The sequence below is a fragment of the Haliotis rubra genome, unplaced genomic scaffold (assembly GCF_003918875.1).
Source record: "Haliotis rubra isolate DU_JTF1 unplaced genomic scaffold, ASM391887v1 Scf103, whole genome shotgun sequence".
Classification (NCBI taxonomy): domain Eukaryota; kingdom Metazoa; phylum Mollusca; class Gastropoda; order Lepetellida; family Haliotidae; genus Haliotis; species Haliotis rubra.
Genome location: NW_025764926.1, coordinates 395,226 through 539,404, shown reverse-complemented (window position 1 = coordinate 539,404; position 144,179 = coordinate 395,226). Strand labels below are relative to the sequence as shown.

General features: G+C 39.8%; 8 protein-coding genes across 8 annotated transcripts; all 8 read left to right on the top strand.

The window, feature by feature from the left end:
- The first annotated feature begins 2,341 nt into the window (after nt 1-2,341).
- LOC124271985 (monomeric sarcosine oxidase-like) lies at nt 2,342-14,705 on the top strand. Its single transcript, XM_046707155.1, has 9 exons — nt 2,342-2,602; nt 4,815-4,881; nt 5,735-5,791; nt 6,176-6,307; nt 6,957-7,170; nt 8,577-8,743; nt 12,669-12,855; nt 13,454-13,587; nt 14,081-14,705. The coding sequence occupies exons 1-9, from the start codon at nt 2,503-2,505 to the stop codon at nt 14,235-14,237; spliced, it is 1,215 nt and encodes a 404-aa protein (XP_046563111.1). The 5' UTR covers nt 2,342-2,502; the 3' UTR covers nt 14,238-14,705.
- Nucleotides 14,706-24,024: 9,319 nt separating this feature from the next.
- Nucleotides 24,025-39,784, top strand: LOC124271954 (monomeric sarcosine oxidase-like). The gene is made up of 9 exons (XM_046707127.1): nt 24,025-24,263; nt 25,995-26,061; nt 32,119-32,175; nt 32,704-32,835; nt 32,950-33,163; nt 34,331-34,497; nt 35,850-36,036; nt 37,988-38,121; nt 39,366-39,784. The coding sequence occupies exons 1-9, from the start codon at nt 24,164-24,166 to the stop codon at nt 39,520-39,522; spliced, it is 1,215 nt and encodes a 404-aa protein (XP_046563083.1). The 5' UTR covers nt 24,025-24,163; the 3' UTR covers nt 39,523-39,784.
- Nucleotides 39,785-42,284: 2,500 nt separating this feature from the next.
- LOC124271963 (monomeric sarcosine oxidase-like) lies at nt 42,285-50,508 on the top strand. The gene is made up of 9 exons (XM_046707136.1): nt 42,285-42,599; nt 43,427-43,493; nt 44,501-44,557; nt 45,159-45,290; nt 45,471-45,684; nt 46,133-46,299; nt 47,698-47,884; nt 48,465-48,598; nt 49,401-50,508. The coding sequence occupies exons 1-9, from the start codon at nt 42,500-42,502 to the stop codon at nt 49,555-49,557; spliced, it is 1,215 nt and encodes a 404-aa protein (XP_046563092.1). The 5' UTR covers nt 42,285-42,499; the 3' UTR covers nt 49,558-50,508.
- A 1,416-nt stretch (nt 50,509-51,924) lies between these two features.
- Nucleotides 51,925-61,761, top strand: LOC124271974 (monomeric sarcosine oxidase-like). The gene is made up of 9 exons (XM_046707145.1): nt 51,925-52,165; nt 53,426-53,492; nt 55,634-55,690; nt 56,438-56,569; nt 56,721-56,934; nt 57,614-57,780; nt 58,655-58,841; nt 59,825-59,958; nt 61,263-61,761. The coding sequence occupies exons 1-9, from the start codon at nt 52,066-52,068 to the stop codon at nt 61,417-61,419; spliced, it is 1,215 nt and encodes a 404-aa protein (XP_046563101.1). The 5' UTR covers nt 51,925-52,065; the 3' UTR covers nt 61,420-61,761.
- A 2,543-nt stretch (nt 61,762-64,304) lies between these two features.
- Nucleotides 64,305-70,060, top strand: LOC124271929 (protein wech-like). Its single transcript, XM_046707108.1, has 3 exons — nt 64,305-64,330; nt 66,272-66,563; nt 67,303-70,060. Exons 2-3 carry the CDS (start codon nt 66,272-66,274, stop codon nt 68,937-68,939), a joined length of 1,929 nt encoding a protein of 642 aa, XP_046563064.1. The 5' UTR covers nt 64,305-64,330; the 3' UTR covers nt 68,940-70,060.
- A 7,616-nt stretch (nt 70,061-77,676) lies between these two features.
- On the top strand, nt 77,677-83,472 carry LOC124271942 (E3 ubiquitin-protein ligase TRIM33-like). Its single transcript, XM_046707116.1, has 3 exons — nt 77,677-77,739; nt 81,457-81,748; nt 82,065-83,472. The coding sequence occupies exons 2-3, from the start codon at nt 81,457-81,459 to the stop codon at nt 83,369-83,371; spliced, it is 1,599 nt and encodes a 532-aa protein (XP_046563072.1). The 5' UTR covers nt 77,677-77,739; the 3' UTR covers nt 83,372-83,472.
- Nucleotides 83,473-85,139: 1,667 nt separating this feature from the next.
- Nucleotides 85,140-111,199, top strand: LOC124271920. The gene is given in 4 exon segments (XM_046707098.1): nt 85,140-85,643; nt 85,988-86,142; nt 103,939-104,272; nt 104,274-111,199. Coding segments are annotated over 2 exon segments (2,496 nt in total). The 5' UTR covers nt 85,140-85,643; nt 85,988-86,142; nt 103,939-103,952; the 3' UTR covers nt 106,450-111,199.
- A 4,346-nt stretch (nt 111,200-115,545) lies between these two features.
- LOC124271909 lies at nt 115,546-128,262 on the top strand. Its single transcript, XM_046707089.1, has 3 exons — nt 115,546-115,789; nt 123,659-123,952; nt 126,180-128,262. The coding sequence occupies exon 3, from the start codon at nt 126,347-126,349 to the stop codon at nt 127,808-127,810; it is 1,464 nt and encodes a 487-aa protein (XP_046563045.1). The 5' UTR covers nt 115,546-115,789; nt 123,659-123,952; nt 126,180-126,346; the 3' UTR covers nt 127,811-128,262.
- Nucleotides 128,263-144,179: the final 15,917 nt, after the last annotated feature.

Below are 144,179 nucleotides of genomic sequence, written 5' to 3'. Positions count from 1 at the left end.
CACATACATTCCATTTCGTGGACATAATCAACAGTACCACTTTATTTCCAATATCAATATTACTGACATACATCAAACCATGGAAGCACTCATGCAGTCTGTTGTTGGTTGATACAAACTTGCTAGCATATAAATAGTTTATGTATGTTTGTTTTCGTTAGATCAATGTGATCGTAACATTCGACATAGTCATAACTAGTTGACATATTCATGAAGAGTATTTTACCATTTCGGGAGATATTAATGACTTTGTCTTCTTGTCATATCATGGCAAATCAAAGTTATACCATGCTATGTCATAATGTGTCATAGTTATATCATGGTGTGTCATAGTTTTATCATGGTATGTCAGATTAAGGTGGGAGGGTGGCCGAAGGGATGCAGGTGTCTGGCGTCTCTAAGGGACGCAACTCTGCACAGCGAATTGTGGCGCCTGATCCAAAGGGCTATATTAGTGTACGTTGCTGCATCAGGCAAATATGAGACAATCTAAGCATATCTCGTCCAGAAACATTAAACAAAACATATGTATTGCTTTTAAATCGTATTAACATTTCTTTTTCTGTTTGAATTTCTGCTTTTTTATTGAACAAGCATCATATGTTTGTGTTTTGGTGTTGCTTTTGTTGTTGCTTTTTTTCTCCATCCCAAAACAGAAATTGGTTGCTTGATGTTTTAATACAAGTCACTAAACAGAAGTACCTGTTCTTTTTTTCCGCATGGTTACCATAAACATTTGCAATATGCCTACTTATATTTGTGATTGTTAAACATTCCACCTTGAGGCGCCTGAGACGAATGGGCTACCTGTGCGTCCAAGAGGTGTATCAACAGTATAGTCGCTCGACTGCTCTTTAACTGAAGGACAAGCTGTTACATATATATCATAAAACTAAATAGTACATAGATCTAATAGCTATACTGTTAATGACAACTAATAAATGAAAATGACAAGACAAGCTATCAGAGATACCACAATGAGTACGACTAAATGCAGTAGTTATATGGTCACTTGTAATTAATCGATTTTCCCCCCCAAAAATTCTAAATGGAAAAACACGATCAACATTATTATGACAAGGAGAGGTGATTCGGAATTGGTGAGGGTTCTCTCATATGCTTCTATATTCCACTCACCATACTTACTGACATGAGGTGAGGGGAAATGGGGTTTAACGTCATACTCGAGAATATTTCGCTCATATGACGACGTGCATGCATGTGTATATTTGGCTGTTTGTACTAGCCCAGACTTAAGCTGGTTTTATAGTGCTAGCTCAAAGAGATACCATGCCGCAGTTAAGAATGAATACCCCACTCAGACACATTATACTGACTCCGAGCCGACAAGTCCTTGTTGTATCCAATACTTGACATGAATGCCCAGAGCCAGTCAGGTACCAACGAGGACTATAATTTAACGTCTTTTGGTATGACGCGGCCCGGGATCGAACCCGCTACCTTCCGCTTTCCGGGCGGACGCTCTAACCACTACACCACGGAGGCGGCCTCTGTCTATTGACGTGAGCCCATTGTGACGAATCTGTACAGTTTCTTTAATAATTTAGATGTAAAACAGCACCCCTTGATATAGACCCCTTTCTCTTCACAAGTAATAAACAAATATATTAATGAAATAATAATTAGCTACGTCTTTTAATTCAAATATTTATAAGTTTATTCGTTAATGGTGTTAAAGAGTGAGAACCCATCAGCGGATGCTATACGTAGCAGACGCCCGGTAGCCCTGAGACCACGTGCTAGACCACGTGGTTGCCCTATCGCATTTGTTGTTTGTGTCGTGCGATGTGATTGGATAATATCGCAAAGGCGGCCCACTGGGGAAAAAGTGGGAGGGGGCAGTTCAGTAGGTTTATTATTATATGGTATAGGAATATGGTAGACCTACCAATGTGCCTTGTATAAAGACTCTGATGTAAGTCATAAAGACACACCTGCGTCAGGTACAGACTTAATCAAACGTTTGTGTCGATCTCCATAGTTTACAGCATGTCGGGCAAGGCAACTCGTTATTTTGACACTATCGTCACTATATTTAGATGTAAAACAGCACCCCTTGATATAGACCCCTTTCTCTTCACAAGTAATAAACAAATATATTAATGAAATAATAATTAGCTACGTCTTTTAATTCAAATATTTATAAGTTTATTCGTTAATGGTGTTAAAGAGTGAGAACCCATCAGCGGATGCTATACGTAGCAGACGCCCGGTAGCCCTGAGACCACGTGCTAGACCACGTGGTTGCCCTATCGCATTTGTTGTTTGTGTCGTACGATGTGATTGGATAATATCGCAAAGGCGGCCCTCTGGGGAAAAAGTGGGAGGGGGCAGTTCAGTAGGTTTATTATTATATGGTATAGGAATATGGTAGACCTACCAATGTGCCTTGTATAAAGATTCTGATGTAAGTCATAAAGACACACCTGCGTCAGGTACAGACTTAATCAAACGTTTGTGTCGACCTACATAGTTTACAGCATGTCGGGCAAGGCAACTCGTTATTTTGACACTATCGTCGTCGGATGTGGAGGAATCGGCAGCGCCGCAGTGTACTGGTTGTCAAAGACATCGTCCTCAGGTATATATGCATGCTTGCTATTGAATATCGCTCACATTTATCTTTGACGCCACAAGTATGTCATGGCTGTTAAAAATAGGTTCATTGCATTGTGTTTGCGAACTGGAGTAAAACGCAACATGTCATTCAGATCGATAAAATGTTGGTCTGGCAAGGCAAGGCCGGGATTCGTTATTCTTGTGGATGGCTGATGTGATGTAAAGGAGTGAGTGAGTTTAGTTTACGTCGCTTTTAGCAATATTCCAGCAATATCAAGGCGGGGGTTACCAGCAATGGGCTTCACATGTGGAGAATCAAACCCGGGTCTTCGAGCGAACATTTCCTCCACTTGTCTGCCCCACCGCCCCCTGATGTAAAGAACAGCAGAGTGATCGGATCAATTTTCATACCAAGTGAGGGGCAGTGGTTAAAGCGTCCGTTCGAAGACCCCCCGTTCGATTCCCAACATGGGTACAATTTTGAGGCCCATTTCTAGAGTCCATGATATTGGAATGTTGCCGAAAACAGCGTAAAACTAAACTCACTCACTCACTCATATCAGGTGACCTTGGGATGAATTCAGATCGATAACGCTAGACAGTTTTATTCTACCTCAACAGAACCTCAACCCAAGTATACTCATGCCAATAATGGTTGTCACCCCTCCCCAACACCCCCCACACTTCCCCACACTCACCCCACACAATTAAAAAATTGAAGGGGTGACAACCATTATTGGCATAGATCGAGATTATGTTATGTCGTGTATTAGGTTAAGGTGTGGAGTATTAATAGAAGTTTATCAATCGGTGATTCTAACGCATCTACATATCACGTCCAGCAAGGAGAATGTGTTTGTATGTAGTGGTGAGAACTTTCTGTGGACATTACCCACGATATGATTGTATTCCAAGCATGCTTTACAATCCGCTTACACTCAAGTCTGACAATCCAGGACACGGCGAGACTTATCCTATGTATGATGTTCTTCTATTAGATAGAGTAGGACGGGTCAGGTAGCTGTCAGTAAACATACGTTTGAGTAGGCTGAATAATTGACATTCAGTCTATTCAGCTGACGCGGCAGAATATGGCCGCACAGTTATAGGATATATTATTATTATAGTATATTTATATAGTGCACATATCCATAAATAACTAATATATAACGTTTAGGAAATCTAGCTATTTCACAAGGATTAATCTAAGCGTGTAAACAGGGCAAATTGTGACATTGTCCAGCACTATAATTATCTCGCGGGTAGTGTCGGTAGTCATATAGAGGTATAATGGACATGGTTTGAAGATGCGTGTGAATCACCGCTCGATAGACTTGTATTACTAATAATTGTATTTGGTTTTAAAGAAGTTTCGACTCATCCTATTGTGAGTTGATTATCGTCTACATACATGACAGCTTCAAATCGTCTTAGGTGAAACTCCAGCGTATGAGGTTCAATTAAAGACAAGTGTACATTGCTGCAGTGCATCAAAAGTTCTCCGTCCATTAATCACATATACAAAATATGTGGTGAGATGTGTTTCCTCTAAAGTTTGGATTTCAGATAATATAATTAATTTACAAAACATGTCTAAGTTTCATAAAAATAGCGTATAAAGCACACAATGTGACTCTAAAGTCACTTTTCACACACCAAAATGGCGCTACCAATCGTTGAAACACAAACTAACCAAATATTCATTCAGGATAACGTTATTGCGTTCATGTGCCGTGGAGCAGTCAACTTGACTCTATCGGTAACAAGTTACCCTTCAATTATCTGCAGTCAACGACTACACGGTAGATACAGCCTCAAACTGTTGTTCAGAGTTGCGTCCCTTAGTTACGCCAGAAACTTATGATGTTGGTTCGCCTTTTATTCGTTAGGAACTTTTATTCGCCCCGATTGTATTTCTAGGTTTCTCAGCCGTTGTCGTGTACGCCTCTGTGGTGAACGTGTGAGACCACCACTTCGGGATTTCCTCCAACAATAACCAGATCTGATATTCTGTTCAAAGAGGCGTTAACCCAACTCAAACACTCCAGCTGTTTGCGAAAATCGTAAACATGACCTCATTAGCATAAGAAGTTAGCGATTGTTTGTTGCTAACATACACCGCAAGAAGGTCTTTCGTATGTTGTTTATCTACCCAGTCCAAGGTATATCATCAAAACCGTCACGTCGTACATCATGATAGTTGGTAAATCATCGACATTCCAATTGTCTTTCAGTTCTGGGTTTGGAACAATTTGAACTTGGGCATGGAAGAGGCGGTTCAGATGATGTTTCCCGAGTTATGTAAGTACAACACTCTTAAAAAGTAGAGTGTGGCGTAAAACTAAACTCACCAAAACTTAAAAAGTAAAGGCCTGCATTGCTCTTTATATTCTCTTCGAAAAGGTAGGGGCTCATGAACTAACATAAATTCAACTTGCAAAAATGACTGCAAGAGATTTCGGATAATATCTATGAAATCATCCAGATGTTTCTTTCTATTCTGTTTACGAGTAAACGTATTTTTGTTGTTCACGAACTGGTTGATGTCCAAACTTTCTGAGTGTTGACCATGCCATCTTTTGCAGAAGCTCCAAAAAATTCCACAAGGCTCAGTCGCCTAAAGAATTTATGTATATCCACTTTCAGTTGTTCAGCCTCTTCCGTGGTGTAGTGGTTAGAGCGTCCACCCGGAGAGCGGAAGGTCGCAAGTTCGATCCCCGGCCGCGTCATACCAAAACATGTTAAAATATGGTACTTGTTGTTCCCTGCCTGGCGCTCGGCATTTATGGGTACAGCAAGGACCTATCGGCTCGGAGTATAATGTGTCTGAGTGGGGTATTCATGCTTAACTGCGGCATGGTATCTCAGTGGGCTAGCACAATAAAACCAGCTTAAGTCTGGGCTAGAACAAGCTGTCACACATACACATACGCATGCATGCACGTCGTCATATGAGCGAAATATTCTTAAGTACGACATTAAACCCCATTTCACCTCACCTTCAATTGTAAATTTCAAACCCCGTTGTCATAAAGTGATTTCCATATTTGTTAATTTCTGTTTGGAGATATTGATTATTTTAGGATCAATTCGTGTATCTTCGGGCTTCCATGAAGATTTGGTGAATGTTATAGTTATCGTGTTATATTTCCAGTCGCTATGGTTACCACGACGAGGTATACAGTCGCCTTGTTCCTCATGCCTACAGCGCGTAAGTACGCATGTGTTCTAAAATTATTCCATAGTCGTACATATGTATATAGAGAGGGAGAACCAGTATACGCATGTCAAGTAGCTAAATTTAAATTTGCCACCAACGTGGATTTCGAAACAAATGTGTCACATCGGCATTATATCAGTTTTATAGGAGTTTTATCTTCGGCATTTCAAATTCAGATAAAATGTGGAGAGAAAAAGACAAAAATTGTATTAGTGATTGTTAAAAACCTTTTGACAAAGAGCAGTAAAATAACTTGTAAAATATTACTTATTTAAATCTAAAAGTCGAAGGCATGTTTTGTAATTTGAATACGGATCTGCACTGATGGTAAAACATTGATCATTCATAAATGTGTTATCACTGTGTTCAATACAGATGGGAAACCCTGGAACGAGAAAGTGGTTTAAAAATCATTCACAAAACTGGAGGTTTGCAGCTGGCGAGGAAGGGTGAAGGTGACCACGTGCTGGAGACGTACATGGCGGCGATGACCAGAGACAACGTCAAGTACGACATACACGAAATATCAAACATCAACAACAAACAAAGTTAACAAAATTCCACGTAAACATACGTATTAGAGTACAAAGTACATTTGCTCTCCGGTATCTTTATGTAAAGTATTTAATGTCGTTTTTCATTATTAGACTTAGCAGATACTTATTGTAACATATAGTGTAGTTAAACCTGATAGACTTGTCCTAATGGATTACAAAATATATAAATACCCGTGAAGATCCGGATTAAAATTGGTCTTCAGTAACCCATGCTTGTCGTAAGAGGCGACTAACGGGATCGGGTGGTCAGGCTCGCTGACTTGGTTGACACGCGTCATCATATCCCAGATGCGTAGATCGATGCCCATGTTGTTGATCACTGGATTGTCTGGTCCAGACTCGATTATTTACAGACTGCCGTCATACAGCTGGAATATTGCTGAGTGCGACGTAAACAACAAACCAACTAAATACAAAGTAGAATTTACACATGTCATATTCATTTCACTAAACTGAATAATATGACTCATACACATTTGATCGCAAAATGAAAAGTAACAGATCAGGTAGACAACGTTATAAATCAATAAATGTAATAATAATGGCCATAAGTTTGAAATCACGCATACATAAAGTTGGTCAAACGGTTTTGTTTTCAGGTTTGATCGCCTGACAAGTACGGAGTTGATGCGGCGCTTTCCTCAGTTCAATCTGGAGTCAAACGTTGTGGGGTTTTACGTGGACCATTCTGGGATAGTAGACGCCGCTATGGCTAATGCAGCCCACATACAGTTAGCCAGGGGGAATGGGGCAACTGTCATAGACAGGTGCCCCGTCACTAGGCTTCACAGGGCTAATAGCGGTAACATCATGGTAAGTATTGCCATTGAAAGTCCTGGGGCAAGGATGGTCCCGTCATCTTAGGCGCCATAATTCGGTTTGATTTTCTTGCCAAAGTTCTTTCATTGTGGGTTCGAATCTACCGTAGGTTTGTAGATGTTTCACCACAGTACCTGTGCTCGTGGGTTTTGGTCAAGTGGTCAGTGTATCAGGCCTGTATCACTTCGGGCTGTTTACTCAACTCAACAACTCAATGTTGTTCAAAATGGCGTCAGAACCGACTTCTGCTCATTCTCTCATTGTAAGTGCCAATATGTCACCGACAGTGTAAAGGTAAACTCAGCTGATTGGTGTGTCTCTCCTGCGTCACGTTCATGTCACCCTATGAACTGTGTGACACCCGCTGACGACAGAATGTAGCACTAAGAGTCACACACATCAGTGCATAATTGAATCCAGTCGATTTCTTTTATGATAATGTCAACGCGTGGATATGCGTCGACTGGGGAATTAGCTCATGTTTAAGATTAGGTGTACGTAGAATACGTTGACGAAGACGAAAGCTTAGTTGAGTTCAAACGTCTTTAGTGACATGACAAACAAATACACAAGACATAAATGAGGTGAGCGGATTACCTGCTCAACCCCAGGGCCTTTCCTACGAGCGGTTCGCGGTCGACCCTACACAGACAGTCGGAATACCGGACTCGTTCTCTGTTTCTTTCCAATATACATGTAGATGTGAGCATATATATACAGTTTTTGACAACAATGGACAGGTGACGACACAACAATGGACAGGTGACGACACAACAATGGACAGGTGACGACTCAACAATGGACAGGTGACGACTCAACAATAAAAACAATAGCACTTCCTTGAGCAGTTGATGTGATGGCAGACACGGCCAAGGGGGATAACCGATTAACGCTATTATTGTAATATACAGTGATTAATTGGCTGATAAGTCAATGTACAATGCAAGAATTTACAGTAGTGATTAAGAATACAGATTAGCGTGATATAAATTATTACAATAAAGTCTCACGCGTCTTGACTACATAGTTTTTGGACTTTTTAATTATTTGGACGATGGCTGTCCTGAATTAGTCGCTATGACAATAAGTTCGCTCGCTCAGTCCGATCAATGATCATCGCAATTTTGTCTTTTGTTTTTTTAAATGTAATTCACATAAGTTTGTTGTTAGAAATGTAACGTCTCCGTGGAGAGCATGGAATGGCCCGTTTCCGGTCCGCTTTCACCAAATCAATTTCTGCTAACACCTCAAACAGAGTGCTCTTATGCAATATAGAAATTTCATAGCAGAATATTTGGTCACGTGGTACATTAGGTGTTCCAGTTTTAGAGTTCCCATCGATGGTTTCCTTTTAAGCAAAAGCCATTAGACAAATTCTCACCAGGACATCTGATAAATAGGTCCACACAACGAAGGGCGTGTTCGAGTGCCGGAAGGTGGTGGTGACGTCTGGGGGGTGGCTCAACTCGGTTCTGGGGACGATCGGCGTCCACGTCCCCGTCACAGTCACACAGGAACAGGCGACGTTCTACGCCACGCCGCACATGAAGCTGTTCACAAAAGACAGGTATAGTTACATCCCATCACGTGGGTTGCGTACCGTCACCCTTCAGGGCCCCGTTTCACAAAGCTATCGTAGTGTTACGACTATCGTAAGTCTGTATTATTGAATTGAGGATCCATTTGCTTTAAGATTCAGTTTACCATACCCCTGTCAACACGGTGACGGAGATAGACGAGGATAAACACTTAAAATATGGCCACAGTGGGAACGTTTTCAATATTATCAGATTTAATTTAATATACTTACGATTTGCTGTTTTATAAACACATTGAAAATATATGTGATGAAGTTTATTTGTAAACGTGGGTATCTGTGAAACAAACAATACATGGTACTTTCCTTTAAAATCGGGGAATGAAATATCATAGCGTTATTGAAACATCATGTATATTCTATTTAAAAGGTTTTGAGAATATACCTACATTTGCTTCAAATTTTCAACCAAAAATAAGGAAACACACGAAATGTTAGCTAGCAAATGTGTAATGATGCTAAACGTCTTTAAGGTAATTTCGGGCGTGTATATTTATATCTGCTGTGCACACTATGCTGAGAAACACGTGCACGACACCGTGATGGCAAAATGGTGCATAACTTTCATATTTCCCAACATACCACCAGATGAGCTACTCCGAGCTGGGCCATATTGGCTCAGGGGAAAATAGTATTAACTATCCAATTAACGACTTGGTAGCCATATTTAGTAAACGACAATAGTTCCCTGTCTGTTTTATCTAACCTCTAGTGTTGCCGAGCTCAAGCAGTAAGGGCCATACCTTTCACAGGACACTGGCCTTCAGGCGACTTTGAGATTCCTAGCAGGCACACCTACTCAGGGTTTTGTGTACACGCTGTTAATGCGCGGTGTAAAATTTCATTGGGATTAGATGTTGCGGTTAGAAGAACGTTCCGATGTTGTAAATGTATACCTCAGCGATAACCACGTTGAATCCATTAGTATGCTGTTCAGGGAAAAACGTTCAATATCCAATGTTTGATTTCAATCAAAGCTTATTAATTATATCATAAAGCAAGTTGATGAAACTGGTAAAGATAACTGAACTTCATTAGTTGGGTGTCAGCTCTGTATGGTTCATTATACACTCTTCGAAAAAAAAGAAGAAGAAACCCATAGGCCAAAAATAAGGAAATTTATTATCCCTATGGTGAAACATAACCAGTGTCATATATATCGCATGTGCACATATCACTTTTGCCCAGCAACCATTGTTTCTGTAGTTCGTCCTCTGTGACGTCATTAAACAATTGAACGTAACGCCAATAACAACACAAATTTACATGAATAAAATGGATAATAAAGAAATTATTACACTCGAGCAAGTGCGTCATTGATTTAAACATATTTTATTCAGTGAAGAAAGGGATGAGGAACAAGTTATCCAACTTAGGTAACCATCTCCCGAGTATTTACAACATGATAAATATACAACAACATACATGTAATATAGAAAGAAATACGGTACAGAAATGGTAGAGACCTATGTACAGAGTTAGTTATTAAGACATGTGAAAATATTTACAGCATTCAAGAAAAACGCTTGCTATTTGATATGTAATGCTGAACTGCCTTAAATATTGCATGATTTTGAGTTAGTGATAAGTTCTTGCTGCCATTTAATAATAAATCTAAATTTAAAGCATCATCATGTACACAAATTTAAAAGGTTAAACATTTTCGTTCTGTGTTCGTTATATAGAGAACTCTCAAACATGAAGTGACAAACATTTTCTCGTAAATTCCCACATTCACATTTTGAGTCTTTCTTATGCCAATATTAAATAAATCGTAATTCAATTCACTTACATGATATCTTAAACGAGTATGAATAATATTTTGTTTGCGGATACCTGTAGACAAAATATGCTGGTGCCATGACAATAGGTTTCTTCAAATATGATTTAAACGTCTCTGTTGATAGTAACATTCGCTTTTCTAATGGGATATTATTCCATAATACTGTCGTTGATGGGATAAAAGATTGACAGGAGTGTCATGCGAGTTATACGAAAATTTTCACACTGGTTTGACACACTTGCTCGTGTAATAATCTCTTTCCATTAAACGTATTTAAGTGTGCATAAGTCGATTAAGCTTGAACATGGATGAAGCAGATTCGACACACGGATGAACATATGTATTGTTGTCATTGTCAACATTGATTCAGTTCACTCACTGCACATGTGTGGTCACAAGGGGTCCTTCAGTTCAGTACCTGGTGACACCAACACTTGCAGCTATCACTGCTCGACACTGCTTTGGAAGAGATTGCATACGTCGGATTTATTGCTTGGGGAATTCTTCGCCATTCCTCCTGCAACGCGTTGGCAAGTTCTTCAAGTGTCTGAGGACGAAGGTGACGTTTACGGACGCGTCGATGAAGTTTGTCCCATAGATGCTCGATCGGGTGAAGATCAATCGATTTGGAAAGCCATTGACGTTTGCATTGGCGACATGGGCACCTGTTACACGAGCTGTGTGGGGTTGAGAGTTGTCGTGTTGAAACAGCTCCCTCTGGCGGTTAATAAGTGGGAGGAAGTGAGGTCGCAGGATTTGGTCGATATAAGATTGCTGTAAGATTGCCTCGAATCACTTTTAGTTCTGAACTACCCGTGTAGGACATGGCACCCCACACCACAACTCATCCTCCACAAAATCTGTCCACCTGTCGAACGCAGTTCGTCGCCAAACGTTCGTGTTGACGTCGAAAGACATGTTGTCTCCCCATCCCGTCGTTGCAGGAGTAAACATGATTCATCGCTGAACCAAACGCGTTCAATGTGTTCCCCAGGTTCCATGCCTGTACCCTGTTGCACCATTGGACACGTCGTTATCGGTGTAGTCGTGTCAGGATAGATCCAACTTTTGGTCGATATGCTCGAATTCCCACTTCTCTCAGACGATTTCTGATGGTTTGGTCGGAAATTCTTCGAAGACCAGGCACCTGTCCTGCAGTGTCCGTTGCTGTAGCAATTCGGTGACGTAGGTGAAACACCCGGATGAATCGGTCCTGAGCAGGAGTGGTCACTCTTGGTATTCCACTTTTGGGACGATCCTGCGTGGAATTGAAGCGGGTATATCGATGCCATAATCGAGATATGGTGCTGTGGTGGACGTTGAAGTGTCTTGCAACGACAGACTGGGACTCCCCTGCTTTCGTAATGAAATGATGAATTTGGTTTGGCCTTTTATAGTGGATGTCTCTACTCATGTGTCCGACACATTGCACGTGCATTACGTGGAAAACAATCTGCATGCACGTTTCATGTGTCGTTTTCACGTTTATGACAAACATTTACGAACACATTTTCGGATGTGTTTCGTTAATTTACGACGTAAACGAAGATAAAAAAAATGCCAAGATTGAATGCTACTGACGGAAATATCGCCATTGGATCTTTGGAAGCAGGAGACATGATTAACGGGATTTAAACATAGGAATTATGCTAATGACGATTGGTGTCAAAATATGTCGGAATGAACTGCTGATAACGCGCACGCGTTTCTTTTTGAAGAACGTATGTGTGTGAATTGTTAAAGTACATGTGCTCCGAACATTTTTGAACAAATACAACCTGTTTCAGGTGGACACGTTACTGTAGTAAGTTTCGCCCCATCCGCCAAGAACCTATACGGATTGTGTACTTCACCTCTTACAGAAACACTTAATACCTGTTGTATCAGTAATATGAGTCATTGTTCGCATCTGTTGCCAATATGTTTCGTTAATTCGCGATTTCAAATAAGTGACGATATCAACAAAATATTGTATCATATAGATGAGAACGATGAACCTGAATCATCCCAAATTTGAGCTTCTACACTGCTGTATGTACGGCCAGACCACTGTTAATACACATGATTCAGAAAACCTTGAATTATTTCACTTCAAAGATGTTACCTGTCTAGGTTTCCAGTGTGGTGTTTCCACGGGTCCCGTTACGACATTTACACCCTCCCTATCCACGGCAACACAGGCACCAAGGTCGGCATCGACGCTGGAGGTCACGCGGTCACCGCCGACACCAGGACGTTTGATCCCGATCCAGTGCGAGAAAAGGCTTGCACTGATCTCGTCAACGAGATTTGTCCTAAGGTAGATGAATGACATAAATTTTACGAATCATGAAACATTTCCCTAATATAAATTGATATACTACAAGTTGCTCAAAATTCAGGCTCAATGGTCGGGTCAGCTTCAAATGTTTGACTCGGTTGTCCACGAGAATTAGCGCATTGTAAGTAAATTGTGTTGCATATCAATAAGTATATCTATTTTACCAGAGTGACTGACCCAGGAACAGGTTAGGCTTCCATTTAGGCAACCCAGACATATCAAGGTGGATCCGCACTTGGAACTGGCTTCAGATAATTCTTCAGGGCATTCGAACCCGGGTCTTCGGCTTGCCAGTTGGGCCACCCCTCCTTCATTGACTGCATGTTTCTGCTATAAGCAGCACAAAACATACAACACACGAGACGGAGAGTACTCCTTTCAATGTATGGTTTTCTCTTTCATCAGCTCAGAAGAATCTCTGTGAGTGCGTGCGTGAATGGTGAAGTGAGGTACCCCAGAGGTTTAAGCATAGACCGTCATCTTCACGGACACACTGTGTGAGGTCGTTTCTGCACGTTGTTAAAGGCAAGGTTGAAACTTCCTTGCTGTACTTGACGTTGTGCGCCATTGTTTTCAGTTTGCTGGACCGATCCTTAACACCAGGACCTGCCTCTACACTATGCCTCCAGATAGGAACTTCGTGGTCGACACATGCGCATACAAGGGCTGGTCTGACGTCATCGTTTGTTGTGGAGCTGGGCATGCGTACAAGTGAGATATCATACACTGTTTGTGTGACCGTCATAGAGTAAATGGTTTTAGTTCGTTATAACCATATTTCGTTATAGGCATTTCGAATATAATATACAACAATAGTTCGTTATATCCGCCCGTTCGATATAAGCTTGTTCAGTATTAACGTGGGTTACTGTACTTGTGATGTGTTTAATACTTAATTATTGTAATACATGATTATTCCAACACACGCGTCTGTGCTCGTGTATACGTGTGTGTTAGTCTGTGTCTTCGTTTGAGTTGGATTGAGTTCAAATATAAATATTATATCAGTGTGATGTGGTGCGGTGCGGTGCGGTGCGGTGAGGTGAGGTGTGGTGTGTGGGGTATTGTGTTGTGTGGTATGTAGTGTGGTGTGGTGTGGTGTAGTTGTAATCACACATCTTCAGTACGAAGTTTGGTTGCGTTTTTTCAAAACGAATTCGCTGATGACTGATTTCCATGCTTCCACGGTTCTTCCTCTTTTCAGGTTTGCAGGAATTCTTGGTAAGATCCTGAGCGAACTCGCCATTGACGGCCGAACCCAGTATGACATCAGTCGATTCAACATCACCAGAGACGCCATTCAGGACCCCACCTTTAAACCAACGTTTTTCATGGGCAGTGGAATAGAGGCGAAACTATAAGCGCAAGCGAAAGTTTCGTACACTATCAAGAGCCAAAGTGGCCGATGTGTTTACTTTAATGCGATATTATTCACACATCAAATCAGTATTAATATACAGAGTTATCGGATGTTCGAGTGATTCAAAGTCAATACGTTCCTTTAACTCATTATCTTGGAACTATAACCTTTCCCGACCCCCTGGTATCATCACTATAGTGTTTCATAAATAGTTACTGTGAATGTGGACACGATTTTACCGCTTATATTTATACATAGCGGTCCAACAGGTTTGATTAATCGAATGGCGGTGTTCATCCGAGAATAGTGACGAACTCATGTACAGCACTCTACTACACATAATCAATACTTAACGGGTGGGAAACACCTGAACTCTGGATTACCACTTTAAACCGATGTGGCACTCATAATGACGTGACAAAGAGATATATGTATGCATCATAAATATTTGAATAAATATTGAAATAGATCTTTCCAGTTTATGCTATAATTGTATCTGTATCTGTATTGTAATTGTATTCTGTGAATACAGTGATTGTATCAGATGTATTTGTCTAGATGTTGATTGCTTCCGGAAGTTCCTGTCTAGATGGTGTTTGTATCAGGATGTTCTGGTATCGATGGTGTTTGTATCAGGATGTTCCTGTCTGGACGGTGTTTGTATCAGGATGTTCCTGTCCAAATGTTGATTGCTTCCGGATGTTCCTGTCTAGATGGTGTTTGTATCAGGATATTCTTCTCTAGACTGTGTTTGTATCAGGATGTTCCTGTTTAGATGGTGTTTGTATCAGGATGTTCCTGTCTAGATGGTGTTTGTATCAGGATATTCTTCTCTAGATTGTGTTGGTATCTGGATGTTCTTCTCTAGATTGTGTTTGTATCAGGATATTCTTCTCTAGATTGTGTTTGTATCAGGATATTCTTCTCTAGATGGTGTTTGTATCAGGATATTCTTCTCTAGATTGTGTTTGTATCAGGATGTTCTTCTCTAGATTGTGTTTGTATCAGGATGTTCCTGTCTAGATTGTGTCTGTATCAGGATGTTCCTGTCTAGATGGTGTTTGTATCAGTATGTTCCTGTTCAGATGGTATTTGTATCAGGATGTTCCTGTCTAAATGTTGATTGCTTCCGGATGTTCCTGTCTAGATGGTGTTTGTATCAGGATGTTCCTGTCTAGATGGTGTTTGTATCAGGATGTTCCTGTCTAGATGGTGTTTGTATCAGGATGTTCCTGTCTAGATGGTGTTTGTATCAGGATGTTCCTGTCTAGATGGTGTTTGTATCAGGATGTTCCTGTCTAAATGTTGATTGTCTAGATGGTGTTTGTATCAGGATGATCCTGTCTAAATGTTGATTGCTTCCGGATGTTCCTGTCTAGATGGTGTTTGTATCAGGATGTTCCTTCCTATCAGTGATGTTCTAGATGGTGTTTGTATCAGGATGTTCCTGTCTAGATGGTGTTTGTATCAGTATGTTCCTGTCTCTGATGGTGTTTGTGTCTAGATGGTGTTTGTATCAGGATGTTCCTGTCTAAATGTTGATTGCTTCCGGATGTTCCTGTCTCGATGGTGTTTGTATCAGGATGTTCCTGTCTAGATGGTGTTTGTATCAGTATGTTCCTGTCTAGATGGTGTTTGTATCAGGATGTTCCTGTCTAAATGTTGATTGCTTCCGGAGATGGTGTTTGTATCAGGATGTTCCTGTCTAATCAGGATGGTGATTGTACCAGGATGTTCTAAACGGTTTGTACCAGGCTGTTCTTTTCTAGATGGTGTTTGTATCAGGCTGTTCTTTCTAGATGGTGTTTGTATCAGGATGTTCTTGTCTAGATGGTGTTTGTATCAGGATGATCCTGTCTAAACGGTGATTGTACCAGGCTGTTCTTTTCTAGATGGTGTTTGTATCAGGATGGTCCTGTCCAAACAGTGATTGAACCAGGTTGTTCCTCTCTAGATGGTAATTGTATCAGTATTGTGCCGGGATGTTCCTGTCTAACCGGTGGTTGTATCAGGATGTTTATGACTAGATTGTTATTGTACCAGGTTGTTCCTGGCTAGATGATGATTATAACAGGATGTCACCGACTAACAAGCGTTGCAACAGAGTGTTCCTGACAGGGCTGTTCTTGTTCGAACAGGGATGGCATCAAGGTGTTCATGTCTAGCCAGTGGTTGCAATGTTCCTTTATAAACATTGTGTGTTCATGTCTAGACCGTGATTATGTCAGAATGTTCCTTACTAGACATTGAATACATCTGGATGTTCCCATTAGAACAGTTCAGTGAAGACAAAAATTAATCAATCCATGTGAGTAAGGGCTTAGAAAAAATAACCCGAGGTTGATGTTACAATAGGTTGGATGTGATCAAAGAAGCTAAATGACATTTAGAAGGCATTATATATGACAATACACTTTCAGGTGCGTACCCCTGCACGCACACACACACACACACACACACAGACGCACGCACGCACGCACGCAGTTGTTCATGTCGTTACTTGTCTTGAGATATGGTGTTCCTGTCCAGACAGTACTTGCATCAGGATGTTCCCGCGTATGAAGAAGGCTTTCAACATGATATTAATGTCTACAACGGGTTTTGCAACAGGGTGTTCCTGTTAAGAAAGTACTGTCATCAGGATGTCCCTCAATTGACAGAACATGCATCACGATGTTCCTGTACAGTATTGAGAATAAGATGTGCTTCTTTCAAAATGCAGCGGGTTTCAAGCTTGTCGTAAGAGGCGACTAACGGGATTTGGTGGTCAGGCTCGCTGATTTGGTTGACACATGTCATCGTATCCCAATTGCGTAAATTGTTGTTCATGCTGTTGATCCCTGGATTGCCTGGTTCAGACACGATTATTTACAGACCGACGCCATATAGCTGGAATATTGCTGACTGACAACAAACAAACAACCAAAGCAACCAAACTGAAACACGATGTTCCTGTCAAGACCGTATTTAGATCGGGATATACACACTGGCTGCAAAAGGATGTTACTGTGCTTAAAGTTTATGCTTGCAACTGGATGTTCCAGACTAGATTATAGTAGACAAGGAATAGCGAAAGGCATGATTCCTATAACTGACATCACAAAAGGCCTTCACCCGCTAGAGCCAGAATCCGTTTACACAATAAAGTGAAGTTGTTGACAACAGGCTAGGAGCGCTGGTTCAAGCGGCCGATACAAGACGAATCTCCTGCTGTTGGTTACACAACTCAGTCAGTCATTGCCACTTCGCTGACCTCGACACAACTGAAACCTATATTAAGACTTGAAGTTTTATAATGTTAAGCCTAGACATGAGCAAAGGTCATCAGGTCGTATGGCGTGTTACTGTTGTATAAGACACACAATCAGGTGGTCACACGTTAATCCTGACACCTGATAAGACAGTTATGCCGACGAATATATTAACATGGAACAAAACAAAAATATTAAACAGACATACAGATATATTCAGACACTTCAGAAACACTATAATTACATCAGCTAAGTACAACCACAAGATAATTAACTAATGACTGTTATATATCCTAATGCACTTTGGTAAAGCTGTCCTCCACTGAATGTAAATAAAACGTTTCATGGAGTTACAACATTGGGCCCCGTTTCACAAAGCTATCGTAGCGTTACGGCTCTCAGTCTATGTTACAGTATAGGATGTACGACAGTCGTAGCGCTACGATAGCTTTGAGAAACGGGGCCGTGTTTGCAGTGTATGACACTGCCACATAACACAGCTTGTCAGTCGATTATATATTTCGATTTACATAGAAATACCATAGTTGATATACAGTTCCAGCATTACCATGTATGTTTATGAAGCGGACGAACAGGTGCCCAGTGAACCATGCTTGTCTTAGCAGCCAACGGAGGAGGTGGTGTACCATAATGGTTAAAGCGTTCACTCGTGACGCCGAAGACCCGGGTTCGATTCCACACATGGGTACAATGTGCGAAGCCCATTTATAGTGGTGTCCGCCGCTGTGATATTGCGGGAATATTGCTAAAAGCGGCGTAAAACTAAACTCACACACTCACTCATTAGCAGCCAACATTTAAAGGGTCGGGTGATAAAGATCGGTCAGTCGTAGTTTCCTCGTGGCCGATGTAAGAAATGCCTCATAACATCAATGCATAATAGTGAGTGAGTGAGTATGGTTTTACGCCCCTTTTAGCAATATTCCAGCAATATTACGGCAGGTCAATGCATAATATGAGGTAATAGCACCACCTCATCATACCAAGTTAGTTTATTACGGGTACCCGGAAGTTATGAGACGATAATTTGGTTGTAAACTTTCAGCGCCTATGGAGCGTTATTGGTTGTATACAAAGGAGCTGAGAGTGTCCAACCGGACATGTTTCAGGCTGTTTGTTCGCCATAAGAGTAAGATATATCTGGTAAAGGAAAAGTTCGTTGTACGTCTCAAACTGAATTATACATGACTATCAAATAGTGACGAACCCAGGTCTTTGCAAAAATGGGAATCCTTTACCCCGTTGGAACCTGTCGCAAATACACGCAAAACTAAATCATCAAACCATACTCAAGAATTGTGGACATACGTCTTCACAGCATATCTGGAAACGCATGTAAAATCTCTCGATGCAGCAAAAATTCAAGGCACGTAATTCGTACTAATTTTACATCACACCAGCCGCTTCTTCCAAGTACTGTATGGGTGTGTATTTTCAAACTTCAGTTGCTCACTTAATCGACTAATTATATAAATACAACACAAACATATTAACAAATAATTGTAGTTGCAACTATGGCAATTCTAGAGCTAATACATGCACAAAAGCTATTTTCAAACTTCAGTTGCTCACTTAATCGACTAATTATATAAATATAACACAAACATATTAACAAATAATTGTAGTTGGAACTGTGGCAATTCTTGAGCTAATACATGCACAAAAGCATCGTAGCGTTACGGCTGTCAGTCTAGGTTACAGTATAGGATGTACGACAGTCGTTGCGCTACGATAGCTTTGTGAAACGGGGCCGTGTTTGCAATGTATGACACTGCCACATAACACAGCTTGTCAGTCGATTATATATTTCGATTTACATAGAAATACCATAGTTGATATTCAGTTCCATCATTACCATGTATGTTTATGAAGCGGACGAACAGGTGCCCAGTGAACCATGCTTGTCTTAGCAGCCAACGGAGGAGGTGGTGTACCATAATGGTTAAAGCGTTCACTCGTGACGCCGAAGACCCGGGCTCGATTCCACACATGGGTACAATGTGCGAAGCCCATTTATAGTGGTGTCCGCCGCTGTGATATTGCGGGAATATTGCTAAAAGCGGCGTAAAACTAAACTCACACACTCACTCACTAGCAGCCAACATTTAAAGGGTCGGGTGATAAAGATCGGTCAGTCGTAGTTTCCTCGTGGCCGATGTAAGAAATGCCTCATAACATCAATGCATAATAGTGAGTGAGTGAGTATGGTTTTACGCCCCTTTTAGCAATATTCCAGCAATATTACGGCAGGTCAATGCATAATATGAGGTAATAGCACCACCTCATCATACCAAGTTAGTTTATTACGGGTACCCGGAAGTTATGAGACGATAATTTGGTTGTAAACTTTCAGCGCCTATGGAGCGTTATTGGTTGTATACAAGGGAGCCGAGAGTGTCCAACCGGACATGTTTCAGGCTGTTTGTTCGCCATAAGATATATCTGGTAAAGGAAAAGTTCGTTGTACGTCTCAAACTGAATTATACATGACTATCAAATAGTGACGAACCCAGGTCTTTGCAAAAATGGGAATCCTCTACCCCGTTGGAACCTGTCGCAAATACACGCAAAACTAAATCATCAAACCATACTCAAGAATTGTGGACATACGTCTTCACAGCATATCTGGAAACGCATGTAAAATCTCTCGATGCAGCAAAAATTCAAGGCACGTAATTCGTACTAATTTTACATCACACCAGCCGCTTCTTCCAAGTACTGTATGGGTGTGTATTTTCAAACTTCAGTTGCTCACTTAATCGACTAATTATATAAATACAACACAAACATATTAACAAATAATTGTAGTTAAGCATTCTATCCCCATGTAACGAAAACAGCAAAGATTTATTCAAATACAAGCTGCGTTTTGACAGTTAATTGTTGAATTTATTTGACGCTAATCATATATCCTTTGTTACCTAAAACAAAGCATTTCGGTTAGTTGCCTGTTTGTGTCCCTTTGACGTCTAAATAGTCCCTCATTTCAAGCACACTGTCCTGATTGACATCAAGTCGAGTACAGCTACATTTCCTATTCCGTCCTTAATGGCCTGTAGTTTGGACTTCGGTAAACGAGACAGTGGATATAGTGTGTTACATTGGCTTTGTCATATCCCATCTCCTGTTCCCTTAAAGACAATAACAAATTTATCCAAATCTTTGAACAGCAAGAATCTACTTCTTTGATGGGCATTTTAGAAGTTGAGTTGATGAAGAATGATGACAAGTTTTATGGATATACAACTTTTTTTATTCTGTGAAACGCGACGTTTCGACATAGATTCTAATGTCCTTGCTTGACAACAAGATTCTCATTCTATATGCTCAAAGTTTGCAACTCTCAACTTTCAACTCCCAATCCAGAGTGACTCTCAGTTTCGTGGCTAAGAAATGCTATCCTACGTTTGTTTCTAATTTCTTTCTAATTATTATATATAGCAACTGAATTTGTTTTGAGAAATTTTAAAGGCACAACGTCACACATTTTCGACAATATGTTGGCCTATATTATACAGAATGGGGCATATGCACTCACTTCAGGGTCCTTCACACTTATTTCGAATTGACAGGAATCAAGGAGAATCAGCCAAAAAAATATTTCCAAAATTCGAACCGCATTTGGGAGAGAATGTCAAAATAAACATTTTTTTCAAACTTGGTAAGAATGCTGTTGGAATACTTAGAACGCACTTTGAACCCGCCTCGAATGATTCTTACTCATTCCAAATGTACTAGATCACGAATGCAGCTCGAATGAATCGGAATACAGTAGGGATAATTAGAATGCCGTTAGAATACACTAAGAATACTTAAAATGAATTTCGACTGCAGTACGAGGCCGGTTCGATTGCTGCATGAATAGCACTCGAATTTCAGTTGGAACGTACCTCGAATGCTGTACGAATTTACATAGAATGCATTCAGAACCCCCTTGGAATGACCCCCGAATATGAATAGAATGTTAAAGAATTAAAACAGAATGCAGCTCAAATATTTCAAATGTCCTTCAAATGCACTTAGAATGTAACACAAATGTCCGAAATGCATCAAGAATGCTGCCGGAATGTTCCAAGATGGGGTATAAAAACATGTTGAATCTGGACTATTCATCAGTCTCTGCCCAACTCCTATACAGTATGGACCCCCTGGACCATGTTGCGTTGCTCCAGATTGCTGTCCTCCAGCAAGCCCTGATTGAAAGAGATGTGGAGGAGACCAGGCGAAGAAACAGGAGAAGACCCAGGAGATTCCAGACCAGACCATGGCTGACAGAGGAAAGGAGGAGGCTGTATGGACATTACACAAGACTGATGGAGGAGCTCAGAGTTGGGGACACGCAGTCATTCTTCAACTACCTTAGGATGGAGCCTGCCATGCTTGATGAGTTGGTGCAGAAAGTGGGACCAAGAATATAGAATATATGAGATATATATGCGAAAGGCGCTACCTCCAGACTTGAAGCTAGCCATAACATTGAGGTTCCTGGCTTCAGGTGATAGGTACCCCAGCATCATGTACAGCTTCCGCGTGGCAAGGAAAACAATCAGCCTTATGATCCCAGAAGTATGTAAGGTCGTTGTGGAGGAATACAAGGATGAGGTTATCATCTTCCCTACCACTCCAGAAGAATGGGCACCCATTGAAGAGGTATTCAGAAACAGGTGGAATATTCCTCATGCCGTAGGAGCTTTAGATGGCAAACATGTGGCCATTAGGAAACCTGCCAAGAGCGGCCCATTGTACCACAACTACAAGGGCTTCTTCCCTGTGGTCCCCATGGCCCTTGTGGATAGAAATTACAAGTTCCTGTGGGTGGACGTTGGTGCTTACGGAAGTATGTCTGATGCTCAGATCTTCAACGAGTGCGAGCTCAAGGATTGCCTTGAAGACAGGAGCATGGGATTTCTTGATCCGTTCCCCTTACCCCAAGATGACGAGCGTATGCCATGCTTTATTCTGGGAGATGATGCCTTTGGAATAAGGGGCTTCTTGATGAAACCGTCTGGTCATAGTATATCCAGAGAGACGAGAGAATCTACAACTACAGGATCACCAGGGGCCGACGGGTAGTCGAAAATGCATTTGGAATCATGGCCCAGAGTTGGAAAATCCTCCTCACCACCATGCTGCCAAGGTCTTCCGTTTTGAAGGACATCATTGAATGCTGTGTCTGCCTGCACAACTTGATGAGGACTCGTTATCCTAATCTCCACATTGGTATGGTGGATGAGGAAGATGAGCAGCACAACGTGGTGCCAGGAAGCTGGAGACAACTTGCGCAGCTTGAAGATGTGAATGATATCTGAAGTTTCAATGACAGGTGGCTACGTTTTTATGCGATTCGGCGGTGTTCTGATGACGTCAGGGCTCATTTGAAGAGCATTCGGGACGTTCTGACTGTATTCGAGGTGTATTCGATGTACATTCTAGCTGTATTCCAAGTGCAATCGAAATATTCCGATACGTTTGAAGCATATTCCACCTAAATTCCACCAGCAATCGAAATACATTCGAGGCGCATTCGGGACATTCTTGCAGGATTTGAAGTGGCTTGCCTTTTCGATTCTCCCTCGAACACGTACAGAATGCTTAGAATGCAGTTAGAATGCAGTAAGAATGCAGTAAGAATACTTAGAATGCAGTTAGAATACACTTCAAATGTTGTTCGATATTTTTCCACTTCGAATGTACCTCGAAAGTTTTGAACATGTTCAAAACATTCGGGCATGTTACAAGAATTGACACGAATAGTTGGAGTGCATTCGGAATGGAGTAAGAAGTTTTAGAATGCAGTTCGAATTTCCAGGAATCTCCAGGAATTTTCATTCCGACGGCATTCCGGCTCATTCCGCCTCAAGTGTGAAGGGGGTATATGATAGGCTGATAGTTAATATTATTAAGGGCTGATAGTTTGTATTATTGAGAGAAATGCATTATTTAATTGTAGAGAAGTGTGGTGTGATATAGTGCCTTTAAGGGATAATAACTCACAGATTTCTATTAATCCGAGTCATTCACTGTTCATTTGGGGATATTTTTGTAACCATATGTTTAGATGTGCACAACCTAACCCAACCTGATCGTGCGTTGAAATTCATTAACATATGGGCCGAGCCCGACCTGTCACGTCAGACATCGTGATCATCTATTTTCTCTAGGATTCTGAAGGCCCGGGGACACATTCAGTTACTGTTAGATAGGCAGCAATGTATGTTGTCGTTTCTCTAGTAGCTACTCTGCTACTAACTAAGGAGGAATTATAACTGTCAGGATTCATAACACGACAACCATTGTGAATCTCCAACACACATACTTATATATAGCCAGATAACTGAAACAGATGTCAGGGTCACCAAACCTGTTTTCACATGTCACACGACATAAATATTCAACATGTCTGCAGACGTAAAGATAATTCATTCCACCAATAAGCTTTACCGATTACAAGTCCAACATTCCACATAACTATAACCAGAGTTATCTTTCCATGGATGATCATGGAGCCTCACAGGTTGGAATTGGAACATTGTGACCTATATTTTATTGATAGTACAGCTTCGTGAAGGTTCACTACAGTTCGTGTAAGCAGCTGGTCCGATCACGAGCGGCGTTTATACAGAGTCCTCTTCCCCTGTCACATAGTTGTTACACAATGGCTACTTCTAAACGACAGTACTTTGAGTACATTGTCATTGGTTGTGGAGGGATAGGCAGTGGGGCTCTGTACTGGTTGTCTAAGCGTTCTAGTTCAGGTGAGAGATGTTTATATAACATACTATTCAGTCATGCTTGTTTACTTGGTCTGTCATGCACTTGGAAACTTGATGTATGAAACATGTCCTGGTGGTCAGGCTCGCTTACTTGTTAACACATGTCATGGTATCCCGATGGCGTAGATCGATGCTCATGCTGTTGAGCACTGGATGGTCTGGTCCAGACCGCCGCCATATAGCTGGGATATTGCTGAGTGCGGCGTTAAACAACAAACCAACCAATCCTGTACGAAAGTGGGACTGCTTCATGACATGAGGGGAGAAACCTGCCGAAGACCTGGGTTCGATTCCGCACATGTGTACAATGTGTGAAGCCCATTTCTGTCGTCCCCCGCCTTGATATTGCTGGAATATTGTTAAAAGCGGTGTAAAACCAAACTTCCTCCCTCACTCACTCATGGCTTGAAGGACAGACAGCGGTGTTGCTCGCAGCCATGCCCAAGTATATTTCTGATCAATAAATATAACATTCATCAGAGAAAGGGTAAACATATGCTCACATCAAATATTTTTGTGAATGTGAGCATATACAAATGGTATGGCAGCTAATAGATAATTATACTTACATTTACTTTGAACCAGCTCATTTATAATGCTATATACCAAACATACTTAAATTCGAATATACATATCTACATATCATGTACATAACCAGGTCAGTGACCAAACTTGGCATGATATATATTATGTACTGTGCAGACTAATCAAATCACAGCAACAATAATGCAAGCATATACATAATGTTGACACATTTCCATAAGTTAAAATCCTGATTCATTCGTATAATGTAATTTCATACTTTGATTGATTTCGAACGTTACACACGTATACATAACATAATATGTAACGCAGTTTCCCATATCTGTATGTTTCACATTCTTACCTTCATACTCCCTACTATCATACATAACTTATATTACTGGAAGATTTAGATAATGTTATACGCATGAACTTTAATTAAGCATCACTGGAATCCAAGGGCGATTTAAAAAGTTTTTGTTCAAAGAGGTGATCATACCCTGGCATACCAGAATGCACATTTAAATTACATTTGTGACGTCATTCCATTGTCTGCTGTCTGTGTAACAATTTCAAATTTAAGACTTCATGTTGTAATTTTGACATTTAATTTTGATAACAGAAATATTACTAATACTTTGAATGTAATTTAAGGAGGGTAATATCCTCGTAACTCTCCATTTGTTAAAAATAAGGAATGGAGAGTTACTCGGACATTACTCTCTACGTAAAACACGTGCTGCCGCAGTCATTCTCTGTATTCTTGACACCATTGGATCGCCAGCCGACGACGCTGATCAGAAGTGTCGGGCGAATACCTGCGGCGCAGTTCTGGTATTGCTGTAGTTGTAGAGATGGTCGTGGTAAGTACGACCCAGTACCCGTCCCCGTATCTGAGTAGGTCACGTTTTGACCCCTGCATCTGATAACGGCACCATTGTCTTGTAATGGTGCTTGGCAACAGGTTGAAAAACTGGCTACGGCCGAAGCCGAGACATCTGTCGCCTGATGGCGTTGTTGCATTGAACTTCTTTCCATTTGCTGCAAATGAAACACATGGTTTTCCAGAGCCAAACAGTTATTTCATGTTAGGGACCGTTTATAATGTATGGTTTGGGGGAGAGGGGGAATTAATAATAATTCACTCCCGCATTATTTTTACATAGTAAGCCATTGCATTTTATATTTCAGTCCTTGGTCTCGAGCAGTTTTCTCTCGGTCATGAGCGAGGAGGCTCACAAGACGTATCAAGGATCATGTAAGTTTGGCAGATAACTGGAATTTGGGTACGTTATTCGAGAAGATAATAGCCAATGGATAAAAGCGGTATCCGTTGGGGGCATATATGGACAAAGATGCAAATATGAAGGTCAAGTAGGTATCACAATTTGAAAAAAACAGATCGATATTAAATGTAATGTCATTAAAATACGATCTATAGACCACCAGCAATTAGGCTAGACCACCTCACTGGGGATCATGCTGACTTTCTTTTGTGGTTTCCATGAATCACATGTAACGGTAATCTGATAGTCACAGTGATCCCACCCGACACCATTAATTTGTCACCCATAACGTCCATTCCGTCCGCGCCACACTCTGCACCTGTCAAGGAAGTCCAAAGTAACCTTGATTCATCAGAAATTCTACCATGGCTCGTGAAATGCTCGATTTTGATTGGTCAATCAATAAAATTAGACGCTATCAATTTTGGATTGAAAATTCGTCTGATTTCATGACCGCTTCACTGCGCACGTATACAACACTGCCGCATCAGCTTGACCACCAACATGGCTAATATCAACACAACATACGTGATGGAAATGCTGATAAAACATTTATTAAAACTCGAAAAAATATCCAAGGGCGATTTAAAAAGTTTTTGTCCAAAGAGGTGATCATACCCTGGCATACCAGAATGCACATTTAAATTACATTTGTGACGTCATTCCATTGTCTGCTGTCTGTGTAACAATTTCAAATTTAAGACTTCATGTTGTAATTTTGACATTTAATTTTGATAACAGAAATATTACTAATACTTTGAATGTAATTTAAGGAGGGTAATATCCTCGTAACTCTCCATTTGTTAAAAATAAGGAATGGAGAGTTACTCGGACATTACTCTCTACGTAAAACACGTGCTGCCGCAGTCATTCTCTGTATTCTTGACACCATTGGATCGCCAGCCGACGACGCTGAAATTCTACCATGGCTCGTGAAATGCTCGATTTTGATTGGTCAATCAATAAAATTAGACGCTATCAATTTTGGATTGAAAATTCGTCTAATTTCATGACCGCTTCACTGCGCACGTATACAACACTGCCGCATCAGCTTGACCACCAACATGGCTAATATCAACACAACATACGTGATGGAAATGCTGATAAAACATTTATTAAAACTCGAAAAAATATCCAAGGGCGATTTAAAAAGTTTTTGTCCAAAGAGGTGATCATACCCTGGCATACCAGAATGCACATTTAAATTACATTTGTGACGTCATTCTATTGTCTGCTGTCTGTGTAACAATTTCAAATTTAAGGATATGATTTTTCCTCCACAATTATTAGGGAACCTCACTGTCATGTAACCTTCTATAATAAAAATATTCAAACTCAATTACAATACACAGCCCCAAACATAAACAAACAATATCTAACATGTGGCCTGCGACCTCGTTGTATCGCGGTACTTGACATATCCATGATAGGAAATAAAATGGTGAACTTTTAAGGCCTATTTTGTTTTATTACAATACACAGCCCCAAACATAAACAAACAATATCTAACATGTGGCCTGCGACCTCGTTGTATCGCGGTACTTGACATATCCATGCTAGGAAATAAAATGGTGAACTTTTAAGGCCTATTTTATTTTATTTTTATTATATCCAATTAACATGACATTTAATCAACACATTTGTGAAAAAAGTATTATTTTAAGTTTGATATAATAGTGTTTCGGCGAGAACCATAAGACGAACGAGTGAGTGAGTGAGTTAAGATTTTAAGTCACATCGGCAATATTTCAGCCATATCGTGACTAAAGCAAGTTATAAATATATCAACAATTTAAGTGAAATTATAAAATTCTGCCAACGAAGGACAGTAAAATAACTAGATTATCACAGATATATATATGTAAAACTAGTAATTGAATCTAAAACATTTTAACTATAGGGGACAACACAATATAAAAATGGGCTATAGATCGCTAACAACTGAAGGTAGATCACCATACTAGGAACCATGGGGACCTACAGTACATTTGCTTCCTGCATGGGCCCTAGCTGGATTTACATCATCCCCTCAGCTGTTAGCAATTGAGATATATCTAGCCATACGTTAAAATTACACATATTCTACGATTAATAAACGGAAAGTTGAAATTTACTTTGAATGTTTTGGGACTTACGTAATTAGACGAACGAAGCCGGTTAATATTTACCAAAGGATCGAACTCCATCGTATCGCGGTAAACATTAAAACTCGGATTGCAAGACGAAGTAGGGAACAAAAAATGAAATTGCTCACCTTAATGTGAAATCAGTTGAGATATTTTTTGTTATCCAAGGTGCACAAAACTGTATCGATTATAAAATTTTATTCAAGGAAAACACCAAACTTCCAAAATATATCATTTTCATCATGAATTTCTTAATATTTGTTCATACTGTTTCATTTTTTATTTATTTTAGGCATGATTTCAAACTTATTTCAAGGCAAAATATCATTTGAAATAATGTGATAAAATAAATAAATAATTATGTGTACAACAGTATGATAAATTCCTTTCTAAATTTCTATTTTGTTAAAGTGTGCAAAATCGTTTTCATTGAACAGGGATCATTTTACGCTTTTTGTCCTTATTTGAATTACAACATTTGGTATTCACCGGGAGATAAATAAAGCTCATGACGTCACTTCCGCTACCTTATATGGCAACAATGAGATGCAGACGACCTAGTTCAGATCGAGTGGGAAGGGTCATATACGACATGTGAATGTTATAGCATGTAATTCATGGATGGGGGGTCAGACAGATTCCAAAAGATTCCAGAGTTTAATGTTAATATTTCTGCTGTTTAATACTTACGAAGATTTGATACATCCTGCTGGTTTCTAAAAAGTAAACAAGCGACTGACGTCTGGCTGTCGATTTACATATGCAAATCACCGCTAGGACGCGTGTCTCGCGCAGAAAACCCGAAATACCGTTTGCCCCGATACCATGAATGCCGCGATACAACGAGGTCCGAGCATAAATCAGAAAGCTTTGTAAATTTCATCCCTATATATACAAAATGTGCAGCAAATCCTTACTAAACATTTACCTACCTGGTAAATGGTATATTTGTTTCCGTTTAGAATCATAAGAATGGGAAATTCGCAAGATAACGGTAAGGCGAAACACAAAATGTATGCCACTCACACTCCATCAGGTCCCGTAGCTTCGTTAAAAAAATACATGTAAAAATTTGAACCACCAGAATTCCGCTCTCTGCCAGCTTCCCCACAAGGCTGTCACTGCTGGTGATTTTTGTTCGTACACTTTGAAAAAAAAGTTTGGCCACAATCCAGTCCCAAATGATGAAAACAATGTTCCAAGGAATCCCAAGTTAGTCGCATGTAGACAAAGCAGCACTGTCACTCTTTTCGTCGCATGCCGGGATGGAGGCACCTACAGCCTATGTAAGGTGAAATCATGATCCACACTCGCTGGTCATACAAATCTTTGAATAGTTACAGGTCGTAGGTCGATCAGAAAAGGATCTATTCTTCGATTCTGCAGGGTTCAGATTCGACAGTCAGTCAAGTATTTTCCACTGTCACTCAAAATGCAAACACTGGCTGTCCGCTATTTCAAACTGTTGCGTAACTGTCAACAACTACAGACTGCGTTTCCAAGAAAGGTCCAAGTAGGTCAGATGATTCCATTATAGTGTGGCCAGGGGGTTAGAGTAACACGGCACGCAAAACAATAGGCTGATTTCGGTCGTGTGGAGTTGGTATTATATAAACCAAGCTCTTAGGTATTACATTATTGCATTGAATAAACAGTAGTTAGTTTTCTTTGGACAGAATATTATATATGTTGCAATGTTTAAAAAAATACGAACGGCACCTTCCACTCCCTTCACAGACGAGTTCAATTCGCCTCTCGCATCCTGCCGGATTTCGCAGTGTCTTCCGCGGAATGAAGGAGTTCGATTTTAAATCGGTTATGGTAGAATGGAGATAAACGTACTGTGCTGGGAAATTAGATGAATGTTAGGCAGAATTGATAGTCTCTAAATTAATCATTTGAAACCTCAAGCTACGCGTTCGGTTCCAAATGAAATTTAGAGACTATTAATTCTGCCTAACATTCATTTGAAACCTCACGCTACGCGTTCGGTTCCCAATGAAATTTAGAGACTATCAATTCTGCCTAACATTCATCTAATTTCCCAACACAGTACGTTTATCTCCTAAACATAACATTTGCCCAAAGCAGTAATGTCCCGGTCTGTTTGTACATCACTGGACATCGGGCATGCAGGATCTGTCTGTCCATTCGCTCTGACAACTGTACATATAGTCCGTTTGGCTCAAAAGCGGACCGATGAATTGCATTCTAACTCGAAAGCTAATAAACATAAAATACACAATGAAACACTGATCATAATGAAAACGTCAGACCAGCTCTGTGAGGTTTGTGCAGAATATATGTCCTAAAAATAAAAAAGTTGTTTAACAAACTGTCATTAAAATATTGACACAGTTCACTATTTGTTACGAGGGAGGAGTGCAGAGAAAGGGACAGCCAGGTGTGCGATAAAGGATGGAGACGGCACAGCACAGGTTAATGAATAAATAACTTTGTCGGCACTTGTGCACGTGCTTCTCTAACACCTGACTGTCCCTTTCTCTGTACTCCTCCATCGTAACAAATAGTGAACTGTGTCAAATTTTTAATGATAGTTTGTTAAACAACTTTTTTACTTTCAGGACATAAATTCTGCAAACAATTGCAAATCACGGAGTTGGTCTGACGTTTTGATTATGATCAGCGTTTCATTGAGTGTTATATGTATATTAGTTTTCGAGTTAGACTGCAATTCATCGGTCCGATTTTGAGCCAAACGGACTATAGCTCTGTGAAATACATCTCCCAATTTTATCGCGTTCACAACGGTTTGTAGCAAAGTCTAGTGCGCCAGGTGTCGCCCTTGGTCGACCGGATCGACGTCTGTCATCAAAGTAATTTGTCTGTCGATATGTTGACTGCAATCTGCTAATCACCGTGGAACATGAAAAGTACATGCCATGATACTTATATTTTGTTCCGGCTTCCAACATGCCAAATGCACGTAGCCGTTCCTGACAATAAAACAACAACTTTTTATCACTAAAATTTACAGCAACACACTGGCATGTTTCACTATTCATTTCGATTTTTACCCCGACCATGTTCACATGCACATCATGAAAAATGTTTGGCCGAATTCATAACACGCTGTGAATGTAATAATCGTTTTCTAAATCAATATACAAACATAAAACTTGGTTCTCAATTGGAACAATGCCACCCTCAAATTCAATATCCTACCTTTTCAATAGTACATTAAAAACAAAGTGTTCTGTGAGTGCTGACTAAGCGTCAGTACAGTGTTTTAGGTACACTATCGCAAAATTGTTCAAATTCATACAAATGATAAAATCGACTTAGAGCTATCGTTTCTTTTGCTCCTCAGATTAAAATTCGTTCTCAGATGTACTAATTCTAGATAAAAAGTGACTAATATTTGGTTCCAATAAATGAGATTTTGGCAAACACCTGGTATCAACAGTTATTTTCAGTGACCATTCATGTGATTTTCACATATACTCATGCCAATAATGGTTGTCACCCCCTCCCCACCCCCACCCCACACACACCTCACACCACACCCCACCCACACCCCTCTCCAATTCAAAAATTGAAGGGGGTGAGAACCATTATTGGCATGAGTATATATCTTGATGTCAGCAGAGTGGAATCAGTCTCTGGGGATAGTCAAAATATGATATCCTTTTGCACTGACGTTTTATATCTACGTGAAGTTTCTAAAATCATAGGTGGGTTCAAAAGTTTGGAGTACGTGCTTAGATTAGATTCTTTATGCTAATAAGTGTTCTGACAAAGCATATTTGTTTTTGGTATATGGTTGTTAATGATATAAACAGGCATACATTGACAATGGAAGCGGATAGGTATCTACTAAAGTATCCCCGAGACTTTAGTGATAAAGATGTAACATATATACAGGTGGTTGTTGTGTTACAGCCGACTGACGTACCATGATGACCGCTACACCAAACTGACTCCAGACACCTTCAAGGCGTAAGTGAATGCTTGTTGAATGAGTCAGTGAGTGAGTTGCGTCTCAAATAGTTGCCGAAAGACTCAAAACGTAAAACTCCGAAAATACTATCTTGACATCCCAGCTGTCTCTGATCAAATATGGGATTTCATCAAGGCGTCAATTGGTAGTGAAACAAAAATGCTAAAATATTGAAATGCCTCAGTGGAAATATTTTCCGTAAAATCTAAGAAAATATAACAGATATTCTTTGTATCTACTGAAAATAAAATCTGATATATCTTTAATATTTTGAGGGATATATTTCCAGAGCATGCTATTTCAGCAAAAATGTCCCCCCAAATATTCATGCTCCACAATTTTTGCGAAATAAAGAGATATATTCATTCCTAGCAAAGAGACAGCACTGAGTCACACCTTCTATTACAAACGTATGCCAAAATTAATTTCATATGTGTAAGCAGCGTTTTAGGATTAAACGGCTCTTAGCATCAACCCTCAATGACTATCGTTAACATCAAGTCATATTTTGTGTTGTCCGAGTGCAGTTGGGGACAGATAGAGCGCGAGTCCGGCCTCCAGGTCGTGTGGATGACCGGGGGTCTGCAGCTGTCCAGAAAGGGACAGACTGACGCCATCATGGAGAAGTACGCCGTAGCTATGGACAGAAACAACATCAAGTACGTCATTAAGTGATATCGTAATAGCGAATGAATATGAAATTTACTTTTGATTCTTCCAGAAAGCATACCGTGTGTACAAACTGAATTATGTGCACGTCATTTCTTCATCAGATACGACAGGTTGTCAAACAAGCAACTGATGGCCCGCTACCCACAGTTCACAGTGGGTCCAGATATCGTGGCCTTGTACCAGGAGCAGGGCGGCCTCGTGGACGCGGCCATGGGGAACGCTGTCCACATTCAGCTGGCCAGGGGTAACGGGGCTACAATCCTCGAGAACTGTCCCGCTACCAGGCTGACTAGGGCCAACAACGGCAACGTCATTGTACGTACTTTACATCACCAGCAACAACGTCATTGTACGTACTTTACATCGCCAGCAACAACGTCATTGTACGTACTTTATATCATTGACATCAACGTCATTGTACGTACTTTACATCACCAACATCAGCGTCATTGTAAGCACTTTACAGCACCAGTATCAACGTCATTATACGTACTTTACATCACCAGCATCAACGTCATTGTACGCACTTTACATCACCAACATCAGCGTCATTGTACGTACTGTACACCACCAACATCAGCGTCATTGTACGTACTATATATCACTGACATCAACGTCATTGTACGTCCTTCACATCACCAGCAACAACGTCATTGTACGTACTATACATCACCAGCATCATGGCCAGTGTACGTACTTTATATCACTGACATCAACGTCATTGCACGTACTTTATATCACCGACATCAACGTCATTGTACGTACTATACATCACCAGCATCATGGCCAGTGTACGTACTTTATATCACTGACATCAACGTCATTGCACGTACTTTACATCGCCAGCATCATGGCCAGTGTACGTACTTTATATCACTGACATCAACGCCAGTGTACGTACTTTACATCACCAGCATCATGGCCAGTGTACGTACTTTATATCACTGACATCAGTGTCATTGTACTTGATTTACACACTCGACATTAAAGTCATTGTACGTACTTTACATCACCAACATAACTGTAAATACTTTACAAGCCCTAAATCAACGTCGTTATACATCTTCAACATGCTGGATAGCAACATCACTATACTTTACATCGATAACATCAACGCCATTGAACGTACTTTACAAGCGCAAGATCAAAGTTGTTGTACGTTCTTACAAGCACATCAGCATCTGAAAAATCATTTCACTACTTGCCAGTGTCAGCTGTAATGCCATTGTATGTACATATACATACTTGCCTTACAGTAGATGAGAAACGATCTACACAGAAGACCCAATTCTGACTTCCAAGCCTACCCTAAAACACCTTCGCATATAGCATTGTAGAGGCATAGATCATAGAAACAAACAAATGTCAACTCTTTATTATACTGGCAGTCGACAGATGTCGATGGATAAAATTTACAACGTATTTTTCGAACAAGAAAATACATGATTCTTTGCTGAAGCTGATCAAGCATTCTATTGTCAGGTCCACACAACGAAGGGCGTGTTCGAGTGCCGGAAGGTGGTGGTGACGTCAGGGGGTTGGCTCAACTCAGTTCTGGGGACGATCGGCGTCCACGTCCCCGTCACCGTCACACAGGAGCAGGTGACGTACTACGCCACGCCGCACATGAAGGAGTTCACCGAGAAAAAGTGAGTACAAACCAACTCTGACCATGACTTGCTGGATGGTCTCTCTGCTGTCATTGTCACCAATTCTCTTCCTAGGGAAAAAATGCCGAAAAGTAGGAAAGCCATTGTTTTCTATATGGTTGCTGTAAAATTCAAATCAAAGTCTGCAGGAGTGGAACATAAAACATGATTTTTGGTAATGGGAGTGAGGTGATGGAACAAAAAGACCTAAAATCGAAACCTTGACAAGAACGAACGCCAAACTTATTTCTTTGGTTCAAGCGGGTAAGACATTCTCATAGGTACCAGTTACTTTACGCATATGACTTGAAAGCTTCAGGTGTATTGACCATCTCATGTCGTTCAATAGCCATCAAATAGCCTATTCTCTTGCACCTACTTACCCACCTGAACTTAAAATAAAGTGGACCTGGGACACCGCTTCCTCTGTTCATATGTATATCTGATTTAAACATATGGAGGCGGTGGGGTAACCTAGTGGTTAAAGTTTTGCTAAGGACCCGGATTCGATTCCCACATGGGTGCAATGTGTTAAGCCCATTTCTGGTGTCCCCGGCCGTGATATTGTTAGAATATTGCTAAAAGCGGCGTAACACCATACTCACTAACAACTCACTCACTCACTCACTTAAACATAATTATGGGTTCAGAGTGTCAAAACACTAAAACTTCAACTATCTAATAGTCAAGTTATTCCTGCCGCTCCAGGCTTTATTGGTTACATTCCAGAACCTTTAAGGTACAATCGAGCATGCCTGTTTACCAATACTTCAAAGAGCATCATACAACTGATGTTCAGAAGGTGTTTTATCACTGACAGGATTACGTCTTTCAATGCCTCACAGAAGCTTTCAAAAGTTTTATGGTAAACTTGGGGAGAAATTCCAAATTTGACATCAGTGCATGCTGTCCGATGAAACAGAAGTATCAACGGTCACATGGTATCATCACTCAGTGACAATGATTCATTAACGTTGACTATGCTATAGTCGTAATCGTACTGTCGATTCTGCTTTAGCAGAGATTTCTTTGGAGTATGGAATGGGTTTGTCACTTATATTTAGCTTGCTGGATCTGCTGGTGTCGGGGTCAAATCACAGAAACGCCCCAGTTATGATGCTTGGTTAGTCTTTGGTGAACATCTCGTTTCCTCCCATACATGGTTTCCATCTGACATATGTTACAAGTTCACCTCAATGATTCACTCACTATAGGATACCGTCTTTGCAGCCGTTGTCACCTAATGTCCTTAGAACACGCTAATTTCAAAGAAGTTTGACAAGTTCAACAAATTTCAAATGGTCCTGATCATATCGAAACCTGACTACAAGTTGGAATATCCTGTCTGATAGGTACCCCATCTGGATTTTCCACTGCCCCCGTTACGACATCTACGCCCTTCCCATCCACGGCAACACGGGGTCGAAGATCGGGGTCGACGCCGGGGGTAATATAGTCACCGCTGACACAAGGACCTTTGAGCCGGATCCTGCTCGAGAGCGGATCTGTACAGAGCTCCTGCAGGAGATTTGTCCCAAGGTAGATGTCCCACTGTACTAAAACCTATACACCACTGATAAACTAGCCATCAACCCTAAACATACACATTTCCCCAATGTAATTACATGGAACTAGTAATTTACTAGTAGTTACTCCTACTAGTAGTTACTGTACAACAACTGCATTGTTCAACTATCCATCGTATTTCGTGTACCTTGATAGTATGCTAGTCGAAGAGGTATTAAACCTCGATCTATTAAAAGGATTCAGTTCTTATGTTGAAACTGTGGTAATTGACATAAACGACATTTACTAACCCTGTTATCGTGTATTACGGCCCCCAATTTACTGATCTTTTCTTTCTGAGACCATCTCAGCATCTCATGTTTATGATATATGACGAGCTTTGAGGAAAAGCGCACTAAACGTGTTTGAGAAGGATACGAATTAGTCTTATGGCAGGTCCTGTTAAACAGTTTACAAAGACAAAAAAATCTCCTTTCAATTTCAAAGCACATTACTTGTGTTAACATAGGCAGTTGACCAGCCACAGTGATGTTATGTTGTAGCTGTTGTTGTTGTTGTTATTGTTGTTATTTGTTTGTTTGTTTGTTGGTATCACAAAGCAATTTTCCAGCTAAACGACGGCGGTCTATCAATAATTTTCAGCTACAGTACTATAATATGCTTTAACAAGATAGAAATGGTTTGTTGGTAGATCACCTCGTTACATGTATAACTGATCTTTATCCAGTAAAAGCAAACTACTTATGCAAAAAAAGAAAGAGTAGTGAGCCTAACTATGTTCTCGATGTCCAATGTTTGAAAAGTTTCCAGTTTATATTGAAGGAATCATTAGCAAAGCCATATCCAAAATTTCACATATGTGGGTAGTGCGGTTAATGAGATATTAGTCATCACAACACATTATGGTATAATTATATTTCTGAAATAATTGCAGAAGTTAAAAAACGATATATCATTTAGTACCTCTTGGATAATGGTATGCCCTCAGATAATATCATATAAAATATGTCAGTACGGTGTTGGATGACCGGTCATAATCAATTGCAACAATCAAAGATTTGGTTTGCTTAATTTAGATTTAGACGGGGGCTGTTAAGGACACTCTCATTTTAATCTTTCAAAAACATTCAAGCTGACACTGTTTACAATATATTGAGAGCTGTCACGTGTGTCCATTCAGTATTTTGTTTGAACCCTTGGCATCATGTATGAATAAGTAAAAACATTACAATAAGTCATGTCCTTATGATTACGTCATCTGAAAGGGGGTGGGTAGTGTCTAAAAACAAACTCTTTCAGTAAATATGAAGTGGGGAATCACTTTAACAAGCGATTGTAGTTTCAAATTGCTTTCTTATGCACTTTAATATCCTGATTCTAGAATCGCTGATTCTAGCGGGCTTCTACATATCTCAAACACACAAAATGTTTTTGCATATTTTGTTTTCTGAAGTTTGTGATGCATTTATTGCAGATTTTGCGTTTTTGGTGGGTACCAAGATAGAAAGTCAAACAAAATGGGGATCGTGAGGCTGGAACATAGCAAAACCAATTTGCTTGAGGTTGACAGATAATATGTAGAAGAATATAACACAAAGACAGCAGCATTTGTATCAATTTCTTGGTGAAGCTCATTACTTTTTGATAGCCCCTCTTACGGTGTCTATCAGGCACTGTCCACGAATTTGATCATGGTATTCATACAATTGATACAGATTCCTTTAAACACTTGGCACTGTACTTTTTGACGGATTCAAATACTTCTGCGTTTGAATTACTGTCAACGTTACTGTAAGTCGAAGATCTGATATACCAAGGTTGAACGTTTACACAATGACAGTTTGAGTATATTCTGCTTCGATTCATGCTTTTTCATACTGAATCTGTGACACTGCATGTCTTCACGTGGTACCTGTGCGCCTGTACATTCGTTTCCAGGCTGATTTGTACTTGGTGTTTACAGTTCCTGGGACCAATCCTCCAGACCAAGACTTGTCTGTACACCATGACTCCAGACAGGAATTTCGTGGTCGACACATGCGCATACAAGGGCTGGTCTGACGTCATCGTTTGTTGTGGAGCTGGACATGCGTACAAGTGAGCACGCCTTGGAATGCACTTTCTTAGGGGGAATGACAGTATTTAGGATTATATTCAGGCACATTCTGCACGTAAGACCTGTTCTGTATGATGTGTAACAAATGCCATGGACTGTCACAGAATGTGGGACCCATGTTAATGTGACCTTGGGTTGGAATGAGACAATTTAAATGCAACATGCATGATGAGCCATGGAATATGTAAATAATGTGATTTTATATGCAATTTATTATTAAATATTTTTTACTGCTTTCATTGTATCCAGGTTTCATGATATATATATTACTACAATAGCGGTTGGTTGGTTGTGTGAGTGCTTAATTATTGATCAACGCGCATTAACGGTAAATTATACACGGCTAAACAATAATTGAATCATATCCTGAACTGAAACAACACTGAAATAAATAGAATCAATAGGAAAGTGTTGTATTGTTTACTAATGTAATACAATGTAATTCAGCGGCATGGTAATTTGTATAAAAATGTACTTGCTCAACTGGGGTAAGAAATTAAGTTGCAGCCAGATGATTCTACCATGTTTGAAATATTGTAAATTTATGGCGACGAGAAGCAGATATATTTATATTCAAAGATACGATGTCTAAGATACTAATCGGCAAAATGGTATATTATGGAATTGTTAAAAAAAATTAAAGTTTTAAATCAAATTCCGTATTTTTAATAAAGAAAAACAGTGTAGAAGTCATAATTAAGATCAGACTAAGCGTCTGTAAAGGTCACTGTACTGTATAAACTACCCGGCAAAAGAAAGTTCCACTTCACCTGACCAAAAATAGAAACAAAGATGTATGTGAGATTGATGTCTCGTTGCGCTTGCGTAACCCTTGCCATATTCGTGGTGTTTCTTTGCTTACTGCATGCTTGCTCTGTCCAACTTCGGTATTCATGCCACATTCTTGCCCGTGCATTTGGACCAATGTCCGACAATTACGTTTTTGAAATTCTGAAAAAAGCTCGATTCGCACGAAGTTTTCGGACAGCTGTTTTGTAAACAGGACCATGATGCGTTTTGGCGAATGTTTTCTGTTTGTGTTCAAACCTGTTCCTGCGTTGTTGTTGTTTTATACAGTTACTTTATAAGTGATAATTTTTTTTTGCCCAGTAGTTTAAGATATTTTCTATTGAAAAAAAGACATACGAAAACGCTCAACTGAGAGGTGTAGTTTCTTTTACCCGTATGTTTATAACCGTGTCTTCCATGGGTTTTCACTCTTCAGATTTGCAAGTCTGCTTGGTAAGATCTTAAGCGAACTCGCCGTTGATGGACGTACCCAGTATGACATCAGTCAGTTCAACATCACCAGAGACGCCATCCAGGACCCCACCTTCAAACCAACGTTTTTCATGGGCAGTGGTGTAGAGGCGAAACTATAATCGGAAGGCCCACTGGGCTTACACGAAATAAATACTAGAATCCCAAGTCCATGTTTCTGGGTGCCATTCCTCAATATTGCTTTTCTTTTATATACATTTGGTTGGTGTTTTAGTCCATTTTTGATTCAATAATGTAAATGGTGGTACGTCCTCATGATGTGAATGCACCCCATTCCCATGCCAATGTGTACTGCCTAATTTACCTGCTGTACTTAAGACAATGTTAATAAACAATGTTAATTAAAAGATTTACATTCTGTAAGATCTTGACTTGTTATATGTAGAATCAAATGTAAAACAGGCTTCACCAAAAAGCCACGTATTCCTGTATTCATGTCTAATTTGGTGTCTTCGTACATTGGTACATACGTAGCTGGTTACTTCTCATTGTGTCTTTAACCCTTTTGGATCTATAACCCAGCAGTACTCCGTAAAGGATGTCGCAGCCCAAAGTATTGTGGAAATGAATTTTCATCTTGTTGAAACACGAATTATAACTGTGTATTATTATATCGTATAAGAGCACGAAAGGTCTTCCTGTGTCTACCATTCATCCTGTTGAAAGCTTTACTGGGGCTTTAAATATGATCACCTTGTTATGTCAGCTTTTGCTAACGAGTCGTATGTCGCTCTTCGAAATCCTGGAGGACTGAGCAGTATCAACACTTGTAAAATGTGAATACAAAACTGAAACTGCAGGCAACCTGCTCGACATAAAGGGAAGGTTGACTATTGGACAGTTGAAGTGATGATCTTGCCATGTAGTCTTACACTCTGAATCTATATGAGTAGATCACATTTGATGTTGATTTCACCAATCCAAGCAGAAATTCGGAACTGGTATGTATAAAACAGATCTTTAAGATTTGGTTTGTTGGTTCGTTGGTTGATTGGTTAACGCCACACATAGCAATATTCCAGCTATATGGGAGGGGTCTGTAAATCTGAAATCGAGTAATCAGACAATCCAGTGATCAGCAACATGAGCGATGACACGTTTCAACCAACTCGGAGAGCCTCACCACCCGATCCTGTGAGTCGCCCCAAACACAGCTCTTGCCAAAAGGTCCTATCCCAACATTTTAAACAGATATTGTCTGTTAGGAAGTCCGACATCTTGTTTTCTGAATGACCAGAAGAAGACATTTGCTTTCATTTTGATGAATAACCTGAATATTTGAAGTGTCTGTTGTGGCAACCACATTTAGTGACAAAAAACCCTACGGATCAAGTTTGTCATGTGGGATAATTTTTAACACAACAGTTATGACATATTTCCACAAGATATAATTTGGTTCAGAATTTACTGATGGGTTTCAGAAGTGAAAGCAATAATGCAAATCCTTTAGCATTTTTAAGAAGTCACATGATATTAATTCTATTTGTTTTAAATACTTTTATGGATGTAAACAATGTCCTTATAACGGATTATAAAGGATAATGGTCAACCTTTGAGGCTGAGATTCTCCGTGAATAAAGAATATCCAGAATAAAAGAAACGTGGAAATGTCTTCACGTTTAGGGCCAAGGTAACAATATGCCTCGACGAGGTATGGGCGGTAATATTAAAAAGTGCATATTTTGGGAGCCTTATCGTGTCCTATATTGTTGTATTGCAGTGTACCGACGTATCATGGAATTTATAGATACCGTTACTATCCAATGCCATTCTAAGAGATGCCAGTTTTTACATTGCCCAACAAACATAAAACTTTAGCCACCTCAAGTCTACTGCTAACACCAAATAATAATAGATTCCCGACAAATAACTATTGTTAAAACACAATATTATGAAATTAAACTGAATATCAGCTGGGATGTTATGAAACAATCATTTTATATCATGAAACATTGTTTGACAATACATTGCACTGCCATATAACACTCTCCCCCTTCAAAAAAGGGGGGCGGTGGGGTAGCCTAGTTGTTAAAGCGTTCGTTTGTCACTCCGAATTCCCGGGTTCAATTCCCCACATGGGTACCAAAAATGTGTGAAGCCCATTTCTGGTGTCCCCCCGCCTTGATATTGCTGTAACATTGCAAAAGCGGCGTAAAACCACTCACTCACTCGCTCTTCAGAAAAGGAATTTTCTTTGCTAATTCCAGAAAGGTATCTCAAACAATATGCAATCATGTATTTTTTCCATGGTTTGTCCTTTAAATAAGCATTCTTGAATTTGTGACTGACATGCATCCCTAATCATAAATTACTTTTAACTTGCCAGGAAAATTTATCAAGTCTGAAGTACATGCCAATGTTCTTGGAAAAGGACTCGGCATGGAGATTCTGATTTGTCACTGTGGATTCTTCCTTGGCAAGAAGTTCGGAGTGATCCATGTAAAACAGGTCAGCACAATGTGCTTGGATATGTACTGAGGAAGTCCAGGATGGTATCCTTCATCTTTGTTAAGCAAAGGAAGACAAAATCGTTTTAAAATATTTCTCTTCTAATATAATTAGGTTCCGAGATAAGTATTTGTCCCTGGGAATCATAAATCGACTCGACAAGCTCTTTATAAAGACAACAAACAGAAAGTCATGCAATATGTCTCTGGGCTAATCATATAGTTTATTTGCTGGTGTAACAAGTAATATGTTACTCAAATTAAGAATTAATGTTGAAGAGACTTGCAGGTACATGTCAGGTCAGGTAACAAGCGCCAGGTTATCTAATCTGTTTCCACACGCCACACAGCATGCATATATTTAACACATCAGCACAAGTAAAGATTTATTCCACCAATGCCACTGCAGTTCGAATGAGCTGCAGAAGTTCACGTTCTACTGTATTATACGTTATATGGCATGGATAGTCACACATCTTCAGTTATCGTAACTTGAGCATTTAACACCTGTTTGGTTGATAAAACAAATGCATGTAGACCGCAGTACGAATGAGCAGCTGTTAGGTCGATCCCGAGCAGCGTGCCTGCAGAGTTTCTTCCCCTGAGTTATCTCATAGACACTGATTACACAATGGCCGACTCAAAGCGGCAGTATTTTGAGTACATTGTCATTGGTTGTGGAGGCATTGGCAGCGCAGCTCTGTACTGGTTGTCAAAACGGTGCAGCTCAGGTGAGATGTTTTATTATTCATTCAAGTTTGCTCTGTTTAATGTGCAGGGACTTAGTTACTCCCTATACAGTGCAAAGTTGGCCCTGTCGTCTACAATTGTGCTGAGTTTCATCCCTTGGGCCTGCAATATGTCAACCAAGGTTATAGTTGGTCAGCATTTTACCCTTGCTCGTGAGCCGGGGTAGAATTGATCTTCAGCAACCCATGCTTGTCGTAAAAGGCGACTAAGGGGATCGGGTGGTCAGGCTCGCTGACTTGGTTGACACATTTCATCGGTTCCCAATTACGCAGATCGATGTTCATGCTGTTGATTACTGGATTGTCTGGTCCAGACTCGATTATTTACAGACCGCCGCCATATAGCTGGAATATTGCTGAGTGCGGCGTAAAACTAAACTCAGTCACTCACTCACTCACTCACTCACTCAGCACCTTACCCTTGCTCGTGTGTTTCATCACGTTCAAGACGTACATCAACTCGAGTTTCTCACGTACTATCTGATACACCATAATATAATTGAAATATTGGTCGAAGGGGTCAACCAATATTCTCACTCACAGTGCTGAAAAAACAATTTCCCCATTATATTAACATATCCCCACCAGGCCTGATCACATATACATTAAACGTCGTTTTCAAGAACGAAATGGACCACAGATTAATACTAGTCAAATTATAATGTCAAACCAAAACTATAAATACTCTCGATTGTCTCCCAAACAGTGGGGCAGGGATGGAAAGTGAAAAATAAAGTTTCACTCAAACAAGAAAAAAAGCCAGTTATTTACCATTTTAATATATTTAAGCATTGCAATTTATATTTCAGTCCTTGGTCTCGAGCAGTTTTCTCTCGGTCATGAACGAGGAGGCTCACAAGATGTATCAAGGATCATGTAAGTTAAGCATAAGGAATACGTATATATATTCCTGCAGAACAAGTTTTGTCTTACTTCTAAGCTTGTGATCAATAAAGACAAAAGATATTTTATTCTTCATGCTAAACGTATATACTGCTAGTCGGACAATATGTAAGACGGATGGTTACAAGAAACCATAACTTAAACTATGTACACTGCCAGAACAGATTGACAGTCTGCTAGACCAGTGGTACATGAAAACATGTAAGGATCTATTTACAGGGCTGGTTTGACAATACCCCAGACCAAGAAAAAATGTTATGACCTATGTCTACGGCTTGTTTGACAACATGCTGAACAGTGGTTACAAGATAGCATAACTTGAGCTGTGTACGCTTCTAGTTTCACACATACTGACTGACTGAGTTAGGTTTTACGCTGCTTTTAGCAATATTCCAGCAGCATCACGGCGGGGGACACCAGAAATGGGGTTCACACATTGTACCCATGTGGGGATTCGAACCCGGGTCTATGGCGTGACGAGCCAACGCTTTAACCACTAGGCTACCCCACCGCCCCAGTTTCACATATAAATATACGATGACAAAACTAAAGTATCCACTTAAACAGCAAGGTTTTAGTGAATATGTATGACCAGTGTGCGAAATAGTTTCCACATTATACTAGCCAGTCGGGCGAGCTATACTAGCCCACAAAATAATTCACTAGCCCAAATTAGAATATAGAAACTAAGCAAAAGATTACAAAAATAGATGAGAATAAGATATTGTCGGCATGACACGAGTTTCATCATTAAGCTGTTAATATGATGAACATTTTATCAGGCTATAATCTTACATGATTTAAAAGTCGGACAGAATGTTATATTTACAGCAATGATCCTATGAAAATTCACTGTCAGTCGGGCTAGTGACTGACGGAGATGTAAAGGCCTGACTGGATCTTTACTAGCCACGGGCTAGCCGGCCAGTGGCTATTTCGCACACTGTGTATGACGTGTACATGTTGTTGTTGTATTACAGCCGCCTGACGTACCATGAAGAACGTTACACCAAGCTCATCCCCGACACCTTCAAGGCGTAAGTGATTGCGTGTTGAGTGAGTGAGGTGTGTTCAACGTCGCTGTGAACACTATTGTCATTCATCTCATTGTGTTGAAGAAAAGACCAACGTGATGAAACTTTAAACTGTATAAACTGCCAGGCAATCAAAAATACACTTTAAAACTGGATGTGTCCTAATAGTTTCAAACGTTTTAATAATTAACTGAGCTGAAAACAGTCGCCGAAAGGCACACCTATAGGTGTATAGTTTCATTTCAAGAAATAAAAGTCTGTGATGACACAAAGCAAGTATTAAACAAATAAAACAGATACAGTAAATTCATTGAACACAATGTTCTTTTAGAATATGGGGCAGACACTCTTTCGGTGGAAACCTATCACACTATTTGATACAAAAATCCCCAATGTATGTATGAGCCGTATTTTTGGTTATTGAGCATTTGTTATAGAAAGAAAAATACCATATGTAACAATACAGAGGCACCAGTGAGCCATTGTCAAAGAAAATGTCAGGTGCAAATTACTGCAAATTTGTTAAAGTATTGTTTAGGATTAAAGAGGTGAAGGGCATTTGATGGCTACCCCTGACATGAAGTACATACATTTCTTTGTTAAGATGGGAACAGATAGAGCGCGAGTCCGGCCTACAGGTTGTATGGATGACCGGGGGCCTGAGGCTGGCCAGGAAGGGACAGGGTGACGCCATGATGGAGAAGTACGCTTTAGAACTGGACAGGAACAACATCAAGTAGGTTACAAAAGCAACGGAAACAAATCAATTTGGATTTTTGTCGGTTCTACAGTTCTTCTTGAAAGGAGCCATCATGAAATTTATGTCTGATTCTAGTTCGGTTTTGAGCAATCTAGCGGTACCTAAAGCACACCGTGTGTACAAACTGGAGATATGTACATGTCATATCTTCATCAGGTACGACAGGCTGTCAAACCAGCAGCTGATGGCCCGCTACCCTCAGTTCACAGTGGGTCCCGATATCGTGGCCTTGTACCAGAAACAATCGGGCCTCGTGGACGCGGCCATGGGGAACGCTGTCCACATTCAGCTGGCCAGGGGTAACGGGGCTACAATCCTGGAGAACTGTCCCGCTACCAGGCTGACTAGGGCCAACAACGGCAACGTCATTGTACGTACTTTACATCATCAGCATCAACGTCATTGTACATACTTTACATCCCGAGCATCAACGTCAGTGTATATACTTTACATGTACTTTAATAACAAATTTATTGTAGTACTATTCATTCCCAACGTCATTTGACGCACTTTACATGCTCAATATCAACGTCATTCTTGAAATGGAATTTCCATAATGAGCTAAAACGTCACTGAACATCGCAGCTGCAATACCATTGCATGCACTTTTCAATTTATCTTGAACAATACGACTTCATGTGAGCACTCGTATCTTAAACGCCTTTGCATCTGTTGATATATTACACTTAAACTTCGAACCAAACAAATTTCAGCGCAGGCATTCTGAAATATATCGGTGGATATAATTTGCCATTTCTTTGAGGAACCCCCAAAATACTTGATTCTTTGCTGAAGCTGATCAAGCATTCTATTGTCAGGTCCACACAACGAAGGGCGTGTTCGAGTGCCGGAAGGTGGTGGTGACGGCAGGGGGGTGGCTCAACTCGGTTCTAGGGACGATCGGCGTCCACGTCCCCGTCACCGTCACACAGGAGCAGGTGACGTACTACGCCACGCCGCACATGAAGGAGTTCACCAAGGAAAAGTGAGTACAAATAACTCTGACCATGACTTGCTGGATGGTCTCACTACTACCACAGTCAGCATCAGCTCTTTGAAAAGGAATCAAACTGATGCTGCGGACTTTCTGATGTAAGTAATGAATTGTTATGGGTTATTTAAACTTTTTGCAGTCACAAAAGCAATCAAAGGTAAGCTGCTAATTCATGTCTATGTTTCGCATTTCGAAGATAATATCAAATCGTCGGGAGTCAATGTGTAGTACATTTCGAGATTATCTAAACCCAGAGTGGAAGGTAGGTGTGGGACAAAAGGGCCTGAGATTGAAGTCAAGTCTTGTGGAACACAACAGTTCTTCAATGCTTCTTAAAGATGTTTCTAATGTTTCCAAATACGTTTCCTTCACTACGTTCATCATCCATGGCTCAGATGGCAGAATAAAAAGCTGTGTGTTATTTGGCCACCGCTATTTTAAATTCACTCCAAACTCACACATATTTTTACATTTTTTCATTCCACGATGCTGTACACCATACATGCATTACATACATTAACTCACTGCAGTACACCTGTAACACTGAAACGTCACGTTCGTTTTAATGAATGTCGATGGTGTTCCTTAATATTATCACTGATGAGTGCATGCCACCAACCAAGGTTATACACATACCATGTACATATGTTACTTTTAACCCTTAAAGAGGGACGCTGGAGTAGCCTAGTGGTTAAAGCGTTCGCTCGTCACGCCGAAGATCCAGGTTCGATTCCCCACATGGGTGAAGCCCATTTCTGGTGTCCCCCGCCGTGATATTGCTAGAATATTGGTAAAAGCGGCGTAAAACTCAACTCACTCACTATATCCTAAAGACCACATGCACAAAGGATAGCAGTGACATTTCTGTATATCCACAGTAGGTTTATTGAGACAAATGGAATTAAGGCCAGGTTGATTTTCAAGTAATTGTTTGAATTTTTGCGAATGTCAGAAAATGAACGAGTGCAGGACACACTCGCCTTTTCACAAACAGGTCTTTTTAGAACTGAGAGAGTTGTGATTTAGTCAGAATCATTCAAGGGACTTTTCTTTAAGCGTCCGCCCGGTGAGGGGAAGGGCGCGGCTTCGATGCCCGGCCGCGTCATACCAAAAGACGTTTAAATATGGTACTTGTTGGTCCCTGCCTGGCGCTCGGCATCAATGGGTACAACAAGGACTGGTCGGCTCGGAGTCAGTATAATGTGTCTGAGTGGGGTATTCATGCTTCACTGCGGCATGGTATCAGAATGAGCTTGCACCATAAAACCAGCTTAAGTCTGGGCCTAGTACAAACAACCACACATACACACACATAGTAAAGATTGACACAGTCAATTAAGTCGACATCGCTGACTACAAACTGAAACACATAAAACTGTTCTGTGGTAGGTTCCCCATTTGGATTTTTCACTGCCCCCGTTACAACATCTACGCCCTTCCCATCCACGGCAACACGGGATCGAAGATCGGGGTCGATGCTCAAGGCAACGTGGTAACCGCGGACACGAGGACCTTTGAGCCGGATCCTGTTCGAGAGCGGATCTGTGCAGAGCTCCTGCAGGAGATTTGTCCCAAGGTATATATGGGATTTCTGAAACAGCCAAAATAGTTTACATTCTTGGGTCCTTTTCACAAGGTGCTAGTAGTATCTACAACAGAACTGCAAAATCTGTAATGAACCAGGGTTAGGGTTTGCAGTCGGCATTGCGCATAAACGAATTCAAAAAGAGACAGACCTAAACGAGTACCACGTCATATTACCGCCGTCCGCAAATCCTTATTCTGGTTAGGTTCGTTCAGAGATTACAGTGACATTTACGACTGACGTGCAGACATTCGGGGTAAAACGTCACCATATGTGTCGTATACAGTAATTTTGTCTGACCTCCGAGGAAAGGTGCATTATTAATACATAAGAAATGAATATGAATAGTGTTTCTAATACAATTGCCGTTAAAGACATCTGCCTCAATAAGGACACAACGGTCGCCTCTCACGAGGAATTAATTGTGAATACCAAAGTTTATAGGTTTGCTAACCGATCGTTTAATACGCCACCGTACAAGCACCCCGTCGTTAAAACGACTGAATCAGTGAGGTGAAATAAACTACAAATAGTGTGAGAAAGATTCTGTATACGTATTTGGTGTTTGCAGTTTCTGGGACCAATCCTCCAGACCAAAACCTGCCTGTACACCATGCCCCCGGACAGAGACTTTGTGGTCGACACATGCGCATACAAGGGCTGGTCTGACGTCATCGTTTGTTGTGGAGCTGGACATGCGTACAAGTGAGCACACCTTGGAATGCATTTCCTTCGGGGGTAGTGACAGATTTTAGGATTATATTCAGGCACATTCTGTGCGTAAGACCTGTTCTGTATGATTTGTAACAAATGCCATGGACTTTGACTTTGACTTTGAATGTGACTTTAGATTGGAGACAATTTAACAAATATCACAGAAAACGGGACTCACCACTATGTTTCAAATGTTGCAAATTCGTGCTGACAGTAATCACAATGATAGATTTTCAAAGTTACGACGGGAAAGCAATATTTCCCATTAGCTATTGCGTGTTGAGATATTATGGGGTTTTAAAAGATTTAAAAGTTTTAAATTAATGTTTTAAGAAGTAGAACCACGTAGACATATTCATACAAAGCTGACTACATACAGTTCTTTGTTTGGATATATCATTGCTAACTTAAGATATTTTCATACCCGTGAAGATCCGGGTTAGAATTGGTGTTCAGCAACCCATTCTTGTCGTAGGAGGCGACTAACGGGATCGGGTTGTGATCAATTGCGTTGATCGATGCTCATGATGTCAATCACTGGATTGTCTGATTCAGACTTGATTATATACAGACCGCATTCATATAGCTGGAATATTGCTTAGTGCGGCGTTGAACAATACAAAAAGAAGAATAAGGTCAAACAAATAAGATATTTTCAGTTGAATACAACCGAGAGGTGTAATTCATTTTCCCTGTTTATTGAAAATATAACATATGCAAAAGCTCAACTGAGGGGCATGGTCTTTCACCCGTCTGGTTATAACCGTGTCTTCCATGGGTTTTCATTCTTCAGATTTGCAAGTCTGCTTGGTAAGATCCTAAGCGAACTCGCCGTTGACGGACGTACCCAGTATGACATCAGTCAGTTCAACATCACCAGAGACGCCATCCAGGACCCCACCTTCAAACCAACGTTTTTCTTGGGCAGTGATGTACCGGCAAAGCTATGAACAGGAAGCTGCTTTTTGCCGTTCATCTCCCACAAGAAACAGTGTCAGTGTCCATGTAATTTGGCCCTATTCCACAAAACTGCCATCCTTTCTATATACAGTTATTCACGTGGCGTTTAGATTTGTGATGATTCAGCAACGGAAATGTATTTGGCGCTTGTTCTTGATATGAATATATCACTTAGAATTCCCTTGTATTGCAGATATGGATTTTTCACCTGGTTGAAACATGACTTCCCAAATATAAGATAACTAAAAGTCATGGTGATGATCACCATTATTCCAATATTGTTCATTTATCTTTAAATGGAGGCTGGTTGTTAAACAAACATAGTCCAATGCAGTGTACATAGTGGTATTCTTGTGGACCTTCACAACAATTCGCTTCTTTCGCTTTGAACAGCCTTGGGTGCATTCGGTGAAGACTAGTTAACACTCAGCACGATATTAACATGGCACGCATACTGGTCGTACGGTAATGTTTGGCAGTCCCGATATCATCAGGGCACAATTTATCTTCAGTATCAGTATCCAATAGCTCAGTTTTATCATTGCTGTCGTAAGATTAGAATATATGAATACTCGTGGTCCAATCGGGCTGTTAATGCTCATTAACAGCTCAGGGCCTTTGGCTTCTTTACACGCAGCCCAGACAGCGAATGGCACTTTTCCCAGGAAGCGCAGCATAGTCGAACCCACCAAGAACAATTCGGTGGTGATTTGATACACCACTTCACTTGGTTGACACTCATGTATGTACTGTCCAGCAGTACTGAACCATCAGCAAAATCAACATTGGCATTTCCTTGGTTCGTATACGAGAAACTGTGGAATACCTCATTTTAATCATGAGTGTTGACATGCTCCATGAGTGGATCATCAAACAAATTAATGTATGCAAAAGTGCATCATAACGTTCTGCCACACTGATAAATACAAGTTACTGAGAGAGCGAGGGTTGTTGAAGAATCTATTGTCTGACTCTCCGTGCGAGAGTGTGAAGCCGAGGGACAGCATAAGGATTTGTGTATTGGACTCGATTGCGTAGGTACAACAATCAAGAATTGTATCCATTTGTCAAGTGTATTCTTCTAAAAGTATGCATTTATATGGGCATTCAGGAGTTCGTCTCGAACACGCATCCTAGCATGTAAGTACGTATACTTATACTCACGACCCATGAAGATCCGGGTTAGAATTGATCTTCAGTAACCTATGCTTGTCGTAAGAGGCGACTAACGGGATCGGGTGGTCAGGCTCGCCGGCTTGGTTGACACATGTCATCGTATCACAATTGCGTAGATCGATGCTCATGCTGTTGATCACTGTATTGTCTGGTCTCTACAGCTGGAATATTGCTGAATGTGGCGTTAAACAACAAACCAACCAAACCAACCAACTTATACTCTAGGACAAGTTTCAGGTTCAGAATATTGCATTTGTCAAGCCCCAGGGACATGTCAATATTCTTAGTAAAGTTCGCGACAAGGGAATCTAATTTTTAATGTGGATTCTCCATTCCAGTAACCTCGATATCCATTCGCGAGGTATAACTATGTTTGGTATTGAGCACAGTCAAGAAAATGGAAGACAACAATTTACCAGACACAAAATACACAGATTCATGCCAAATGTCTTGGCGTCAAGCATATATTTTACCGGGGTAGCATGTTCAGCAGAATTATGTGGTGCGTGTCCCTGTTCAAAGATCACAGGTCAAACATCAGTTGAAGTTTAGCAACGTTGGTCGTGGAGACTCCTTGGATGGGTGACCATGTTTGGCAGCTTGCTGAATCCTGAGAGTTTCTAGGACTTCGGTCCAGCCTAAGAACGTGTAACGCATGTGGTCTCACCGAAGGCAAGTGACATTGTTGATAATATGCCTCTGTTCACTCAGCAGTAAATGGGTACCCGGTGGGATATGATGGTCTGTTAATCTTCTAGCGCCTGACAATCAGCTTGGGTTGAAGTGCAGGCTGTAATAAAGTTAGCGCTTTGCGCATACACCTTGTGTGTGGAAGGTAGCGCAATATAACTACACATAATTATCAGTTTATTAGTTTATTATTATCAGTACAACGTGAAACTCACACACGTCAAAGAACTTGAAAAACAAATTCAGAATTTACAACAAACGCATGTCAAATTATATTTTGTGTTAATACATATCCTGAAAAACTCCAGGTATATAGGTTAGATACCTGTGACCGATGCCAGGGTGCCACACAGCATGCATATTCATGGATCAACACATCAGCAGAATTAAAGATAATTTATTCCACTGACGTCATTAAATATTACCAAGGACTTCACGTTCTACTGTATTATGGTTATATTGCATGGATAGTCACACACCTTCAGTTGTGGCAATTGGAGCAGTTAACACGTGTTTGGTAGATAAGACGAGTCATGTAGACTCACCGCAGTACAAACAGCAGTTGTTAGGTCGATCACGAGCACCGCGCCTGCAGGGTCTTCTCCACCTCTCTCCTAGACACAGATTGCACAATGGCTGCGACAAAGCGACAGTACTTTGAGTATATTGTCATTGGTTGTGGAGGAATCGGCAGCGGAGCACTGTACTGGTTGTCCAAACGGTCCAGCTCAGGTGAGATGTTTTATTATTCATTCTATTCTGCTCCCTTTAATGTGCAAGAACTCAGCAACTTGCGTACCTGTGTTTTCTAACAAGTATGTCTTAACATTTTTCAGTGGTATTATGTACATAGTCTCCTTTGCTGTATGTTAGGGGCATCATTAGCACTGTCGCCTACGAGTTGCGTCCCTTAGGCTTGACAGGAACCTGTGATCAGGGAGTCGACCAAGATTTTAGTTTGTCAGCACGATACCCGTGCTTGCGTGTTTCACCACTGTACAACACGTGCATCACCTCGGGTAGTCTGGCATACAGGCCCTGAAACAAATATACCCAATACTGGTCATCCAAGAGTAGTATATGTGGCAAGTCCAGATTACCACAGGTTCTGAAAAGTCTCAGGGCTAATTTCTGTCAAATATACCTCGGAGTTTTCTCTATACAATCTGTCACGCCACGATATAGCTGAAATACTGTAGCTGTAGCTGAAATACTACAGCTGCACCATACATGTGCTCCGTTCTTTTCACATACAATCCGACATATATTTACCTCTTGATGACGGGACTACTTTCTTACTTTCTATCAGTTTGCGTTATTCTCACTACGGTTTGCAGAGTAAAATCAGTAAAAAAGTATCTAATCCTCAGAATATTTGTCTCTCCTCAAATAATTTAAACTCTTAGAGTTTAAGAGTTAAAGAGTGCAAGACACTACTCACTGTAGTGAGGTAGTACAAATCTGTTCCATGAACATGGAAACCTTGCTGGTAACTAGAGATAAGGCAGTGAAACCTTCACCGCTGTTTGCATTAATATTTCTTGGGTGTTTCTTTTTCTGGAAAGATAGGGAAAATTTCGAAGGAAAAACGAAAGACAAAACAACATGAGTCAGCAGAAAAAGGTCACTTGCTCACTATCTTTATATATTAAGGTGGGGTGAAACGGTATACCGCGGTAATAGTAGAACAGCGGTATTTTGCCTTTAGTTCGGTATACCGTAATGCAATACAAAAATATCGGTATTTTCGGTTTTCGTATCATCATTTTATAAACCTTTTTAAACCGTTTCTAAAGTGTCAAGAAATCGAATCATTTTGTCAAAATCTATCTAGGTTTGGCTCTTGTTGTCAATTTTTCTGCGTTATGATCATATCTCATATACCGAAGCGAAACTGACCGAACCGAAGGCCTTGTACCGCAATACGTACCGTACCGTGGTAAGAGCGTACCGTTTCACCCCTATATTAAGGCAATGTATTTTATATTTCAGTCCTTGGTCTCGAGCAGTTTTCTCTCGGTCATGAACGAGGAGGCTCACAAGATGTATCAAGGATCATGTCAGTTTAGCGTTAACCAATAACTGAATTTACATAGATAATACTTTCATGCTCCTCAGTGTTATCATGTGTTACTGCTACACTGTTAGTCTGATAGTATGGTGGATCGTGGTATCAAGAACGAACACATAAAATGGCCCATGTGCACAAGAAAAACATTACGAATCATACACACTGTCAGTTTGATAATATGTCAGGCCGAAGACCGATGATTACAACACAGAGCATGAACCATGTACACTGCAAGTTTGACACTATGCTAGACTGATGGTGACAAGAAATTATAATCTGAAACATGTACATCGTTAGCTAACACATGTTTTATTTGGGATAACACGTTCTCAGTGGTTTTCGTTGATGGTTGGGTTCTAGAATCTGATTCTTTCCTGAGAAAGTGTAATCCCAAAATAACATGATACATTTTACCACTTTCTAAAAGACATTGTGTATTCATAGTTTTCGACTGTTTGGTTGGTTGAGTGAGTGAGTGAGTTAAGTTTTACGCCGCTTTTAGCAATATTCCAGCCAGATCACCAGGGGACACCAGAAATGGGCTTCACACATTGTACCCTTGTAGGGAATCGAACCCGGACCTTCGGCGTGATGAGTGAACGCTTTAACCACTAGGCTAGCCCACCGCCCCTCGACTGATTGGGATATCCACTTTACATATGCCAGAGGGATACACAGTGATCAAGGCTACCAGCTGCCAGGCTTCCATTTTTGAGGGAGTCACGGTGGCTAAGTGGCTTAGATTGCTGACTAATGTACGGGCAATTAGGTGCCTCCCTCTCAGAGTGTGGGTTCGAATCCCGGATGAAAGTAATATAGCCTGTACTGTACTGAGAAAGAGTAATCCTAAATATAACATATGTTACATTTGACCACTTTCTAAATGACATTGTGTATTCGTGTACACTGCTAATTTGATGATTTGCTAGACCGAGTTGTCGAGAAGCACTAACATGACAAACGTTCGCCGCCTTTGTGACAATATGCCAGACCAGTAGATAAAAGAAAAGATTACATGACAAACGTACGCTGCCTTTTTGAGAATATGCTAAACCAGTCAATATGGTTACAAGACAGAATACATGACAAACGTACACTGTTTGTTTGAGAATATGCTAGACCAGTCACTATGGTTACAAGAAAGATTACATGACAAACGTACACTTGTTTGAGAATATGCTAAACCAGTCAATATGGTTACAAGAAAGATTACATGACAAACGTACACTGTTTGTTTGAGAATATGCTAGACCAGTCACTATGGTTACAAGAAAGATTACATGACAAACGTACACTGTTTGTTTGAGAATATGCTAGACCAGTCACTATGGTTACAAGAAAGATTACATGACAAACGTACACTGCATTTTTGAGAATATGCTAAACCAGTCAATATGGTTACAAGACAGAATACATGACAAACGTACACTGTTTGTTTGAGAATATGCTAGACCAGTCACTATGGTTACAAGAAAGATTACATGACAAACGTACACAGCTTGTTTGAGAATATGCTAGACCAGTCACTATGGTTACAAGAAAGATTACATGACAAACGTACACTGTTTGTTTGAGAATATGCTAGACCAGTCACTATGGTTACAAGAAAGATTACATGACAAACGTACACTGCTTTTTGAGACTATGCTAAACCAGTCACTATGGTTACAAGACAGATTACATGACAAACGTACACTGTTTGTTTGACAGAATGATAGACCAGCCACTATGACAACAAGAAAGATTACATGACAAACGTACACTTATAGACCAGTGGTGTCAAACCTCAGTCATCGTGGAAGGAAGAAATCCTCGACTAATTCTCATTGTTGTCATTATTAAAGTAAACATTTTTGTGGATGAGTTCCATGAAGTTTCTTCCAGAGTGAAATTGAGGGGAGTGATTTAATCCTGACACACCGGCTGAAAGGTTTTGACTATGTTTTTGATTAGTGACATATTTTTTCTGACAATATACGCAGACGTATCTTTACTGTACCACGTCATATCATCGTCGACAGGTCATATAAATATACATCAACGAAACCGGAAGTGACATAGGTATCCACTTCACTTCCGGGTTTCAAGGAACATCTGTAATATATGTACAGTTCGCTGTTGTGTTACAGTCGCCTGACGCACCATGATGACCGCTACACCAAACTCGTCCCCGACACCTTCAAGGCGTAAGTGACAGTGCGTTGAGTGAGTGAGTGAGTGGGTGAGTGCAAACTTATGTCCCAGAAACACAATTATGACACCAGTATCAAACATCGCCTTGTTTGTTTTAAATAAGATGGTTTGTTTGTTGTTTAACGCCACACTCAGCAATATTCCAGCTATATGACGGCGGTCTGTAAATAATCGAGTCTGGACCAGGCAATCTAGTGATCAACATCATGAGCATCGATCTACGCAATTGGGATACGATGACATGTGTCAACCAAGTCAGCGAGCCTAACCACCCGATCCCGTTAGTCGCTTCTTTCAGAGTTATTGAAGGCTAATTCTTACCCGGATCTTCACGGGTGTTTTAATAAGCAACCATTCAACATGGGTTTATACTTTAGTTGCCCCTGTTTAGATCATTTTAATTTACCTTTTATGATCAAACTGATCGAAACTGAGTACCATACATATACTGAACGCAAAAAGTAAAGCAACTTGAATATTTTTTTGATATTTTGGGGGAAATGAAGTCACATAATTTCATAGACATATCTCCCCAAATAACAGCGATCTTTATTTCTTGGTGAGTATATTTATATTAACAAGAAACACTTTAGCAAGGTAGTTGTTATTACTTTTAGAGCGGTACATCAACAGTTGTGCACATGTGTAAGTTATAGTTAACAGAAAAGCAGGTCTTGCAGTGAACTTTCGGTGGCTACTTTTAGCATCATGTAATATATATTTATTTTGTTCGTGTATAGATGGGAACAGATAGAGCGCGAGTCCGGCCTGCAGGTTGTATGGATGACCGGGGGTCTGAGGCTGGCCAGGAAGGGACAGAGTGACGCACGTTTGGAGGCGTATGCTGTAGAAATGGACAGGAACAAAATCAGGTAGGTTGTACAGTGAAGCGGATGTCGTAACAAACTGGTTCTGATTGTAGGTGATTCTAGATTTCTTTTTAAAGGAAGCCAGCGAGCGAAACTCTTAAGCACACCGTATATACAAACTGATAGCTTTATATTCATGACATTTTCTCATCAGATATGACAGGCTGTCAAACCAGCAGCTGATGGCCCGCTACCCCCAGTTCACAGTGGGTCCAGATGTCGTGGCCTTGTACCAGGAACAGGCGGGCCTTGTGGACGCGGCCATGGGGAACGCTGTCCACATTCAGCTGGCCAGGGGTAACGGGGCTACAATCCTGGAGAACTGTCCCGCTACCAGGCTGACTAGGGCCAACAACGGCAACGTCATTGTACGTACTTTACATCACCAACCAAAACGTGATTGTACGTACTTTACATCACCAACATCAACGTCATTGTACGTACTTTACATCACCAGCATCAACGTCATTGCACGTACTTTACATCACCAGCATCAACGTCATTATACGTACTTTACATCAACGTCATTGTACGTGCTTTACACGTTCAACATCAGCGTCACTGTTCGGACATAAGCCATTGTGTAGTGCGGAAATACATATTTCACTGAACTTGAACAGGGCAATGGCATTGCATGTACTGATCTTGAAGGATATGAGAAATAATCTTCATATGCGATCCGTAACTGACCTCAAGGGACCACTTGTATCATTATCTCTTTGCGAATATTGGGGACGGCGAGGTAGCCCAGTGGTTAAAGCGTTCGCGTTCGATTCCCCACATGGCTACAATGAGTGAAGCCCATTTCTGATGTTCCCCCGACGTGATGTTGCTGGAATATTGCTAAAAGCGCCGTGAAACTAAATTCACTCACTCAGGGTTGCGTATATCATTGCAGGCACATTACACTACAGCCTCTAAAGAACACAATTTCAATCACCCATTCTGACAGATATAGGTGGATAACGTTAGCTATTTATTTGTTGAACAAGTAAATACATCAGCTTTTGTGTAAGACTGCTAAGTAAATACTTAATCGTAACGCAGGTTCACACAACGAAGGGCGTGTTCGAGTGCCGGAAGGTGGTGGTGACGGCAGGCGGTTGGCTCAACTCGGTTCTGGGGACGATCGGCGTCCACGTCCCCGTCACCGTCACACAGGAGCAGGTGACGTACTACGCCACGCCGCACATGAAGGAGTTCACCGAGAAAAAGTGAGCACATGATGTCTGAAGATAACAAAAAACCGTCTCTTCTATCAATGGTCAGACATTGTTTAATACCGGTAACACAGCCAGTTCAATTCCACTGATTTCTCCACCTCGACTTAACATGGATTAGAAACCAATGAAACCTCTATGCTTCATACGTAGAGGTGTGCAGAAGCATTCAAATAAACTACACGACTGTTGGTGAAGGGCGACTCCAGCTTCCCCTTTATGTCAAGCAGTATTCAGTGTTTCGTGGTCACATTTTATCATTTAAGCCACACCCAAACACGGTCTTCCTACACAAACTTCAGAGAGTTTACAACAATTTGTACATTCAAGAAATTCAAGGCCAATGTATAACCATCAAAAGGTGTTATGGTGGACATTTATATTTTTACGCTCAATAATGTGCAACGAAATACCCTGTTTTGACTTGTACCATATGGTTCCATAAACAGTTACTCAGCAGGGCCCGATCTGCGAAACGTTCATAGCACTACGTCATTCGAAATCCTATGGGGCGGTGGGGTAGTCTAGTGGTTAAAGCGTTGGCTCGTCACGCCGGAGACCCGGGTTCGAATCCCCACATGGGTACAATGAGTGAAGCCCATTTCTGGTGTCCCCCGCCGTGATATTGCAGGAATATTGCATAAAGCGGCGTAAAACCAAACTCAGTCAGTCAGTCGTAATCCTATAATACACTATATAGTAACGATAGTTTGTAACGCTTCGGACACTTTGTGGGTCGGGACAAACACACATACGTACATACGTACATATTGGCACCGTCAATGATGTTAACAATGTTTTCATGCTCATCATTACTATGTTAAAACTTGATTACAAATTGAAACCCTCAAAATCTTTCTTTTGATAGGTTCCCCATCTGGATTTTTCACTGCCCACAGTACGACTTCTACGCCCTCCCCATCCACGGCAACACGGGGACGAAGATCGGGATCGACGTTGGAGGTAACGTTGTCACCGCCGACACGAGGACCTTTGAACCGGAACCTGCTCGAGAGCGGGTCTGTACTGAGCTCCTGCAGGAGATTTGTCCCAAGGTAGGTGGAGGGCCTTCGGTGAAATGTACATTAATTATAAGCCATTAAGAACATGAAACAATGTTTATGAAGAATAGCCGTTAAAAAGAGATTGTGCCTGAATAAAGATAAAAGAATACACAACCAACTTTAAGGTTGAACTTGGAAAGGAATCAATTATGTAAAAACGGCATTCGTTATATTTTGTGTTGTTTCTTTTTTGTTGTTGTTGTTGTTGTTGTGTGTTTTGCTTTTTTGTTCTATAACGTAATACTTAGCGAAATGCCAGCTCTCTGTAAATATTTGAGTCTGGATTAGACAACCCAGTGATTAAGCATTGATATACGCACTTGGGACAGTCAAGTCAGCCAGTCTGACCACCTGATCTCAATAGTTGTCGCCTGCCACTCATATTGGTTGCTGGAGATCAATTCTGTTTTTTGAAATACAAGAAATAAGTTTGCTAGGCGATTGTTTAAAAATCCCTCGTTTCAGCACCCCGTCGTTTAAACTACCGAATCAATTAGGTGATCGTATTCCGAGATGTTTATCTAAAAGGGGTGTTTTCTCAGTCTATATGGCGTATGTTAGGCTATGTACACTTATCTCGTTCTGATATTCATACAGTTGATACAGATGCCATTGGAAATGTTATCTATTTCTTGCCTGAACTTTTCTCAGTCAGATTTACTGTTATTGTTCCTGTAACTTAAGAGAGAGTGAGTGAGTGAGGGACACCAGAAATGGGCTTCACACATTGTACCCATGTGGGGAATCGAACCCTGGTCTTCGGCGTGACGTGCAAACGCTTTAACCACCAGCCTACCCCATCGCCCCTGTAACTTAAGAGCTTGTATCCTAAAGTGAAAACTTTACACAATGACCGTTGAGTGTATCCAGTGTCATGCCTGTTTCACATTGATTCTGTGACACTTCGCGTCTTCAAGCGGTAACTCTACGCCTGAACATTAATTTACATCCTGATTTGTACTTCGTGTTTACAGTTTCTGGGACCAATTCTCCAGACCAAAACCTGCCTGTACACCATCCCCCCGGACAGAGACTTCCTGGTCGACACATGCGCATACAAGGGCTGGTCTGACGTCATCGTTTGTTGTGGAGCTGGACATGCGTACAAGTGAGCACTCCTTGGAATGCATTTCCTTCAGGGGTAGTGACAGTATTTAGGATTATATTCAGGCACATTCTGTACGTAATGCCTGTTCTGTATGATGTTTTGTTTTAAACATGTTTTATTGTCCAAAAGACAAAGGGATTTAAATACAGTTAAGCATAATATTGCATAATGAGAATGAAAAACGTGTAATGGAAGCTTGACATTGTGGAAATACCTATACATATACAGTATTGATGTACAGGATATATACATCATACAATGTGTTGGAATTTGAAACGTGTGCATCTCATACATGAGTGAAAAACGTGTAAATATTGTGGAAATACTACACAGTTTATTACTTATATATACATTGAACTATGATTAACAGGTTGGAGACAATAATGTAATGCTAGCAGCTGAATCAGACAAGAATATATGTTTATTCAGCAAATCATTCAGATTAGGATCACTGATTGTTTGTCCTCTGTGATGTGTAGGTAAAGTCACCAATGTGACCAATGTATTTGTTACCTTTGTGACAATACGACCAAGAGCCACCGACTATGTGAATGACGTCATGTTATATGTAACTCTCTACTGAAACTTGCGTTCATACTTCAGTGTAGGCACATGTCATTTCCTATGCAACACTATTTGCCGAGCGAGTGATGTCTGACTCCTTATATAAATTACATAAGCTATAGCGACATAATATTGGTTGAATCAGACTGAATTGAATCATGTCCTCAATTCAATTTTTCCATAAATGAAAACCTTGGACATGCAATCAATCGTTTCAGTAATCTTTTCGTTTATTTCAGTTTGAGATTTTAGACGAACTGTTATTGTCAATACATGCCCGTGTGGTGCGTGGGGGTTGGGTAGAGGCTCGGGCTCATATACATGATAATTACAGTGATACATATGTAATGGTGGTAAAATGTTCATATTTTAATGAATAAGTGTGTTGGATTATTCAGCATATCTTTTGTATTATCCACAAAAGTTTAATACAGTCGGACCATGTTTTCTCGAATGTCCATATATTTGGAACCCATTTTCCGACCGTCTTGCTATTTATCTACATATAGATTTGACAGCCGAACTCCAGATTTTACATATCTCTTTTTCGAACCTTTGAATCGGTCCCAAGATCCACACATGTATGTCTAAATTTCTAAAGGATAGAATGATTTTGTAATTACAAAATGGTTCAATGTCTGTAACATAAGATATTTTTTGAAAATCAAACAGATGATACTGACAGGTATTGTTAATTCTGTTCCTCAGTTTATAACTGGCTGTTCGTTTGTTTTTTTCAGATTTGCAAGTCTGCTTGGTAAGATCCTAAGCGAACTCGCCGTTGACGGCCGAACCCAGTATGACATCAGTCAGTTCAACATCACCAGAGACGCCATCCAGGACCCCACCTTCAAACCAACGTTTTCCTTATGGAGTGGTGTTGAGGCGAAACTGTAGACTGTGCTTGCTTTCCGTTCGTCATCCGACACACAGTTACTACAGCATTCTTCGATATATATTTACATAGAGTTTAGATTATACTTTCTGGAAAAGAATCATGATTCAGTGAAGGAAATATTGTCTTTTTGTTTCTTGCTTTTGATATGAATACGTCACATGATATTTGTAATCCCCTATGTTGGAAATGAAAATGGATTTCAGCATTGTTGAAACCGGAATTACACAACTGATTATAAAATCACCAAAGGCTAAGTAGTTCTCACCATTGTTATTGTAATAACTTTTACTTTATCTTCAAATTGAGGCTGTGTTTTCAAATAAACAGTTTTATGCCTTGTCCATCATGGTGTTCTCATGGACCTTTACAACACTTCCCCAGTTCCGGTTTGAGAGCGAGGCTTTGGTTGCATAAAGACGATACTGGATAGTAGATGGTCCACGTGACGCAAACGGGTCATGTGATAACAACTTGGCAATCACTGTTCTATCAGGGCGCTATGTACATTATGAATGCAACGCCTTTCATTTTTATCATTGAAAAAATACTTGTTGACATATAAAAAATAGGGGAACCTGAACTTTCAATTTGGATAGGAAGTATAAGCTCCCTGATCAGCACCCCTAACACAACGCATGGCATGCACGTACACAACGCAGTAGCCCCATACACCTGCATGGGGTGTCATTCTTGATTTTGACGGTTTTCAAGAGGGTCGATAAATCACTGTAGACCATTAATTTTGACAATCAACTTGCATCACACAGTGTTTAATGTTTCATTCTAGGCGTTTGGTTTTTTTTTCTTTTTTCTTTTTTTTTTTTTTTCTAAAGGAAAACCATACACATGCAAGTTTCACGTCTTGCACCAATCATCGATCAAGAGCCAATCATCGATCAAGAACCAATCATCGATGAAGAGCCAATCATCGATCAAGAGCCAATCATCGATCAAGAGCCAATCATCGATCAAGAGCGCTTACTGAACAAAAAACTATGGTCATAAGGAAGTGGTGATGCACTCTCAAAACGTTCATTATTATCATATCAACATTTTTTATTGACTCCGATATATATACCATTGATTGATTCCGATAAATCTCCCATTTTTTTCAATCGTAAATTAAAGATGAAGTCCCCAACCATTTTAAGAGTATAATTCAGCAAGTGACACTCATCCCCCTCTCTACCATTCAACGCTTCAAAGCTTAAGTGAGGAACTGAATATTGTAACCTTGATCAAACAGCCTCTGAGAAAGTGTCGAGACGCTCTTTGAAATCTTTGAAATGATACCAAACGGCACATATAATATTATATATAATTATAGTATAATCATTGTATCAGATCCCTTGGGATTTTACAACTCTTGCAGCCACTAGGCACACCGAGTTAATATGGTTTTCCCATCCTTACGATGGTATCCATTCACAGCTAGGTGGACTGGCACACATAGTAACAGTACTTTGTCTAAGTTTACTGCACGTTGCTGTACCCGCAACTAGGTGTTTGCAAATACATGTGACCGCCATCTGGTCATTTACCATCGGATTCGTGGTTTTTTTAAAGTGCACTGGGTTGTGTACTGTACACTAGGGGTTGTGACAACACTGAAAGAGTTGACTCCAAGGTTTTTACACCCGGTCACAGGTAGGCTCGATCCCGGCACCTCGAGCTCGCTTGTTCACTAACCCAGCGCCTTAGACAGCTCGTCCACCACGTCCCTATATCTGACATATTGTTTTCCCAGTTAAAGTAGATGACAATTCACGAACTGTCAAGACCCATTGAAGAAAGATATTTAACTGTATGCACTTCTGTGTGAAAATGAGTGAAAATGGTAACGTCATCGCTGCCATTTTGACTGTCAACGTATCCATCTGTGAGCTTCATCAGCGACATTGTTTTGGTAGATACTGGAGTCATAATTCACGTTCATGTACAATATGAGAGAACTGACTGCCTGCTTCATGTTGAACACGTATTTCTGTCTCGTGAATGAATTAGACAGGGGTTATTTTCAGTATAGATAATAATGCAAATAGGCATATAGGTGGACTCAGATGGAATCTGTTGGGTGTTTTGAATGGAACTATGAGAGTTAAGATTCAGGAGCAGCATACACATAGGTCACCTCCAGTTAATGCCTGAATCGCGTGTAGTTACAATGTGTGTTCCAAGATTGAATGTGGGTCATCGTGCCCCGGTTGGTTGATGCCCGTGCTATCTGCCACTGGTCCATAGTTCACAAGCTTTATCAGTTAAATCAATCTGTTAACTGTGCAAGTGGACTCATCTTTAGCTCTTACGACATTGTGCTACTAAAAGCTAAGACTCTGTAGAAAAACGATGCTACATGTGTTTTACAAGATAACAATTTCCAGTTAAATTTGATATGGATTTGACCCGCTGGGCTTTGTACGAACTATAGTTTCATTTGTATGTAAAGGCTTAACACTGCCCAGAAAACAGTACACTGGGCTCGCCAGTAGTAAATAATTGCCAGATATTGAATCCTTCTCTGTAACTAAATCATGTTACCTTTGTTTTGCATGTGTAAGACACATACCTATTAAAAGACTTACTGAGCTCAAAGGAGGAAAAACTGTTTTTGTGCCATTTGTCATTTCGGTACACATTTAATTATATATATTTTTAAGTGAGGATATAAGTGGTTTTACCATCACACCATTTTCTGTGAAGGAACAACAGCTGTGAACCTTTTTATGAATTGATGAAATTAGTGATGACACCAGGTGTTTCGCGAAATGGACAGACATGACATACGTATTGTCTATATCAACTCAGTCGGCGATTTCACGTTATCAGTTTCCTTCCGCATTCTACTGGAAGGGAGGCAACTCTTTCTGTCACACACCCTGGTAGTCAGGTGACAGGGACAGCTTGGTCGAGGTAGGTTGTTGCAGACACTCTCGGTGTGACAGTAATAATCACACAGGCGTACACAGCTGATACGTCATACCATGACACAGACACAGAATGACACACTCATTTACACTCCATGGCCACACACAGAACTAACAAAACCACACTCAATGTATGACTGTGTTTGTTTGTATTCGATCTCTCCTAGTCACCTCTGTCAGGACACAGAGATATTCGCATCGTAAAAGATAATTTGTGTATTAGTGGAATTAAATTAAAGATCAAACGGTTTATGTCGCAACTTTCTAAAATGTTATGCATATGATATTTTAAAATGACTCGTTTGATAAAATCTATACCTGTAATAAACAACACTTGTGCTATCGCCAACTGATAATGAAGTGACGTCGTCACGTGGTATCCACATGATTACGCTTGATTCAACTGCGCCATACATTTCATATGCATACACCACCTGAGAAAGCTTTGAAACAAGCCATTAATACAGCGACAAAGATATTTTCCTAGCTACATATATGAGCTTGAGAGAAGAGGGAAAACAGAAAAAGCAAAGCAAAATCGTCATCCTCAACAGCAGCATATCATCATCATCATCATCTTTGTTTTCAAGGCTAAATGACCCATTATTCATACAAAAAATACAGAAAGATATGCATAGGCGCATTAGAATTACCAGACGTTAATACAGCGACAAAGAGGTCGAGCGTCCAAGAGATTGCAACGGTATTTTCCTAGCGACATATATGAGCTTGAAAGAAGTGGGAACACAGAAAAAAACAAAATAATAATCATCATCATCATCATCTTCATTGTTTTCAAGGCTAAATGACCCATTATTCATACAAGTATACATGTAAAGCTTAATTCATCTAATGTAAAGCTTAATTCATCACATCAATAATTTTACCGAGTGACATCCGCATGTTGATCCGACGTGTCTGATCACGTCCTGCCTCAGCACAGGTGAGGTAATGTCTAACAAGCGATCTATTGTAGTATGCCTTGAATGTCCGAATTATTCCTGCATCCATCGGTTGAATATGAGACGTGGTATTTGGTCACATTTCGCAAAGTTAGCGAAGCACACTTTCGACTTGCAGCATTGTCGTAAAGCAAAATCACTTTTAGTCCACGTGACCGGATCTGTCTGTCAAAGTACATTAACCAATCACAAAACAGCTCACTTGTCATCCACGCCTTTGTATTGTGGTGTCAATCAAAGTGTAAATGTACAGTATCTTCAGTCGGGAGCTTTTTTATGTCTAATTAAAACAACAACCCAGTTGGCCAGTTATTTAAGTAAACATCGCCGGGCGGTGTTGTTACGGTTCGTCAACACGACTTACAGCGTCCGGACTGTGAAGCAATTTACTGTTTATTTTACTGATTGGTGACAGCTACTTACCGTCCGGTTCCGGAAACCGAATTTCCGGATTATCGAGGCAAATTATATAGGCATAGATTGGTAACAAGCTGAAATCGCCCGGGAGACGAGACATCCGGATTATCGGAGTCCGGACTAACGGGGCTTCACTGTACATGTTATTCTTATACACCTGTTAAAGTCTTGGGAAAATTCGTGTTTGGACATCTACATTCCGTACATATGAATAGGTTCGTTGGCACTTTAAGATTTCTGAGAGTATTTGGCAGTGTCTTGACATACCATGACAGATAACGTACAGTCAAATACCGTTGATATGTCGAAATTACGATTGTCTCGAAGTGAAAGCTTGGCAACTTCGTATTACATCTTTATCATTTTCAGCTTGAGTCGAAACTAGGATAACTAGTGGTATTTACCTTGGTCCCTCTTACTTCGACACAACGGTGTTCAACTGTAGTGTGTACTTATCTCGGTCCCTCTGACTTCGATACAACAGTGTTCAACTGTATATCATCGGGTACTTACCTACACATTGCATCTGCTTGGTTATATCCTTCCAGATGGCGACCTCCCAGAAGCTGACCGAACACTTCCTGACGTGTACAATATGTACAGAGGTTTTTGTCAATCCCTGTACACTTGTGTGTTATCACACTTTCTGTCGGAAATGTGTCATCAACTACACCAAAACTAGACCTGAAGCCGACAATGCCAAGTCTCTCATCTGCCCTTTCTGCAGCAAGATGACGAAAGTGTCTGACCCTGAGAAACCAGTGGAGGAATGGGCAGATGACGTCAAGCCAAGCTTTGTCATGCAGGGACTTTTGGACTCGTTTGGTCCGGAATCCAAGGGTATACATACATATAGTTGCTTTGCATTCGTAACTACTCGCCTCTTTCCGTGACCTACAAGAAGACTCGTACCCCTATCGTACGCCATTACTGCCAAGAATCGTGGCAAACCAATCAAATCGCACGTAGTAAAACGCATTTCGAAGCATAAAAATGGCGGCATCGTTGAACCTTGAAACTTCGGTAACTATGCAGAGCACAATTTAAAATAAACTTTGAGCTAAAGGATCAGCAACTTTCAACACTGAAACATACTTACAAAGGAAATGACTGTATAGTTGTTTTGTCCACGGAATATAGCTATAGGGTATTCTTGGAGTAGCCATGTTTGGAACTTCATAGTTATCTTTCCTTGGTACTAGTACTAGACTATTTTCATCTCGGTGCCCGTTTGTGCTTAGACAGAGCCTAGTCGTAAACATGGCCACGAGAGGGAATGACACGAGTAGTTACGAATGGTTGCTTTGGACAAAATTCACACTCACGTTTGCTGCAATTCTGATCGAAGATGTAGCTGTGCTTGCCTTTGTATCTGTGCTTGTTAGAAATTAGTGTATAAACTGAGTGAGTGATTTGGAGTGCATTACGTGATCAAACAGTCTGAAGTTATTACATTTAGTTGATGTAAGTGATATGTAACAATTACTATCAGGTTGTGTTTGGATGTTGTGAAAGTTGTCGAATAAATTCGTGTATCATTTGTGTTAAAATACTTCCTAATTCTACCAATGCTTTCCAGATACAACCTTCTGTGCATTCTGTAAAGAGGGACGGGAGACAACGCCAGCTGTTGTTTGGTGTTCTTTCTGCGATGACGCACTATGTGGGAAATGTGTCAGAGTGCACAGTCGCATCCCAGCTACACGTCACCATGACGTCACTGACCTTTACGGGGAGGCCAAGGTCAAAAGAAAGCGAAAGGTCATGTGCAAGGAACACAAGCAGGAATGCGTGGAGTTTCTGTGTGAGGATTGCGAGAAGATGGTTTGTCACAAATGTTGCATCATGTATCACAGGAAGTGTGATTCCGTTGTCACAATCGAGTCACAGATCGAGAACATGAAAACAGAACTCAAGAAGAAGAGAAAGACTTTATCAAAGAAGCAAGTAGACACGAAATTAAAAATTGATGAACTGAAGTCAACTGTACCTAAAGAAACGTCTCGATACGCTCAAATGGAAGAAGACATAATGTCTGTAACACAGGAAGCCATACAACAGATCATGTTTAAGAGAAAGCAACTTCTGGATAATCTCAAAGGGATGTCAGACATCCACATCGGACAACTGAAAGCAAGTGTAAAATCAAGAGGGTTTTCATTACAGATGTACCAACAGCAGACTGAGCTGATAGACCAGGCTCTACAATCTGAATGTGACATGGATGTGTATGAGATGTATCAGGGCTGTGAGGAAGGTGGTGTGGAGGCTGTTGGGGACGCAGAGGATGGAAGAATGGTCAGGGTCACATTCAGACATGACATTGAGAAGCTGAGTAAAGCGCTGGGGGATCTACAGCTGGGTGCGATAGACGTCCTGCGTGATGGCGATGTGGACCTAACGGCTGATCCAGTGCTACAAGACACCATTACAGTCAGATTAGCAGGAGAACCACGTGCAGCACGGATAGCTGACTTGACCGTGATGATGGTGGATGGTACAGATACAGTTGTAGTCACAGATCCTGTGAACGAAAGTGTAAAGTCATTTTACACCAGGAACAATCAACCATGTCACAGTAGGCTAAGTCTAACAAACTTTCCGTATGGTCTGACTCAGCTGCCACACAACCAGGTGGCTGTAACAGTTCCACGTAAAAACAAGATTGTAAAACTAGGAGTCAACCCGGACCTGGAACTGCTGTCAACCATCACAACCGCTAAACAGTACTGGGATACAACATATGTGAACCCGTCAACACTCGCAGCAAGCTCCTTGGTTCCTCCCTGTGTAGATATCCTTGGTATGAAAGGAAGCGTGCTGAAGTCATTCAATCCTCATGACAATGGTAACATCTTTCGGTATCCCGCCAACCTTTGCACCACAAATACAGGACACATCCTGGTGTCTGACAGGGCATCCAAGGGTGTCGCGTGTCTGACCCCCAAGGGCGAGACGGTGTTCCACTACAGACCTACTGGAGACACAGCATTGAAGGAGCCACGTGGTATCACAAGTACCAGCAGGGGTGACATCCTGGTGACAGACTCCTCCTTAAACAGAGTCATTCATCTGACTAAGTCGGGAGAGTTTGTAAGAAACATACTGACAGATGAGGACGGTATTCAAGATCCAGTAGGAGTTGATATAGATGGACGTGGTCGGGTGTATGTTGGCCTGTATAATCTTGGAATTGTAAAGATGTACATGTGTTGACAATGGCCATAGTCGCAGTAATTGTACACATGGAATAGCGTGGAAGGACGTGGTATAGATGTATGTCTGGACACGGACAATATTTGAAAGCTCAAATATACACATTTAAAACAATAATCCATAAACCCATCAATCCTCTCAATGCTACTACAGGAGAGCAGCATAATGACATCCCCAAATAAGACTTGCAATAATTATTCAACAAGTCGGATTTACGTGTCATTTGAATTATGTATGGAATGCATTTATTCACAGCTTTCTAAATATATAATCTTCAATTAGTTTATATACCTTTAAACGAAACGCCCGCGAATCAAAATGTGTTCGCCAAATTTCTCGGCACACAGCCACAAATAACGGCCATTGTTGACTTAAGGTACATCACGTCGAGTGGTACCCAGTCTAACATTTTCTTCATAATGAAATTATTTTAAATAATTTGATCAATATTTTTTGTTCTTGGGTGAAGAGAAAACACTGAAGTTTCCCATTTTTGAAGCTTTATATTTACGACGTACTTCTGTTGATGGACTGAAGTCCCCATAATTTCAGTAGTATATATCTACGAGATAAACCAGCCGGGGCACATGTCAAATGCTCAGTCAAAATGACAAACTTATACAATCGAAATGTTTCTCTGTGGGGGTAAAAATTCTGTCCCACTCTGTGGGTCCAAAAAGTTTTGTTTTCATTACTTGTAAGTAGTGGAGCCTCTGCACATCCACGCAGTAGTCGTAATTCTAAAATAACAACTGAATTATTTGATCTATCGATCAATTGATTGGTTTGTGTATATATTTCGTATTTTGCCCTATGGAATGGAATGGGTTGTATATATATGACTGAACGGATTGAAGACAGAATTGTTCACATACAATTAGTTGATATATCTACAATATATTTTGACATGAATACACGTAGGTCACCTCTATCAAATGTTTCAACCGTGTGTAGCTACAATGTGTGTTCCTTGACTGAATGTGGGTCATCGTGCCCCGGTTAGTTGGTGCTCGTGCTATCTGCCACTTGTTCCATAGTTCACAAGCTTTATCAGTTAAATCAATTTGTTAACTGTGCAAGTGGACTCATCTTCAGTTCTTGAAATGAAAGCTAATACTGTATACCCTTGTGCTTTACAAGATAATGATTTCCAATTAAATCTGATATGGACTTGCGCCTCTGGGCTTTGTACGAAGTATAGTTTCATGTGTATGTAAAGGCTTAACACAGCCCAGACAACATGACACTGGCTGGGCTCGCCATTAATAATTGATTGCCAGATATTAAATCAACGCGTCACAATTTAATTCTGGACTCACAAAAGTCCAGAAACTCTCCGCACTGTGGGCACTTTCTGACAAGTGATTTGACCAAATGAAACATGCAGTTCTTATGAATATATGCAAAGGATGAAAAAATGAAAAAAAATGTTATCGAAAACTTGAAATTTAAACTCTCCGACGTCCGCGCCCACCTCTCAACCTCGCTCAGCCTGCCTTGCCCCCCTCAATGCTCCCATACCACCCCTTCACCCCACCCACCCTAGAAGGACTTACATGGTCCCTTCATACGTTGGCGATTGTGCACAAATTTAGCCATCTCTTAAAAACACAAGTATCCTACTATTATAAACCTGGTATATCTAAATTTACTTCAGATGTTTTGAGACTTACGTACCCTCTCAAGAAGACAAAACTGTGAAACCCGTGAAGGTCCGGGTTAGAATTGGCCTTCAGTAACCAATGCTTATTGTAAGAGGCAACTAACGGGATCGGGTGGTCAGGCTCGCTGGCTTGGTTGACACATGTCATCGGTTCCCTATTGCGCTGATCGATGCTCATGCTGTTGATCACTGGATTGTCTGGTCCAGGCTCGATTATTTACAGACCGCTGCCATATATTTGGAATATTGCTGAGTGTGGCGTAAAACTAAACTCACTCATCCAACTGCTCAGATCGATGCTCATGCTGTTGATCACTGGATCGTCTGGTCCAGACTCGATTATTTACAGACCGCCTTAATATAGCTGGAATATTGTTGAGTGCAGCCTAAAACTAAACTCACTCGCTCACTCACTCCAAACTGTGAAAATTAGGAACACCTCTCGCTACCAACAATGTCAACAAGAACATAATGGAGTCCCTGCATCAATACATCCATAAATTATTCCAATATCTGTACACAAATAATGAAATGTAACTGCAAGTTCAAGGTTCCTAAGCACGTACAATGCACATTTACCCTACCTCATGTAATAATGTCTATCTCTGATTGATTCACGTGACCTACAACAAATGGTGGACGGAAAAAAGTCATGGAAAAAAAGTCATAGAAAAAATAACTATTATAAAACATCATGTTCTCCAGTTATTTACTTTGTTTATACTATTTCACTTTCAAGTTAATTATTCCTTTAGTGTGACGCTGTAAGCAATTGGATCTTATCAAAACAGGAGAAATGAACAGATTATTATTTGTTTAGTTCTTAACGGATTGTGGGATTAAAAGTCACAAGTCACATGATTGTTTTTATACCTAGCTTTGAGCTTGACGATATCATACCAATTAATGAACTCATGGGATTATCAGTTAATACTTTTTACTCAAATGGCTTCCTTCTAGCAGCTAATATAAGACACGCTGGCCCTAAGACTGTGATCCAAACTCTTCACGGTGTTGGATGGAACATTCGGTTAAATAAAATGTGCTAGGACAACTGACTGATGTAGTGCTGTTGCAGATGAAAGTGGTATGATGATGTATTTTACTTGAATGATTACATTAATTTTATAAGTTAGGTTCAAATGTGGTAGTGCTGTTGATAATAATATTGTTATGACTTGTTACAATCCTGACCTTTTTTGAGTTTATGACTTTTTTCCTATGACTTTATATCCCTACCAAATCTATGACTTTTTTCCATGACTTTTTTCTACAACCGAACAAATTACAATGTATGCCGGGTGCACGGTTGTGCACTGCTTGGGTGGTGTTGTACAAATCATCAGGCAGAATAAATCATTTATATCCCGCCCCATGGAAAAAACCGGTATCTTCCCATAAGATGGACCGGTTTATGCCCGGACTGTCGACAACAAGAAATAATCCGTCCAAAATACTTGTCGACAGTCCGGGAAAAGGGAGGTGATGTTCTACATGAGTGAGTGACTTCACTCCCAGTGTTCTCGAATTAACAAACTAATTAAAACAGAGTGTGATATATAAAGTAGACAATATATTTATTCAGTCAATATAACAACATGCATGTATCATATGTCACATAATATAGCATATTTGTTCATATATTTCATAAAGCTAACACAATATATTTGTGTGTGTGTTTTATATAAATAAGTACTTTCTGCAGGTGTATAAGTAATAAATATATAAAAGATGAGTCCAGTTATTTCTTCTTGCCAAAATTACTTTATATGTGCACTAAAGTAATCTGAATGTTCGGCCAAGATGAAGCGACTCTGACACATGGTCTGTGTAATTCAAGTCGGTAAGTCTGTCGGCAAGAAGGTCGGCCTTCAAGGATTGAATCCTAGCGTCGATGATTCGGTAGCGACGTCTGGGGGATAGGCGTAGCGTTGTCAGTCTTTGCACGATGATGGAGCTTTGACTTGAACGCATCAACTTCAGTAAGAAACGGAATAGCAGGATGGTTGTGACCTTGACCGACTATATTCAGCAGGTTGTTTTCTGTAACCAGATATGATGGACAGGTTGCCTCTGTACATCTCCAGTATGTTTTCTGACCTCTGCTTCTGTTGACTTTGTACTTGAATCCATTGTGGTAAAGATTCTGACCTCTATGAATGTTGTCAATCAATGTAACCCGCACCATAGCATTTGCCATTTTGACAGTGGTGACAAAATATTCATGATCTATTATATATACCCACATGCGAAATGTTTACAAAAGCATTTCGATAATCCTTCTACTCCCAATATCACAAAATAATTTGTAAGCTCTCCGTTTCTCATGTTGTTGCATGTTAAACTCCAAAATGGTAATCCTTCCACTCGCATAACGTAAAATAATAATCTGTTTTTGCAACCTTAATTCTCTTGCAAATTGTTAAAACGACATTCTCTTTAATCTACTTAATTCATTTACTCATGATACGAGCATAGCTGTAGCCGCCATGGCCACTTGCAACCACTAAGCAAACATTCTCTTTCATTAATTAACACCGTCACGGTATGTTGACCACGCGATGTCGACATTCCGGGTTTTTTGTTTTGTCGACAGTTAGGGACATCCTATTTTTTATTTGTCGACAGATCGGGCTGACACCAGATAGACCTCCCAAAAGACAGACCGCTTAAAACAGCACATTTTATGGTTGGTTGCATAAGGCTTAATGAAGCTGTACCCTTGATAATATGCATCCACAGCAGTCAGTGAACCGTGAAGCACTGGTTCAAATCGACTAGTCAGTACCATGTTAGTGAAATATATGACTGAATTTCATGCTATATTTACATGAAGAGAGATTTAAGATATTTTTGCCTAAGGTTATGTATTTATATGGTTTTATAAAAATCTTTCTATGATGTATATTTTGACCCTCTAGATTAACAGTGTCCCATAAGCCTGTTAAGGCTGGATGTATGTAAAACATTACGTGTTTATTTTATATGAATTTTATATCTTGTTTACATACATGGGACACTTTAAAAAACTATGTCTATCTGTCTGTCTGTCTTTAAACATTCGATAAAATAATTTCTGTTTACTATTGTGATGCGGCGTATACGGGAATTTTTGCGTCCCGTTTTATCCACCTAGCCGAAGGCGTCAGTGACAGTTTGCTACTACTTATGATAGGAATTAATTTGACGTTTTTGTGTATCCAGTTCTTGTGTATTCTGTTATATTATATATGTACCGGTGAGGTATTACCGGTTACCAAACCAGATTCTCTGAGAATATAAATATGTTTAAAGCATATGTTCAAGATTGTACTCCCCTAAAACCTCGGGCGAAGAATAGCCGTGACGGGCAGACGGGAATTACAAAATAATTGATCACAAAATATTAAAACGAAACGTGCGAACCTGGGTAGGTACACCTCGCAAGTGTGGGGGGTTGCCCACGATAGAATTTATTCAACAATGAATACTATGACGACATACCGAGTGTCACGTAGAATAAAAACACAGTTTTGATGCTTTTTTTTCCTTTGTGAGAAGGTTTGACAATGCCCTTAGCTCCTGAGTGGTGACGTGTGACGTCCTGGGCAGGAAGTGACAGTGTATTGATTTCTTTCCTTAATTACCCAGTTGGGGCTCCCTAATTAACCTTTATTTGTTCTGAAGCAGCATAGACTATTTATTTTATTTGGAAGTGGTTATTGGCAAATGTCAATAGGATTGACAAGACATATTTCAATACAGTTAAAGTTCTCACAATACTGTTTATGTTACAAGAATTACAAATTAAAAGTAATAGTTCATATTCAACAATTTCTTAATTTTGACTGTTCCGACGTGTATGTTTTGATATTATCTGTTCGTACACGCATACCATTGACGAGCCACATTTCCAACTGGCTAGAACTCTGGATCATTTGCAGATTGTTGCGAAGCGGCATTTTTGACATTTTCAGTCATCATTCGATCCTGAACTGGGTCACAAGAGTTATGCCCTTGGTGGTAAAAAACGATGCTTTTTCAGTGCTTCTGTATTCTCAAATCATCTACTATACAATATCACGTCATACTGTAGTTAGATAACTTGTTCCATGGCATGGCTCCCTAATTAACCTTTATTTGTTCTGAAGCAGCATAGACTATTTATTTTATTTGGAAGTGGTTATTGGCAAATGTCAATAGGATTGACAAGACATATTTCAATACAGTTAAAGTTCTCACAATACTGTTTATGTTACAAGAATTACAAATTAAAAGTAATATTTCATATTCAACAATTTCTTAATTTTGACTGTTCCGACGTGTATGTTTTGATATTATCTGTTCGTACACGCATACCATTGACGAGCCACATTTCCAACTGCACTGAGTTATTTCGCATGTTGTACGTTAACAAATTAATAAATAAGCTACTGTAATGGGGCTTATCTTGCTGTGATTTCTGTTCTGTTTTATGAATCAATGTATCATTGAAGCAGTATGTCAGATACAGTTTCCAACACAAGGTAGTACCTTTGTGTTGTACTGTGAAGCCATATCACATAAAAATGATAGAACTCTGGATCATTTGCAGATTGTTGCGAAGCGGCATTTTTGACATTTTCAGTCATCATTCGATCCTGAACTGGGTCACAAGAGTTATGCCCTTGGTGGTAAAAAACGATGCTTTTTCAGTGCTTCTGTATTCTCAAATCATCTACTATACAATATCACGTCATACTGTAGTTAGATAACTTGTTCCATGGCATTACTTCTAATGTTTTAAGTGCCTAGTGACTACATATGATGATGATTATGAGTTTAACGTCAGCTTCTGGCTGTAGCCAATAACGCCGACAGGGTAGGTGGGAGCTAAAGTAATAATTAATATGTTTATAATAAGGGATAAACCGCCATACCCCAAAAATGCAAATGATGGGGTGTTAACCTAAGTGAATTTTGAATGAAAACGGCTACAAACATGATAATAAATATATGGCGGCGTCTGTAAATAATCCAGTGACCAACAGCATGAGCATCGATCTGCGCAATTGGGAACCGAGCCAGCGAGCCTGACCACCCAATCCCGTTAGTCGCCTCTTACGACAAGCATGGGTTACTGAAGGCTCATTTTAACTCGGACCTTCACGGGTAGACAAGCATGGGTTACTGAAGGCTCATTCTAACCCGGACCTTCACGGGTAGACAAGCATGGGTTACTGAATGCTCATTCTAACTCGGACCTTCACGGGTTTAATTTGGAAGAAGAAACGTCAGACACCAAAAATGAAAAAATGTGAAGCAGATGATAAATGAGTGTAGATAATTGTAGGTATGACTAAGATGATAGCAAGGAGTATAAATTGATCATGGTTTGGAATTATGAAGAAAGACAATAGGTGGGGTCGGGGTATGGGGAAGGAAGGACGGGGGAGAGAAGTGAGAAGGTTATCTTAGCCATTATGTGTGTAGAAGGAGTAGGAGTATAGCTTATGAATTTGGTATTACAGTTAAGCTGCAGCTGATAAAAATACAGGGTCCTAATAACCAAATTAAATTGGGTTACACTTTAACTGTAAGCATAAACGTTGACCTATGGGGCTTAAAGAGTCGAGGTAGGACGGCTGGCGAGTTTGAGCACAGACAATCACTTTGGACTTATGGGTGGTCTCTGTTTTGTCATCACGTGGACTACTTTATATGCTGATAACGTACACTGAAGTATACAGGCTTGACACTCTCAAACGTCATGATACTTGACAGCCCTGGCAATCACACGACACAAGCCAGCAGTGCATGATACAGAATGATACGGGCATGTTGGAGTAGTTACAGATATAATATACAGTTAGAGATAAAATTATGTAATGTCTGCTTTGAATGTATCTGGACGTCTGTGGTGAGTCTATCGGCAGTGTCTGGTTCGTGCAACTTGATTACTTGCCTGTAAGATAGATAAAAGTACTCGCACTTTGTTCCTGTAACAATACGTTAAAATCTTGATAGTGTTCTGACACTCGTCCTCTATCTATTTTTTAATATCGTTCTAAGTTAGTTGAATTAAGTCAAAATGAGTTGAAATTTGTGTCATGATGCTTATAAACATACACTCATTCATTTACAACCTCCAAAACATAAATATTGAGTAAAGTAAATATTCTCGCCCATGGGCCAAAATGTTTTTCGCCCATGGACGAGATTTTTAAATATCGCCCTAAGTTAGTCGATTTAAGTCAAAATGAGTTGAAATTTGTGTCATGATGCTTATAAACATATACTCATTCATTTACAACCTCCAAAACATAAATATTGAGTAAAAGTAAATATTCTCGCCCATGGGCCAAAATGTTTTTCGCCCATGGGCGAGATTTTTAAATATCCCTCTAAGTTAGTCGATTTAAGTCAAAATGAGTTGAAATTTGTGTCATGATGTTTATAAACATACACTCATTCATTTACAACCTCCAAAACATGAATTCTGATCGAAATTAAACATTCTCGCCCATGGGCCACTGTTCGCCCGTGAAGGTCCGAGCGAGTCTAAATTTCAAGTTTTCGAAAAACATTTTTTCATTTTTTCATCCTTGGCATATATTCATAAGAACTGCATGTTTCATTTGGTCAAATCTCTTGTCAGGAAGTGCCCACAGTGCGGAGAGTTTCTGGACTTTTGTGAGTCCAGAATTAAATTGTGACGTGTTAATCCTTCTCTGTCACAAAAGCATGTTACCTTTGTTTTGTATGTGTCAGATAGATACCTATTAAAGGACTTACTGAGCTCAAAGGTGGAAATAGAACGTTTTCTGCCATTTGTCATTTCGGTATACATTTCATTATATATCTTTCAAATGAGGATATATGTGGTTTACCATCCTCAAAAATACTCGTTTTTGTGTGAATGTAAAATATTTCTAAACTTTTTAAGAACTGATCACTGATTACGAAATGGACAGACGTGACAAATGTAATCGGGGTATCAAATCAGTCGGCTATTTCACTTTATCAGTTTCCTACCGCATTCGACTGGAAGGGAGGTAACTCTCTAAATGTAATCTCTCTCTCTCTCTCTCTCTCTCTCTCTCTCTCTCTCTCTCTCTCTCTCTCTCTCTCTCTGTCACACACACCCGGTAGTCTGGTGACACGGACGGTTTAGTCGAGGTAGGTTGTCGCAGATAGTTTTGGTGTGTCAGTAATAATCACACGCACACGCACACGCATACATCTGTTACGTAACACCATAAAAAGCCCATCTACACCATAGTATTACACTCCCTGCTCACACACAGACCTAACAAAACTACACTCAAAGTATGTGTGAGGTTGTTAGTAATCGTTCTCTCCTTGTCACTGCTACGGATTAGTTTCATATTACATCAGACACACAGAGATATACGTGTTGTAACAGGTAATTATTGTATTAGTGGGATTAAATCGAAGACCAACCAGTCCATGTCGTAACTTTCAAAAGGTAATTTATATGGTATCTTTACATGACTTGTCTGACAAAATCTGTATCAGTTAGCTAACAACACTCGTGCTACTTTCGTTATGAACATGAGGTCGTCCAAGATATGTGGTACACACACGATTCAGCTGCGCCATACACTTCATATGCGTTAAGACAGTTTTGATGCAAGACGTTCATACAGCGACAAAGAGGTTTCAACGATATTTTATTAGCTATTTATATGACCTTGAGAGAAGTGGGAAAACAGAGAAAAAATATTATTTTGAATGAAAAAATGACACCAGTTGAACCTAATATAGCAGTAAGGAGATATGGAAAAATCAGTTTGTTTGGTATTTAACATTTGTAACGACATTCATGATTACTATAAATTGGTAAGAAATATACATTGGTAATGCGTTTGTTTTTTAGAAAAGTACATTAAAAATATTACTGAAAATGAAGCCATATTGTTTCACCTCATAAATGCAACTCTAAATTTCATGTTTGAACATTGATTTGTTTGATTGGAATTGTAGAAGTTTATGAATAATAAGAAATTCATTAATACTTTATTATCAAAGGAATGACACTTTATGGATGACAACTTCAGTAATATAATTATTAGGGCTGTAACGATGCATCGAACAATCGATGTATTGCAAATTGTTGAGTCTCCGATAGCAAATAATCGATGGTAGAAACGAAAAACTATCGATGCATCGATGGTATGTGTGACTATCGATAGTTTAGTAATTGACTTCTGTTGATAAATGCGCATTGCAAAATACAAGATGTTTGGGTGTAGACTTGCAGCTTCATTGAGTTTATGTTTTAACTGTTTACTTGATCTGGGTTTCAAGTTCCTTGTCAGCAATTAAAAGACTACTTCAACTTGTAGTATCGCATATAAACTATACATTAATTTGGGACATAACTTCAAATGAGACATATCAAGGAGAGAGAAAAAACTATTGCAATAGTATGTTTCAATAGACTATCGCTATAGCAATAGTTGTTTGCCCCTCAATAGTCACCCCTAATAATTATTATCATGATCCGACGTTTCGGTATAGATTCTTAAATCGCTCTCAAGCTAGCACACCTATCCATACCAAAGCTTCATAATATAACAATAAAGGTGTCATCCATCTTTCTTAATCTGTAGATTGTTAAGTTTACAAAGGAAAATATATACATGTATTGCAATAATGTTCAACCTCCATACTCTATACCTTGTACTACAACACGAACGGCTCAGTCCAAGTGTTCCTATAAATGTTCTTTCTCTGTTCTCTGGTCAGAAAAATTGAAACATTGTTACGATTGTCTCAACAAAAGAAATGCCTTTAACGTGAGATGGAGCCGACCGAAGAGTTGTCATGAATAAAATTATGTTGCCCTTTGTGAATTAAGAAAAGAACGAAATGTCTCAAGAACAATTTTCAAAGTTCAGTCAACACAATCATACACAAATCAATATGAACAGTATAGGTTTCAATTCATTTCCTGTATTACACTTGCACCCTATTGTTCACAACAGTGCGATTGCTTCCCCTTATTATTGATAGTAAACATTGTCTTTATACAGTAAATAACATCACTGCAGAAGACCCTTCAGTTATGGCACAAGAGCAAATATGACACGTTAATCACAATTGTTTTACAAAAGCGGATGCACTTTCTATTCATTTACCCACACGAGATTAATCCGACAGAAAATAGTTATATGCACAACAACATTTCCCTTGGTGAAAAGACCGAAACTACAACAACAACAACAACAACAACAACAACAACACACACACACACACACACACACACACACACACACACACACACACACACACACACACACACACACACACACACACACACACACACACACCACACACACACACACACACACACCCCACCTCCCGAAATATATCAACACAGTCATGCTCAAACAATATGAACAGTTCTGGTTTCAATTCATTCCGTTTTACACCAACATCCTCTTGTTAACTACTGTGCGATTACCTCCCTTTGCATTATATGATAAACGCCCCGTTCCACAGTATACAACTCTGCAGCAGAATGAGCAGATCCGACATTTTAAGTACAAGAAGGGCAAATAAATTCAATAAATTATTGTTTTAAAATAAAGAAATGCATGCACATTCTATTCATTAACCCATACGTCCCATAGACTTCTCAGAAAACCCTTACAGTTGGACCACGGTGGCATTACCGCCATGAAATAACGACACACGTCACGTACGTATCAACACAGGCTGTCTGTAGATATTTCTTGTTATTATATTTAAGGGGTTATCGTAAATAACATCTTAGTGGTGGGGATAATCACCCGACAAGATGTAGCACTATTTGTTGTCTTTGATGATGGGCAGCCTTGCAAGGAGAGAATCCTTTTCCAGAATTTCTGATGCAACTTTCAATTTTCGCTATCTGAACAATAACCTTGAATAATAATACCCGTATGAAATTTTCAAAGGCGCTTTTGGAGTATGTTTGTATGTGAAGGTCACTGTTAGCGACTTCATCTTTGAGTCGACGGTAGTTTCTTTGCAAATATGTGAGTGGCAAGGTGGGCGACGTGTATAAAGCGCCGCGCTAATAAGCGAAAGGTTCCTGGATCGATCCCCACTTGTGACCGAGTGTAAAAACCTTGGAGCATCATTACTTGCAGGCGTTGTCACAACACCTACTACACAACCCTGTGCACTTTCAAGAACCCACTCATCCGATGGTAGGTAACTAGATGGTGGACACACGAACACGTGCAGACACCTCGTTGCGGGTACAGTAACGTGCAGTATCATTGGACAAAATACTGTGACTATGTGTCCCAGTTCAGCGCCTGCAAATGGGTACCTTGTGAGGATGAGGCTGTGTGATAACTCGCTGGGCCTAACAGACTGCATGAGTTAAATACTACCCATGAAGTTGAGATGGTTAATAAAACAGAATGCCAGAAAAAAGATATCCATTGATCAAGGGAACATTCCAGCGCCTTGAGCTTGTACTATGTGCGCTATATAAATATCCTATAATAGTGTGTGAGTTTAATTTTACGCCACTTTTAACAATATTTCACATATATCCAACACGCCTGGAGACACCAGAAATGGTCTTCGCTCGTTGTACACATCTGGGGGATCGAGCCCTGGTCCTCGGTATGACGAGCGAATGCTTTAACCACAAGGCTACGCCACCGCCCCTTGTAAAAACACTGTTGATATGTCAAGGTTACGGCTGTCTCGAAGTGAAAGCTTGGCAAATTCGTATTACATCGTCATCATTTACGGTTGTGTCGAACCTTGCAGTATTTACCTTGGTTACTCTAACTTCGACATAAGGGTGTTAACCTGTATATCATTGTGTACTTACCTACACATAGCATCTGCTTGGTTATATCCTTCCAGATGGCGACCTCCCAGAAGCTGACCGAACACTTCCTGACGTGTACAATATGTACAGAGGTGTTCGTCAATCCCTGTACACTTGTGTGTTATCACACTTTCTGTCGGAAATGTGTAATCAACTTCACCAAAACCAGACCAGAAGCCATCAATGCCAAGTCGCTCATCTGCCCTTTCTGCAGCAAGATGACGAAGGTCTCTGACCCTGAGAAACCAGTGGAGGAATGGGCAGATGACGTCAAGCCAAGCTTTGTCATGCAGGGACTTTTGGACTCGTTTGGTCCGGAATCAAAGGGTATGTATATATACACTCACATGTACTGCTGATCGAATCACAAGTTGAAGCTCCAGGAATGCTTTAAGTTTTATTTTGTCTTTTATAAATCAGTGAATATATAATGTACCATGCAATATCACAGTAAGAGATTTTGAGTGTACGACGTTATTACATCGTCAAAGTGTCTGAAATGATAAAAGTCCTACATTTAATTCTGGCAGTAATGTGCATAAATCGCTATCAGGTGATCTTTGGGTATAATGATAACTGTTATTGATTCCACCTTTTACGTTTGTGTTAAGATCTACTTCCTTAACATATCAATCCTTTCCAGATTCAAACTTTTGCGCATTCTGTAAAGAGGGACGGGAGACAACTCCAGCTGTTGTTTGGTGTTCTGTCTGTGATGACGCACTATGTGAGAAATGTGTCAGAGTGCACAATCGCATCCCAGCTACACGTCACCATGACGTCACTGAACTGTGTGGGGAGGTCAGGGTCAAAAGAAAGCGAAATGTCATGTGCAAGGAACACAAGCAGGAATGCGTGGAGTTTCTGTGTGAGGATTGCGAGAAGATGGTTTGTTACAAATGTTGCATCATTTATCACAGGAAGTGTGATTCCTTTGTCACAATCGAGTCACAGATCGAGACCATGAGAAGTGAACTCAAGAAGAAGAAAGAGGCGTTATCAAAGAAGCAAGAAGACACGAAATACAAAACTGATGAACTGAAATCGTCATTAAATAGAGAAATGTCTAGATACGCACGAATGGAAGAAAACATAATGTCTGTAACACAGGAAGCCATTCAACAGATCACGTTTAAGAGAAAGCAACTTCTGGATAATCTCAAAGAGATGTCAGACATCCACATCGGACAACTGAAAGCAAGTGTAAAATCAAGAGAGTTTTCATTACAGATGTACCAACAACAGACTGAGCTGATAGACCAGGCTCTACAATCTGAATGTGACATGGATGTGTATGAGATGTATCAGGGCTGTGAGGCTGGTGGTGTGGAGGCTGTTGGGGACGCAGAGGATGGAATAATGGTCAGGGTCACATTCAGACATGACATTGAGAAGCTGAGTAAAGCGCTGGGGGATCTACAGCTGGGTGCGATAGACGTCCTGCGTGATGGCGATGTGGACCTAATGGCTGATCCAGTGCTACAAGACACCATTACAGTCAGAATAGCAGGAGAACGACGTGCAGCACGGATGACTGACTTGGCCGTGATGATGGTGGATGGTACAGAAACAGTTGTACTCACAGACTGCGAGAACACCAGTGTGAAGTCTTTCTACACCAGGAACAATCAACCTTGTCACAGCAGGCTATGTCTGAGGAATTGTCCGGAAAGTTTGACAAGGCTGACGTACAACCAGGTGGCTGTAACAGTTCCAGCTAAAAACCAGATTGTAACAGTAGGTGTCAACCCGGATCTGGAACTGCTGTCAACCATCACTACCAGTAAACAGTACTGGGGTATAACATTTCTGAACCCGTCAACACTCGCAGCAAGCTCTCCGTCTCCTCCCCTGTGTCGATATCCTGGATATGACAGGAGACGTGCTGAAGTCAATCAGCACATACAAGAGTGGTACCAAGGTCTTTCCGGATCCCTCCTACCTTTGTAGCACAAGGACAGGGCACATCCTGGTGTCTGACTGGGGATCTAAATCTGTCGTGTGTCTGACCCCCGAGGGTGAGACTGTTTTCCACTACAGACCTACAGGAGACACAGCACTGAAAGAGCCACATGGTATCACAAGTACCTGCAGAGGTGACATCCTGGTTACAGACTCTTCTCTACACAGAGTCATTCATCTGACCGAGGCAGGAGAGTTTGTCGAAAACATACTGACAGATGAGGACGATATTGACACACCACTAGGTGTTGATATAGATGGGCGTGGCCGGATGTATGTTGGTCTGTATTATCAAGGAGTTGTCAAAGTGTACATGTGTTGACAGCGTACATGGCCGCAGTGCTTATCCACGTGGAATACCGTCGATGGACGTGGCATAGGTGTACATGTTTGTCCGTACATCTACAGTGAGTGAATATGGTTTACATCGCTTTTAGTAAGATTCAAGCAATTTCACGGCGGGGTACATCGGAAATGGGCATCACATATTGTACCAATGTGGGGAATCGAACCAGAGCCATGAGCGTGACGAGCGGACGCTTTAACCATAGGGCTACCTCACCGCCCCGGACCATCTGCAGATTTTACACGGACTACTTGTGGAAACAAACATACACATTTATAACATTAATCAATAGAACAATTTAATTCGTCTATATTGTGCGTTGCCTTAATGCAATCAATGTTGAACTGGTTCTTTACTGAGACTCCTGAATGCAGTTTGTTTCAACCAACAAGTTGGTCGTTAAAGGTGATTCATATGACTGGGATTATCTTTCGCTTGACTTGGATGATGGCACATTATTACCTGTCGTTGCTTAAAATATCAGTCATTGGTTACTCAAGTTCACAAACCGAAACATGAGTCTCATTAACCTATTCAGACAATGACCTACTTTTCAGCCGATCCGAATTTTCTCGTGTGAAAGTGAAGAGACACCACAAACAACTTTGGTTACACTGAATTTCAATTTCTTGTTTCATAAGAAAATGGTATTTACAAGTTAATTTTAAACTTTAATAACATCGTATTTCTTTATTTTATGGCGAGGTGTAGCAGCATGACTGCCCCTGTTTGATGAGGTCGTAAAATGATTCACAAGGCTCACTGGTTACACCTGTTATGTGTTCTTTGCGCTTATTCAGTGTAGTTTTGTAACGCACAATATGATTGATATAATATCAAGTCCGTACAAGACCGCCAAACTTTTCTAGCGGCAGAGCCTCGTTTTGAGATTTCCACGATTTCCACGATTTCCAGATTTCCATTTGTCAGAGCACGCTGCACGACGTGTTTGCAAGAATTAGAAGGAGCGTAGTGTTGCAATATACAAGTGCTTAGATGTATCAAATAATACTGATTGATATTAAATGTATCCAGTTGAATGAATTGGTCTCAAAATTCTGGACTGGTTATTGTACTAAGTTGCGCAATAGGACGTAACCCAGTCAGCAGGAAACGAGACTGTTGTGTAACCAATGTTTTGACTTTACTCCATTATTGACCAGCCGTGTGATACAGCCTGGGTGTGTCTGACTGCGGCCTCAAACAGCATTCACTTATTCACCAAAACGTGCTGTTTATAGCATATAGTTTAATCATCAGTCGTCTTTGTCCTTTTGTATTCTTCATGTGGTTAGTCAAACATGCAGACAGTGGCATGGCTACAACTAATGTAGATTAAAATGTCCCCATGCGTTGCTTTTGTTGGTTTGTTGCAACGTTCCAGCTCTGTGGCGGCAGTCTGTAAATAGAGACTACGCCGACTAGTAATGTTTCTCACCAGTTATGACTTTTTAATTATTTTAGGTTAGTATTCCTGATTATTAGAACGTATTCAATTTACATACAACTCAAACGAAGCTGCTGACATGTAAGAAATGGTCCTTAACCTTTTATTCGTAGTATAATTCACATAATTTTGAGTTATTCCTCTCTAAACCCCCAACTTTCATTTAGTTAAATGGTCTTAACCACATCTTACATATAACTAATTTCGTGTTCGAGGTTATTTTATGTTTTCTTGGCCAGTTTTTTAGCGGACATTAAACTATTCAATTCAACATAAGAGTTTTTCCAAATAGAGCTAATAGCCTTGCTCAGTTTCGACTGTATTGTCAACGTGTGTTCATGAGTCATTATGCAATAGTCACGTCATTATCATGCTTGTGTTGCTGAAAATGGGAATTACCCGTCACAAACGCACAAAAGGCCTGTTCACCTGAAAACAATCCACGGGAACAAATGGAACCAGTCACAGTAGGGTATTGCTTCGGACATAATGTTTGTCATAATGCGTCAACCACAGCCTCTCAATATCGATATTTGGGAGTATTTGGGTGAATCGTGCACAAAGACAGCAGATGACAGGGACAATAAGTACATATCAGCATTATATATACGTACAGCATTACGGGTATTGCAGGCAATTTATAGCATGTATGTACTTTCATTAAATCATTTTCTATATATTGTTAAAATGATAGAATGTTCTTCGCAATTGCTCTTTTGTACTTTACGAGCTACTGCCTTAGTGATCACCCAGATTGTTCATTCTTAATTATGAAGTGAATTGTTTGTCAAACCGTCTTCATGACTTCCAGATCCTCCTGGCCGAAAACGAAGGGATGAGCAAGGCGTCTGACACCACCATCCAGGTCTGAAGGGGGCGAGACGAACGAAGACTCGCTCCTGTCAGTCGCCCCTCTAAGGACGCTACTTCAAGGTACAGATCCCTTGGAACGGAACTAGCGATATGGTAAGAAGTCCACGCCTGGCACCACCAAACAGTATAATGTATTCTCTTCACTAGGGCTGTGTATTGACAAATAAATTGTATTGTAATATATTGCGATTCGGGTACCCTTATTGCGATACGTATTGCGATATATTGGGAGCTTAAGTGTTAGACAGTGAGTGACGCTAACTGTGCATGTCAATCCTATTTTCTACATTATAAGTCCCTAAACATATATGTTATGGTTCTGATAACAGCAATCTCAAAATTAGGTTAGTCAGGGATTCTATTTTTTTGTGTGTACAATTTATAGTATTACAGTATGTCGTTTTGTCATTGAATAAAGAAGGAAAACATTTGTTGTGAATGAAAGTCTGTGTAGATTTTAATTTTAACCATAAAGATAATCACAAAAACTTCATATATGTTCTTTACCCAATATACCGATTCTCAGGAATTAAATATTGCAATGCGTATCGTTTGAAAAGCGCATTGCATACGGTAATCCCATGCAGTCCTACTCTTCGCGTTACTAATGCCAGGAGTGCCTGTATCTGAGGATGGTTGAGCCTGGGTAGTTTTATGCACTGATGATATGCATTTACTAGAACTGTGTTGATGTGTCTGGACAGAAGTCCAGAAGTTTCACCATAAGCTCCGAAGTATTTATCTGTGTTGATTCAACTACAAAAGAAATGTTTGGTCTGTGATCAATACTGATCCACACTGTGTTGTAAAACAACTATATTTTCAAGGCGGTTTTCTATGATAAGAAGTAGTGGGATCTGTGCATTTCTACGTAGCCGGCGTAATTAATAACTCAATCATTTGGCCATCTATCACGTGATTGGCTTGCTTACAAGTGTACGACTGTGCGGTGTCAGGGTATATAAGCTTACTTTTTGATGTAAATTGGGTGAATGGCGGGTGCTACTGGAACGGCCGGACGTGCTTTCCCTTTTCGCGAACACCTGGTGTCAATGATTTTCTATGCTCCATTCATAAACATTTCACAGCTACTTTCTCTCCTCACTAAATGGAATCTGTTTATGAGGATAATCAAGACTGGGTTTTCTTTGGCACTGACGTTTTATACGGCGATATATTGGACGTCTTCCTACTGCTATGTCCACTGAATTGCAAGCATTGATCAAAGGACTTTACAATACACATGCCTTACGATAATCATAGCAATATTTGAAAATGTGCCTTCAAGGGATGACTTGTCGTCAGATAAACACGAGGGACCTTTAACAAACTAAACATGATGACACGTGGACAGGGGACTCTAATTGTTTGTAGGATTTCATTTCTCCCCCTTGACTGCCAACGTATCCAACTGTGAGTTACCAGCTCCTTACATAAATGTCGTCACCGACGGAGACTGGAGTTTCTGAACGCCAACTCTTACGACTTCTGCACCTGCTGAGGTCGAGACTAATTGATGACTTGTTAAATGTTCTATTTAGACAGCTGTTGCCATGCCAAATAATACGTCAATAAGACATATATAACTAACCAGATTAGGATGTTCTGACACTACTACAGAACAATTTGGTTGTGACTGAGACTATTTAAAGGATGTCTGTATCCTTTACCGGATCTATTCAGATAGCTGAGTCAACTACTAACTGAATGTTGCTCTGGGGGGTAAAAATTCTGTTCCACTCTGTGGCTCCAAAATGTTTTGTTTTCATTACTTGTAAGTAGTGGAATCTCTGCACATCCACGCAGTAGTCGTAATTCGAAAATAACAACTGAAGTATTTGGTCCATCGATCAATTGATTGGTTTGTGTACATATTTCATATTTTGCCTTATGTAATGGAATGGGTTGTATATGACACATCGGTTTGAGGAAGGAATTGCTCCAGACATACAATTCGTTGATATAATCACAATATGTTTTGACATAAATGCAGGTAGGTCACCTCTAGCAAATATTTAAACCGCGTGTAGTTACAATGTGTGTTCCAAGGTTGAATGTGGGTCATCGTGACCCGATTAGAAGATATTCATATTATGAGTCACTGGTTCCATAGTCCACAAGTTTAATCAGTTAAATCAATTTGGTAACTGTTCAAGTGGACTCATCTTCAGCTCACGACATAATGCCACTAAAAGCAAAACCTGCGTTTTACAAGATAATGATTTCCATTAAATTTGATATGGATTTGCGCCCGGAACATTGTAGGGAACATGCATGTAAAGGCTGCAAATTGTCCAGAAAACCTATAGTTTGGCATGAAATGCATGTGGACCCGGTTTTTTTGTAAATATATCTTCATCCAATGACCCAATCGATCTCAAACTGTGCAAGTGGATGTTTTGTCAGACAACCTAATCACATTGTAAATCACCGATTGTATGCATTTGTATTAAAGAATCTGTCTATGTAACTGTCAACAAAATAAACAGCAGAACGCAGAAGGCTTGCAGAGGGAGGGAGCCAATGACCTGTAACAGCGGCAGTGTTGGGTACTAGCTGGCGGCCATTACTAAATAACTTACAGATATGACTCAATATTCACATCTCTGTAACAAAAGCAGGATACCTTTGTTTTACATGTATCTGTAATCAGATACATACCTATTAAGGACCTACTGAGCTCAAAAGTGGAAAAGAAACGTTTTCTGTGACTGATCATAGTGGTATACATTTGATTATATTTGGTAGCATATCAGTGAATGTAAGTGGCCAGTACATGGGAATGCCCAGTTTTAACCAAACTCAAAAACAAATTCCGTTTGGTTTGAAGGGGAAATAGTTGTGAAAATTATATGAATTGATCTCTTTATGTCACCAGGTTTTCGCAAAAAAGGGCAGGCATGAGGAACGTAATGTGGGTATCAAGTCAGTCGGCTATTCACTTTATCAGTTTCCTTCGGCATTCGACCGCCTCCGTGGTGTAGTGGTTAGAGCGTCCGCCTGGAGACCGGAAGGTTGCGGGTTCTATCCCCGACCGCGTCATACCAAAAGACGTTAAATATTGTACTTGTTGGTCCCTGCCTGGCGCTCGGCTTTAAAGGGTGCAACAAGGACTGGTCGGCTGGGAGTCAGTATAATGTGTCTGAGTGGGGTATTCATGCTTCACTGCGGCATGGATATCTCAGTGGGCTAGTACTATAAAACCAGCTTCAGTCTGGGCTAGTACAAGCAGCCGCACATACACATACACACGCATGCACGTCGTCATATGATCGAAATATTCTCAAGCACGACGTTAAACCCAATTTCACCTCACCTCACCTTCGGCATTCTACTAGACGGGAGGCAACTCTGTCTGTCACACACCCTGTAGTCAGGTGGCACGGACAGCTTGGTCGAGGTAGGTTGTTGCAGACACTCTCGGTGGGACATTAATAATCACACAGACGTACACAGCTGATATGTCACACCATGAGACACCTGTCACACCATGACACACAAAATATCACACTCCCTGGTCACACACACAACAAACAAATTCACACTCAATGTATGAATGTGTTTGTTTGTATTCCTAGTCACCTCTATCAGGACACAGAGATATACTTGTTGTACAAGGAAATTTGTGTGTTAGTGGAATTAAATAAAAGGTCAACCGGTTTATGTTCGGTTTAACTTTCACAAATGTTCGGCATATGACATTTTAAAATGACTCGTTTGATAAAATCTATACCGGTATTTAAAAACACCCGTCCTATCGTCTTTTAATAATGAAGGGACGTCGTCAGGTGGTACACACATGCTGAGACACGACTCAGCTGCGTTATACACTTCATATGCATATACAATCTGATAAAACTTTGATACATGACGTTAATACAGCGACAAATATGTCAAGCGTTCAAGAGATTGCAACGATATTTTCATAGCTACATATATGAGCTTAAGAGAAATGGGAAAACAGAAAAAACAAAGCAAGTTTTCAAAAGGCTAAATGACCCATTATTCATACAAGTATATATAGAAAGACATGGATGGATGGATCTTAAAGATGTCATGAAGTATTTTTCTAACATAAACAAAGTGTGCATTCTGAATTATTAGAAAAGAAATCTTTGTGTTTGTATGCATCCATTAAAACGGTATTTAATCAAGAATTGTATGTTAACGTTTTCTGTGAAGAACCCGTCACAACTTAATAAATTTTTAATCGTTTAAATACAGGTTTTTGTAATTCTGAAGGTCTTGTGTAATGAAAGAGAAGATGGGAAACAATATATTATATATAATAGTCTCGGTATGGAATTAACTGTCTCTTTACAAAAATGGATGGAAACTCAACTTCGAACTATGTTGGTGAAAAGAACATTGTATTGTACCCATGTTGGAGATAGAAACGGGGTCCTCGGTGTTATGGGTGAATGCTTTGACCACAAGGCTACCCCACCGCCGCTTGGGCAATTATGAACATGTTATTCTTATACACCTGTTAAAGTCTTGGGAAAATTCGTGTTTGGACATCTACATTCTGTACATATGTATAGGTTCGTTGGCACTTTAAGATTTCTGAGAGTATTTGGCAGCGTCTTGACATACCATGACAGGTAACATACAGTCAAATACCGTTGATATGTCGAAATTACGATTGTCTCGAAGTGAAATCTTGGCACCTTCGTATTGCATCTTCATCATTATCGGTTGTGTCGAACCTAGGATAACCTGCAGTATTTACCTTGGTACCTCTGACTTCGACGCAACGGTGTTCAACTGTATAGTGTGTACTTATAGTGTGTACTTATCTCGGTCCCTCTGACTTCGACACAATGGTTTTCAAATGTAGTGTGTACTTATCACGGTCCCTCGGATTTCGACACAACGGTGTTCAACTGTAGTGTGTACTTACCTTGGTCCCTCTGACTTCGACACAGTGTGCACTTTTCTTGGTCCTTCTGATTTGGACACAACGGTGTTCAACTGTAGTGTGTACTTATCTTGGTCCGTCTGACTTCGACACAACGGTGTTCAACTGTAGTGTGTACTTATCTTGGTCCCTCTGACTTCGACAAAACGGTGTTCAACTGTAGTGCGTACTTACCTTGGTCCCTCTGACTTCGACACAACGGTGTCCAACTATAGTGTGTACTTACCTTGGTCCCTCTGACTTCGACACAACGGTGTCCAACTGTAGTGTGTACTTACCTTGGTCCCTCTGACTTCGACACAATGGTGTTCAAATGTAGTGTGTACTTATCACGGTCCCTGGGATTTCGACACAACGGTGTCCAACTGTAGTGTGTACTGATTTTGGTCCCTCTGACTTCGACACAACGGTGTTCAACTTTACATCATCGAGTACGTACCCAACACATTGCATCTGCTTGGTTATATCCTTCCAGAATGCGACTACCCAGAAGCTGGCTGAACACTTCCTAACGTGTACAATATGTACAGAGGTGTTCGTCGATCCCTGTACACTTGTGTGTTATCACACGTTCTGTTGGAAATGTGTCATTAACTACACCAAAATCAGACCAGAAGCCATCAATGCCAAGTCTGTCATCTGCCCTTTGTGCAGGAAGATGACTAAAGTGTGTTACGGTTAATAATTTGCCGTAACAAAAGGTTTAAGAGTCCCCTTTGAATGAGCAAAATAGAACACAGACAAATCTAAAATATACAATTATATATTGAGCAAACAATGAGCAAGATATCTAGTACAATGCAATTGAGTCACAAATCTACAATATTGGGTCACAAATATAAAATATTAACTCACCAGAGTCTTGACATGCACAGTGAGAACAAATATACTGATTGAAGGTTGTTTACAATGACAACACTTGAATATAGACGAGGTGTGAGGTGTGAGGTGAAATTGGGTTTATCGTCGTGCTTGAGAATATTTTGCTTATATGACGACGTGCATGCGTGTGTATGTGTATGTGTGGCTGCTTGTACTAGCCCAGACTTAAGCTGGTTTTATAGTGCTAGCCCACTGAGATACCATGCCGCAGTGAAGCATGAATTCCCCACTCAGACACATTATACTGACTCCCAGCCGACCAGTCCTTGTTGTACCCATTAATGCCGAGCGCCAGGCAGGGACCAACAAGTATCATATTTTAACGTCGTTTGGTATAATTATTCTCTCAGAACGATGCGGAATCATGTGGAACACACGACCGGAAGTCAAAACAAATACAAAAGATTGTCCCAAGGGGAGGCAACTCTGAAGCACTATCAGAAAGGCGTACCGCTACAAATACTATTGCCACTGAAAACATATATAATGCCAGATGCGAGCCTAATCCCCAGTCAAAACTTTAACCATTGTGACCCATAATAATCATCACCTAATCAATGTGATATTACAATTACAAATTACCAAACACACACTCTCGTAACAAGTGTCTGACCCTGAGAAACCAGTGGAGGAATGGGCAGATGACGTCAAGCCAAGCTTTGCCATGCAGGGACATTTGGACTCCAAGGGTATATATGTATATAGTTGCTTTGGATACAATTCACACTCACATGTACTGCAATTCTGATCCAATTGTAGCTGCGCTTGCCTTTGTATGCATGTGTGCCTGACTAAAGTTATTTAAGTCCCACATTAAATTCTGGTAAGTGGTATGCAACAATTAGTATCAGGTTGTGTTTGGTTTTTGTGAAAGTTGTCGTGTAAATTCGTGTTTCATTTGTGTTAAAATACTTCCTAAATGTACCAATGCTTTCCAGATACAACCTTTTGTGCATACTGTAATGAGGGAGGGGAGACAACTCCAGCTGTTGTTTGGTGTTTTGTCTGTGATGACGCACTATGTGAGAAATGTGACAGAGTGCAAAGTCGCATCCCATCTACACGTCACCATGACGTCACTGACCTGTGTGTGGAGGCCAAGGTCAAAAGAAAGCGAAAGGTCACGTGCAAGGAACACAAGCAGGAATGCGTGGAGTTTCTGTGTGAGGATTGCGAGAAGATGGTTTGTCACAAATGTTGCATCATGTATCATAGGAAGTGTGATTCCGTTGTCACAATCGAGTCACAGATCGGGACCATGAAAACAGAACTCAAGAAGAAGAAGGAGACGTTATCAAAGAAGCAAGAAGACAAGGAGTCCAAAACTAATGAACTGCAGTCGAAAGTAAATAAAGAAACGTCTCGATACTCACGAATGGAAGAAAACATAATGTCTGTAACACAGGAAGCCATACAACAGATCACTTTTAGGGGAAAGCAACTTCTGGATAATCTCAAATAGATGTCAGACATCCACATCCACAGCATGCATAAAATCCAGACAGTTGTCATTACAGATGTACCAACAACAGACTGAGCTGATAGACCAGGCTCTACAATCTGAATGTGACATGGATGTGTATGAGATGTATCAGGGCTGTGAGGCAGGTGTCGTGGAGGCTGTTGGGGGCGCAGAGGATGGAAGAATGGTCAGGGTCACATTCAGACATGACATTGAGAAGCTGAGTAAAGCTCTGAGTGATCTGCAGCTGGGTGCGATAGACGTCCTGCGTGATGGCGATGTGGACCTGACGGCTGATCCAGTGCTTCAAGACCATTACAGTCAGAATAGCAGGAGAACGACGTGCAGCACGCTTAGCTGACCTGACCGTGATGATGGTGGATGGTACAGATACAGTTGTGGTCACAGACTGGAACCACACAAGTGTGAAGTCATTCTACACCAGAAACAATCAACCTTATCATAGTAGGCTACGTCTAACTACATTTCCGGATGGTATGACTAAGCTGCCACACAGCCAGGTGGCTGTGACCGTTCCAGCTGAAAACCAGATTGTGACAGTAGGAGTTAACCCGGATCTGGAAGTGCTGTCAGCCATTACGACCAGCAAAAAAGTACTGGGATATTACGTCTCGATACGCACAAATGACCTACAGGAGACACAGTACTGGAGTGTCCTCAGAGTATCACAAGTACTTGCAGAGGTGACATTCTGGTTACATACTTCTTTCTACACAGAGTCATCCATTTGACTGAGGCAGGAGAGTTTGTTAGAAACATACTGACAGATGAGGACGGTATTGACACTCCCCTAGGAGTTGATATAGATGGGCGCGGCCGGATGTATGTTGGTCTGTATTATGAAGGTGTTGTCAAAGTGTACATGTGTTGACCGTGTACATGGCCGCAGTGCTTAGCCACGTGTAATAGAGACAGACGTGGCATAGGTGTACATGTATCTCCGTATTCCTGATTATTAGAACGTATTCAATTTACATACAACTTAAACGAAGTTACTGACGTCCCGATTCTCTTCCTTTACTTTAGTCAATTTATAGGAGTATACATGTACATAGATTATGAGGCATTTCTTTCCAATAGTTAAACAGTCTTCGCAAGTCACAACGAACATATAACCCTTATCAAACTTCGTGTTCGCGGTTAAATTCCGTTTCAGTAAATACTAAATAATAAGGATATGTTTTCTTGGCCAGTGTTACCTTTGTTGCGGACATTCAGCTACTCAAGTCAACATAAGAATGTTTGAAAATAAAGCAAATAGCCTTGCTCAGTTTGACTGTATCGTCAACTTGTGTTTATGAATCACTAAGCAATAGCCATGTCATTATCATGGTCCTGTTGCTGAAAATGGGAATTTCCCCATCACAAACGCACGGGAACATATGGAACCAGTCAAAATATGATATTGCATCGGACATACTGTTTATCACTTATGTCAGTCCCCACAGGCCGTCTCGATATCATATTTGGGTAGGAGTATTTGGGTGAATCGTGAACACAGCACACTGAATACACAGCAGACAGCAAGATGACAGGGACAATAAGTACATATCACAAGGGCGTAGCGACTATTATGAAAAAAAGCACGGGCTTACACATGATTTTGGCTAAAAAGGGTTGGCAAGCCCTCAATGCTATCTAAATATAACGCTTTGCAACCTATCAGGCTTACACACAAAAATGGCTTGCTACGCGCCTGAAAACAATTTAAATAGTCATCCATACGCACTCGTGGAAAGGATGTGTCGTCATTGAATATTTTGAAGCGTTCCGAAATGGTGTTGCTGTCAGTCATAACAACCTCAGTAACCAATGGTGGACGTGAGAGAGGACTATCTGTGGATTGGGCGGTCCGGGTAGCTGACATTGGTGATTGTGTGCCGTAGTCGCTGAATTGTTGAATCTAGACTTGATATTTCAGAGGCACTTGCCCGAAGCAATTAGTCGGTCAATTTATTAAATTGTTTACCATTCCACAAATAATATTTGAGAATCAAAAGTAAGCATACACAATAATTCACTCGGATGAATTGCTGACTACACTATTTAGACGAGGTTTTTTTACCCCAAATCCTTATTCCTCAAGTTGAAGCATGGATGATTATGGCTTTTTGTGCTGGCGATTATGTGCCTGACTCTGATAGTATGGGTTCGAATCCCGGATGGGACACAGCCTAACAAAAGTAAAGGGTTGTTAAATATGTATGATAATCTACATAATCGCTTGTATCCATAATAACTTTGCATTGGTTGTACAATAATACATTTTATATACAAAATTGGGAAAGTTTCTTTTCCTTCATAGAAGTTGCACCGAATAAGTGACTTACATATGGCGCCGTTTTGACTCATTGCTGTTTTAGCCTGATGCAGTATACATTCCTGTAAACCTCAATGTTTGATGTGACTATGCTATTACGTCACAGCCTCTATCTACAAGTATATTGAGACAGGCGTTCCTGCGGTGCCCAGTGACAGTAGTACTCTGGTCTCCAGGTCCTGTACGATTATCACGGATCCTCTCTCTGTTGTACATCGCCAGGTAATTCAGCGTGTAGATACTTAGCTGTATTTAAGTATACTATTTAATATGTGTAATGTTCTTCAATTGACAGGTATATCTGAGGTATTTATTTCATTATGTGAACGTCACTCTGTCATTTTCTATTTTCGTTTTGATACGTGAATCAATATTACTTTCGTTCTGACACAGAACAGAAGCAGATTTCAAAAGCCGCCGTAATCTACTTCACTCTCGAATCGTGTATTCACAAAGGTACATATACTTGAGACTGATTGTTTGTTGCACGGAATAGCCTCTGCTCTTTCATTGTTTAATTTTGTTTCAATACTATGATTTTCTTACTGCGTGTGCACTTCTGGTCAGTGTTCTGGGTTGTAAATAGTATTGTTGTAGCTCATTCTTTCAAGCTGTAGATAGTATTGTGTAGGGCTCTCACGAGTCCAAAATTTGGGACCCGAGTACCCGACAATTTGGATGCTTATCTGAAACCAACATTCAACCATACACGTAGCTGTTCAAACTTCCAATCTACGAATAATGCAACAAGTATATGTGAATCCAAACGTTCCTGAATAAAGCAATTGATATTCAATGTCAATGGAAGTATCTATTACCTTTTTATTTGCAAACAGAATGTGAAGGCAACGTAAGTGTCACTGTGACCCAGTTCTACGCGATCAATTATGTGATTAATATTCATGAGCTGGGCCGGTGATACCTTATTACGCCTGTAAATGCTGTAATATGATTTGATGTGTCCGGGAAAAGAAATCTACTTCTCTTTTCTTTTGGTTTTAAGTTTGACTGCGCTTTCAAAATGATCTAATAGTAATATGTCGTTGCAGCTACGACATATTAGCAACTTTTAAACATTCACCTGGACGATAAGTCACATAATCAATTAACCTTAATCAAGGTTAAAATGCGGCAAAACACGTTCCAAAGCTGGAAGATACATAGATAAAGCATTCATTGATTGGTGGTGCATTAGATACTAGTATCTTGTAAAGATGGATCGACTATGGAACTTAAAGAATATGTAAAACAGGATTGATGTTTATTTGAGACTTCTTATAGTGAAAACGGTTTGGTTTCAAACTAAAGACTAACCATTTATTGAGTAACATTACGCTGTATTTCTTCTTCCGAAACTCTGCTGAACGGAGATCACGTCAATGGTATTCATTGTGATTAAAATTTTCACTATTAAGGATATAGGTCTCCAAGTGTGAATGTTATTTTGAATGCGTATGTATGTGTTGATTGTTGAATATGTAACACTGAAATACGCTGGATAAGAACGACCGAATATCTATGTAGAAAACAAGTTGTTCAAACATAGGTATAATGGGCAGGGACAGTGATACAGCGAGTGGTTACGCTTGTCCACGCGTCCGTAGTTAGGGCAACGGCAGGTACTGTTTTGGGTAGTAAATGGGTACTGATATTATGTTCTCCTTGCAAACTTCATACGACTTTATGAGATAGTTGTGAATTGTCGCACTACATGGGACCTGGTAATTTGGGTTCAATGGTTCACAGAAAGCCCTGAAACCCTCCCCTTTAACAAGACTGAATGGTCGCATATCCTTAACGCGCATAAGCATTGCTTTTTGCGTAATACCTTCATACCATTTCCTGTCAACAGGCTTGCGACTTTTGATATCAAACTTACCAAACTGCCCCAGCGTTGCTTGTTGAGCTACTTTTCTGTCTACAGTGCTTATTGTGGGTGCTTACAGGACAAATGCTTCCGTAACTAAGGGAAACGCCACAAAGACGGCATTTCGTATTTTGGCCACTAAATCAAGATAAAAATGCGTCCAGACATTGGATTTTTTCTCACGATCATCAATCTTGATTGCATGAGATGTTTAGAGGTATCTCCCCTGCGAGTCCTCGAGTCCATTCAATTGGACTCGAGTCCTGCTTTACCCGACTCGGCCCCGAGTACCCGAGTACTCGTGAGAGCCCTAGTATTGTGATGTTGGAGTGTGTGTAGACAACAGAAAGTCACTTTTCTTTATTTATTGGTATGGAAGGACTTTATTTAGGACAGGGGTGGTAAAGGCGGGTGGATTAACAGGCGGTTTGGTGTGACATTAAAAAAGTGTGTATCCTGTGAGTGAAGAAACTGATGTACGACTGTTACATACGCTATGATTCTTCGGCGAAATTTCTAAGTGATGCATTTGCATATGCATGTATGATATATGTATACTCTCCCAAAAAAAGAAACGCATCATGAAAATAGCAATTTCATGTAGCATTGAATTAAAACGTGATTTATTTTACAAAAGGTTTTGCTCTGTTTATGAGTCCTATGGTGTTTATGTTTTGAAACATCACAACAAAACGCACCATTTGTAAAATACCCGTATTTAACAATTGATTTTCAATTTCGGCGTGTAGTGTCACAGAATACACAATTCACATGTAATGCACGTGAAAGTTAGGGATCAGATAGTCTCAATGATGGGTATAAAAGGTTGATCGCTGTCTGTCGATTATTCACTGTATTTGGAATATTGTTGACGAACGCAAAATGCCACGTCTAAGTGAAGCCAACCTTCATATCGCCATTGGTTTGCTTGAAGCTGGCCAGTTTCAACGTGCAGTTGCCCGACGCATGAATGTTCACCAAAGCACCATTTCACGGCTCTGGGAGAGATATTGCCAGCAGAATTCGGTAGCAGATGCCCCTCGTAGTGGGCGACCTCGAGCGACCACTGCGGCGCAGGATCGCTACATCCGGGTACATCACCTGCGTCATCGAACAGCTACGGCGACCAGTACCGCTCGACAAATACCCGGATTGAGGAGGCTTTCTGCACAGACCGTCAGGAACAGGCTGAGAGAGGCTGGTTTACGTGCCAGAAGACCTTATTTTGGCCCTGTGCTTCGACAACAACATCGTCGACATCGAGTTCAATGGTGCACCAACGTTCAGGCCTGGAACCTACCGAATTGGCGTAGAATCTGGTTCAGAGTTGAAATACGATTTCTATTGGAACGACGCGATGAAAGAATGCGGGTGTACAGACGTCGACGTGATTGTTTCGCCGACGCTTGCGTTCCCCAGGTGGACAGATCCGGCCGGGGCAGTGTTATGATGTGGGGAGTGATCACCTGCCGTAGGAAAAGTTATTTGGTGATGATCCAGGGCAACCTGAAAGCTCAACGGTACTGTGACGAAATCCTACGCCCACACCTCCTTCCAATCATTGATCGCCAGAGGGAGTTGTTTCAACAGGACAATGCCAGGCCCCACACAGCACGTCACACTAGAGACTTCCTCCAGAACCACAACATCAATGTGCTCCCCAGGCCCTCAAGATCACCGGACTTAAACCCGATCGAACATCTGTGGGATGCCCTGGACAGACGGGTGCGACGCCGTAACCCTCAGCCCCAGACACTTCAGAAACTCGCACAGGCACTACAGGCAGAGTGGGCTGCGATTGGGCAACACGAGATTCTGAGACTTATTCGTTCGATGCCGAGGCGATGCCGTGCAGTTCTGGATGCGCACGGTGGTCACACGAGGTATTGACACACGTCTCCATGTAACACTCAAACTGACTTTCCTCGAGTTGGTGCCAAAGACGGATAACTCTGCATTCCCAGTGTGCAATTTCGCTATATTTTATTGACTCATAAAGCCTACAAGATGTTTCAAAATAAACATAAAAATACAGTTGAAATTCCTATATGCGTTTCTTTTTTGGGAGAGTATATTTATGAAAGTGTAATTTATTCAAAAAATATTGATTTGAAGCCAAAATCGTTTGACTGTGTTTCCACTGTGTTGTACCGGGCGTGCATTTTTTCTATTATTATTATTTTTTTTTCTTTTTTAAAAATTATTTTTATTTTATTTTTTCATCCTTTTTAACATAAACCATACAAATCCACGTGGTCAGGGACTACTGGTTTATAGCCTTAACCTTTTACCAATTATGATTTCTACTGTAAATCTAACATGAGTGCTTCTACATACATAAACTTTACCTATATATATTTATATATTTCCAGAGCATAAACTTTGATATAGGTATAGTGAGACTTATATATAAAGTATTTTAAATGCATATTTAAAAACGCAAATATTCACCTATATAATTCCTATTGTAAATCTAACATGGGTGCTTTTAAATACATAAACTTTACCTTTGAATATTTATACATTTCCAGAGCATATTTCAAATGTATAATGAAAAGCTTCATAGAAACTTTGATATCGGTATAGTGAGACTTATATGTAAAGTATTTTAAATGCATATTTAAAAACTCAAATATTGGGTCAAAGTGATCTGTTGAACCGTACAAGAGGGATTCTACAGAAAATTGTTGCTGTGAATACTTAGAAAGAAACTTTACATAATCATTAATCATTGAAGTAACATTTTTTACAATTATAGAAAATATGGGAAACGTCTGTTGTGACCTGAAGAATGGTCTTAACGACCTCCAAAGTTTTACAGTCATCGCATTCTGGTGATTCACATAAGTGAAGTTTTAACAACCATTTCTTACATGGCACAATATTGTGTATAATCTTGAATTGTAATTCTTTTAACTTGTAGGATAACGGAAGGGTTGTAAAAAGACCATACATTTTGCTAGCATGTGATGAATCATTCAATTTATATGGTAAAGTGACTTTGTTATCCACAATCACTGAATAAAAGTACCTAGACTTAATCTTATAATTCATAATATTTCCCTGTAACTTAGGTGGTGTGTTTAACAAAAACTGAATTTTTGGACTATTTTTATAAAACATATTGCTCCCTATTGCCCTTTGAACAGCTCTTTTGATATTTTAAAAATATCTACTGTTAATATTCAATTTTTATATCTCTTGTAACTGGTTCTTGACTGTCCACTTTCATCAAGCAAATCTCTAACATATACAATGCCAGTTTTTACCCATTTATCATTATACACAGACTTCTTATTTAAAATGTCTAATTTATTATTCCAAATTATTTGATTAAATATCTTCATCAATCTTAACAGTTTCTCTCCAACCCTTTACATTTAACATACATCTATAAAATGATGGTACAGCAATATGCAATTTTCTTAGGTCATAATTACATTTTAGAACAAAAGATAACCCTCCTACAGTTTTCAAACCTTTATCTAAAAACAATTTCCAGCTTCCATAAGAGGAATAATATATTGGTTTCCATGCCAAACAGAGTGCTTTACTCATACTGGTAAAATCCAAAGCTGAAACTCCCCCTAGTTCTTTTACATTTAGCATTGTTGTTCTTTTCACTTTTTCATTCTTATAATTCCAGATAAATCTAAACAATTCCACATTGATTTCTTTACACAGACCTGCTGGAACCTGCATCATACTGCTTTGGTATATGAGCCTTGAACAATCTTTCCCTTTAGAAAGCAATATTCTTCCAAAAAGTGATTAATTTCTTGATGGCCAAATTTAGAATCGTTTTCGTATTTTCAAAATTTGGGGTTTGAGATTTTCTATTGCTAAAGAATCATTATATCTAAACAATTGGATACCTAAACGTTTAATGCTACTATAAACAATGTCTAACCCTTTTATACCACACGATATTGGACGGTTCTGTATAGGCATAACATTACTTTTCTTTACATTTATCTTAAGGCCTGTTATTTTTTCAGATCTGTTGTAAAATTCAACAGCTTGCGCTGCTGATTGTATATTTTTTAATGTCAAGTTGGTATCATCTGCAAAATAAATCACTTCTTTCTCCCCAATTCCAATCCCTTGAATATCTAATTTTTTCCTGATTTTCATATTTATGATTTCTGAGCAAATGATAAAAATATAAGGACTTAAGGGGCATCCCTGTGTAACACCTTTGAACAACTGAAACCAATTGGTTGCCCTGCCTTTGCATGTTATTAGGTATTTTGACTTGTTTCAAAAAATCACATTATCAAATGCGTTAGTAATGTGTACATGAAGGCATTCAATTACGTTGAATGTTTTTATATAGTTTCAGCTTGAAATAATCAGACCCTGAACCGCATTATTTTCTCTTCTGCCCAGCCCCTTCTTCAATGCTAAAGCCCTAAATGAAGCGAATCTAGATTTCTTCCTAACTGGGACTCCTTTTCAATTTAAAAGGAATTGTTTGTTTCTATCAAAATTATATACATTCAGAGACTAGGCGTTAGTCTAAGCTTGAACCTGTTTCACGTGGTATACTTTTCCAACGCAAAACTACGAATTCGTGCCATGTGTTTCACCTCCTAAATTTTCACAGAATAAAGTGGTGGTAGAGAATATTGCAGAATCTGATGTTTATCGACGTTTCAAACTGACAGTGTGTATATGGAAACTTGCTTTAGAGAGTGACTTTGTGTTAATGATGGACTCACCTCACCTCACCAAACCTCACCTCACCAAACCTCACCTCACCAAACCTCACCTCACCAAACCTACAGGGACTTTCAAGTCAAACTGGTAATATCTAGTTACAGAATATGTCCTATACTAAACAAAAAACGACACTTGACATGTGTTACTTTTCGTCCTGAGCATACCCATATAGAACTTAGTGTGTTGCTAGTGGATAAATCTGGTTTAAGGACGTAATAAGTGAACACTGAAACAGGATAAGGCATTAAGGTGAGCATGATGCACCCTCCACAGTCAGGGAGAAGCCATCGGTATTGGAACTTGTTCAGTACCACTTATGTCCCCTTCTCGCATTCACAGAAGAAGGCAATGTTGTCTCATTGACACCCATGAACACATCATTAGGCTGTATCAAAGTGGCGCCAAGCTCTTGAACGTTTAGGGGTTGACATCTCAAGGCACGAAGACTTCTTCCAAGAGCATCCAAAAGCATCCCATATGTGTTCGACTGGGTTGAGGTCCTGTGATCTCGATGGCCAGTCCGGACGTCAATACCAGCATTTCGCAGGTGCAATTGTGCCCAGCGTAGACGTTCTTTACGGTTTACCGGTCCCAGAATCGGCCCAACATAAGGAAGTCCGCCACGAAGATGGGCAAGCGGTTTCGTATGGTCTGGACAGTTACGCGACTCCTAAACAGAGTGTTACTGGTTGACGTTGCAATCGTAAAACGATTATGCAAATGGCGTAGCCGAATGTGATTGTCCTCGGCATGTGACGTCACAGGAGGCGGTCCCGAACCGTGGCGACGAGTTGTTGTACCCGTGTGGTGGGCACATACCCTCATGGTGTGATTTGTTATGCATCTCATGACACGTGCAACAGCCATATTAGACTGACCAGGATCGAGCATGCCAATTGCACGTTCACTTTTAACAGTTGTAAGGCGTGGCGTGCGAATAGTTTATCAAGGATGGTTAAGATATTTTGCCTGATCACGTGCAGGTTCTCGTTTTCACCAAAGGGTGTGCTGCATGCAGCGTTGTCCTCGAGTGCAATGGGCGTATGCGTCAGGTTAGACGTGGGTATAATGGCATTTGCCCATATTAACTACCTTGTACAACACATTTTCAATATGATTCATTTTCTCAAAATGTGAAGTTTCTTTTTTTAGGTCGGTATATTATAAATAATTTGGACATTAAGGAATGAAAGACACGCAGATACGAAGAACAAGTAATTCATTTGTTGTGACTAGATGTATTTGTCTATAATGGGTTATGTGCTTTAATTAAATCACCCGTGAAGTTCCGTGTTACAATGTGATCTTCAGCATCCCATGCTTGTCGTAAGATGAGTTTAAAGGGATCGTGTGGTTAGGTTCAATGACTTGCATTTTTGGCTGACACCTGTCATTGTATCCCCACTGCCCAGATCGATGCTCGTGATGTCAACCACTGGATTTGGGGACAGCTGGGATACAGCTTGCGTGTTGCTGTTTGTGACATTTAACAACGAAAAACTCTGTTTCAACCAGGTCACCAATGGCATAGTAAGTGACGTACATCACAAATTACACCACAACGCGTGGTGCAGTTACTACTTTGGACTGACTACCGCCTTGTAAAACTGTGTCAAACCTCCATATACTAATTATCATATTTTCTTGTATATCAATCTTTGTGGTGTTTGAAGTGTATTTCTTTTTGTTTAAAGGAACGGAATATACCATGGATATGGCTTGGCCATTTGATCCTCAGCAGAGACTGAAGCGTGGTCTGAGTGACGTCCCCCACTCTCTCCAACTCGACCACATCGTCAACATCAAGCATGAAAGACGTGTCAGCATACTGGAACGAATCGAGTCAGAAGGATTGCAGCCATGTGGCTATGAAGAAGAAGAAATCAGACGAAACAATTTTTTGTCATTGCTGCATTTCACCACTCGTGAAAAACAGAAAGCTCTGGAAATAAATTCTAAAGTTTGTGAAAATGACCCGACCAATATAACAGCATTAGTTAACAAAGCCGTGATGAAAATGGCGACTGGGTATGAGTGAGTCACGAGCAGCTGTCGAAGAGCTGCATAAACTGAGGACTAGAGATGACTACAAACAGTTAGTCGTGGTTGCCACAGCCGAGCAGGCATACTGCATGTCTCGCATTGGCCCTCACCTGCATGTCAAAGCCATTGATCTTTATGAAAATGCCATTAAAGAATTTCCTGAACAGTACCTGTGGAAATTCGGGTGTGCATTGACTTGTAGGAGATGCTTAGGGATGCCGAAATGTATTAAGGGCATGACATCGGAAAGGGTTAAAGAGTTTTGCGAAAGAGCAGCACGATATCTTTCTGAAATTACTAACCGCTGCAAGAAGCAACGTCTGATAGCAAAAGCGTTTGTGGAGCTGGGTTGTCTGTACCACTTGCTGAAAAGGCCAGCTTACCCTTTAACTCGGCAGATTGCTGACAAAGTGAAATTAGAACGTCCATCACTGACCGCAGCGCGATATTTTGATATAGCCCTTGAAATAGTCAACAAGGAGTCTCTACAAGATGAGTTCGTTCTTGGAAGATGTGGCAAACTTCTACTTTTTGAAAGACCATACGATCAATATCCTAACACTTTAATGGAATGTTATAAGTTACTTGAGCGGGCATATGCTATCAGACCAAGTCCAGATATTTGTGATAATCTAGCGAAGATATTAATCAAAATGACAGAGCAAAGCTCTGGTGATGCCGGTGGACGTGGACGTGGGCGTGGACGTAGACGCGGTCGTGAACGCGATCATGGTGTCTGGGGGAGCCATCGTGGACATAGACAGCCTGGGAATGACGCAGGAGGCTCTGAAATGCCATACAGAGATAACTATGCCTCCCGCGGTGGTAGCATAGCAGAACCACAGAGGGCACCGGCTGCTGAGACATCACTAAATACAGAGGCTGCAGAATCTGTCCCAAAGATGCAGGCGAGCAGTGATCAACATCTCATGTCAGAAAGTGTTCTGGCTCCCGAGTTTGCGAAACTCTCAATACAAAACCAGCTGCGAGGAGGCAGGTCTCATCAGACGCTTAGGAAAATGCTTAACTCTCCAAAGCAGGTAGTAAAACACCCTAATCACGAATATCTGATCAAGGCTGTGCATTATCTTCAAAAATCAATTGATATGACCAAGGAATGCAATCACCACGCCATGTTTAACTTAGGATTAACCTATAGGCGACTTGATAAGGTGGAAAATGCAGAGGAGCAGTTTCGGAAGATCATCGCTGATATGAGTGCTTCACCTTTTCACAAGAGTGTCGCATATGAACAGTTAGGCTTCTGTCTGTTTGAGAAGATCGAAGGGAGTCAGTATAGTGATGTGCAGAAACAGAGCTTCAGAAAGGACGGCACGATGATGATGAGACGATCCATAGAACAAGCAACCTTTATGGTTGCTCAAAGCCCAACAATGGGAAAGGATGCTTTAACTTCATGGGAAGCGCTGCCCACACTAAAACAGCTTCTAAACGAACCAAACAAGCTCGATGGTGTCAAGGAAGTAGCAAGTCTGTGTGCACTAGTCGGTGCCCACAGAGAATCCATAGAGTACTACGAACAACTGCTACTCGTGAATCCTGACGATCCTTCTTTGCTTTCTCAAGTCATTAAAGAATACATGTTTTCAAGAGATTTTGAAAATGCCCAGTCATGCCTTAACCTTATGTTGTGTACACAAGAAGGACGACAGATGGCCGACAACGAACAAGATTTAGTTTACCAAGTATATCTTGGGATTGCCAAGCACCTACTCGGCTCCGAGCCCACTCCTTCCAACAAAGACTCTATACGGTCGTGTTTTCAGAGTGCTTTCATTCACAAACATGGGTGCACGTCCAGTGAAGATGATAGAACCTGGGATGTCTTCGTGCTGGATGACCCCAAACAGACAGATGCTGAGGCAGACACAATCCAGTCATGGTTCAGGGAAACTTGCAGCTTGTCTGTTACCCGGAATGATGATAACGCTTTAGGTTATGAAATTGAACTCACCGCAGAAATTAATGCTATGAGTAAATGCAAATGTTTGGTAGTCCTGTTGGGCAAAGAGACTGCTACCAAACGACTAGAGAAGCTTGTTGCTATCGCTCACCAGTGTGACGGTCTGGATGTCATACTTCCCGTTCTGACCTGCCCACAAAAAGATTTGGCAGAGCTTGAAAGACAAACGTCCAGTTGAGTTGCCGTCAGACTTTCTGACATGTCAACCATCTCAACCTCTCATGAATATTTTTTTATCACTTCTAAACTTGGATTATACCAAGTTTGCATGGTTGGATGAAACAAGTAAAAGTGAAACACAATAATTCCATGTACATAGACATATATCTCCCGTAGCCTACCAGGTGTCTGAAGTCGGCTGCTCCAAGGTGACATTATACGGGGGGTTATCCGGAGTTCCATCAGATGTCTTAGGATATGACAGCCAACATGACATTAGACCGATCTGCCAATATCAACGAGTGTATGTGAGCCAGGCAGCCAGCGGGATCGTCTCTGTGTCAATCGATCGAGATAGACGATGAAAGAGTCACTCGTCTCTGGGAAACCATGGACGGACAAGTTATGTTTAAATGTTACAGATTTTGTATTGAGACATGGTCGTTCATTCTACGTGTTTATTTTTGTGAAATGTGCGACTCAGTTCGGAAGGTTAAATTACAAGATAGAAGTATACGTTGAAAATGTGTATATATAGCTATGGATGGTTTACCGCTACCTTCCTATTTACATTGACTAATTTAAAGTAAAGTCATGGCAGTTACATATAGTGCCTCCCGATGAAAGACAGACAGCAGCTTTGGTTGCAAACTGTTGCACTGCGTAATTTCAATATTTATTATCTTATATATTCACAAGTATTATTGTATTTTTCTGACTCCTTATTTCTGGAAACTTTATTAATGAAAATTCGAGGAAAGACCATATCTTTTTCATCCTACACAAAGAAAACGAAAGTAAAAAATACAGAAGAACTAGAATTAAAAATAAAACAGGTCGAAGATACTATTCGAAAAAGCTTTCGAAACATTGATGAAGAACTTTTGAGTGAACTATCAAACTATAAGAAAGAAATGGAATAAATTAAAAGGGAGGAAATGAGAGGAATACAAATTCGAAACCGAATTCTTTGGTATGAAGAAGGAGATAAACCTTCAAAATATTTCTGCCATCAGGAAAATAGGAATTTCTCAAAAACATCAATAAAGAAGTTAATAACTAATGATATGAATGAAAGCAAATCAATACTGAATGAAGTAAAACTATAGTATAAAAATCTCTATGCTTCTCAGGAACAATACAAGGAAGAAGACTGTTTAAAGGATATTAAAACTCCAACTTTAAACAAAACACTAAGACACTATCTTGAAAGAGAAATCAGTTTGGATGAAATTAACCATGCTGTTTACAGGATGAAGTATAATAAGAGCCCAGGGATTGATGGATTTGCTATTGATTTCTTTATAAAAGAATTGGAAAGAATTAAAAATATGGATTTATAGATTTATTAAGATGTATCAACAAAACATGAAATATCTTTGAATATGAAAAGGGGTGTTATCACCTGTATTCCAAAATCCAAAAAAGATAGAACATTACTTAAAAAATGGAGGCCAATCTCTTTACTTAATGCTATTTATAAATTATCAGCTCCTGCATTGCACATAGATTAAAAACTACTTTAGATGAATTTATTCACTCTAACCAAACTGGTTTTATACCGGGTAGGACTATTAGTGAAAATACAAGATTGTTATATGATATAATGTTTGAAACAAAGAAACGAAACATTCCTGGTTTGCTGATTCTGATTGATTTTGAAAAAGCGTTTGACACTGTTTCAAAAGATTTTATCAACCTGATTTTACATAAATTTGAATTTGGCCCTGAAATGATAAGATGGAAAAATATATTAACTTATGAAACAACATCTTGTGTTATCCAACATGGTAATCTGACTTCTTTGCAAGTAAAAGGGGATGTAGACAAGGAGACCCACTATGTCCATATCTTTTCCTTTTTGTAGCTGAGATTCTTGGTTGCATGACAAGAAATAATGAAAACATCAAAGGTATTGTTATCAATGATAATGAATATACACTGGATCAATATGCTGATGATACTGAACTATTTCTTGATGGAACTGAAGAGAGTTTGTACTCTACTATTGACACAATTAATACATTTTACAAAATGTCAGACTTTAATTTTTTCTTTTAGGTAAATCAAAAGCAATCTGGATTGGATCAAAAGCCAAATCTATGGATAAAATATATAATGTTCTGAAAATTGAATGGGTGATAAGTGAATTTGATCTACTAGGTATTAAATGTACACCAGATCTTGAAGACTTATGGGTAATCAACACCAGAAAGAGACTGACTGGAGGAAATTAATAGCTAGACTCTTAGCATCTTGAAGAAAAAGAAATTTAACACTTATTGGTAAAATAACTGTAATAAAAACTCTAGCAATCTCCAAATTGGTCCATATTTTCAATTCCTTGCCCAACCCACCAGTAGAACTTATCACGTCCCTTGAAAAAATGTTTTTCAAATTTATTTTGAATGACAAGAATGATAAAATAAAAAGGAATGTAATTAAAAACAACTATGAAGAAGGAGGTTTGAAAATGATTAATACAAAAACATTTATAGACGTTTTGAAATTTTCTACTTTAAGACGGTATTTCAAAAGAGGTGATAAGGATAATCCATGCAATATAGTTGAATATACTTTTCAAAGACATATCTATTTTTGGAGCAAATTCTGAAACTTACATTAAGATTGAAAATCCTTTTTGGCGTGATGTGCTAAAAGCATGGCAACTATTCTACAAACAACATTATATTGACCCAAATAACATTAATGAAATTCTATCCCAACCATTATGGTTTAATCATAATTTTAAAATTCATTAAACTTCATAAAGAACTTGGCAGATAAAGGGATTATAAATATTAGGGACATTTGTAATGAAACTTGATTATTGTCAATAGAATCCTTAAAAGAAATATATGGTATCAAAGGTACTTTCTTAGATTATAGATAACTTGTAACTTGGTCGATGTACGTTGCTTCTAGCATATCGTTTGTAAATGTAAATATTGTTTATGTACCTCTTATGCAGCAGTTTGCATCCTGAGTAAATAAAGTTCAGTAACAAAAGTAATACATACTCTACTACTAGTTAGGCTTCACCAAAATATTATTATTCAATTTTTCAGAAAGGTTTATTGCTACTTCAATATTCCCATGCGGGTAGTTAATACGCGTCAGAATAAATAATGAATTGATTGAGTACTGGTTAACACCACTTGAACGATATTCCAGTTATATCACGACCCTCGAGCACGGTATCATGGCAAACTGGTATTTGAACCCCCCGATCTTAGGGTCACAACTCTGGATCTGTTGTACATCTGTTCCATCGCCTTGTAATGACACAGCCTACCGTGACTGTACATATATGTTATTTTCTAACTGCAGATAAAATCTTTCTCAGGTTGTGTCTCTATCTCTTGAACGCATGAACCAGTAAAAAATACCATTGTGTCTGATGTTAGCTTTATATTTAGCTTCAAACATTATCTCTTGTTTACTGATAATTTTATCAGACGCACTTGATAATAGCAAATGTCATTGTAACCTTTCTCACTATTAGGACATATAGGTCAGAAGACTCGATATTATCGTTCTGCGTCCTGTCCCCATTTTCTGTTCTTAAACTACGAAGGAATTTTGTTATCGGAACTGTAAACACTGAATGTTATCTGGTTGAGTAGATGTTGTATGCTTCATAACGATAATACATGGTCAGACGTGTATAGACAAGCTACTTGTCACAACATCTTTTACCGTCATGTTTTATACATGTTACTTCCTGTATTATGTAGTTTGTGCAATGACTTAGACTAGGCTTAGAACTCTGAGAAAAGACCCGAGTTAATTCTTCATCTAACATTAGTAACAGCGACCAGGATTTTAGTAAACAAGGAATTTACTATCCTGTCTAGGGGTGTTTTTCTCATTTTTTCACACACCCAATTGTCAGCTCATGATCACATAGAGCACGATTGAATGGATAACTTTCCCATGGGATGATACTTTCCGGAAGCAAATTATATCTATGAAAGGAACAAATTACTATATTTCCCCAAAATTTAGTCTTTATTGGGAACTGAAGGCCGCAATCCATGGTAAAAATCTATTCAGTGTTCAACATCAGAGTGGGTGTATCTTCATAAGTGCATCATAAATAAAGCAATAGTTTGAATTAATATACGACTACTAGTTGTCAAGAAGGTTGTTTCATAAACTAGCCTAGGTATATATTTGCTTCTAAGTTTATAAATTAGTGGAAACATGGTATTCGCATTCAGTGACATTTAATTTAAAACATTTGCATATTTTAAGAAGAAATCTTCCCCTAGGATACATCATGACGTAATGCACTCGACGAAACTGGGATTAGGCTATTCTTAAAAATTTTAATATCGATATAACGTATATATCAAGTTTTGCATGTCACTCTATATATTAATTACAAATTAATTTAAGAAAAACTGTTTGCCTCTAACTCTCTTCCATATCCACGCACAGCCAGTCTAAACAGAACTGTTTTGACATGTGACGCACAGACGATATTAACATATTGCATAAGAGAAAATTCATAGATGCCATTCACATATAACATAGGAGTAGGACGCCAATCCACATAAACATATATCATGGTGCTGTAGGCGCTTTAATTAAACCATATTGTCTTGAAAATATGCTCTATTATTTTTACTCATATGCATACCATTTATTTAATACTCTTTTTCATTTTAACAACTGTAAAGAAATATTTGATAGCCCTGCTTGGATGGTATGGCATACATGATGAGTATAAATGCTGTGGCAGCTTATTAAAGTTATTCTTTTAATGGCTTGGACTTGTTCATTTATCTAACTGGACATTTTGACTGTCATACTAAGTGATAATGGATCAAATTTACGATATCCATCGGAGATATTGGACCGGTAAAGGAGTAACACAATCAACACAAGATGGCATGGTATTAACAAATTTAAATGAGAATGATTATACATTGGATTAAAGTACATGTATTCCTCCACACCAACAACTTTTAGTTAGGGACGTGCGTGACGTTGTTTGATTTTATTTGCATACATATTCCTATATGCAATGGATTCTCCTTTCAAGTCTATTAGAAAGCTGTGAGTGAGTGAGTGAGTATGATTTTACGCCGCTTTTAGCAATATTCCAGGAATATCACGGCGGGAGACACCAGAAATAGGCTTCACACATTGTGCCAATGTGGGGATTCGAACCCGGGTCTTCGGCTGGACGAGCGGACGCTTTAACCACTAGGCTACCCCACCGCCCCTAGAAAGCTGTGGCATACAGTGATAAACAGTCAAATCTAAGAACTTGAATTCAAGACAATATTTAATACATACTACTGGAATAAAGTAACTGTGCATTATTTGATGTCATGCCATTTTTAATGGGAAAAGGTAATAACATGATTTGTGGTGTTTTCCTTAATCACTGTTTGTTTAACTGTTGACAGGATAATATCGAAATATGTATGATTTGATACAGGCATCGTGGCACGCCCTTGAAAAGATGTGGTGTTAAAAGTCAGTTCACAAATTCAGTATGGCCAGGGAGAGTACCGGAATGTTCTGCTGTCTCGGGAAACCCACCACAACACGAGCGACATAAGGACGAGCATTATTTTGCTGAAGCGTGGCGTTATATGTCTCTGTCCTTGAATGAACGGCTGTACATGAGGCCCAGTGATCTCATCCCTGTATTGAAGCCCTGTCGGATTGCCATTGACAATGACAAGTTGTGTCCGACTATGAGATGTGTTGCCTCCCCATACCAAGCTTGCTCCACCAAACTGTCGACGTTGAACAACGCACACGTCAGCATGTCGTTTACATCCCCGCCTGTACACCCATGCCTAGACTAAGGCTTAGTCTCTGAATATATATAATTTTGATAGTAACAAACAAGCCCATTTATATTGAAAAGGAGCCCTAGGGAGACCAGAGATTCAGAACCTGAGGAAACCTAGACTTGCTTTATTTAGGGCTTTAGCACTACAGAGAAGGCTTGGCAGTGGGGAAAATAATGTGGTTCAGGGACTGTGAGACAGACTAACCCATGCCCTGCCATCTGAGATGTTCAGATAAAATTTCAACTCGTTAGTGAACAAAACACCATCCTAATCTTGCCTCCTGTATCAGGCAAGACGTACCTGTCGGTGACGTTGGAGCAAAATTGGGCGAATTGCAGGTTGTCGGATGTTGTGCTCCCTCAGTCGGTTCCGTACAGTCCAGGGCCCCGTTCCTCAAGGCGATCGTTACCCTAAGGTGATCGTAACTCCTATACTTTAACATAGACTTACGACTGTCGTAGCGCTACGATCGCCTTGAGGAACGGGGCCCTGGGACTGATTGGACGTAAGCCAGGAATGGTCCGAGCAGTCAAACTGGCATTCTGGAATCGATTCTTTAGATGGGTCAGCAGAATGTGGTTGTCTTGTGGTCCGAGGCAAATCTCTCGGGTTCCCATTATGTTGAAAACGTCTCCATACCGATGAGATCGAATTTCGATGGACACCGAAATGTCTGGCCACTTCATTTTGGGACATTCCAATCTCCAGCATACCCACGGCGCGGAGATGCTGATGTTCTGTAAGCCGTGACATGACGTACGCACAGTGAAGGTTGAAATTAACATGTTTTCCAGAACATTTAGAGGCTAGATAATGCTCATCCGTTCTTCAATTTTCAAAATCAGGTGTGTGAACTTCAGGAGTCAAAAAGCATGCAAAAAGTGAGTACGTTCATTGTGCACAAAGTGCACGTGCCATGCGCGATATGTGACATCAAATTTCATGCAAAGTGCTTTGCTACATGTTTATTTATGGTTACTTTTCAAATAACTTATATTTTATCAATTTTATAGTACATATCAAGTCAAAATCTTGCAAATGACCCATCATTCTTTTCTTTTGGTCATCGAAAAGTACTACGCGTAGTAAGCCGAGACGTAAGGTAAGTTAACTAATTAAGTTAATAATATGCATGTCGACTAAGAACTGTATATGTAAAAATGCATATCACATTTTCTCTGTGTGTTGTTAAAGGTATAGACACCTTTATTAGAAATGTCAGTAGTATAGTCCAAATTCCATATTTTAAGTTAGTGGGGATTTACCAGCACAAGACAATGTAAACATTTTCAAATATATACAGATTTATATATGTAATACAAAGAGATTTATTAATCCATTCACTTATTTAAAAAAGGTGATAGAACTCGACTAACTGAATCGTCACTTTGCTGATCTTTTCAAAGTAGTGGGGAAGCCCAGTGGTTAAAGCGTCCGCTCGTCGCGCCGAAGACCCGGGTTCGATTCCCCACATGAGTACAGTGTGTGAAACGTTTCTGTAACAGGGTTCTGTCTCACAGTCACTGAACCACTTTCTTATCCCTTCCTCCAAACCCTTTCTGCAATACAAAAGCTCTAGAAGAAGCAAGTCTACATTTCCTCAGGTCTCTGAATCCACCGGGTCTCTTTTTCAATTTAAATACATTTATGTTTTGCAGCAGAATTTTATAAATTCAAGACACCATTACCCTGGGGGCCTAGATCACCTGACACGGATTATCTCATACAATATACACAGTAACTGACGAGAAGTGCCACAGTTGCACCGCTTGGTAGGATGACAGTAAAATGTGCAACACAATGGTGATATGATATATCTACTGCCATGTGGCTGCAGATGCAATAACTGTTGCCATAACATGAGGCTGCAGATCCCGACAATTCTCGTTGCTTTGAGTATTTTCTCGTTATTTCAATAATTAATGTTCTCGTTGCTTCGAGTATTTCCTCGTTACTTCAATTATATTTTCGTTGCTTCGATTAATTTCTCGCTGCTTCGTGTGTTTTTTCGTTCCTTCAGCTTGCTTTCAAAAACTTGAAGTAACGTGAAAATATTCGAAGCAACGAGCACAGAGGCTTGTAACGCTAAAAACTGCCATCAAGGTATATACTGTCACTAACCAGGTCTTAGCACCATATATAAACGGATCCCTTTATATAGTGCTAGGACCCCTTGTATATACCTTGATTGCAGTTTTCAGCGTTACAGACCCTTGTGGGCAGAATCAGAGATTGTAGGAAAAATGTCCTCGGTAAAAAAGGTACTGGAAAAAGTACTCCGGAAAAAAAGTCCTATTGTAATAAAAACCTATTTATTCATCAACTTTGATGTCAAAGATTTTAGAAAAACATTGATAACTCACACATAAAATGGGTTATTAAATAGATAAATTTATCTTTTATCTTTTAGTGACACTTATCAAAAAACATGAAGTACTCACATGCAAAGGGTGATTAAAAGGTCGTATTAAATATTTAGAAAGGTCTTTGATCTTTAAATGACATTTAGAAACATGAAGTACTTACATTATAACGGACAGATTAGATATTCAAATTGATCTTTAAAACAATCTGTCCAAGCGTGTTTTTGTTCACTGTATATGTTGTGATTTTAGTTGATTACATTGTAAGCCAGTGTTTCTTCTAATTGATTAGAGTAAGAAGATTAACTAGACTGGTTTCAGTTTGTAGTGTAAAGTATGAATATGTATCTCAGTACAACATCAGTAACGATTCCACCATGGAAGTTATTCAGACCAACAAGGGTGGTTTGAAGCTAGTCTTGGATGGGTATATGTACACCAAACGCGCAAGTCGAAAAGCCAAGATTGTTTGGAAATGTAGCCATGAGCCCAGTATGAACTGCCAGGGCCAAATGTTGACGAACATTGAAAATGGAAATCCAGAGCTGAGCAAACCATATAACCACTCTCCAAATGATACATGAAAAGTCAATAAACGCTATATGAAAACTAAAAAATACTTTTTATTCTTTTGTCAAAAATTCCTTTTTCAATATAGTACTTTTTTTCGGAGGACTTTTTTCTTAGGCAAATTTAGGACTTTTGTACGGTACATTTTTTCCGAGGACTTTTTTTCCCCCACCGAATCAGAGACCATCTGTTCGAATCAGGTCGCCACAAAAAAACACATTATTTGGGTTACATATATGAGATGCTCTGGAATATCCCAAATCGCGAGTTTTTTCTTACAAATTTCGTACTACTTCTGCTTTCGTTTTCACCGAAGGTAAAATTCATTTTTACAAAGCTATTTTAAAGGGAGACAACTCATCGTTGGCACTTCCGTAAAATATGATTAGCGTTCCTTCCGGTTCGGGGACACTGCGGACGACACGTCTTGCATTCTCGCTTGCAGAACAGATTAATTGCGACGTAACAGGGCAGCATGACCAACAAAAGGAGAAATAAGACATCCATGAGGGCAGGAAGGAAGCAGGTCAAGCATGATGATGACCAGGAACCTCGAGAAGACAGTTCCAGTCATCCGCTCTCGTCCAAGATGGTGTCATTGTCAAATGAGGTAGGTTAATCATCATGATCATAAATGACCATTCTCCGTCCTTGGTCCCTCTTCAGGCTCAGGTGTATCTATCCCTCTGTTTGGACACACAGTTTAATGGCCAGCGGTCCATATCTCACTGGTAGAAAATGCTGTCGCTGCACGAAAGTATTTACAATTTGCAATACGGTCAATCTTTAGAATTAAGCACCACAAACTCGACAAACACGGAACAATACCTTATGACGTAGTTTGTGAAACTTTCTATGAAACAATGTCCAGTGACAACAGATTGTTGCTGGATCCTCCAGCGTGCCTAAGCTCCTTTCAGGGGCCTGTAATTTGTATATGCATTGCTATGCCCAGTGATGTTTATAGAGTCAGTACTCCGAATACCGTACACGTTTGGCCACCGGTATCCCTTGAATCGCTTCCTACACAAATTTTCCGTTTAACCATGTGTTTAGTCAAAGGAAGCTACCCTTGGTCATTTAAATTCGTACAGAGGGACTTTAATACCGTACGCTATTTCTTCCAATATAATATCAACCATAAATACTTTTCTTACAATAAGTAAGAAATGGACTTCAACAACGGTCATATACACTTATATTATTCTATTATATGTCTATATGTAATATTCACTGTTTATCAGTGCCTATGCAAATGTTTCATATGAGTAAATATGACATGGTGAAAAATAAAATGTCACTGTACGAAATAAGGAGCATAGCAAAAAAATAGGGTAGACTGCACTTTACGGGTTCCCGGAAGTTAAGCTACAGACATGCGCAGAAGCCATATTTACATCGAAGCGAGCACTAACGCTGACGCCATTTTTTGTTTGCTCCAGCGAATAACAACATCGCTGTTTTGGTCCATTCAATTACCCTTGGATACTAATCGATACAATAAACAAAACAGGTAAGTTAACATGATGTAGCACAGCGTGATAACAAATATCGAAACGCTTCACTTACCTTATAATATTACAAGAACAAATCTAGCCTCAATTGAATTGACTTACCTCACAAGAACAAATCTGCACTTGAATTAAATACATCGGGTACATCATGTGAGCTTTCATTTTGGGGATGTCATTTTCTTTATTTCCAGTTTCAACTATTTTAAAATATTGATGGTTTTTTTGGGGTCAAATACACGGCGGATAAAAGTAAGAAATGTAACGAAAGGATCATCAGAACAAGCGTAAATATTTCTTCCTCACAATGTACTCAACAAAATAACTATCATACAATCCTTTCGTCAGAGTTCCCATACCTGGGCAGGGGCGCTTTCACCGCTCTCCACGCACTCTCAATTTTGTTAGTGCACGCACCATTCTCTGCATTCACAAATTCCTTACTATGATTCACTGTCACATGCTCTCGTATCCCATCTCATTCAGCCTAGCATCGCCTTCCAACAATCAGAATGAATAATCGATCCCGGTCGCACTCCACTTTCTCAGCACACTCAAAAGGGTATCTGCATCGCGCTTCTCCACAACTTCCAAAAACATCCGGTTACTTTCTTTTCGATACCCCCAAACACCCACACACCATCATCTTTCGCCTTCCTCGGTGAAACTTACGCTTCCCAAACTTACTCTCATCAATCTCAACTTCAATCCCTGGCCCACCTATCATCTCATTCTCCTCTTCCATCACAAACAAACACACATCTCTACAATAATTAAACCAATCAACCAAAGTGTGGTCAGACCCCAGACGTAACTGCACTCTCACAAAATTCTCTCTCACTTGATAAACCCAATAAAATGTCAATTTCATAATTTCACTAACGGACAAATGAGACTTAAAAAACCAAGAATCACGCCTTGCTACAATTTTATGATTGCATATTTTATTTGAACAACGCCACACATAACCCTCACTCCATTTCGAATCCTTTCGCTTTCCTATACTCCCACTGTCACACTTCACACACTTCCCACTGAAATTTCCAATCAAACCAAAGCGGCTTCCAACCAATCCATCAACTTTCTCTCATCTCTACACAGCTCATACAAATCATCATACACCATTCTCCTTACAGCCATAGCTAAGCAAGTCAAATAAACAAGATTGAAATCAGGGCGACAAGCTAAAAATACAACTCACCAACCCGTCGCGTTAAAGTTGTGGCAGTCGTTAGTAACCCACTACCTTATTTGGAACATTAGACACGCGTCGTCCACAATTGACCAATCAAATAAAAGGAACGTCATCGGGATTTCCCTTGATTACTAAGCGATTGGATTGATGTTTTGGAGCATTACTAAAATTACAGTGTGTTTAAAACTATAGTCTTTTAGGCGATGGTTTAAAGTAAACTTTGCCAGTGAACAACGAAAATGACCTCTAATTTCGTCTAAAATGTCTCCTAATGGAGATCAGCCCGCTCTCGCGTGCTTCTCTATATATATGACGCGCTGTGCGCGTCACTTACTGCCAAAGGCAGCAAATGCGCCTTCGGCGCGTGCTCGCGCAAAGCGCGAGCTATAAAGAATACATTTCTACTTCCGGGTCTAGGGACCCATAAACTGCAGGTGTCCCAAAAATATAATAATTTGGGCATCAAATATCGTACGCCTCATTATGTGTTACTTTTAAAAGTAACCTGTGCGAAACCGGTCACTGTGTTTGAAGATTACATTTTTGGACAGCTCAAATACATTATTTCAGGTTTTCGTGCCGTGAGTGATGTTTAAATTTCACGCTTTTAGGTGTAGCGCGTAGAGAGTCTCGGATAGTGACCTTGACGTCAACCCGGCAAGAAGTGGAGAGAGTGGCTATTGCGCAAGTGCACAACGTGATAACCAATCGTATCTCGAAGAGAAAGCGCATGACAAATACACACGATAGCTAAAAATAGAGTTGGGAATTACCTCATTTCAAGAGACAACGGTAAGGCGATGCCACACGCAAACATAATAAGCTATTGCGCACAAATCAAAGTGTACGGAACTTAGGAGCCTGTACGGTATTCGGAGTACTGACTCTAATATTTGTTTGCTAAATATATTTATATCCTTGTGTCATGTAAGTTCGATCACTTAAGAACTGTCGCTGAATTTTCAAAGTTATATTCATATAATCTTATTTTCAAATCTCTTACCTCTAAACTTGTTTATTTATGTCAAACATTTCCAAAATCCAGGTATTTTTACTGCTTTTCACAATCGCGGCATGGCCGCCCTCTCACTGTCAACACAAGTGACCCAGAAAACTACGTCACATAAGTTCGATCATATGATTGGCTGGCTTGTCGCATAAACAGGATGACTTGTATGGACGATCTCTTGTGTCAAATTCAAAGCTAGAGCAGTCCCAAGTAATTTTATGGTATTTATGTCCATGAAACGTTCATTTTATGTTTCAGTGCTTTTGAAAACGATGAAATGTCACAAATATTCAGCTTATATACAAGTATTATGCAGGGAATTATTCTTCAGGCTCATCATGACGGGCATCAAACCTCAGAATGTAGACAAACACCACGAACTGGCTTGCAGAAACGTAAATGTGTTCTGTGCTGACATGTAGGGTTGGAACATTGTGCCCAGGTTGTATTTATCAATGAGGCAATAGCTCGAACTTCATCAGGTACAAATTCACGGAAATTCTCAAAAAGCATTAAGTTTTCTATAAGAAATGGCCCTTACTTGTTTCCAAAGTTTTAAATTTTGACAAGGATATCACGTGTCTGGACATGTCACAATTAGACCAGCAACGTAAACAAACAGAAGACAGGGGTGCTGTCAATTTACAACATGTAAAATTTATACTGTTTACATTTTATTTGAGCTGATAAAGTTACATTATTGATCTAGGGTTAAAAAGCAGTTGTTTGCTGAAAATGAGCTATAACTTACATTAGGTAACTTGACACGAAACATTTTCCGGTCCAAACGAATGAAAGTGGTGTCACCAGAAGATCAAAGCTGCAGATATCGTAAGTCATCGCTATGTATTGCGACAATTACCAATCAAAATGGGCGATCGAAGTTACATGACTATCGAACTTGTGTGACTTGACGATATATTATGCTTTGAGTTTAATTTATGGGAGTAAATGAATTATACATGGGAACTTCAGATGTTTTGTTTCATTCATAGCATAGGAATCTTTTGCAAGAAATTGGTCAGCTTTAGAAGCTCCATTTTTGTAATGAAAACAGTAAGAAAGACAATTGCTGGTTGCATAGATAAGGGGTTGTTCCCTAGGGCTGAAATGGTATGCTCTTACCACGGTACATATTACGGTACAAGGCCTTCAATTCGGTCCCTTTCAATAGACCGATCCAGTCCCGGACGATAAGCCCCGCCCACTTCGTTTTTGACGTTAGGGGGGACAACCACGGACTAATCACAATGGCGTCACCGCCGGCAAAACGTACGTGATTGTGAACGTTGTTGATGAATTGTTTGTAGTACGTTGGTATCCGTCGTTTGTGAATGATATTTAAAGAGGAAAGTTATACGTACTTTATTTTTAATACATTTTAGTTGACAGATTGTAATTGGCGAGTGAAAATGAGTTGCATGCTCGATGAAAAATCGTCTCGGCCAGCTGCTGAGTGTGGAACGTGTTTCCTTTCGAACCAAATCACATATTTGGCAATTCACATCCGTCTAAGATATTAGCAGGGAAAGGGTAACAGAATTATGTTGTTTTGTTTTTTTCAAAAATTCTCATCGTAATATTTCAAAAACCGTGAACACAGCCACATGTTCAAGTTGGAGATCGTTTCGGTATCTATAAATAGATTGTCAAAACTGCGCTTGGCTTGGCGTATATTTATTTATACTTTGTTCAAATTTAGTTAAATCAATAATGTGAAAACATGGGTTTCTACCTTTTAATGAACTAAGCAGAAAAATGTGTCCCGTCTACTAATTCGTCCACCTTATTTGTCTATATTTGTAAACAAATAAATCACTGGATATCCTATTTGATCTTATTTGGGAATCTGGAAAAAAGTTATTGGGCTTGTAAACAGTATGTTTGCATGGATGTATCTGGACATTCCCAGAAGCAAATATTCAGCAGCTAATCTGCTAATTCTCAGTATAATTTCTCTCTTCAAAATCTGTACACCATCCTAAAATGACACTGAATATAAGGAAATCCATTTTTAAATCATCCTTACCAATATATTTTTCTATGTGTACTTTGTTTTGGTATCATAATTTACAAACTTCCACAATACCGGGCTTCATGAAGTGCCAGCATTTACATACAGTTATGTCACACCACAATAACACAAAGAAGATCCAAGTCTTCACCTGTACACTGACCCATCTTCCAGACATAGGAAACCTGTGATGCAAAATCTTTGAGCAGGGGAACCACAGTTATCCAAACAATTAACTAGCATTGAAATAGAATGTTACACAAAATACAAATATACCGTACTGCTTTTTCTTCATAGATATTTAACTGCTAACTACTATTTTAAATAAGGTGTAAAAAATATATCCTAAGTTCAAAGCTTTTCGTCAATATAATTACATATTGTCATTATTGCTTCTTAAACAATGATAATCTTTGTTTTATTAGAACTGAGACCATATCCCTAAGGGACATAACACTAATTTTGATATATTTCCTTTTCTGAGATACTTACTAGTGTCATCAAAAATATATTTAAGTTGTTTCTAAATTGGTAACAAAATAAAAGTTTAGGAAAACACACATGAAAATGTCCTGAAGCTTTCAACTCCTTCAAACCAGTGTGCAATTTAATATGAAGCTCATTTTCCAAATAACCATCAACAAACCTTGAACAATTTGTCCAAAACCAATATCTTAATAAACACTACTTTGGCTCAAATGTCTTCAAATAATGGTAACCTCCTCAAAAGCTGATGATTTCTAAGAAGTTTTACATCAAATCTGGGATAAATATATGTTTCAATATTCATTCCAGTTGCATGACTAGTCAACTGAAAATTTTGTAAGTTATTCTGTAAAGACTGAATAATGCCTGACCAGGGTGTGACCTTTATTTTTTTTCAAATTTTCTGGATGTTGAAATTTATTATCATGAGCTTGATACTAGTAATCATTTTCAGAATAATCCTTTTAGTAAATATCTTATTTAAAAAATCCAAAGATATCTTACAGCAGGAGCCAACAAACTAAGTTAATTAGTAGCAAGTGATTGTTCTGCCAGGGTACGTATTTAGTGTTTGTTTGCCTAGCTCTGCCTTAAATTCACATGAAACTGATATGTCAGTCAATTAAGTAGTTATTTATAATTAATTATGTTATTATTAATTTTATTACCTTTCCACGTTTACTTAAGGACGCAAGATTCTGAAAACATACCTTGCTATCATTTCCAGTGAATTCTAAATAAAATGACAGTTATGTTATTACTCCTAAAATGTACCAGTGCGCCTCCCCTACATGTTAAAAAAATTATGTTGTAACAAAAATTCAAAAGAAATAATGTTCTCATAGTCAAGAAATACACTTATTTCACTCAGTCCAATATTCCAGAAAGTCACTTTTCTTCTCACATAGTTTTCGTCTCTGATCCATATGGAGTAACGTAATTCAATTCAAGGTTCCATCTCTTTATAGAAATTCTGAAATATTTATGGCATGGTTTTATAGACACTCATTTGAATTAATTTTGTTATTTGGATGTTGCGTGATAGGCAACTGCTGACACTGACTATTTTTCCGTTTGAATAAAAAACATATTATTCATTGAATATTTTGCACTAATAACATATACTGTACTGTAGGCTTTCAGATTGTGTTTTCGAAACTTAATAACATCCTATAATGTGTGACAAATTTAAGAATATCTAAGGGCGATGGTAACAACATCCACAACATTGTTCTTTAATGTAAAACGTTCTGCTATTTCAATCGACCGTAACCGAAATCAGATCGCTGTCAGATTTGTTTACATTGTGTCACGGCTTTCTCGCCTGTCTCATTTCAGCTTTATGGTGTACCAACTCAATGCCCAGTATTGACAAAACAAGTTAAGCAAAAACAATTTTGTAGTTACAATAATTTCCCATGTTTATAACACTTGCAAAGTCTTAAACTGCTATTTGTTGTCATCAATTGGTAATGATTTTGCACATGTGCAAACGTGTGTAAGTTCGTGCAAATTCTCACCCTCAAGCAGACGTAGGTTTCGTGAACGATGGTGCAGACATTTCATTGATCGTGAGGCATATCGAGCTCCTTGATCCGCCTCAAATCTTTTGTCTTGACCGTAATGGTTCTGTTAAAGGTACACATGAAATCGCAGGAATATGTAACAGATATAGCGAGTGTGAATGGCATAATACGAAGCACATCGCTTCCGAGGCATCGTTTGACCCCGGAAATAAGTCTGACAAATCCACAAAGCGCGCCCGCCCTGCTTATTGGCCAAAATTGACGCATGCGCCAGTTTTGATTGACAGACTGGATCGGTCTATTGGGTATATGAGATATGAACATAATGCGGAAAATGGACAACATAAGCCAAACCTTACATTGTTAATAACAAGGGGAAAAAATAACCATAATCTCTTTTATATTGAATGAACAAAACTGTCATTTTATGACTAGCTAGAATGAATTTACGAAAACCGAAAATACCAAATGTTTGGATTGCATTACGGTATCCCGAACCAAAGGCAAAATACCGCAGTTCTACTGATCATAATACCGTGGTATACCGTTTCACCTCTATTGTACCCCCTTCCTGTGTTTTAAAAGACCACTGCTGAAGCTTTTGTCAGGGTTTTTTATTCTTTCACATTTTTAGTATTTGTTTTCATGCAAAAATATAAAAATACATGATGAAATATTTACAGTGTCAAAAGTATTCCTAAAACTTGTCATTATTCCCAACTCACTGCCTCCTTCCAGGTGGCGACCTCCAAGGACCAGCCAGAACACGTCCTGAAGTGTACAATGTGTACAGAAGTGTTCATCAATCCCTGTACACTTGGGTGTAATCATACATTCTGTCGTAATTGTGTTGTAAATTACACCCAGACCAGACCAGAAGCTATCAGTGCCAAGTCTCTCATCTGCCCTTTCTGCAACAAGATGACAAAAGTGCCTGAAACTGCGGGCTCATTTGAGGAATTTGCAGAAGATGTCAAGCCAAGCATTGTCATACAAGGACTTCCGGGGACTCTTTTGGTCCAGATTCTACGGGTAAATATTGTCTTTTATTGTATGTCAGTGTGCAGTCCCATTACCTTATTATTGTATAAGGGTGGTTGGGTAGCCTAGTGGTTAGTGTCTGCTCATTAAGCTGAAGGCTATGGTTCGATTCCCACATGGCTACAATGTGTGAAGCCCATATCTGTTATAATCCTGGATGCAAGCAAAACCTGACTCACTAACTGTTATTGTATATAGGTATCCATAACCAGGATAGAAATACAATTTAAGGACAGATGTAATTGTGATGTCTTCAGTTTAATTTGGATCAACAAGAGGTATGGTCATGCTTGTTTTCACAAAGGCACTTGTAATTATCTTATGGTCATGCTTGTTTCACAAAGGCACTTGTAATTATCTTATGGTCATGCTTGTTTCACAAAGGCACTTGTAATTATCTTATGGTCATGCTTGTTTCACAAAGGCACTTGTAATTATCTTATGGTCATGCTTGTTTCACAAAGGCACTTGTAATTATCTTATGGTCATGCTTGTTTCACAAAGGCACACCTAGATTATCTTATGGTCATGCTTGTTTCACAAAGGCACTTGTAATTATCTTATGGTCATGCTTGTTTCACAAAGGCACTTGTAATTATCTTATGGTCATGCTTGTTTCACAAAGGCACTTGTACTTATCTTATGGTCATGCTTGTTTCCACAAAGGCACTTGTACTTATCTTATGGTCATGCTTGTTTCACAAAGGCACTTGTAATTATCTTATGGTCATGCTTGTTTCACAAAGGCACTTGTAATTATCTTATGGTCATGCTTGTTTCACAAAGGCACTTGTAATTATCTTATGGTCATGCTTGTTTCACAAAGGCACTTGTACTTATCTTATGGTCATGCTTGTTTCACAAAGGCACTTGTACTTATCTTATGGTCATGCTTGTTTCACAAAGGCACTTGTACTTATCTTATGGTCATGCTTGTTTCACAAAGGCACTTGTACTTATCTTATGGTCATGCTTGTTTCAGAAAGGCACTTGTACTTATCTTATGGTCATGCTTGTTTCACGAAGGCACTTGTAATTATCTTATGGTCATGCTTGTTTCACGAAGGCACTTGTAATTATCTTATGGTCATGCTTGTTTCACAAAGGCACTTGTAATTATCTTATGGTCATGCTTGTTTCACAAAGGCACTTGTAATTATCTTATGGTCATGCTTGTTTCACAAAGGCACTTGTAATTATCTTATGGTCATGCTTGTTTCAAGAAGGCACACCTAGATTATCTGACAGATAATTTATAGGTAAGGTAATACAGATAATACCTTTTGATGATCCAATTAAACTTAAGACATCACAACAATTACAACCTTTCAATGTTTTGTTCAATAAACCAGTAAACATAATGTAAACCTGTAAATTTGAGAGCAGAATGTCTTAAACACTATCAAGACTGCAAGAATAATTCAGATTCATTTGTCCTGGGTCCTTACACTAGCCCACAAACAGTGTTATCATTCAAAATGAAATTTCCTGTTATGCCCACTGGCATTCAAAGTGGCAACGCCTATGTTACGCTTTGGGATAGAGAGAGCCTCTGATGAACAGTTTGATGCGGTGCAAAAATAGGTTTTGAATCATTTCAGTTGGTCAAATTTATCACATTTTCCATCAATTGAATCATGTTTAATATTAATTGACTACTTTTAGTTGTGCCACCAGGGCACACTTAAAATATTTCATCCATGTCATTTCAATATTTACCATGCCATGCACTATTTTGATCCCTGTATAATATATTATATATGGAGGTGAGATTCACCAGTGCACAGTAGACATGTACATAAATTCCCACTGGAAGCATGAGAATGACACAACACAAATAGCTCTCAAACATGTAAATTGTAAATGTGAACAATTATTTTGTCACTGTGAAGTCACATGCTAAACACCTTGGGAGCGGTGGGGTAGCCTAGTGGTTAAAGCGTTCACTAGTCATGCCGAAGACCCTGGTTCGATTCCCCACATGGGTACAATGTGTGAGGCCCATTTCTGGTGTCCCTGGCATATTGCTAAAAGCAGCGTAAAACCATCTTCACTCACTCACTAAACACCTTGGTTTTATTCTTGCAGTGATGTTCAATAATCAAGGTTATGTTTAGGCATAAATATATCTTTTACTGACTCTACTCAGGATTTTGGTGTAACTTTGTTCGATTTGCGTTTAGATATGAAAGTTCATAATTCTGTCAATGTTTTCCAGATACAACCTCGTGTGTGTACTGCAAAGAGAGAGGGGAGACAACTCCATCTACTGTCAAGTGCTCAGTCTGTGATGAAACACTGTGTGAGAAATGTGTCGCCGACCACAGTCGCATCCATCAGGTCACTGACCTGTGTACAGAGGTCAAGGTTAATAGACCAAAAGCAATGTGTAATGTACATCCGCAGGAATGCATAGAGTTTCTGTGTAAAAATTGCAAGAAGACGATATGTGACAAATGTACCTTATACCACAGAACATGTGATTCAGTTGTCGAGATCAATTCACAGATCGGGACCATGAGAACAGAACTTAAGAAGAAGCAAAAGACGTTATCAAAGAAGCAAGAAGACATGATATCCAAAACTAATGAACTGAAATCAACACTAAATATTCAAACGTCTCGATACAAACAAATGGAAGAAAACATTATGTCTTTAACACTGGAAGTCATTGAAGAGATCAAGGTGAAGGAAAGAAAACTTCTGGATGATCTGAAAGAGATATCAGACAGTCACATTGGACCACTGAAAGCACATATAAAGTCGAGAGAGTTGTCAGCCCAGATGTGCCAAGAAGAGGCGGAACTGATTGATGAGGCATTGCGCTCTGAGGATGACAAGAGTGTGTATATGATGTATGAGGGTTGTGAAGCAGGCGATGTGGAGACTGTGGGAGACATGTTTCCAATGTCGGAGAAAGGAAGAATAGGCAGAGTCACTTTCCTACAAGACAATGAAAAGCTGAGTAAAGCACTGGAGCATCTAGAGTTAGGCGAGTTTGACGTCTTCTATGACGGTGTTGTGGATCTGACAGCTCACCCTGTGTTACAAGACACCATCGATGTCCGAATACCTGAAAATAGGGGTAAAGGATGGATTGCTGATGTGACAGTGATAGTGGTGGATGGTGTTGATACAATTGTAGTCACTGACCGGAACAACAGCAATCTGAATTCCTTCTACTTTAAGAACAAGCAGCTTTGTCACAACAGGCTGATTCTGAGCAGTGCGCCATGGAGTCTGACGAAGATGACACACAATCCCCTAGCTGTCACTGTGCCATGTGTGAAACAGATTATAACGGTGAAAGTCGGTCCTGACCTGGAACTGCTGTCAACCATCCAAACCAGTAAACAGTACTGGGGTATAACATGTCTGAACCCCTCATTACTGGCTGCAGGTTCCAAATCTCCTCCCTGTGTTGACATCCTTGATCTGACAGGAACCGTGCTGCACTCCATCAGTCCAGACCTGTGTGGTAAAAGCATATTACAGTGTCCCAACTACCTGTGTACCACCAGGAAGGGAAACATCCTGGTGTCTGATGGGGCAACAAGATGTGTCGTGTGTCTGACCCCCGAGGGTGAGATAGTGTTCCATTACAAACCGGCTGGAGAAAAAGCACTTAAGTGTCCTCAGGGTATCACAAGCACCTGCAAGGGTGACATCCTGGTGACAGACTTCTCTCTTAACAAAGTCATCCATCTGACCGAGTCAGGAGAGTTTGTGCGAGACATACTGACATCTGAAGATGGTATAGAGAAACCTCTGGGAGTGGATGTAGATGGGCGCAGTCAAATGTATGTTTGTCTGCAGAACCAAGATGCTGTAAAGATTTTCTTAAGTTGATTCTGGACTGTGGATATCGAAGCTCTGTTTGGTAACCTTTGTAAGAAATGAGCTAAATTGGATCAGGCGATCATTTTCTGACAAAAATGGTTCTTACGAATATAGCTGTAAGCAGTAACATAGGGCTCCTTACATTATCATTGTTAATCTTAAATTAGGTTAATCGTCTCCCATTCATATAATCAGAAAAGAAATCAGCAAGGTATAAATATATCTGGTCATTTACTGACATGTTCTGCCATTGCACTTCAAACCCGAAAAAGTAAACGAAGTGGCCCCTTTAGTTTAGAGAACTGAATCACTGGACTCTGAAGAAGATACTAATGTTATTGGAACCTGTGCTTAGATTGTTTCATAGTTCAGATTCAGAATGTAAGAAAACAATTCATACTTCCATGTTTTGTGTTGTCTCACTTCCGGTTTAAGAAGTAAATCCTTCCAGCATTAAAACCTTAAAGGGCAAGTGTACACGAAAATTAACCTTTTTGTCTTGCACGTTTTCTTCATAAAAAAGTGTTTATCAAGTCGTTTTATATCCAAACCCGTACATAAATCAGAAGTAACTAATTTATTATTTGCGTTATATCAATTCATATTTTCAACATTTACCAAGAGTTCTATGTCCACAATAAACACACCATGGCTTATGTCCCTTGGAAATGACGTCATTGGTGCCCAAACGATAAGCGAATGGCGTCGTCAGACCTTATTAGACCCATTTCACGTGGTGCAGGTATAGGTGTGGTTCTTGTGTCTCGATCGCGCAGGCTACTGTTTTAATCCACCTGTTGCTTGGCGTCAGCTTGCTATGTGATCAGTTCTACACTGTAATGGCGTTGCAGTTTGAAAAAGCGTATACATTGTACTAAGAGTGTTACCCGCGTAACCAAATTGTATAACATATACAACCTGAGTCGATCGTCTTTCCAACAGTACCTTTTTTTTTCATGAAACCTATAAAGCGTAGATGCACTACATCTTGCTTGCCATCGGTGAATATGCGAAATTCGTTTGTTACTAAAGTTCTTACATAAATCGCACGATATGTCACTCCTCTTCCACCTAATTCACTTTTTATATCGATAGTACTCTACATCACGCAGATAAATGCAATTTGCAGTTTTGAACACTGTTTGAAATTAGTTTTTTTCTAAGATAGCATCCGCTGATTGTAGATAAAATTTACTGAAAATTTCATGCATCGTAAATCTCGCCAGTTTTACACATTACTAAATCACCATTCACTGCGTTTTGCGTAATTTATGGTAAAATGTCAAATTTTACTGGGAGAATTGAATTTAAAAGAAAAAGATGTATCATTGTGATCAGCAGTAGTTTTGTTGTTGTATGATCGAATCACCAATGCTCGTTCTGAAACATTATCAATGAACCGAGAATGCGCTGAGAATGTTTTGGAAAATACATAAGCGTCAAAGTGAAGTTTCAGCCATATTACATAGTGTTTATAAAATCCGCGTCACATGTATGTCGGTTATGTTTAGATCCGTAAAATTCAACACCATCTTCCTTACATGAATCCCTGAATTCCTCATACAGTTCAAAATAAACTGACAAATGGACTTTGTCACCAATACGAAGTGTTTCAGTGAAATCTAACGAAATATATCGAAGATATGAGTTGCGGCTGTGTGAAAGAATACTTGTTTGAAATGTATACAAAGCCAATCTCAGATTTTACACTGTGTATCCGTTAAGCCTACTTGTTGCATACAATTGCTCATTAGTTTTAGAACATGCATGGGAAAGGTATCGTAAAGCGATAGTTAAATAAAATAGGTGTATGCCAATGATTTTCTAGATTCATCAAAACATATTAATATTTTTTGAAAGCATGGCGCCATAACTGGCGCAAACTCGCTGCTTGATGGCCGGTACTTCTCTTAATTTCTGACTATTTCCTTGGTCACAATGAAAACAAAAAGAAAATAACAACCAGCAGACTGTCAGAAGTTTAGGACTACTTACATGTCACATTTATGCATATCGTTGCTTGAAACAACGAAAAGGTCCTTCGAAAACTTCGTGTCAGTGAACCGCCATTTTGCAAAAGTCGCTTCCCGATAGTGATGTCATCTGGGACGTCAACATTGTTATACATATTTGGTATTTTCATTGAGGCGAGGTTATGAATGAAAATACACCTGCGACCAATCCGTCCTGCTGCTTACATTTTCTGTTCTTATGCTTCTTCGTTTTTCACGAACTTTTTTTCACGTGATTAATATCAGTATTATTATCTTTTGATTTGGGACTAGACAGGAAACCAGTTTTAATTCAAGTGGCACCAATTACGTCATAATCAAAGGGCGGTAACTCTGGCCTGTTTAGCTCGGCAAAAAAATACCTCATATTGGCATAACATTTCAGCACTTATTTTGAGGGTTATACTTACGTTGTAAGAAAAATGAGTGTATATTTTCAAACATTGGTATTAACTTATTAAAACAGTTCACTTTGATTCACATAAGAATAAATGTGATTTATTCGTGTACACTTGCCCTTTAAAGCTGTGTGGTTCACTTTCAGTTTATATCAAAGTCATTGGGACTTGTGGTTTGGATTATGTCCTTCAGGTTTCTGAAAAGTAAATGTTGGCTTCAAATTTAAGAGCGAGAAAGGAGATTATTAAAGGCACAATTTCACACATTTTCGACAATATTTTGGCCAATGTTATACAATGTATATAGCTTCCTATTGATGCAATAAAAGACTTATTATCCGACTTGCCTGAAATAGATAATTGAAACTTCGAGGTGAACAGCTTCCAAACAGAACAATTGCCATATATGCAATGTAAACGTTTGCTCTGTACATAGAAAGTTGTCGCACATGCAACGTTGCATTAATTCATTCGAACTTTTTAAATTAAAATTGTTATCTAAAGGCATACTATTTTGGTGGGGAATAAATTATATGGTAGCATCCCTGAGGGCTGATAGTATTATTGAGAGAAGTGCATTATTTATTTTTAGAGAAGTGTGGTGTGATATAGAGCCTATAACATCGCTTTGCTATATCACAGTGTCTTAGTTTTCTGAGGGAGGGAGTGAGTAGTTTGATATAACACTTTGGTGTTAACATATGGAAATCCTAACTACTTTCTTTATACATTTCCACAGGTAGGTTCAGAGGAGAACGTTATAGAAGACATGTACTCTAAAAAAACCTAGATACAGACTTACGGTATTCATTCTAACGAGATGACTCTTCAACAAATTTGTGACATATTCTGATACGAAATGTTTCCATTTACAAGATTTGGTGTGTGTTCTATGGAAATGATTGAAGATTAAAATATGATGTTTTACATGAAAAATTATGTTTTCTTTATGTACTTTTAACATTGTTTAGTCCTGTGAGCTATATGTCATGCATGAAGTTATCCCCACAGTCCACAAATACATATGGTGTAAGGTTACAGGTGGTTAAGAAGCACTGTGTTTCAAAAGAGCATCCATGTTCACATGAACCAATTGATGGAACCCGTTCTTGACTCTTTAGCAGATGGCAGAAACACAGACATGAGATCACAGAATCTTACTTATTTTAAAGTTGCCCACAAAGAAAGAGTTCAATCCTGACCAGGGCCTAGATTTTCGAAGCTAAGATAGTCGTAAGTGCCATACATTAACATTAACTTACGACTATCTTAGCGTTAAGAGAGCTTCAAAAATCTAGGCCCTGGTTTATAGTTTTTAGTTCTACGTTGACTTTAGCCCATTCAAGTTCTTTAGCTGATGAGTACTTCCTCAGGGAACCCATGATATTCAAAACCCGAGAACATCACATGTTGTTTTTTCCTTAAACTATAGCTGGAAATAGCAACTTGTGGTACACATTTCCTCCGTGATATTCTGGTGGTTCAGTTACAAAATACCCAATAATAGAACTTCACAGACTTTCGATGCAGTGATCAGAAGAAACTGCGGAAACTAGTATTTCACCCGCATGATTATTTTGTAATATCTTCTGTTGTTAGTTCAGGTGGTTACTATAGATATTTAGAGTAATATCCGTAAGTGGCTTAAATACAGCTCACTGCTTTTGTTGGTTACTTTTTACGCAAAGAACAATCTGACTGTTCACCATTGAATCTTTACACAAAAACATGTTGACATGAAAAAGTCAAGTTACTACAAATGTGGCTTTATCACATCGAACTAAGGCATTTATGTCATACATGTACATATCAATTCTCTGTCAGCTGATGCTCTTTTCTCGGCATCAGTAGTGGCAATCAGATTTAGGCTGCAGCAAATAACATATTTCACTCTTATCAATGTAAACAATTACATATCAGATTACAAACAAGTTTAGTAGATATACTCTGAACTATTTTTTTACAAGATAAAGTAAATATGTTACGAACTGGTGTACTTCAGTATGGATTTGTAGACATTATATATCCAGTGTTATTACTCTCTGTGGTGCCTTAATGATTGGGATAAAACAAATATTGAAGGTATGTATTATGCAGATTGTTTTGGGGAAATTGTATGCTCTTTACTCAAAAACATGTTTAACAGGGACCATTTTACAACCTTAACCAATAATAAAAATACATGGGTTTTAAAGCTTAATATATTGCAGAGCCAACTGTTTATCTTGAAGGGGATGCGGGCTATGATACCAAAAAAATACACATAAGTGGCCTAAGTTTGAATAATCGTTGATAAATGGCTTTACATGAATTAACTTTACATTATCCGCTTTTTATCTAGAGCCCAGAAATTAAAGATTACACTATCTTAATCTTCAATCACTGATTCGTGTTATATTTGTGGTAGTTTAGGATATTTTGGGTAAAGTTTGAGTTCTATATGGGGTTGGGTTAATATAACATGGGTTATTAGTGTGTTCTCGGCTATGCTGATATGCATAGCCACAACACACCCAGCAGGTTGTGCCTGGCATGTGCAGCACATGCACTGCCAGCCTCTAGCCCTATAAAGGGAGTAGCTTCACAGCACTCCTTGTCTTAAGTCCACTGGTTCACCAGAGGTGAGGACATGTATTTCAGTTGCTTGAGTCCTGGTAATCCAGACCAAGTATATAGGCTTTTTGGTTACATAGGAAATTAAGATATTTATTTGTTTTGGATATAGGGTCTGAAATCAGAGCCATGTCTCGTTATGGTTTGGGGTTAGGTTAGATTGTTAGGTATAGATTAGGTTATGTTGTTTGGTTAGGATAGGTTTAGGTTTTTGTAAATACATTATTGAGTTTCTCTTTTCTATTTGTTATGTCTTTACCAGAAATGAGGCCTGATTCATAGAGCTTATTTGGAAGTTGGCTACTTTACCATCACCACATAAAAAAGTACACAACGCAAGGTCCTAAACCCTATTATAGCCAACTTCAACTGTCACTGGGCAGAGCAGCGTATTACAGATTTGGTGCCGTGACCAGGATCAGGTTTCTCGTTGCTGGTAGGAATTTAATTTTATTCAGTTTCATTGTTGTGTCTGATAGTTGTTTGATATGGATGTGTTAAGTCAAGAAGAGTTACTGGCCTTGTCTGATAGTTGTTTGATATGGATGTGTTAAGTCAAGAAGAGTTACTGGCCTTGGCTGATAGTGGTATCCATAACCAGTGTGTTGAGTCCGATGTTGGTTTAAGAGCTCAGTCCATCTTCTTGACATCTACACCTTTTGTCTCTTCGTCCAATAGAAATAGTATACTTGGGTTTGGAGTAGAGATGGAGGAAAGGCTGCAACAGAACTCCAGGACATCTGCAGGTGATTTGCGAACTGACCACTCAGTTCCATTTCAACCCCTGCGTGCCCATAGAGTTGTAGATAGGGTGTTGACAGATAGGGAAGTTGACGGGTTGAACTTGAATCGAACAGGAACCGGAAACCCGTTCTGTTTCTATCGAGAACAGCTTATTTCCCTGAAGGCTTAGCTTAGATGATACCTTAAATCGTACCTATGTTAGCGATCCCAGAGAAACCATGCTCAAACATAGTTCATTTGCTAGGTCTCCTCGTTCGACTGTATGTCCAGATTGTTTTGACGGTGCATCCTGTGATTGGCAGGACTCCATAGTTCATTTTGAACTGGTCTCTGCATGGAACAGAGGGACAAATGTAAAGAAAGCACAACAGCTAACAATGTGTTTAAGGGGTACTGCTCAAACGTTGTTAAGTAATCTTATAATTGGACAGTTGAATGATTACAATGAAGTCAAGAATGTTTTAGGGCAAAGGTTTAATCCTAGAGGTAGAAGTTTGGCCTTCAGATCAGAATTTAGAAACAGAAAACAAGGAAGGGATGAATCCATAACTGAATTTGGGTACAAGCTCCGACTGTTTATGCAGTGGAATTACTAAAATAATTTGTGAACGTGAAACGTGAAAAAACGTGCTTAACTAAATGGTAAATAAACAACGTTCTTGCCACTCCGACCACCAAACTAAATATGATACTTTTGCTACAACGACCACCAAACTAAATATGATACGTTTTCTAAACTACCTGAACTAAATAAGCTATCTGATAAGATACACAACTATAATTCTAAATTGTTTAGTATCTATACTATGCCCGAATATGGCAAACTATTTGTGTAATCTACTACCAGTATGAGTCTCACTGATCAAAATTGTCGACCATACACCAAGCCGTCAGAAACCTATGTGCTCGACCCTGCACATGCAGAAAGTGACTGCACGAGGCGTTACGGTTGCGTTTTGATGCAACGTTCATGGTTCTTGTAAAGATGTGTTTTGGCTATCAGATAACAAAAACCAAAGAAACTAACTCTCTCTCCAGAACATATCCCCCTTTGCTGACAAGACCCTGGTCTTTCAGAGAGACATATATTTACATCTAATTACACTAAATGTTGTGTAGACTTATACTGAACTTGAAATGTACACGATGTTCGTCCTATTCTGGATTCCACTCCAGTGGACAAAGCTTAGTAACAGGTCTAGTCAACACCGATTTCCCCACTTGAACATCCACTACTCTGACATGTCCATCTTTGCTTGGATATATGTTTGTGATTCTACCTAGCGGCCAGCTTCCTCGTGGAGATTCAGAACTAACAACAATGACAACGTCATTTATTTTTAAGTCCTTACGTGTAGCTTGCCATTTCTTGCGGACATTTAGAGTGGGTAACCACTCTTTCATCCACCTTTTCCATATATGCCTCAATAATTCCTGTACACGCCTCCAACGTTTACGAGGATTGAAGACTTGTAGGTCTTCCTCAGGTGCAAAGGGGCCACCACATTGACCATGTAGAAAATGGTTTGGTGCAAGAGGCACAACATCACTGGGATGTGCGCTCTGATATGTCAGAGGTCGAGAGTTTAACAAAGCCTCTGTCCCTACAAAGGCGGTCATCAGTTCCTCGTATGATATATCACCAGAACTAAGAACAGCATAGATTGCTCTTTTGGCTGATTTTAATCAAAGATTCGAAAGTTCCACCAAAATGTGGAGCATGTGGTGGATTAAATTTCCACACGACTTTTCTGCTTGCTAAAGAAGCTTTTAGATCGTCTCCATCAAGTTCCGAAATTAGCTGTCTAAGTTCCTTGACGGCTCCCACAAAGTTAGTGCCGTTATCAGAGATGACTTCATTTGGCATTCCTCTTCTGTGTGCCATGCGAGAGAAAGTGCTCAGGAAAGAGTCTGTGTCTAAACCGAAAGCTATCTCCAGGTGTACCGCTCGAGTTGATAGACACGTGAATAAACACAAATACCGTTTCTGCCGACTTTTCCCCGACCTTGCTTTGTTAAAAAGGGACCAGCAAAGTCTACACCTGTCTGAGCAAAGGGTCTCATGGAACATCTAACCCTGACACTTGGTAAATCTGCCATTATCTGTGTAGCAGGCTTGGTTTTCTGACGTCTACACCAAGCACACTCATGCTCCCAACTACGAATCTCTTCACGAGCTGCTATAATCCAAAACCTACTTGACAATGCAGCCAATGTGTAATTGGTTCCCATATGACAAGAGGCTTCATGGAATTGTTTCACGATCAACTTTGTTACCCAGTGAGCTCTAGGAAGTATGACTGGAAAACGCGATTCATAGGAAAGATCCTCAGCATATCTGAGTCTACCACCTGATCTGATCAGTCCAGAATCGTCTAAAAATGGATGTAAACCCAATAATTTGCTAGAGGTAGGAAGCTGTTTTCCTTTGGTCAAAGCTGCATATTCCTCAGTAAATGCTTCCTTTTGAGCGTTCAAAAGAACTAGTGTTTCAGCATCTTGAATCTCATCAGCATCAAGCTCGCCAGACTTCCTAGTTTCTCCACAAGAAGCATTGTGAACGAACCGAAGTATCCAGGCAGTAACTCTGCACAATCTCCTCCAATCTGAATATCTTGAAGGGTCCAAGTGCCAGGTCATCACTGTAGCAGCTTTACATGTTACCATTGTAATATCTGACTGACATCCCTTGTGTCTTTCTAAGTTTTCATCAACTTTCAAGTTCCTTTGATTTGGCCACTACTTCTCATCTTGTTTTATAAACTCTGGACCTTGAAACCATTCCTTTTTATTTAAGATTTCAACGTGTGCTCCTCTTGTGAGAATATCAGCAGCATTCTGCTTGGTTGGGACATATTTCCACTGACTTGGGGGTGGGGGGTGGGGGGTATTGTCCTGTATGAACCCAACTGTTTGCAACAAAAGGTTTAAAGTTTCTGCTTTGATTTTTAATCCAACATAAGTCATTTTCACTGTCTGACCAAAATCTTACTGATTTTGGAGAAACAGCAAGAGCCTCTGTGACAATCGGTGTTAGTCGTACACCAAGAACAGCTGCAAGCAGTTCCAACCTAGGAATGCTCATTGCTTTTAGCGGAGCAACTCTGCTTTTGGATGTTACTAGAGTGCTAGACCTGCTTTGACTGGGGAGGTTACTTACACAGTAGATGACTGCACCAAATGCTTCTTGAGAAGCGTCTACGAATACATGCAACTGCTGGTCAATTGCAGCTTGATTTAAACCTATGTTTCTCGGAAATCTGAGAGAAGAAATCAGCTGCACTTCATTGTACCACTTCCATGTTTTTGTTTCCAGATAAGGATTCATTTTCTCATCCCATCCAAGCCCAGCAAGCTACATTTGCTGGAGTAAGACTTTTGCTCTCACAACGAATGGTGCTAGTAATCCTAACGGATCAAAAACCTTGGCAATTTCTCTGAGAAGGATCTCTTTGTCACTGTGAGCAATTTGTTTTTTTAACTACAACCAAAATTAAATTCGTCAGCTTCAGCACACCAGACAAGTCCTAAGGTTTTGACTGATGGCAATTCATCTGTCAATATGCTAATTTCCTGCAGCCTGTCTTCCGCTGGAGTTTCATTCAGAACATTCTTTGAATTTGACAGCCATTTTCTGGCGTGCATGCCTGCTGTTCCCCAAAGGTTCATCAGCTGGTTGTAAAGTTCTAATGCATCAATGTCAGTTTGAACAGAATCTATGCTATCGTCCATGTAAGTTGATTTAACAACTGTCGTAGACGCCATAGTCAAGTCTTTTTCATGTAATTTTGCGTGGTCCTGTGTGATGTACTGAGCCAGAAAGGGTGAACAGTTTATCCCAAACACTACTCGAGAGAATTCATAAACAGCAGGAGGTTTGACCTGATCATTTGATCGCCAGAGAAACCTGAAGTATGGACGGTCACAGACCGCAATCTCTATTCGCAAATAAATCTCCGCGACGTCACAGATGAGTCCAACTGGATACCTTCTAAATCTCAAAAGTATCTAAACAGATCATTTTGCTTCTTGGGACCCTGGTGTATAACATCATTAAGGGAAATGCCACTACATTTAGCAGATGCGTCAAATACCAACCTGACTTTTGTTGTTGACCTGTCCATATTCCCCACTGTAAAATGAGGTAAGTACCATTTTGATTTACTGATTTCTTCCTCTGGAACTTTTCTGATGTACCGGTAATTCTTTTCAAGGTACTTATCTATGACATTATCTTCATATGCTGCTAATATTGTATCATTTTTTTGACAATTTCTTCTCCGTATCTTTCAAACGTTTCAATGCCATCTCATAATTGTCTGGCAAGATTTCAGGATCCAATTTCCAAGGAATGCCTACTTTATATCGCTCATTTTTGTAGCTAAGGGACGTTTTAACAGCTTGAAGTACATCTTCCTCTTCAGGACTCAACTTGGGTGTTGCAACAGCAACCTCTTCAGTTTCCCAAAACTTCTGAACAAGTTCATCGAGGCAATCATCTGCACACCCAGCAACAGCATGCTGAACAAAGCATACATGTGACATCTGGTTCTGGGATGCACAACCTTTTGGAACAATCCCCACACATGTCCATCCTAACGGTGTGAGTCTTGCACTTGGCTCTCCTGGTAGTCCATACAGTTCTTTTTGTGAACTGTGCAACTCAATATAATCCATCCCTATGAGGATGTCTATTATTGGCGGAGAAACTGGTTTAGGAAAATCTACACGTTCCAAATGTTTCCAGTTTTCGCGGATCTTTTGCCAGTTCACAGCAGGCAATGATCCTGTCCGTTTGGTAGTCGTCAACGCCTTCATTGACATTTGTACTGAACCATCAACACTTTCAAGGTCAAAGTGAACACACCGACTATTAAACGTCTCAGTTTTTGCTATTCAAAACGTTAACAGAGATCTGTTGATATCTACCTTGAAAACCTAATTGATTTGCAATGTCCTCATTAATGTAATTTTGAGTACTGGCGTCATCCAACAGAGCATTGACCTTTATTTCAGAAGTGCCTTTCTTTAAGACAACTGGTACAGTCCTGAGTGCATAGGTCTTAGCTTGTTGTTTAGTAGTTGACATTGTAACAGATGAAAATTGCTCTGTACTACCTGAGGTTTGTTCAACATCAACTTGTAACTGTGTTTTGCTGCTATGCCCTAAACGATTATGCGTTGCTTGGCATCCGTCAATGTTACATTTTTCCGACTGTTGACAATGTTTCCCTACATGGCCTTTGTCTAAACATCGAAAACAAAGTTGCAGGCGTTTTACTGTTTCCCATCTGTTAGAAACATCAAGAGCTCTCAGTTTAGGACACTTTAAAGTTGTATGGTTTTACATTTGACATATATGACACTTGAGTGTTTTCTCGTTGTTTTGCACCAAAGTAAACACCTTTCTGTGTACGTGAACATAATTGATCTGTCTTAGATTTTTCTGAAACGCCATGTTTAACAAATCGGCGAATTGTTCAAAATCCTTTTGCATTTCCGTTTCTAACAGGTTTGAAATTTGAAATTTCCTCTATTTTCAGAGCTATCTCTCTCCGCTTACCGCCATATCTCCTATCAAGTTTTTCTAACGCAATGTCATAAGCGTAAGCACTGTGGCCCAATCTATTGACTAATGTTAGAGCTTCACCTGACAAATATTGTTTTAATTGCAGCAACTTATATTCGCCTGTTGAAACACAATGCTTTGAAACTTGATCACTTCTAACCGCCTTTTGTCATCTTGAACAGAATCGTGATCGCTATTGCCATACAACCTGTCAATACCCTCTCTCAGACTACCTGCTGAAGTACTAGCAGTATTGTTCAAGTATACCAAAGCCATGTTTACGGCAGTTTCACTTTCTTCTTCAAGTGGTTCTCTCTCTTTAATAGTTTTATCAAACTTTTCTAGATCATCAATTTCTTGATAAGCTTCGGCCAAGCTTACTATAACACCCACAGTCTTGCTTTTGTAGTGAGGCAACCTTGTTAATATAATCTCTGATTGACTGTCTTGAAGGTAGTTCTTGTTCAAGTAAAGCTAACAACTGGTTTTAGCTTGTGTGAGTGCTGTTTTCGAACTGGTCTTTGCACGTTTAAGTTTTATTATTTGTAAATTGAGCAAAGTACTCTTGCTATCAGATTCTGGTTTGGCCATGACCTTCAAAACAAAATATTGAAAAATAACACTATCTACACTGGGAGAAAGAGAACACCTAACAATTAACTTACCTGAATAAACAAACTCAATTCAGAAATAAAGAGTAGTAACCAGCTCTGCTACCAAATGTTTACGCAGTGGAATTACTAAAATAATTTGTGAACGTGAAACGTGAAAAACGTGTTTAACTAAATGGTAAATAAACAACGTTCTTGCCACTCCGACCACCAAACTAAATATGATACTTTTGCCACTCCGACCACCAAACTAAATATGATACGTTTTCTAAACTACATGAACTAAATAAGCTATCTGATAAGATACACAACTATAATTCTAAATTGTTTAGTATCTATACTATGCCCGAATATGGCAAACTATTTGTGTAATCTACTACCAGTATGAGTCTCACTGATCAAAATTGTCGACCATACACCAAGCCGTCAGAAACCTATGTGCTCGACCCTGCACATGCAGAAAGTGACTGCACGAGGCGTTACGGTTGCGTTTTGATGCAACGTTCATGGTTCTTGTAAAGATGTGTTTTGGCTATCAGATAACAAAAACCAAAGAAACTAACTCTCTCTCCAGAACATATCCCCCTTTGCTGACAAGACCCTGGTCTTTCAGAGAGACATATATTTACATCTAATTACACTAAATGTTGTGTAGACTTATACTGAACTTGAAATGTACACGATGTTCGTCCTATTCTGGATTACACTCCAGTGGACAAAGCTTGGTAACAGGTCTAGTCAACACCGATTTCCCCACTTGAACATCCACTACTCTGACATGTCCATCTTTGCTTGGATATATGTTTGTGATTCTACCTAGCGGCCAGCTTCCTCGTGGAGATTCAGAACTAACAACAATGACAACGTCATTTATTTTTAAGTCCTTACGTGTAGCTTGCCATTTCTTGCGGACATTTAGAGTGGGTAACCACTCTTTCATCCACCTTTTCCATATATGCCTCAATAATTCCTGTACACGCCTCCAAGCGTTTTACGAGGATTGAAGACTTGTAGGTCTTCCTCAGGTGCAAAGGGCCACCACAATGACCATGTAGAAAATGGTTTGGTGCAAGAGGCTGCTTATCACTGGGATGTGCGGCTCTGATATGTCAGAGGTCGAGAGTTTAACAAAGCCTCTGTCCCTACAAAGGCGGTCATCAGTTCCTCGTATGATATATCACCAGAACTAAGAACAGCATAGATTGCTCTTTTGGCTGATTTTTAATCAAAGATTCGAAAGTTCCACCAAAATGTGGGCATGTGGTGGATTAAATTTCCACGACTTTTCTGCTTGCTAAAGAAGCTTTTAGATCGTCTCCATCAAGTTCGAAATTAGCTGTCTAAGTTCCTTGACGGCTCCCACAAAGTTAGTGCCGTTATCAGAGATGACTTCATTTGGCATTCCTCTTCTGTGTGCCATGCGAGAGAAAGTGCTCAGGAAAGAGTCTGTGTCTAAACCGAGCTATCTCCAGGTGTACCGCTCGAGTTGATAGACACGTGAATAAACACAAATACCGTTTCTGCCGACTTTTCCCCGACCTTGCTTTGTTAAAAAGGGACCAGCAAAGTCTACACCTGTCTGAGCAAAGGGTCTCATGGAACATCTAACCCTGACACTTGGTAAATCTGCCATTATCTGTGTAGCAGGCTTGGTTTTCTGACGTCTACACCAAGCACACTCATGCTCCCAACTACGAATCTCTTCACGAGCTGCTATAATCCAAAACCTACTTGACAATGCAGCCAATGTGTAATTTGGTTCCCATATGACAAGAGGCTTCATGGAATTGTTTCACGATCAACTTTGTTACCCAGTGAGCTCTAGGAAGTATGACTGGAAAACGCGATTCATAGGAAAGATCCTCAGCATATCTGAGTCTACCACCTGATCTGATCAGTCCAGAATCGTCTAAAATGGATGTAAACCCAATAATTTGCTAGAGGTAGGAAGCTGTTTTCCTTTGGTCAAAGCTGCATATTCCTCAGTAAATGCTTCCTTTTGAGCGTTCAAAAGAACTAGTGTTTCAGCATCTTGAATCTCATCAGCATCAAGCTCGCCAGACTTCCTAGTTTCTCCACAAGAAGCATTGTGAACGAACCCGAAGTATCCAGGCAGTAACTCTGCACAATCTCCTCCAATCTGAATATCTTGGAAGGGTCCAAGTGCCAGGTCATCACTGTAGCAGCTTTACATGTTACCATTGTAATATCTGACTGACATCCCTTGTGTCTTTCTAAGTTTTCATCAACTTTCAAGTTCCTTTGATTTGGCCACTACTTCTCATCTTGTTTTATAAACTCTGGACCTTGAAACCATTCCTTTTTATTTAAGATTTCAACGTGTGCTCCTCTTGTGAGAATATCAGCAACATTCTGCTTGGTTGGGACATATTTCCACTGACTTGGGGGGGGGGGGGGGGTATTGTCCTGTATGAACCCAACTGTTTGCAACAAAAGGTTTAAAGTTTCTGCTTTGATTTTTAATCCAACATAAGTCATTTTCACTGTCTGACCAAAATCTTACTGATTTTGGAGAAACAACAAGAGCCTCTGTGACAATCGGTGTTAGTCATACACCAAGAACAGCTGCAAGCAGTTCCAACCTAGGAATGCTCATTGCTTTTAGCGGAGCAACTCTGCTTTTGGATGTTACTAGAGTGCTAGACCTGCTTTGACTGGGAGGTTACTTACACAGTAGATGACTGCACCAAATGCTTCTTGAGAAGCGTCTACGAATACATGCAACTGCTGGTCAATTGCAGCTTGATTTAAACCTATGTTTCTCGGAAATCTGAGAGAAGAAATCAGCTGCACTTCATTGTACCACTTCCATGTTTGTTTCCAGATAAGGATTCATTTTCTCATCCCATCCAAGCCCAGCAAGCTACATTTGCTGCAGTAAGACTTTGCTCTCACAACGAATGGTGCTAGTAATCCTAACGGATCAAAACCTTGGCAATTTCTCTGAGAAGGATCTCTTTGTCACTGTGAGCAATTTGTTTTTTTAACTACAACCAAAGTTAAATTCGTCAGCTTCAGCACACCAGACAAGTCCTAAGGTTTTGACTGATGGCAATTCATCTGTCAATATGCTAATTTCCTGCAGCCTGTCTTCCGCTGGAGTTTCATTCAGAACATTCTTTGAATTTGACAGCCATTTTCTGGCGTGCATGCCTGCTGTTCCCCAAAGGTTCATCAGCTGGTTGTAAAAGTTCTAATGCATCAATGTCAGTTTGAACAGAATCTATGCTATCGTCCATGTAAGTTGATTTAACAACTGTCGTAGACGCCATAGTCAAGTCTTTTTCATGTAATTTTGCGTGGTCCTGTGTGATGTACTGAGCCAGAAAGGGTGAACAGTTTATCCCAAACACTACTCGAGAGAATTCATAAACAGCAGGAGGTTTGACCTGATCATTTGATCGCCAGAGAAACCTGAAGTATGGACGGTCACAGACCGCAATCTCTATTCGCAAATAAACCTCCGCGACGTCACAGATGAGTCCAACTGGATACCTTCTAAATCTCAAAAGTATCTAAACAGATCATTTTGCTTCTTGGGACCCTGGTGTGTAACATCATTAAGGGAAATGCCACTACATTTAGCAGATGCGTCAAATACCAACCTGACTTTTGTTGTTGACCTGTCCATATTCACCACTGTAAAATGAGGTAAGTACCATTTTGATTTACTGATTTCTTCCTCTGGAACTTTTCTGATGTACCGGTAATTCTTTTCAAGGTACTTATCTATGACATCTTCATATGCTGCTAATATTGTATCATTTTTTGACAATTTCTTCTCTGTATCTTTCAAACGTTTCAATGCCATCTCATAATTGTCTGGCAAGATTTCAGGATCCAATTTCCAAGGAATGCCTACTTTATATCGCTCATTTTTGTAGCTAAGGGACGTTTTAACAGCTTGAAGTACATCTTCCTCTTCAGGACTCAACTTGGGTGTTGCAACAGCAACCTCTTCAGTTTCCCAAAACTTCTGAACAAGTTCATCGAGGCAATCATCTGCACACCCAGCAACAGCATGCTGAACAAAGCATACATGTGACATCTGGTTCTGGGATGCACAACCTTTTGGAACAATCCCCACACATGTCCATCCTAACGGTGTGAGTCTTGCACTTGGCTCTCCTGGTAGTCCATACAGTTCTTTTTGTGAACTGTGCAACTCAATATAATCCATCCCTATGAGGATGTCTATTATTGGCGGAGAAACTGGTTTAGGAAAATCTACACGTTCCAAATGTTTCCAGTTTTCGCGGATCTTTTGCCAGTTCACAGCAGGCAATGATCCTGTCCCTTTGGTAGTCGTCAACGCCTTCATTGACATTTGTACTGAACCATCAACACTTTCAAGGTCAAAGTGAACACACCGACTATTAAACGTCTCAGTTTTGCTATTCAAAACGTTAA

Bases quoted from the DNA above. Each gene is read 5' to 3' on its own strand.
- LOC124271985 (XM_046707155.1), top strand. From the start codon at position 2,503: ATGTCGGGCAAGGCAACTCGTTATTTTGACACTATCGTCGTCGGATGT. The intron at 2,603-4,814 runs GTATATATGCAT...ATTGTCTTTCAG, and splicing joins GTCAAAGACATCGTCCTCAG to TTCTGGGTTTGGAACAATTT. The intron at 8,744-12,668 runs GTATAGTTACAT...TTACCTGTCTAG, and splicing joins AAGCTGTTCACAAAAGACAG to GTTTCCAGTGTGGTGTTTCC.
- LOC124271954 (XM_046707127.1), top strand. From the start codon at position 24,164: ATGGCTACTTCTAAACGACAGTACTTTGAGTACATTGTCATTGGTTGT. The intron at 34,498-35,849 runs GTGAGTACAAAC...CCTGTCTGATAG, and splicing joins AAGGAGTTCACCGAGAAAAA to GTACCCCATCTGGATTTTCC. The intron at 36,037-37,987 runs GTAGATGTCCCA...TGGTGTTTACAG, and splicing joins TGCAGGAGATTTGTCCCAAG to TTCCTGGGACCAATCCTCCA.
- LOC124271963 (XM_046707136.1), top strand. From the start codon at position 42,500: ATGGCCGACTCAAAGCGGCAGTATTTTGAGTACATTGTCATTGGTTGT. The intron at 44,558-45,158 runs GTAAGTGATTGC...TTCTTTGTTAAG, and splicing joins ATCCCCGACACCTTCAAGGC to ATGGGAACAGATAGAGCGCG. The intron at 47,885-48,464 runs GTATATATGGGA...TGGTGTTTGCAG, and splicing joins TGCAGGAGATTTGTCCCAAG to TTTCTGGGACCAATCCTCCA.
- LOC124271974 (XM_046707145.1), top strand. From the start codon at position 52,066: ATGGCTGCGACAAAGCGACAGTACTTTGAGTATATTGTCATTGGTTGT. The intron at 56,935-57,613 runs GTACGTACTTTA...ATCGTAACGCAG, and splicing joins CCAACAACGGCAACGTCATT to GTTCACACAACGAAGGGCGT. The intron at 59,959-61,262 runs GTGAGCACTCCT...TGTTTTTTTCAG, and splicing joins GGAGCTGGACATGCGTACAA to ATTTGCAAGTCTGCTTGGTA.
- LOC124271929 (XM_046707108.1), top strand. From the start codon at position 66,272: ATGGCGACCTCCCAGAAGCTGACCGAACACTTCCTGACGTGTACAATA. The intron at 66,564-67,302 runs GTATACATACAT...AATGCTTTCCAG, and splicing joins GTTTGGTCCGGAATCCAAGG to ATACAACCTTCTGTGCATTC.
- LOC124271942 (XM_046707116.1), top strand. From the start codon at position 81,457: ATGGCGACCTCCCAGAAGCTGACCGAACACTTCCTGACGTGTACAATA. The intron at 81,749-82,064 runs GTATGTATATAT...AATCCTTTCCAG, and splicing joins GTTTGGTCCGGAATCAAAGG to ATTCAAACTTTTGCGCATTC.
- LOC124271909 (XM_046707089.1), top strand. From the start codon at position 126,347: ATGTGTAATGTACATCCGCAGGAATGCATAGAGTTTCTGTGTAAAAAT.